The 144,179-nt window shown below is 40.1% G+C and overlaps 1 protein-coding gene, 1 long non-coding RNA gene and 1 pseudogene across 12 annotated transcripts; 1 reads left to right on the forward strand and 2 right to left on the reverse strand.

Annotated features, from left to right (window-relative positions):
* Window positions 1–17,473: 17,473 nt before the first annotated feature.
* On the reverse strand, window positions 17,474–17,595 carry LOC125171352 (uncharacterized; annotated as a pseudogene).
* Window positions 17,596–34,552: 16,957 nt separating this feature from the next.
* On the forward strand, window positions 34,553–119,432 carry DRAM1 (DNA damage regulated autophagy modulator 1). 10 transcript variants are annotated; one of them, XR_007154054.1, is made up of 7 exons: window positions 34,553–35,702; window positions 63,955–64,132; window positions 68,319–68,377; window positions 72,328–72,420; window positions 73,004–73,205; window positions 98,069–98,158; window positions 119,341–119,432. XR_007154054.1 is itself a non-coding variant. In XM_047867182.1 (7 exons), exons 1-7 carry the CDS (start codon window positions 35,572–35,574, stop codon window positions 73,046–73,048), a joined length of 717 nt encoding a protein of 238 aa, XP_047723138.1. In that variant the 5' UTR covers window positions 35,072–35,571; the 3' UTR covers window positions 73,049–75,327. The 10 variants fall into 10 exon arrangements, 5 of the variants coding, with proteins under 5 accessions (XP_047723135.1, XP_047723137.1, XP_047723139.1 ...); XM_047867182.1 differs by lacking the exons at window positions 98,069–98,158; window positions 119,341–119,432 and adding exons at window positions 53,831–53,898; window positions 57,865–58,007 and having other exon boundaries at window positions 35,072–35,702; window positions 73,004–75,327; XM_047867184.1 differs by lacking the exons at window positions 34,553–35,702; window positions 98,069–98,158; window positions 119,341–119,432 and adding exons at window positions 47,626–47,645; window positions 53,831–53,898; window positions 57,865–58,007 and having other exon boundaries at window positions 73,004–75,327.
* On the reverse strand, window positions 110,010–116,531 carry LOC125170487 (uncharacterized). Of its 2 annotated transcripts, XR_007154059.1 has the most exons (3): window positions 115,138–116,531; window positions 112,814–112,942; window positions 110,010–110,513 (listed from the first exon to the last, which is right to left on the reverse strand). It is a non-coding gene; the product is annotated as an uncharacterized LOC125170487 (long non-coding RNA). The 2 variants fall into 2 exon arrangements; XR_007154058.1 differs by lacking the exon at window positions 115,138–116,531 and having other exon boundaries at window positions 112,814–113,277.
* Window positions 119,433–144,179: the final 24,747 nt, after the last annotated feature.

Genomic DNA, 144,179 nt, shown 5'->3' on the forward strand with positions numbered 1-144,179 from the left:
AATATGCACTTAACTGAATGGTCGATGGAATGAACAGACTTGCAAAAGGGTTACCCTCACTCCAATCCAAGGTAAGGCTTTTACACTTTTTAGTCAATTCTTTTAATCCTGCTTTAGGAAAAGTTGATTACATGCCATATATACATGACAAAAATTATGGCAGTTGTGTGAGACACATAGTTCTGAGGTCTTTTCAAGAGTGGGAAAAGGTATAAAACCATCTAGCATTCAACAGGATTCTGTTAAGGTGTTTGTTTCCACAATGGTGATGGCCAACGTTTACTTAGAATCCACTGTAAGCAGGGTTCAGCTAATCCTCACAACAACCTTATGAAGGACATAGCATTATCATCCCCCATTCTACAGATGAAGAAATTGAGGTACGTGAAATGAAATAACTGGCTAACATCACACAACCAGTAAATGACATGATTGAGATTTGAATAGTATACTTAGGCTGAAAAACAGGGCTAGGAGTAGTGAGAGGTGAGTCCTACAAGTGCAAGGTCAGACAGATTCTGTCTTCATTTAAAATTGACATTTTGTTTTTGGTGGATATTTTGCATTAATTTTGATCTTTTTAAATACGGTATTAAATATTTCATCTTGCTTAGTGAATGTTTGGCTTTCCCTTACATTTTGCGCTGAAGGCAAGTGTTTCACTCTCTTAGTCTCGGCCCCTAGCCTTGGCCCTACCTAGAAGTCATGGGTCTAAGGAAGTTTGTTTTGATGCATGCTTTTTTTTTTCCCCTATCTCTTTATGCTCCAACCAGAGAGCCTCAGGGGTGTCAGAAGTATTGTCGAAGTCCTTTCTTCTAGAGAACTCACTCTTGCTTGCTCTCTCTTTCCTGAGCCAGTATCATTGAACTTGAGTAAAATAAGTGTTGGTATAAAATGATACATCTCTAGTACCTACCTTATAGAGATATTAGGGAGATTAAATAAAATAATGCATGAAAACACTTAAGTGCCTGGGACATTTTAAGTTTAGAAAAGAAATAAAAGTTAAGAAAAAGTTATAAAGTAAGAAAAGTTAAGAAAAGAATATTTAGCTTTGTTCTAATTAAGCAATGGCTTTTCAGCAGGAGAATGATCTAATTAAATATGCTCTTCCAGAAGATTAATCTAGCAGTATGAAATTTGTGGAAACGATTTTAAACTATCAGCATCTGAGCAGTGGAAAAATTACGCATTGGCATCTCATTTATCTCAAAATCTCTTATCTGTCAACCTAAAATAGCCAGAAAAAACAGGAAAACCATAAGACTGCCAGGAACCCACTGAAATCCATGAGTTTTCCTTTTAAGCGAACCCCTCAGTCCTCTCAAAATCTAATAAATGTGGTTCTCAGAGATCTTGTTGTCTGGGTTCTCAGTCCCTGGCAGATTGGTGTGGGGTGGAAGGGGGTGAGGCGGAATTAAGATATCTGTTTCCTGTTCTTCTCCCAAGCAAGAAGTAACTTTAACAGATGATATTTAAATTTAACAGAGTTAAGAAGAGAAAAAATATTTTTTTAAAAAGTCAAATTGATTCAAAAAATATAACCACCTTGGGGCCAATAACGTAAATAGAGGCAAGAACAGAGAGATATAGTGGAGGCACCAGTATCTCCCAGAGAGTAGGATAATGGGTGATACAGTGGTGAACCAGTCTTTGAGAAAAGTTCAAGAAATGTTTTGTGTTCATTTATTCATCATTTATCAATGAACACTCTGCTCTGGACATGTAACCAGGCCCTGAGGGTACCTACTAGATACCTATAGGTCTTTCCTGGATTTTACACTCTAGAAGGACAAATAGGTATTAAGTTAGTATTGTGAGGGGAGCTGACTTAGCCTGAAAGATCAGGGAACGCTTCCTGGAGGAGATGCTGACACCAAAGCTTGAGGACTAAAGGTGAGAGGCAAAAATGGCACATTGAAGGCTCTAATCTAAAGCAGGAGGGGCTGGAGAGGTTGGCAGGGACAGGAGGGCCATAGTAAGAAAAAAGGACTTAATCTTAACATGAACAAAGAATTTTGAACAAAATAAAAACTGCAAAGTGACATGATCAGGTAAGAATTTTAAGAATCATAACTGTGGTGTTGAAAATGTACTGGAGGTGACCCAAGGAGCTGAAATGGGACCAGGGGGAGTAGAGCTGTCAGATAAAATACAGAATAACTTTGCTCTCCTGATCTTCATTCCCACCCCTCACCCCACGAGAGGAGGAATGTACCTGACTGGTGAGGCTGAAAGGAATTGAACCAGTCTGCCAGAGACAAGAGTTCTGATCCACTATCCGCCCAGCATAGGAGTATGTGTGCCAGGACCTGAGCAAGAACCTAGGAACTCTGTCTCATTCAAGAACGAAATATTGGTTGCCCACTTGTCTGCAAACGGAAAACAACATTGTCCAATTAACTTTATCAGTACTAAAGCTAACACTTTGGTCTCTAGCTGTCTGTTTCTTGCACAGCTTTCTCAATTGGTTCAAAATTCAAGAGACAAGGAAGAATGCTTTTACATATTGGACCCGAAAACACCAACCATCCTTGCGTGAGTCTCCTTTGGCTTGGCCTTGATGAAAAATGAACAATAAAAGGAAAGAGTCTTGTACAAAGAGGAACCTCCTGCCCTGGGCCTACAAAACATACGTGTCGTATATAAAGATGGTGTACTTAGAAGGCCTTACCTTGAGCTGATAAGAATATTGAACCTAAACAAAGAGCTTTAACTAGCAGATTAAGCCAAGTTAAAATAACTCCTGATAAATCTGTATTTAGCTGAGTCCTTGCCTTATTCAAAATTAAGAAAATGAAATGTTTGGGGGTGCCCTGGTGGCTTAGTCGGTTAAGCGTTCAACCTCAGCTCAGATCATAATCTCGTGGTTCATGAGTTCAAGCCCCATGTTAGGGTCTGTGCTGACAGCTCAGAGCCTGGAGCCTGCTTCAGATTCTGTCTCCCTCTCTCTCTGCCCTTCCCCCACTCATAGTCTGTCTTTCTCCATCCCTCGAAAATGAATAAACGTTAAAAAAAAATTTTCTAACAAAAAAAAGATAAAATGTTCACATTGTGAAATGCTTTTACTCTATTTTAAGCTTTAGACCTGAAAAACTTGCTTATTCCTAGGAAACATATTTTGATTTTTGCCCCCTTCCTCCTTTCAGGATACATAGTACATGTTCATAAAAGATATGCCTGTTGTAAGTGACCTCATCCCTTTCTTTATTTTAAAAAAGAAAGCCAGGGGGCGCCTGGGTGGCGCAGTTGGTTAAGCGTCCGACTTCAGCCAGGTCACGATCTCGCGGTCTGTGAGTTCGAGCCCCGCGTCGGGCTCTGGGCTGATGGCTCAGAGCCTGGAGCCTGTTTCTGATTCTGTGTCTCCCTCTCTCTCTGCCCCTCCCCCGTTCATGCTCTGTCTCTCTCTGTCCCAAAAATAAATAAACGTTGGAAAAAAAAAAAAAGCCAGGACAGTTTCTAATTTTTTTTGAAAAATAGAAAATAAATAAAATTATTAAGAAATTTAATTGTTGGGATGCCTGGATAGCTCAGTTAGTTGAATGTCCCACTGATTTCAGCTGAGGTCGTGATCCCAGGATTGTGGCCTTGAGCCCTGCTTTGGGCTTTGTGCTAAGCATGGAGCCGCTTGAGATTCTCTCTCTCTCTCCCTCTCTCCCTCTCCTCCTCTCCCCCTCTCCTGCTCACATGCATGCTGTCTCTCTCTAAAATAAAATTTTTTTTAATTTAAAAAATTTAATTGTTTCTGAATTTCAGGAACCAAAGCATAATATGGCCCACTATTTATTTTTTATGAATTCAAATATATCCCGTATTTATAAACAAATATACATAATGTTCACATGTGTAACTATACTTCATTCTATTTGCTTGATATTTACTTGTGGGTGTTTTGTGTGTGTGTGTGTGTGTGTGTGTGTGTGTGTGTGTTTTATCCACAGAATATGGGCATCATAAAGGCGAGAGATTTTTCTAAGTTATTCATAACTATATCCCTACCCATGGCATTGTGCCTTGCTGATTGTAGCCAAGCAAAAAAATTTATCATATGAGTCAACATATTTTGCACTGATAAAAGTACCAAGTATAGAATTGGCAGCTCTTGAAGTTTTGATGAATTGGGGACAGCTGTTTGGCTCAGTTGGGTAGAGCATGTGACTCTTTTTTTTTTTTTTTTGCAACACTTGATCTCTGGGTCTTGAGTTCAAGCCCCACATAGAGCTTAAAGTTTTGATGAATTGAATTGAAGGAAACTAGAATGTCATGGAAAACAAGCTTAAATTTTGAGTAGAACTCACTTTTAAAACTATCTGGACCTGGATATTTTTGTTATGGGGGACTTCCAGAAATGTACTCAAATCATCTAGGTTTTAAAATCTGTTGTTTACTGTGATTTACTTTGTTTCATCTTATGTATTCTTTGTATTTTCTCAATTTTTTCCTAATTTTTTTCACTTACTCTTTGGCTCATCCTCTCTTTTTCTGTGGTTTTCTATTTTATTGATTTATGCCTTTATCTTTGTAATATCCTTTCCTCTTATTCTCTGAATTTGCTCCATTGCTCTTTCTCAATTTTAATACTTAACTCAATATTTTTTCAGTCTTTATTGTTTTTATTAACATTTCAAAACTATAAACTTCCCTTTAAATGCTAATTTTATTGCATCCCATAAGTGTTGGCATGGAGTGCAGGTGCACATTGGGGTTTGGGGCTCCACTGTGGGTGCTGGGCCTGGACACACAGTGTCCACATCAGGAAAACCAAGACAAAGTGGCTCCAATCCTGGGCCAAGGCAGTAACTGTGCTCTCTGGGCATGCACGGCTGGGCAGAACATCACTGGTGTCCTCACATATTCATACCCAATCCATCCATGCAGCAGGTGGAAAAAAAGCAAGAACCCTCTTCATCCTGTAAAAATCCCTCCGACACCCTCTGCTGGCAAAGGTTAACATCATAATCACTACAAAGAAATGTCTGAATCCAGTCTGGTATCACAGAGCAGGTGATGAAGGGGTAAATTCAGAGCTGAGAGGCAACAATTGACACTCGGCACATCCCTGAAACCGGGGTTCCAGATGTGATATAGATCCTCCTGATCAGATGAATTCACAGAAGGCTTGAATCTGGGAAGGAAGGGAGGAGAGAGGCAGGGGAAAAGGTACCTATTTTTGCTAGTGAGCTAATGAAGATGTATGATTCTGAAGCCAGCGCTGCTGGAAGTGACTTCCTGCCTCTGCAGAAGATATCCACCCCTGTTTTTGCTGGCGGAGTCAGCAGCTCCCCATGGCAGTTCAGTTGGGCTGAGGTTTGAGGAGCTCTTCCTACAAATCCAACGTAAAATCTCTTTGTTCATCTCTGGTAATAGTTGATGGGTGAATCAACTGAATCCCTTTCTATTTAAAATAATGAGGATTTTTTAGTCTACAAATAATCTGACTGAAACAAGGTAAGAGAATGGGCTTTGTATGATATCAACTCTGGAATTACTTGAGGTTTCTTTCCTTGCCCAATACATGATCAATTTTTGCAAAGGTTTTCGGGTTTACTCAAAAAGAATATACATCCCCTTCCTCCCCTGGCTCCTAATTACTTCCCTGTTTAAGTTCTCACAAGCCATCCATTGAACAATAGGTTCTAAATATTTCCCAGGGTAAATATCAAGTGCACCATGATATATTTTGCAGAATCTACCTATTTGCAAAAGGTAAATCTTGCCATTACGTTTGAAAGTTGGATCTATTTTCCTGGTCTCCAAGCCTTTGGGATTTTCTGATGTCCATGATTTTTTTTACTGGTTTTTAGTTTTCTGCTCCCTAGAGTCATGGTAGTGAGCACTCAACATGTAGATTTGATTATCTATAAAGATTGGTTATTTAACACATTGCAATGTTAACTGATTAATCAGGAAGACTTGCATCTTGCACCGTATGCTTTCTAGAAGAATGTCAGGGGTACTCTGATATCTTGCTACAGTGCTTTGGCAAATGCTCTAAATTTATTATAGACGCTGTAAACAATCTTTTTTTTAATATGAAATTTATTGTCAAATTGGTTTCCATACAACACCCAGTGCCCTCCTCATCCCAACAGGTGCCCTCCTCAATGCCCATCACTGGCTTTCCCCTCCCTCCCACCCCCCATCAACCCTCAGTTGACTGACCCCCCATCAACCCTCAGAGACTCAGTTTTTAAGAGTCTCTTATGGTTTGCCTCCCTCCCTCTCTAACTTCTTTTTCCCCTTCCCCTCCCCCATGGTCCTCCACCAAGTTTCTCAGGATCCACCTAGGAGTGAAAACATATGGTATCTGTCTTCCTCTGTATGACTTATTTCACTTAGCATCACACTCTCCAGTTCCATCCATGTTGCTACAAAAGGCCATATTTCATTCTTTCTCATTGCCAAGTAGTATTCCATTGTATATATAAACCACAATTTCTTTATCCATTCATCAGTTGATGGATATTTAGGCTCTTTCCATAATTTGGCTATTGTTGAAAGTGCTGCTATAAACATTGGGGTACAAGTGTCCCTATGCTTCAGCACTCCTGTATCCCTTGGGTAAATTCCTAGCAATGCTATTGCTGGGTCATAGGGTAGATCTATTTTTAATTTTTTGAGGAACCTCCACACTGTTTTCCAGAGCAGCTACACCAGTTTATTTTCCCACCAACAGTGCAAGAGGGTTCCCGTTTCTCCACATCCTCTCCAGCATCTATAGTCTCCTGATTTGTTCATTTTAGCCACTCTGACTGGCGTGAGGTGATATCTCAGTGTGGTTTTGATTTGTATTTCCCTGATGAGGAGTGACATTGAGCATCTTTTCGTGTGCCTGTTGGCCATCTGGATGTCTTCTTTAGAGAAGTGTCTATTCATGTTTTCTGCCCATTTCTTCACTGGATTATTTGTTTTTCGGGTGTGGAGTTTGGTGAGCTCTTTATAGATTTTGGATACTAGCCCTTTGTCCGATATGTCATTTGCAAATATCTTTTCCCATTCCGTTGGTTGCCTTTTAGTTTTGTTGATTGTTTCCTTTGCAGTGCAGAAGCTTTTTATCTTCAGTTCATTTTCACTTTTAATTCCCTTGCCTTTGGAGATGTGTCGAGTAAGAAATCGCTGTGGCTGAGGTCAGAGAGGTTTTTTCCTGCTTTCTCCTCTACTGTTTTGATGGTTTCCTGTCTCACATTCAGGTCCTTTATCCATTTTGAGTTTATTTTTGTGAATGGTGTAAGAAAGTGGTCTAGATTCATTCTTCTGCATGTTGCTGTCCAGTTCTCCCAGCACCATTTGTTAAAGAGACTGTCTTTTTTCCATTGGATATTCTTTCCTGCTTTGTCAAAGATTAGTTGGCCATACGTTTGTGGGTCTAGTTCTGGGGTTTCTATTCTATTCCATTGGTCTATGTGTCTGTTTTTGTGCCAATACCATGCTGTCTTGATGATTACGGCTTTGTAGTAGAGGCTAAAGTCTGGGATTGTGATGCCTCCTGCTTTGGCCACCTTCTTCAAAATTACTTTGGCTATTTGGGGCCTTTTGTGGTTCCATATGAATTTTAGGATTGCTTGTTCTAGCTTCGAGAAGAATGCTGGTGCAATTTTGATTGGGATTGCATTGAATGTGTAGATAGCTTTGGGTTGTATTGACATTTTAACAATATGTATTCTTCCAACCCATGAGCACGGAATGTGGTTCCATTTCTTTATATCTTCTTCAATTTCCTTCATAAGCTTTCTATAGTTTTCAGCATACAGATCTTGTACATCTTTGGTTAGACTCATTCCTAGGTATTTTATGCTTCTTGGTGCAATTGTGAATGGGATCAGTTTCTTTATTTGTCTTTCTGTTGCTTCATTGTTAGTGTATAAGAATGCAACTGATTTCTGTACATTGATTTTGTATCCTGCAACTTTGCTGAATTCATATATCAGTTCTAGCAGACTTTTGGTGGAGTCTGTCGAATTTTCCATGTATAATATCATGTCATCTGCAAATAGGGAAAGCTTGACTTCATCTTTGCCAATTTTGATGCCTTTGATTTCCTTTTGTTGTCTGATTGCTGATGCTAGCACTTCTAACACTATGTTAAACAACAGCGGTGAGAGTGGATATCCCTGTCGTGTTCCTGATCTCAGGGGGAAAGCTCTCAGTTTTTCCCCATTGAGGATGGTATTAGCTGTGGGCTTTTCATAAATGGCTTTTATGATGTTTAAGTATGTTCCTTCTATCCCGACTTTCTCGAGGGTTTTTATTAAGAAAGGATGCTGAATTTTGTCAAATGCTTTTTCTGCATCGATTGACAGAATCATATGATTCTTATCTTTTCTTTTATTAATGTGATGTATCACATTGATTGATTTGCGAATGTTGAACCACCCCTGCAGCTCAGGAATGAGTCCCACTTGATCCTGGTGAATAATTCTTTTTATGTGCTGTTGCATTCGATTTGCTAGTATCTTGTTGAGAATATTTGCATCCATATTCATCAAGGATATTGACCTGTAGTTCTGTTTTTTTGCTGGGTCTCTGTCTGGTTTGGGAATCAAACTAATGCTGGCTTCATAGAATGCGTCTGGAGGTTTTCCTTCCCTTTCTATTTTTTGGAACAGCTTGAGAAGGATAGGTATTATCTCTGCTTTAAATGTCTGGTAGAATTCCCCAGGGTGTAAACAATCTTTTAAATTTTTTTTCTAAGTTTATTTATTTATTTTGAGAGAAAGAGCACAATCAGGGGAGGGTCAGAGAGAGGGAGAGAAAGAATCCCAAGCAGGCTCTGCACCGTCAGTACAAAGCCCGATGTGGGACTTTGAACTCACAAACTGTAAGATCATGACCTGAGCAGAGATCAAGAGTCAGACACTTAACCAGACTGTGCCACCCAGACGCCCCGTCACTGTAAACAATCTTAAAAAAACTCTATGAATCGAAATAACATCAACCAGTATAGTTAAGGGCACCAAATTCTAGAGTTTACTGAAGTCCAGATGTCACAGTAGAAGACTAGTTAACTGATGGCTCTGACACATCAGGCTAAAAGAGTTAGGCAATGGCCATGGTATGAATCTCTAGAGGATACCAAGGTAAAGGATTAAGAATTATTAGGGTCAGAGTAAACAGAGGAAAGCTCAAGGAAAAGAATAGATTTACTTTGGTCTTCTCTCATCAAGTACAAACTAGCTGCAGGTTTCTCTCAGTTGCTGCACTGTGAGGTACACATGAAACAAAACAAATTCTAAAAGCCACAACTGTCAACGTGGACAGTTCCCTTCCTCTCTAGGGCTGATAGGCTCTTTGAGTTCTTAATTTGAAGCAGTGGCATCAAAATTACAATCCAGATAGGGTAGGACTAGTTTTCCTCATGCTTCACATCTCACTTCATATTGATCTAGATTCAATAGGTAAAGTCGTTCTTTATGGATTTCTTTTCACTTCATAATGTGCAGATTTGCTAAGTAATTTTAAGAATGTTCCTCTAGTTACAAAACAGATGAACCTAAAGGAAGGGAAGCAAAAACAACATAAAAAACAAGGAGGGAGACAAAAAGTAAGAGACTCTCTTAAATACAGAGAACAAACAGGGTTGTTGGAAGGGTTATAGGTGGGGGATGGGCTAAATGGATAAGAGGCATTAAGGAAGACACTTGTTGTGATGAGCACTGGGTGTTGGACATAGGGGATGAATCACTGAAATCATTATTGCATTATATACTAACTTGGATGTAAATTAAAAAATAAATTAAAATGATATATATTTTTAAAAAAGAATGTTCCTCTAGTTAAGCTAGAAACGTGCTTTCATGTCAAGACAAATTTATCTCAAAAAGTCATGGTCAAAACTTCTGTGTCTGTTGAGCAACCATGGAATAATGTTTTTGTTTCCATTTCCATTTACTGCCTTAATTATTTTTCCTCAATTTCCTTGAATATTCCCTCTTTAGCTTTTTTAAAGAAACCACATTGATTGTTGTATCATTTATATACCATAAAACCGACCTATTTTAGGTCAACAATGATTTTAGTAAATTTGTAGAGTGATTCAGCCATCACTGTAATGGAGAATTTGAATTTAGAATATTTTCATTATCCTAAAAGTTTTCTTGTACCTGTTTGCAGTTAATTCTCACTCTCACCTTCAGCCATAGGCAAACACCAATCTGATTTTTATCTCTGTAAATTTGTCTTCTCTAGACATTTCTAGAAAATGGAATGGAATCATACAATATCTATGATATCCAGTCCTTGTGTCCACCTTTTGTCACTTAACATGATGTATTTGAGGTTCATGCATGTTGTAGCATGTATCAGCATGATTTTTATTGTTGAATAGTACTCCATTGTATGCTTACCACATTTTGTTTATCCATTAACTGGTTGATGGGCATTTGGATGGTTTCCAGTTTGGGGCTATTGTGTGTAATCCTGCTATGAACAATCAATCACATACATGTCATTGGGTGGACCTATGTTTTCATCTCTCTTGGGTAAATATGGAGGAATGAAATTACTGGGTTATATGGTAAGTATAGTTAACTTTTTAAGAAACTGTCAAGCCATTTTCCAAAGTAGCTGTACCATTTTATATTCCCACCAGCAATGCAGGAGCATTCCAGTTCCTTCTCATCCTTTCCAACACTTGGCACTGTCTGTCATTTTAATTATAATCACTCAGTATAGTTTTGATTTGCATTTCTTTGCATTTCCCTGATGACCAATGATGTTAGCATCTTTTCCCATCATTATAAGCCATTTGTATATTGCCTTTGGTGAAATTTCTATGCAAACTCTTTGCCCATATTTAAATAGGGTTCCTCTTTAACCTTTGAAAACCTGATTTCTATTCTTACTCCTATTAAAAATGCCCTCATAAGGGGCGCCTGGGTGGCGCAGTCGGTTAAGCGTCCGACTTCAGCCAGGTCACGATCTCGCGGTCCGGGAGTTCGAGCCCCGCGTCGGGCTCTGGGCTGATGGCTCAGAGCCTGGAGCCTGTTTCCGATTCTGTGTCTCCCTCTCTCTCTGCCCCTCCCCCGTTCATGCTCTGTCTCTCTCTGTCCCAAAAATAAATAAAAACGTTGAAGAAAAAAAGTTTTAAAAAAAATGCCCTCATGGAAATAATCCAGTAGTGTTTTAAAATTTGTCTTCTCCTTGACCCTATTGCAGTATTCAATGGTGTCTTCATTAACCCTTCTTGAAATGTCATCTTACTTTGGTGTTCAGGCCAAATAGGTTTTTTTTTAATTTAATTTTTTATTTTTTTTTTAATTTGCATTCAAATTAGTTAGCATATAGTGCAACAATGATTTCAGGAGTAGTTTCCTTAGTGCCCCTTACCCATTTAGCCCATCCCCCCTCCAACAATCCCTCCAGTAACCCTCAGTTTGTTCTCCCTACTTATGAGTCTCTTACGCTTTGTCACCCTCCCTGTTTTTATATTATTTTTGTTTCCCTTCCCTTATGTTCATCTGTTTTGTCTCTTAAAGTCCTCATATGAGTGAAGTCATATGATTTTTGCCTTTCTCTGACTAATTTCACTTAGCATAATACCCTCCAGTTCCATCCATGTAGTTGCAAATGGCAAGATTTCATTCTTTTTGATTGCTGAGTAATACTCCATTGTGTGTGTGTGTGTGTGTGTGTGTGTGTGTGTGTGTGTGTGTGTATATATATATACCACATCTTCTTTATCCATTCATCCATCGATGGACATTTGGGCTCTTTCCATACTTTGGCTATTGTTGATAGTGCTGCTATAAACATTGGGGTGCATGTGTCCCTTCAAAACAGCACACATGTATCCCTTGGATAAATACCTAGTAGTGCAATTGCTGGGTCGTAGGGTAGTTCTATTTTTAGTTTTTTGAGGAAACTCCATACTGTTTTCCAGAGTGGCTGCACCACCTTGCATTCCCAAGGACAAATACTTTTTTGATTCTTCTATGATAATTGGTTTTTTTGGTTAATAGTCTTCCTCTTGCTCTAACTGGTCCAATCTGCATGGACTAGACCTATGCCCTCTGCTCTTCTCCTTCTACATTTTATTCCATGGCAAGTTATAATATCTTTAAGGAAATGTCTAAAAGGAAATGAGATATTTAATAATGTGTTTAAGGAAATGGAGTTATCAGAACCTGTGAGGGTTGGAACTGTTGAAGGGAGAGCTGCCTGATAGGAGGTGCAGTAGTAAATTGGAAATGTGGCCACTGTGAGAAGGGATGCAGCCAAGCAGTGAGGGAACAGGAAAGAAACACCCCAAACTTTATCTATTTCCATCCTTTGATCTTATACTAGTGCCTCCCATTGGTTGAAGCCAGAGATTAGGAGAAGCTTGGTAAAGCCATCTATGGGGTCAGCAGAGGGTATGGGAAATGACTCCAGGAGCAAATGGAGAATAGGTGACATAATGTCTTGTTGTTCCTTCATATTCAGAGTCTAAAACAGATGACATCATCTTAGTGCCTAAATCATCTCCCTGTTTTAAATTCTGTGCCCGTTAGGGGTGCCATTACCCTCTCGGTCTCCCAGGCTGGAACCTCAGAAAACACTACAATGCTCAATCAATCTCTTCTGCTCATAAATTCTGTATCCCTTATTTGGCATTAATCACCTCACTGGTTTGAACCAGACTACTGTTAAGATCTTCTATAAGTGTGAGGTTGCATGGTTTTATGGTACTCAACATTGCATCATGATTTCATTGAAATTCTCAAGTATGTATTTGTGTCTTGAACAAGACTATAAGCATTTTTTAGGGCAGGGTCTGTTCCTGATACTTCTTCAAATTCTCTCTGGGCTCTATTAGGTTCTATTCTATTAGGTTCTGTTCTGTTAGTTTAGAGACTCAGCAAAGGTTTGTAAAATGAATGAATGAATGATTCAGACATGGTCCTAAAATTTGTCTAAGTCACTTGTCCAAATTACAGATTTTGACAACAAAGAGTCAGCATGTTTCACCACTAAGTGGCATCATCCTCAATGATAATTTCCAAAATGGCCCCATTCCAGGGAGCACATCAGTAAGGCTTCAATGATCATAGTAGCAAGAGTATGATAAGAACAGCACCTGTTGATAAAGCTATTCTCTTTCTGGTGAAAAATTACCAATGGATTACTGTCTGTGCAGATAAATTGCTAAAAAAATATGGCTAAGAATCAAATGTGTTTGCTTTGCTTTTCTATGAATTGTAAATTGTTTTTGTTTTAATTAGAGTTCAGTTTTCTTATCATGAAAAGTGTTGTATTCTTAGTATAGAATAGGCCAAAGAAGACAAAATCTCTTATAGCTCTTCCTGTTGTTTTTGTTTCTCTATAAACGTTTCACCTTGCTTTTTTCTTTTGCAAATTGACCTTTACTTTTTATTGTTCCAAAATAATTCATGCTTACAAAAATAAAAACAATAGAAGTGTATATAGTAAAAAGTTAAAGACTTTGTTCCCTTGAAGGTCCTGCTGCCACTCCCAAGGGGTAACCATTGTTAACATAGTGATGCATATTCTTCCAGACTATTTTTTTTTGCAGATTTAATTTTAAGTTTCAGCACGTTTTATTAAAATTCAGTGTAAATAATATTTCTTACCTGGTCCCTCTCACTCCACCACTCCCCTTAAATGAATCGCAAAGAAGTAATCATTTGTTACCAGTTTGCTATGGATTCTGGTTGTCAACACTTAGGCATTTGGAAATATGTGAGGACATTTGTGGTTGTCATAGTGATTAGGAAGCTCTGTGGCCCGTGGGGGACAAAGTGCTCAGATGTTAACAACTGTGGAATGCCTAGGAGGGTTCCACAAGATAAAACACTTTGTTCCACTTGGAATGTCACAAGCATTTCTGCTCAGAAACCCTAAAGATCTCTTCCCTACTGAATATAAACACACACACAACACACACACACACACACACACACACACACACAGAGCCTTTTTTTCATTCAAAAGAAAAGCTAAACGAATTCGACAGTAAACACTCAAGTACCTACCACCTAGATTCTACTCTTGATGTGTTGCCTTCACTCTTTTTCCCACAAATCTATTCAAATATGTGCCAGTGTCTATGCCAATTCCTATTCAACTATCCATTTTTTTAATGTATTTCAAAATAGGTTGCAAAGATCAGTATACATCATCCCTAAACATTTCACCATTAAGTTGTCTTTTATCTTTTTAATTGAAGTTTGGTTGACACACTATGTTACATTAGTAAATGGCCTTTTAAAAATCTTCTTATACATGGTGATCTACAGCTTGCTCTATAAATCTATCATCAATCATTCAATAACTCAATATTTTTATTGAGGGTTTACTATGTGTCAGATACTATGCTAGGCCCTGGGGTTACACTGATGAGTAAAACAAATACAGTCCCTGAATCATGGAGCTTACTCTAATAGAGATTTTGAAACTTTCTCCATAATAGTAGTAATAATAATAATTAGTAGTAGTATAACAATATTATAGCAATGTATAACAACATTATAACAACAAAATAATTATCATTATTATAACAATATAATAAAATTTTGTGTTTGTTGTGTACACTATATTCTTGACATTGCTCTAAGTATTTTTTTTTTTTTTTTGAGAGAGAGAGAGAGAGAAAATGAGCTGGAGAGAGGGTCAGGGGGCGAGAGGGAGAGAGAGAATCATTTATTTTTATATATTTTTTATTATTTATTTTTGAGAGAGAGAGAGAGAGACAGGGTGCCCGGGGGGAGGGGCAGAGAGACAGGGAGACACAGAATCTGAAGCAGGGTCCAGGCTCTGAGCTGTCAGCACAGAACCCAACATGGGGCTTGAACCCATGAACCACAAGATCATGATCTGAGCCAAAGTTAAACACCTACCTGACTGAGCCACCCTTGTGCCCCAAAGAGAAGGAGAGAGAATCTTAAGCAGGTTCCACACTCGATGCAGACCCCCATATGGGACTCAATCTCACAATCGTGAGATTGTGACCTGGGCCAAAATCAAGGATCAGACACTCAACCAACTTAGTCACCCAGGTACCCCTAAGTATTTTAAATATATTAACTAATTTAACCCTATAAAGTAGAACAGTTATAATCTTCACTTTGCAGATGATGAGACTGAGACACAGAAAGTAAGTAACTTGCCCAGGATCACAAAGCTAGGAAATAACAGAGCTGGAGTATAAACCCAGACAGCCTAGCTCCAGAGTCCACAGGCTGTACCACTACACCACTGCCTCTCCCATATTATCACCATGTTAATAGTATATGATCTACCCTATTCTTTTTTCACAGGTGCATAGTATTCCTCAGAATTAATTTCATGCAATGTATTTAATGAATCCCTTACTTTGAAAATAATTTTTCACTGTCATATTTAATGACATAGCAAATATACATGTTCTTAAATTTTTGTGTATGCACATATTTTGGTTAAATATGAAATAGAAGTAGACTTGCTGAGTCAAAGGTATGCACATTTTAATTTATTTTATTTTATTTTATTTTATTTTATTATTATTATTTTTTTTTTTTTAACAGAGAGAGTGTGAGCAGGGGAGAGGGGCAGAAGGGAGAGAGAATCTTAAGCAGGCTCCGTGCTCAGCGTGGATCCCAAAGTAGGGCTGGATCCAATGACCCTGGGATGATGGATGACCTAAGCCAAAATCAAGAGTAGGTCTCTCAAATGACTGAGCCACCTGGGCAACCCTACACATTTTAATTCTAATAGATACTGGATAACTGCCTTCAAAAAATGTTACACCAATCAGGTGGCATTTGAGAAACCTCACTAGTGTTTTAATTTTACTTCTGTAATTACCATGCAGATGGAGCAAATTTCTCCCCTCTGGTGCCTAGACTATAAAATATTTATGAACGTAGTGTTTTCATAGACTTCCAAACTCCCTTCAATCACTAAATGTTAGTCTATAACTTTACTATGTGTGATGCTTTTGAATGAAGCCAATTGTAAGGGTGTCTTCCTTCCTTCCTTCCTCCCTCCCTCCCTCCCTCCCTTCCTTCCTTCTTTTTTTCTTTTTGGTCAGGCCTATTGAAATAAAATTTACATACAATGTAACTAACCCTTTTAAAATGTACAGTTCCATGAATTTTGATAAAATGTACATTTTTATAACCATCACCACAATCATGGTAGAGGATTATTCCATCACCCAAAAAAGTTCCCTCATGCCCCTCTGAGGTCATTTCCTACTTTTACCCCCAGCCTGTAGACATCATTGATCTGTTTTTTGTATCTGTAGTTTTACCTTTTCTAGGATGTCGTATAAATGAACTCATCTGGTATATAGCTTTTTGTGTCTTTTTGTACTTACATTCATGTTGTTTCATCTCTCAGTAGTTATTTTATGTTTATTTCTGAGTGGTTTTCCATTGTGTGGTTTGTACCATAATTTGTTTCTCCATTCATCAGTTGGTGAACATTTCAGTTGTTTCTGGTTTATTGCCATATAAATGAAGCTGTCGTGGGTATTCTTGGATGGATCTTTGTGTGGATGTATTCCCTTTCCCTTGCATAAGTACAAAAGAATGGGATGACTGGGTCATATAATAAGTGTATGTTGAACTTTCTGTGATATTGCCAAACTGTTTTCCAAAGTGTCTTTAACTGCATTCCAGTTGACAGTTCCTCCGGAGTTCCAGTTCCTTCAGAGTTTCACCAGCAGTTGGTAATCTACTGGATATGTGCTAATGTCCCATTGTGGTTTCCATTTGCATTTCCTTATAGAGTAATGATGTTGAGCATCTTTTCACGTGCCACCTGTATATTTTCTTTAGGAAAGTATTCAAATCCTTTGGCCGTTTTAGAATTGTTTTTTTACTATTGTGTTTTGAGAGTTCTTTTTATATTGTGGATACAAGTGCTTTATCATATATGTGTTTCACAAATATTATCTTCTAGTCTGTGCCTTGTTTTTTCATTTCTTAACAGTGTTTTACACAAAGGAAAAGGCTTTGGTGAAGGCCAATTGATCAATTTTTTCCTCTTGTGGTTCATATTTTTGGTCTGTTTTGAGAAACTTTTGCCTAACCCAGATTTCTCAACCTTAGCACTATTAGCATTTGGTGATGGATAATTCTATTGTATGTGAGGGATTCCTTGTGTATTGTACAGTGTTTGCCAACATTCCTGGTTTCTACTCATTAGATCCTAGTAGCAATTCCCCATCTAAAGTTGTATTTGCCAAAAATGTATCCAGACACTGCCAGGTGTCCCCTGGGGCCAAAATCACCCCTGGTTAAGAACCACTGGTCACTTCCAAGATCATAAATATTTTCCTTCGACACTTCTAGAAATTTTTTTTAGGTTTAGCTCTTATATTTAAGTCTATGATCAATTCTAAGTTAATTTTTGTATATGGTGTGAAGCACAGTAGTTTTTTTCTTTTTCTTTTCTTTCTTTTCTTTTTTTCTTTCTTTCTTTCTTTCTTGTTTTTTTTTTTTTTGGTATATAATTATAGCACATTTTGCAGAAAAGACTTTGCTTTGTCCACTGAATTGACACCTTTTCAAAAATCAGCTGACTTTTATTTGTGGGTCTATTTTTGTTTTCAATTAGCAATAATCGCGCCTCGGATAAACCTCATTGGCTACCATACTGCCACTGTGCAAAGCCTGTGGGCCTATTTTTGGATTCTCTCTTCCATTCCATCAAACTTCATGTCTTTCCTGACACAGATACCATACTCTAACTTTATGTGAAATCTTGAAATTAGGTAATTTGAGTCTTCTAATTTTGTTTTCTTTTAAAAAAATGTGTTGACCATTTGGATCTTTTGATTTTCCATAAAATTTTAAGTTTTATGGAAACTTGATTTCTACATAAAAAGGGTCTTTGGGATTTGGGTTGAGATTACATTAAATCATTAGGTCAATTTAGAGAGAATTACACCTTGATACTAGTGAATCTTTCAATTCGTGCACATGAGACTTTTCTCCAGTTATATAGACTTCTTTTGTTTTGAATTAAATGCTGTACATGTTTTATAGTTTTCATCTTCTCCATTCTTTTTTCAATCTCAGATCTTTCTTCTGTACTCATTGTTCTTTCTGAAATACATTCTTTCGATGTTGTTTTAGTGAGAAAGTCTAGTGATGATAAAGATTCTCAGTTTATCTGAAAATTCTCAATTTATCTCAAAAGAGTTTTCTGTAAAAACTTTGGAGCTATCCTTCCACACTCATCTAGTTTCCTCTGTTACTGTTTAGAAATCAGTAGTTAAGGGTGGGTAATCTGTTTTTTCTGTGTGGCTGCTTTTAATTTTTTTTTTTTTCTGTCTTTTTTGGTGTTCTGCAGTTGCAATGCTGGCTGTTGACATTTTTAAGGCATTTAGTATTCCCATGCAGAACCCTGGAATGTTCTTCCATGTATTTATTTCTCTTTTTTAAAGAATTAGTTATCTTGAAATTTTATACAAATCTACCACCAAAACCACCCTTGTTATTTAGTCAGCTATTCCCTTATATGAAGTGTTACCTTCTCTTAGGCACCACATTGGTCTCCTCCAGGAAATCTAAACCCAATTAAAACCCTGTTTTGACATATGACACATTATATAACATCAAAGAAATCTAGATTCTAAGAAGAAATATTTGTAAGTTATATATGTTAAATGTGTGCTCTACCTGTTAAATTAAAGCCTAAAAAAAAAAACACAAACAACACAGGAAACCATCCTATGATAATGCTTCAGATCTCCAAATATCAGTGTCAACTCCACCCCTGCGTTTGATAGCCCTCGAATACCTTTTGGAATTCCTCTTTCTCCAGTACACAGCCACCATGGTGGATGGCCATATGTCCCCTTGAGGAAGGATTGGGAGAATCATTATAGAATACTCCTGTGGTGGGGTTTCAGGGTTCCTCCTCCTGGTGACCTGGCCACCTCTTCAGTCAACCAGGACCAGATCTGATAACTGACTCAGGCTCAAGAACTGGGCAAAAGATCATGACTTCCTAGTGGATGACCACCTTCATTTTGTCAAACACAGTTTCTTGACAGTATATATCTAGCATTAAGCACAGGGATTGACACATAGTAAGCCCTCAAAACATATTTGGTATATGAATGAATGATGTTTTCGTTTTCCTAGATATAAAAGTTTAGGGTGGTACACATACCTCAGTTAATCAATTGATTACTGAAACTTTTACCTTTCATTAAGTATCCTATTTGACTTACAGGGAGAAGATAGAGAACTCCTCAAGAGAAGAGTCTCTGGAATCAATCAGTGTAGATTTGATAACGCATCCCCTCTTACTATCCCTGAGCCTCATTCTCTCATCTGTAAAACAGGTATAATAATAGCCTCTCTGACCCATAATAGTAGGTCCCTTTCATTCATAATTGATCTAAACATTTGCACTAGTCTCCACCCCACTTGGTTGGAGGGAGAAGGGAAGCAGTAAAATGGGATGCCACAAGAGTTAAACTTGCCAAGTAAAGTTATCTTAGTGTGTGCTGTTTAAACTGTCTCTTGCTGGGTAAATATTCAATAATCTAATCTGTAACTCTACATCAAAGCCATTTCCTCCTTCCTCCCCTTCTTACTTTTCAGAGTGTCTGAGTTCAATGGGAAAAGCCGTGTACCCTCTTAGCGGGAAGAAGTCCTTATGTCCCAAAGTGGATCTTTCTGTAGGCTTTGAAATGTTTGTTGGTCTTAGAGACCCTCCTCAAATTAGTATCCTAGATATCAATCAATGTCTGTGGAGACCCTGGGGACATTTGCTGTTGGAATGTGCAGAATTTAGACTATTGGCCTGTACTCCTGGTTGGACTGGGCTCAGTGATCCACAAATGCTGACTTGGCCCGACCTTGGAGAACTCAGGCATTTTCTCTGTCAGACCTGTGGCAGAGGTTGCCAAGTCACTTCTTGCTCCTACACCTCTTTCCTCGTGGTGGCCCCAAGGCAGGTTACCACTCAATTACCTTCCACTTCTAAAAGTATATGAAGGAGGGGGGATTTGGTTCCATCCAAGCCATCGAGGGAGGCTCCTTCTGTCTCGTCAACTATTGTTGCGTCCCTGTGTTGCAGGATCTTTTACCATAATACCTGGGATCCGTTGTCTCACTGCTTTGAAGAATGAAGAGATGGACACAAATGAGCAACAGGCAAGAGTTTATTAGAGTATAAGATTAGAAAGGAAGAATAGTAGGAAAGCTTTCTTTCCGGAGAGGGGACATTCAAAAGTGAATGCCCATGCTATAATAGGCAAGGGTATTATAAGGGGTTTTGTAAGGGGTATTATAAGGGTTTTATGAGGTTTTGGTTAGTCCTCCCCTGGCCCCTGTTCCCTCTCAGGTCCCACCCTTATTGGCCTAATAGCTCTAGGTTCTGGGAGGTCCACTTCTGATTGGCTCAATTCCATGGTGTGAGGGGTGGCCTAAGGCCATACTCAGGTCTTTTGTCAAATTCCTGAGGGAAACCTGTGGGGGAGTAGGTGGGATTCGTTACATTCTTAAGAGGAAACTTAAGCCTGAGGGGGTTTGCTGTGGTCAGACACATATGTCCAATATATGTGTTTTTCCCTACCCAGGGACCTCAGGTCCTATCCTTTCCTTCTCTGCCTATTTTATCCTATTTTTTTCCCCAGTCATATGAGGGGTGGTCCATGGCCATATAATTCCTTGTGGGTCATATGTTTTATGGCCTACTACTTATTTTTAGTTAGGTCTTTTGTCAAATTCCTGAAGGATGCCTAAAGGGGAGTAGGTGGTGTCTGTTACATTCTTAAGAGGAACCTTACCCCTGAGGGGGGGTTGCTGTTGTCAGACATTCCCAGCCTTGTTCCAAAATATGTGTTTTTCCCCACCCAGGGACCTCAGAGCCTAGTCGTTCTGTCTCTGCCTATTTCATCCTATCTTTTTCTATCATACCTGCAGCCACTCTGAATAGGCCTAGGGACACTCTTGAGTGGTGTTTTCTCCTTTAAAAAAAGCCAGGACACCTTTGCATTTGGTTTATCTCCTCACTGCAAACCATGGTTTCCCCTTTATTAAAGAACAGAAATTCAACTGAGTAAATTTGAAGATCTAATTAGCCTTATGTAGTGATTCATGAATGGGAAAGCATCACACCTAGCAAGTAGAGGGGAGTCCAAGGAGCCATACAAAATAGAAGGTTTTTATAGGAAGGAGGGTGGGACAAGAATGTTATTAGCAGGAGAAAGGATTGTTGCAGGTAAGGTCACGGTCCATTAGGGAGAAAGGGCAGGAGTCTTACTAGGTAGATTACCTCATTATTCCTTTGGGGAATGGAAAGAGTCCATGTGACAAATTACCTCATTGGTGTTATCAGAAAATACCTGACTGATTAGTTAAGACTTATTTCTGGGAGAGGTTGAAACTACTAGAAGTTTAGGTAGTAAGCCCCTGTTTGGAGATTTAGCCTAAGTGACACCATTTTGGGCCTGTAATTGTCTTTTTAACACCTTTTTTTTTTTTTAAAGTTTATTTATTTATTTTTGGTGGGGAGGGGCAGAGAGGGAAAGAGAATTCCCAGCAGACTCTGGGATAACTAACAGCGCTTGGTGCGGGGCTCGATCTCACGAACTATATCATGAACCATGAGATCATGACCTTGATCGATGGGATTTTGGGATGTTCGTGGGGGTTTGGAGCTGACAGCCAAGAAAGAATTCTTTAAGACATCTTTGGTGCAAAAAGGTGATTTTATTAAGGCACAGGGACAGGACCCATGGGCAGGAAGAGCTGCACTGGGGTTGTGCAGAGTGACTGCTTATACACTGTGGAGTTGGGAGAGGTAAAGTCAAGAGAAAGTTTCTTAAAGAGATTTTCCTATGCTAAAGAGGATTTACAGTTTACTGGAGGCCTAGGTATTGTCAAGCTAAGGTTGTTTTTCCCTCTAGCAAAGCATTATTAAGATAATAGGGAGTTCCTGGAGATAGGCTATTGATAAGATTGCCTTTTTCTTGTAATTTACTAAGATATTTGTAAACTGATGGAAACTCATCAGTTTAACTATTTGTTTTCTGTCCTTTCCTTTGTCCTTGGGTAGCCAGGAGTGTCCAAGAATGTCACACATATCCCACCTGGCAGAGGTGGTGGTGAGGGGAGGATTGGCTTGTGCTTTGCTCTTAGCTTGCCTTATGCTCCCTCATCAACCTGAGCCGCAATCAAGGGTCAGATGCTTACCTGACTGAACCTTCCAGATGCCCCTTTTTAACACTTTTCTAATCAACTACGACACATTGAAGTTTCAGCAGGGAGCTTGGGCTGTGTGCCAAGCAAGGGTCTTGATGTCTAATCTCTTCTCCCACATCTTCCACAACCTGTACCAGTAGACAACAGGTGGCTTCCCAAGAGTACCCTTCTTCCTGAAGAGCATCAGAGTATGCCACTGCATATGGAGTATTTTGAGCTAAAGGCTATTGAGAAACAGCAGATAGAGGAAAAACTCCAAAATAGAATATAAATTTTCCTTTTGTAAAGGACAGCTACATTTATAAAGGAAATTTCCATTTGTAAAAGGAAGCAGGACAGAGGAATACTTCACAACTCTTACCAACCTGCAAGCACTCAGTAAATCTGCATAGCAAATCTTACTAAACAATCTTCCCTAACCATACTTTACCAGGTCACCTTCTTATAACTTGAATTTTCCTTACCTCCTCTAATCCAAAAGGCCCAAACCCTGTTTCCTTTGTTTAGCCTAAAATGGCATATAATCCAAAATTCCAAGTACCACTTTGATTTGTTTATCTGTGAGTGTCCCCATATGTCTGTTCAATGCACATATTAATAAACTTGTTTGCTTTTCTCTTATTAATCTGTCTTTTGTTAGTCTCATGTTCAAGTCCCCAGCCAGAGAACTTAAAATAGGTAGAGGAAAAACTATTTTTTCCTCTCTTATATTCCTTAATCTAAAGCTAGTTCCTTTCCCTTTCTCTGAGCCAATAAAACAGTCCAAGGCCTGAGGCACCTGGATGGCTCAGTTGGTTAAATGTTTGACTCTTGATTCTGCTCAGGTCATGATCTCACAGTTTTGTAAGTTGGAGCCTTGCATGGCTCTGCACTGACAGCCTGGAGCCTACCTGAAATTCTCCCTCTTTCTCTACCCCACCCCCTGTAAGTGTTAAATTGTAGTGTTGGGCTAACCTGTAGCCTTAAGAAATAACAGCTTTGTTTTAACACTGTAGATTAAGAGATAACAGCCTTGTCCTATCAATCAAGGGAACAAAAGTTCAAGGAAAATCAACTGGATTAGTGTTTGATTGGATTGGGGCAAGGGCATGTCTGAACTGTTTCCACCCCCATCTGGGAACTATTTCTTTGTTTTGTTCCCAGGTGATGATAAGACGATGTGGTCGGCTGTAAGAACTCTGTACCCGGCTGTTCGTGACCGCATTCTGGTCAAGAGTGTCCGTCCCGATCGGTTGGCCTTGCCTCTCATTGCAATAAACTTTTTTGTGACTGTCACTGGTGCCCGTAGCATTCTGTTTTAGGAGTCGTGTGGATGCAACACTCCCACTCGCACTCTCTCTGTCTCTCTCAAAATAAATAAATTTATGAATAAAGAAAGAAAGAAAGAAAGAAAGAAAGAAAGAAAGAAAGAAAGAAAGAAAACAGTCCAAGCCTTGAAGTTAAGAATGTTTGTAAGAGAAGGAAACAGATTACAGAGAAAAGAACTATTTGGGGGAGGTATTTCTACAATATTAAACCAGTTACATCATCCTTTAACTAGAAAATTTGAGTGTTCTCCCACCTCACCCCTGCCCACCTTTTTAAAAATTAACTATAGAAAATGAAGAAGCTATACAATTTTATACAGCTGAGGTATAATATTTAAAATTTTAACCATAAACATTAGAGCTCAATATTAGGATGATAATGGTGATAATGACAAATAACAATGATGGAGTTGAGGAAAAACACAGAAAACTGTATTTGGCAGGAACTAAAGTTCAAGATAGCAGGCAGTGAGTGAGTGATCATGGGTAGGGGGTTGGTATGAGTTGAGCCCATAAATACAGGTGTTAGAAATAAGCCCATCAACCCAATCAAAGGAGGGATGCAAAGACTCAGAGCACAGTGAAGTGAGGCTTTAAGCAACATTCTTGCAAAAGCAGGTGTCTGATGGACAAGCATACTCGGGGCAGTTACAGCAGACAATTTATCTCCTAGCATGGAAGCCCCTTCCCTGGTTCCTCATTGGCTGAGTACTACAGAGGTTACAGCCTTATCCGGATATCGCCTATGCCCACATAAGGTAAAAAGTAGTCTGATTGGAACAAATGTACGTTCCCTGAGGTGACACAAAGACTTTCAGTCCCTTCTCCCTTTGTTCTTTAGCTCAAGCTCATTGCAAAGCCTGCAAAAATAAGCCTGCGAAACAGAGACAGGAAGAATAATCAGGAAGTGAAGTGTCTAAGGTTTTGGGACTCTATTGTGTGTCGGGGGGGGGGGGGGTTCTTACATATTTCCAGTAGGTTGTAAACCTATTGTTAATTAGACAACAAAGCTTTTATTTGGTATTTCTGAAAATGATTCATCTCCTTTACTTCTCACAATAGGCAGGGAAGGGGACATGTGGGATGTGCTCTTCTAGGCACTCCAGTGCTATCAGGGCTTTTCTGTTCTGGTGTTTGGAATGTTCTGGTCATTGCAAAATGTCTTCATCAGTGTCTCAAGGAAAGGCATTAAGAAATAAACACAATGCTTGGGTGGCCTGGGTGGTTCAGTTGGTTAGGCATCTGATTTCGGCTCAGGTCATGATCTCGCAGTTCGTGAGTTCAAGCCCTGCATCGGGCTCTGTGCTGACATCTCAGAGCCTGGAACCTGCTTTGGATTCTGTGTCTCCATCTCTCTCTTCCCCTCCCCTGCTTGTGCCCTCTCTCTCAAAAAGAAATAAACATTACACAAATTTTTTTTAAATAATAAAAATTAAAAACAAAAGCACAATGGGTTAAAGTTAGAGCATGAGTCAGCAGCAGTCTTGTCTATTTCTGGTTTTAACTATTGGGGTCTATAGTTGAGCAAGAGGTCTTGTTGACATTCCCTTTTCCTGTTCTCCTCTTCCATGACCTTGTTTCATCACTTACTTCCTGAACTAGGAAATCTTCAAGTTGTCTCTCCCTTGGATACGATTCCATCCTAACCCACAAATATGAGCGTTTCCCCATTATGTATTTGTGTACTTCTGTACCTATCATCTTAGAATAGAATTCTGAACCTACTGCCTTTACTCCTCAGTCCAATGCAATCCAACTTTTATTTGTACCACTGTGCTGAAGTATTTTTTAATAAAGATTGTCAATGACTTCGTATCTTCCCAAATCAATCTTTCCTCTTCTCATGCTGGATTTCACTACAGCATATACTCCCTTGATGATCTCACATATTTTAGTGGTGTACCACCTCCTGTCCACTGATGCCTCCCAAGTCAATCTCCAACTAGCTATCAGTTGTCTTCACCTAGGTATCCTACAAGCATCTTACTCATTAAACTGTTGTATATCTAAAACCGAACTCGTAATCCTCCATATTTCTTGTGTTCCCTGGCTTAGTTAAGGGTTAATATGTCCTGAGCCTCTGCAGGAGGAGACCAACCCCGTCTCCTCTTCAGTTCTTGTTATTCCATTCATCCAATTGTTCACCAAATCCCTTTTCTCCAACCACAATCCACTGCCTTACATTACTTTTTTGCATTTCTTAGAAAGCCCCACCTGTCATTAATCCCCAGTGATATCTCTAGTCCATGCACCCAGAGCCTGCTGAAGTTTTCACCAGAGACAACAAATCTGATAATGATATCTTCTACTCACCTTCTCCTCACAGGTTGCTCCCAGGTTGTGTTCAAACATCTTAGCATATTAATGGAAGACCTTTCACAATGTCATCACCGCAATCTTCCCAGCCTTATTTTCATGTGTTCCAGTCACCATAGACCTCTTTTCATCCCCCAAGCAAACTAAGTTCGTTTGAACTCTGTGACTCTGACTTCAGACACTGAGTGTTCTCTTTATTCTTAATCACAAAACACAACATCTGACAAATTGTATCTCCTCAATCAATGTTTATTGGATGAATTAAGCACAAATCCTAGATGGTTGGTTCTTCAATAAGATATTGATTTTTAAGTAAAATAATTATAAAAGAAATGCCTCCTTCAAAAAAACTACTTTCTTTTTTAATTTTTTTTCAATATATGAAATTTATTGTCAAGTTGGTTTCCATACAACACCCAGTGCTCATCCCAAAAGGTGCCCTCCTCAATACCCATTACCCACCCACCCCTCCCTCCCACCCCCCATCAACCCTCAGCTTGTTCTCAGTTTTTAAGAGTCTCTTATGCTTTGGCTCTCTCCCACTCTAACCTCTTACTACTTTCTTTTTTGGATGGGGAGGCAAATAATTGCCTGGTGTCCTGATTTTTCCATCATTATCCCAGCCATGTTCAAGTCTTGTGTAATTCATGTCAGGCTATCAAACTGACAAAGCCTTCCCCACTCTTCTGTAATATTTTTACTGTGTAGAGAAATTTATTCATGACATCATAGTAAACATGAGTATCATACCTCAGTTTTTCCATAGATAGTGGTAACTAAAGCATGAACTGCACCTCATAATAAAACCCGATGTAGGACTGTTGCCATAAATAGAAATTTAGATTAGTTAAACTGAGAAAGTCAGGTCATATGAGTTCCTATATTTGCAAGTTAATTTAGAAAGTATCAAGGGGAAGAGAGAAAAAAAAAACCTCTTAAAATTTACAAGAAATTCTCACCCTCATTGTCAAAATGGAAATTCCCAAATTTCTCCCATGTGTTCTTTCTTCTTTATCTCTGGTAGCATAAAAACACCTACCAGAAAATATTCTGAAACTGAAGAAGTATCTGGTATCATTGCCCAAACATGTAGTAACTTGTAATGATCAGTTATCTTCACTAACTGGTATCACTCACACGAAAGGCTCTGGTTTCTCTCCCTTTGAGTAACTGAAATTTCTAAACCTTTGCCGCAGCTTTGATTTCTGTACTCAGTGATATGGGATTAATAGCACCTCTTAAGAGATGTGAATATGTTGATGGTATATATAGTTATATATACAGTTGTATAAAGCTGTTAAGCTGGTACAATTAAGCTGGTATCAGGCATGTATCTATAAACTTTGTCACAAAAAGCCATTTATTAATCATTTATTTTGTGTCAGTGCTTGGCACTGGAGATACAAATAAAGGAGATTCATTTCCTGCTCACAAAGAGTTTAGAGTCTAGTGGGTAGACTGACAAGTTAACATCATGGACATTTAGTCGAATATATAATAGAATATATAATAGAAGTAGCCCAGAATGTTTTTGAATGCATAGGAGTGGCACAGAGGTCAGACCTTGGGGGTATTAGGGGAGACATCCTGAAGCAGGTCACTGCTGTGGTGAATCCATTCATCAAATAGTCATTAAACTACCCATGTCAAGCGCTGTTCCAAGCCTGTGAATATAGCAGTGAAAAAAGCAGAAAGTCCTGTCCTTATGGAGTTTACAGTTTTGGAGAATATCCTGAAGGAAGTTTTCCAGATGAACAATCTAAAAAGAAAATGAACAATTTGTCTTTAAGGATTCATTATGCACAAGTGAGTATAGTTTAGGCACTAGAAAAATCTGGCTCACTTTGTAATTTCTGTCCTATTCAAAATGTGTTGAGAACATGTTGAAATTTCCTGCCTTTGTATACAGACGGGTGACTGCTTTCTGTACTTGGGAACAGGGCCCAGAATGCATTCACAACTCAGGGGTCCCTGCCATAATAAAGACACACACACACACACATACACACACACACACACAAACACACACACACACACACACAGAGTGGGCCATTCACACAGCGACCAAGACTGAGTCATGACATCCCCATGGTGACAATATCCCTGTGCCAGAAGCAGGAATACAGGGAAGGGATTCCACTTAACCCCGAACCCCAAGAGCATATTTTAAGTTTCTTCCTGATCATAAAAAGGAGACAACTTATATATAGTGCTTTTAAAAGAGATGGTACATGTTGGTATGTGTGCCCTTTTTTTCCAAGCAATGGTAACACACATTCACTCTGATAAATTTATTGGACTTTTTCCAAGGGCTCTTGGAAGAACGATGGTGACATGCCACTTGGGTGGAAAGATCCCTGTGCCACTGCCATGCATTGAAAAACATGCTATTTTAATTCTAAATGTATTGAATTGCAGTACTTCTTAGTCACTTTAGTTCTCCTGTGTTTATTGTTCATAGCAATGTTTGTTAACCTCTACCTGACTCTGTGAATCTGGAAATACCATGTAATGTCAACCTAGTTCAGATGAGTTAGGGAAGGTGGGAGACTCAAGTGAAGTAGATGTACATCCTAGTTAAGATAATGTGAGCTTCTATAGTAGAAAGACCCAGAAATCTTAAAAGCTTCAGTTTCTCATTTATGAAAAGGCCCAGAGGAGTGCTTCTTAATGGTGGGGTGTGGGGGTTTGGGTGGAGTGCATTGCTTCACAAAATTGTTCAGGGACCTAGGTTACAGTCTCAATCCATAACATGTGGCTTCCAAGGTCATCATGGGCACTGACATCTAGCCAGTTGATGGGGGAGGAGAGAAAGTAAAAAAAGCATACTCACTTTTTCACCCCCTGTACTGGAGAATGACTCACATCTTCCATTGACAAGAACTAGTATGATCCCACCAGGAGGAAATGAAGTCCATGTCTGAGAAAATTCCTTCCCAGCAAGAGCTACACAACGAAAAAGGAGCAGGATCCTTCTTTCTAGGTGAATATCTAATCATTTCTGCCACAATATATGCTTTCTGTTTTTACAATACAATTTAGAAAAGCAATATGATCACCATAAGGTGACTAATGAAGTGTGAGATTTTAAATATGAGATCTTAACATTGATCTAGGAGTAAATAAATGTAACTTTTAAACTTATTTTGGAATAATTTTACATTTATAGAAAAGTTGCAGAGGTGGCAAAGAAATTGAGATGATACATGACCCATGTGCTCCTAATAGTAACATCTCATATTACCATCAGCTATGCTACAGGCTTTGTCCAGATGTCTCCAGTTTTTCCACTAAGGTTCCACTAAGTTTTCTGTTCCAGGATCTAATTTGGGATACCATATTGCATTTAGTCATCATGTCTCCTTTGTCCTAATATGGGACAGTTTTTCAGTCTTTTATTGTTTTTCATAACTTTGACACTTAGAAGGTACTAATCAGGTATTTTATAGAATGGCCTTCAGTTTGTTTTCTTATGATTAAACCATGGTGTGGGTATGGGTTTGGGGGAAAATACCACAGAGGTGATGTACCTTCTTCTTATCACATCGTATTATTGTATGTGTATAATAATATAGAGAGTATTAATTTATTACTGATTTATTATCAACTCTCATCACATTGTATTATTATATGTATATAATAATATATAGAGTATCAATCTATTACTGATTTATTATCAGGTTAACTTGGGTCATCTGGTTAATGTGGTATCTGCCAGATTTCTCCTCTGGTAGAGATACTTTATTTCTCTTCCATACTGTAGGCTTCAAAGGCACATCACTAAGTTCAGTCCACATTCAAGGAGAGAGGATACTGCGAATTTTAGAATGGAGAAATAATTCAAGTTTTTACTGCCTGTAGGTAAAAATATATACAATAAATAAAGACATGGTGAGGGAAATGGGATTTACAGTGCTAATTTTTATACTCTTTTATCTGGTATTAAAGAGCTGAGTAATGACAAGTGACCAAGTTGCTGAACTGTAATTTTTTTTGTTGCTTTTGCAAAAAATATGCTATATTTCTAGTAAAATAAATGGCCCTAATGCGGTACCCCAATTTCTTCTTCTAATAATGATGGACTAGGAAATTCAGACAAATGAAAAATCTGGGGAAATATAAAAACATCTTCCTAGAAGTATCAAAGATTTAACCAAATTATGAGTTTTGGGGCCAACATCCCCCAAAAGAATAGAAATCCAGATAAGTGAGCCCAGCTCTGGGGCTGTGTTTGCTTAGGGACATCTGTTATCAGGAGAGGCCACTGAGTAGGGCTTTCAACTACCTTATAGGTTATGGTCAGGGTAATAAGTCTTGGAGGCCAGGGCTATGGAGCTGAAGGAATGGTGAAGAAGAAACAACCAGCCCTCATATATACCACAAGTCTGGCTTCAAGCTATCTGGGTGGATAGAAAACCTCAAGCCCTAAAATGATATTCAGATGATGCTGAATAGCAAGTGTCCCTGGTGCAAGTAAGAAGTAAACAGAATACTCACTGGAGAAAGCCAGTATCATTTGAGACCTAAAATGATTTCTAAAAATATTTCTAAAAATAATTTTTCAAATACAATATCTAATATTCAACTAAGATAACTTAATATGGTGCCTGAAAATGGGAACTCCAGGGATATAAAAGCACACTTTAAGAGGGAAACCAAAAGACTGCAGTTTGAGTTTGTAAATTATCATTACTTGGTAGAAGAAATAAGCCTCTTAAGCAAATTTAGCATATGCAAATCCAGATTTACAAAGGGGATATATGATGGGGTAATTTACAAGAGGATACATTATAGTATTACAAAGGTGGTATTTAGAAAAATGAATTTATACTCAGTTTTCTAGGAATATGGCCTATCAGACAACTGGGGACCTGAGATTTAGAGACACCATAAAGGGGACGTGATAACCAACATGGGAAGTATTAGTTGTGGCTACACGTAAGAGAAAATTCCCTAAATAACAGTGTTTTAAGTAAAATGGAAGTTTATTTCTCTTTCATATAAAAGAAGCCTAGAGCTAGATAAAAATCAGGGCTGCCTCAGCAGCTCCATAATGTCAACAGGGACAATGACACCCATCTTTTTGCTCCACTGTTTTCACTTACAGCTTCTTTCCTCAAGGTCAATGACTGCATAGTCCAAGATGGCTGCTGGAATCTAGCCATCCCATTATGTTGCAAGTCAGTTTCCCTTGAGCAGCCTTCTTCTATCATATAACACTTATATGTTAATAAGTGGCCAGAACCAAGTCACACGGCCACCCCCAGCAGGGGAAGCTGGGAAATGTAATCCTTTTGTGTGGGGGCAAAATCCGTCCATTCTAAGTTGGGGATTTATTACTAAGGAGAAAGGAAAAACGGATGCTGCACTGGGTAGCTAGTGGTCTCTATCACAACAGTGAAATAAGGGATCAAAACTTTAAAAGGAAGTATGCTAAAGTCTCAAGTAGTATTTCATAGGTATTATATAACATTAAAAATATAGACAGGTAATATATAATGAAACTGTTACACACAGGTTATTAGAAGCAATGAAATTGATACAATACTTTCAAATAATTTAGGATGTTTACAGATTTTAAAATGTTCATCTTGCCCTTTGGCACAGCAATCCCACTCTTGGAAATTTACCTAAAGGAAAAAAGAAATACCGAAACAACTGAGATGCTTGTAGAATGTTATTTAAAATAGGGAAGTACTTGGATTAATACACATGCTTAGTATTGGGGGCAGTGAAGTATAGTGCATTAATTCAATGGACAAATATAGAGTAATGAAAACCAGTAACCCCAAAATTATAATAACATGGAGTACATATTTAATACATAAAGATAATAAAGCTACAAATTTGTAATTACAACTTGATTTTGAATATTCCTATGAGTAAGAACCAAATGATAATTAGGAAATTGGGAAAGTTGACTTGTTGGCAGAGAATTGTAGATGCTTCTCTATAGATGCTTCTTATTTTTACTGTTAAATAATATTGTGTAATATTTTGAAATTTTTTTCAAATCCAATGTATTCATAAATACTTACACAATAATAAAAGACAACTGCATATATCATAAGGAGTTTCTAAAATTTTAGAGCTTTGGAATTTGAAGAGTGAGACAGTTCCTCACAATGGATAGGGTTATAAGTTTTTGAGCCACATAGATCTGGATTCAAATTCTGCATCTCCATTAACTAGCTCCATGAATTTGAGCCTTATTTCCTCAGCCATAAAAGGGAGATGATACCTAAGTGCTCATGTGAAAATTATTTAGATCAGGAAGCATACTTTCAACAAATTTTGGTCACCAAGGAAGAATGTCTTCATCTTCAAAAGGTCAGTCTAACCAGATCCTTACTTTGAGTCAGTGTGGCTTTGACAGAGAGAAAGTCAGGAATTAATTCAAGGGGAGAAGCACAACTTTCATTAAAAATCCTAAAGAGGGCGCCTGGGTGGCTCAGTCAGCTGAGCATCTGACTTCTGCTCAGGTCATGATCTCACAGCTCATGGGTTCAAGCCCCATATGGGGCTCTTGTGCTGACAGCTCAGAGCCTGGAGCCTGCTTCAGATTCTGTGTCTCCCTCGCTCTCTGCCCCTCCCCCACTCATACTCTCTCTCTCAGAAATAAATAAAACATTAAAAAAATTAAAAAAAAATCCTAACAGTGTAGAGAAGGGAAATTATTTTTTTTCTCCTCTTTTAGGTTCTTGGCTGGGTCTCTTTAATAAAAGACAGATTAATAAGAGAAAGACCAAATTTTATTAATATGTATATCTCATATACAGTTGACCTTTGAACAATGTGGGGTTTGGGGCACCAACCCCCATGCAATCGAAAATCCATGTATAACTTTTGACTCTCCAAAAACTTAACTACTAATAGTCTACTGTTAACTGGAAGCCTTACTGATAACATACACAGTCTATTAACACATATTTTGTGTGTATAGATATAATATACTCTACTCTTACAATACAGTGAGCTGGAGAAAAGAAAATGTCAAGAAAATTGCAAGAATGCACCGTGCTCTATTCTTCAAAAGAAAAATCAGCATGTGAGTGGACCTGTGTAGTTCAAACCTATGTTATTCAGGGGTCAACTATATATGTGGGAGAAACTCAGGGATGGGTAACTCAAAGTGGCAGCTAGAACTTTGTATAGCATCTTAACAAGGGAACAATCAACTTAGAAATAACAGGACAGAGGGAAAGGGTTTTAGGCTTTCACGGGCAGAAACTGTGGGAAGGTAAATATATGAGGGGAAACCAATGGAGCAAAGTTTGCAGATTCCTCTGGTGGCACTTCTAGGCTGAGTTTAGAGCTGTCTCCAGCAAAGGAAATTTATATCCTGCCTTTAGACAGAAAGGAGGAGTGTAGAGAAATTTTCCTGCTTTTAATGCTGCTTAATTGCCTTCGGCTCAAAATAATTATGTCAAAGAGGCATGTTTTGAAGTGACATATTCTGATTTCCTTCACCAGTAAGGTTGTTTTTGAGGACTTTTGCATTCCTATCATAAACTTTGCTATTCCAAGGAGAGTGTGTTTCATGATGTATGGTATGGAAGGCTTATAGAAAGGAAAGCAACACTGTGCTTCTCAGAGCTGCTTGACCCCATATGAAGTATAAATGGTCAGTTATAGTTATATACCTGTTTTAAATATATGCATCTATACGTACTTATTTTAAAAAACAAAATATCTATTACTATTATTGTCAGACAATTCTTATTGTGTTTGTATTAACAACGACTAGCCAATTGGGTTGCTTAAGCAACCATAAGCAAAGAAAGGATAAGGTGATCAGTTGAGTTATATTTAATGTCATAATTTCTCTGCCTCAGGGAGGGTATTTTAAAATCAGAGAATCAGGGGCGCCTGGGTGGCTCAGTAGGTTGAGTGTCTGACTCTTGATTTTGGTCTCATGGTTGTGGGATCAAGCCCTTCAGTGGGCTCTATGCTGGTGCATGGATCCTGCTTGGGATTCTCTCTTTCCCTGTCCCTTCTCTGCTCGTGCTCTCTCTCTCTCTCAAAATAAATAAATATACATTAAAAAATAAATATACATTAAAAAAATCAGATGAATCAGTAGTAGAGTAGGGGGAAAAGGAGGGCATAGGGAAAGGGAAGGAAGACCAGGGAAGAGAGTGGTTTACAGAAAGCAGAAACCAAGGTGCGGATGTAAGGGGGGTTACCATGGATGACAGCTCTTCTGATTTTTAAAAGCCTTAATTTAAAGCCTCTGTTTTATTCAACGTGGTGGTCACTCCTCCCACAGCCACAATGATCTGAGATACAGGGCTGTCCATATGCCTGTAATTTCCTCACTACCACAAAGCAAAAATGAAAACAAAAAGTGAAATAAAAATAATTACCAGGGCTCCTGTGAGATGGCCTCTTTGCCCACCTCTCCATTCTCTGCTTTACACTTATGTGAGTGCTTTTTCTAGTTCCAGAAATATAAGCAACACCACTCTACGCATTTTCTCTTATTGCTTCCTCGGCCTGGAATGCTACTCTCCCCTTTCTTTGTCTGGTTAGCAATCTTTTACTTTCGAAAACTCTAACATCATCTGTCAGGAAGACTTCCCTAATACCTTTCTGAGCGCTGGCCTGCCAGTTCTGCACATGCTTCTTTTCCTTTTTAAAAAATATTCTATGTAATATTCCATGTAATTTTATTTAATTTTGATGTCAGTCTCTTAGGCCCCATGGTACTATTTAATCTTTGCATCCTGTCCCCTAGCAGGGTTTGCACCCAAGAAACGTTTATATGACTGAAATGAACCCACGTTTGGTCCCCATGAGACCCCATGACCTCCGACACAGACCCCGGGCTCAGAATCTATAAACTATCCCTCAAAATCACCAGGGCTCACAAGTGCCTACAGGACACAAATTCTTTTCGCAGTGTTTGAAATGTATGAGGTCCCCATTACTCATCTTAGGTCATGGCTCCCAGCGTGGGCTAACCCTGATCCGTCAGCGGGGAAAGGGAAATCTAACTTCTAGGAAACACTCCAGGTCTGCTCTAGGGGAAAGCAGAACTGTGACGCACAAGGCGACGCTTCGGGCCCCGCTTGAAGTCAGTCCGACCTGGACTCCCACGGGCCCTTCCACGCTCTAGGTTTCCTTGTGGGCAGCATCCAGGTGGGTGTCACGTCCGTGCCCGTGAGTTGGCGACCGTCACCGTACTTCTGATCCGACCCCTGCAGGCAGCAGCATTAGCAGCAGCCGCGGGATGGGGTGGGTGTCGCCTCGCGGGGGCCACGCTCTCCCCCCCCCACCCCCCCCCCCCGCGACGGGCAGGTGGCCGTACCACGGAGGGGAAGCCCCTGGGGTTCGAGGCCCAGCATCCCGGAAACCCCGAGGGAAGAAGGAGGGCCCGGGAGGACCTGATCGTTATTCCCGAGTTGCTCAAGAGCTGCGGAGGCCGGGCCGGCTGGGACGGCCCCGGGCATCCCCGCCCTCCCGCGCCGACCCCCGCCGAGTCCGAACCAAAAGCGAAAGGAGTCCGGCGCCGCGAGGAGGTCGCCGCGCGCCTCCAAGCCCGCGGGGGCCGCCGTTTTGTGACTTCACCGGTTTCGCAACAAACCCGGGCCGCCCGCGCCCCACCCACCCCCGGCCGGCCGCCTCGCCGCCCGCCGCCTCGCTGGGCTCTCCGCGCCTTCCTCCGTCCGAGGCCGGGCCTGCCCCGCCGTCGCGGAGCCTCCCGTCCGGCCGCCGCCTGCGGGCCAGCACGTGCGCGACTCCCGCGCCCCGCGTCCCGCGCCGCGCCCCGCTGGGCGCAGCGCCCTCCCGGCGGCGGCGCGATGCTGTGCTTCCTGAGGGGAATGGCCTTCGTGCCCTTTCTTCTGGTGACCTGGTCGTCCGCCGCCTTCATCATCTCCTACGTGGTCGCGGTGCTCTCGGGGCACGTCAACCCCTTCCTACCCTACATCAGGTGAGGGCGGGGCGGCGGGGGCCCGGGGCCGGGCAGAGAGGGCGGCGTTGTCGCTGCGGCGGAAAGGGTCCCGACCCAGCCGTCCCGCGGACAGACCCAGGTTCGACGACGCGGGGGAGCGCGCTCCTGGCGGCCGGGACCGGTAGGGAGCCCGCGGGTGCAGAGCCCGGCGGTTCTGACTTTACCCTGAACACTGAACCCAGTGGCGTCGGGAGGGGCCCAGGACAGACAGTAGAACTTCCGACGGACTGTGGGACAGAATCCCTGGAAGATGCTTCTTGGGCTGTATTGAAGGAAGAATGGGTCCTGATGGATGCCATTTATTGAGTGTGTAAGAGGTAGATCCAGGTGTGTGCTAAAACAGCTCACATACTTCCTTCCCAGCATCCTCGTGATGGATGTCCGACTATTTTTCATACAAGGAAACCAAGTTTAAGCAGATGTTGAAATATCATCAATATGACACTGATGTCACAGTTAGAAATGATGGAAGTGGAATTCACGCCCAAGTCCGTCCCATGCCCAAAGCAGCACGTTGCCACTTCCAAGGATTTGGGAGTCAGGCTTAAGCATTTCTCGATGGAGCTGCCTAAGATCCCTTTGGATACTGCACCCCCAAAGTCAGAGCCCTCAAATTATCAGCAGCTTGTGACATCTTTTGTGTTGCCATTGTACCATTTTTGTTGTTTGTTTTTTGGTTTTGGGGTTTTTTTTGGTGAGTTTTGGCCTCTACCTTTCTTGAGGGTCACTTCGTTGGTGCCCAGGAGGTCTTGATCCTTTTCAAATGCCTCCCAGCTCTGTGCCTAGACCATGGCAATGGGCATTCCTTAAACATTAGAAGGATCCATCTTTATCCAAGTGGTGTAACCTGCATTGGTTGGTGAGGGAATAGTAAAGTTGGTGACAACCAAGGTTTGTTACCACTTGATGGTTATAGAGATTGTAGGGCCTCTCCCTCCTGCAGCCATGCTGCGTGGTGAGCAACGTTCTGTTATGTTTGTGGGCCAGGAAGGGGAAACAAAGAAGGTGAGGCAAGAGGAGACTAGAGTTTGAAGCAAAGAAGAAAGCAATGTGGAGACGAGTACAGAAAAGCAAATCTGCAGTTAGCGGTGGTTTTGCCCACTTAAGAAGTGTTCCATGCATCAAGGAGACTTTCCCATCAGGCCTTGCACCCTGTGGAAACCTGGACTGGGTTTCTCATGGCTCATCTCAGTCCCACATGGCATTGTCTGGTTTCTCTTGATTCTGAAGTGGGATAGATCCTCTTGGACTCCTGTAAAAGGGAAGAGTTTCTCTCCCTACAATGCTTTTTATTGAGAAAATAGTAGCTGTGTTTGTCCTGGATATAAAGGTCAGGAACAGATAATATTTGGTACTTATTGGTGAAGGGGTGAGAGGCAGAGCTTGAGTCTTTGTGGAGATGTCCGATGTAGTTGTGATTCATAGCACCCCAAGGTGAACTTGAAATGGAAGACGTTCAGAAATGGGGAAATGATGGGGCGCCTGGGTGGCTCAGTCGGTTAAGCATCCGACTTCAGCTCAGGTCACGATCTCACGTTCTGTGAGTTCGAGCCCCGCGTCGGGCTCTGGGCTGGTGGCTCAGAGCCTGGAGCCTGCTTCCGGTTCTGTGTCTCCCTCTCTCTCTGCCCCTCCCCCCTTCATGGTCTGTCTCTCTCTGTCTCAAAAGAAATAAACATTAAAAAAAAATTAAAAAAAAAAGAAATGGGGAAATGAGCTGACAAGGCGAACCACTTGTGAGATGCTCAAATCACAGACAGTCCAAAGAGCAGGTGTTAAATTCAACAAGGAAAGGAAGCCTTCAGGAAAAGCAGGTTTACAGGAGAAAAAGGCTGAAGATAGTCACCTTGTTGCCGGAGCCAACAGCCTATAAAGCACTTGTCCACATGTGCTGGGGCAGCGGGTGGGGGGCGGTTTAGGTTGTCTGCTCTCCTGCCTACTTGAGCAGCTAGAGCACTAGATCATCTCTGTCCCTCCTAGAAAACTAAGTCATTGAGGCAAAGGCAAGATTTAGATTAAGAGCAAGAAGTGATGGGAATAACACCAGATTTATCCATTTGGCCCTAGCAATGTTCGATCTTATCTCCTATAACTTATCTCTACTGTCTGTGTCCCCTGTTTTGCCTTACCCTCATTCCCTCCACCTCCCTCCAAGCACACTGGCCCACCTTCCTGTCTCTTGATCATGTCAGGCACACCACCTCCTCATGACCTTTGCCTTGACTGTTCCTCTGCCAGATGGAGTACCTTCCTCCAGGTACTGTCAGGCTTTCTCCTTTACCTCCTCCTCTGTTCAAATATTGGTAAGCCTATTGCCCTATTTAAAATTGCATGTGGGGGGCCTGGGTGACTCAGTCAGTTAAGCATCTGACTTTGGCTCAGGTCATGGTCTCTCAGTTTGTGAGTTCGAGCCACGCGTCGGGCTCTGTGCTGACAGCTCAGAGCCTGGAGCCTGCTTCGAATTCTGTCTCCCTCTCTCTCTGCCCCTTCCCCTCTCATGCTGTCTCTCTCAAAAAGAAATAAACATTAAAAAAAATAATAAAATAAAATTGCACGCTAGTGTTGCTGATCCCCCCATCTAGTCTAATTATTCACCATAGCATCATCTATCATCTTGCAACAAACTATATGATTAACTGATTTTTTTAATGTTTATTTATTTTGAGAGAGAGCAAGTGCGTGCATGAGCAAGGGAGGGGCAGAGAGAGAAGGAGACAAAGAATCCCAAGCAAGCTCCCTGCTGACCTGCTACAGGGCTCAAACTCATGAATGGTGAGATCATGATCTGAACTGAAATCAAGAGTCGGTCTCTTAACTAACTAAGCCACCCAGGTGCCCCTTAACTTTGATTATCAGTCTTCCCTCAGTGGAATGTAAGATCCATGAAGGCTTTTGATATTTGTTGAATTCATATTTCTTGGGCATTCACTATTGATATTGTTATTTTTTTCCCCTAGGGCAATATCCCTTTAGGGATGATAAGGTCATTGGTCATTGATCAGCGATACGGATGTATTCAGGATGATCCCCTTTTACATGATGACATTGTTCAACCAATCTGATGTTCTGGAATTTCTTAACAACGCTGAACACTTTAAGAGCCATTGCATTTTAAATAAGAACCATGATCCTGGGAGGACCCCTTTTCAATATGACATTCAAACTCAGCTTTCTCATCACAAATCTTCTTGTAACATTGTTATTCTTCAGCATATTGGTCAAATGAGCAAATAATTCTTAGACGTATAGAAAGATGCTCAGCCTCATGAATGGGATAAAAATTCAAATTAAAACTCACTGATGTCATTTTTCATGATTGGATCAGCGGAAAACTAAATGTTTGATAACATTGGTATTGATATTGGTGAGACTTAGGGGAAACAGGCTTTCATATGTGCTGGTGGGAATGTAAATAGATTCAGTCTCTATGGAGGCACTTGGCATCTATCAAGATGACAAAAATATATCTGCAAGGGTACTTATAGCATTACTTTTAATAACAAAAGGATGAAGCAATGCAGATTTCCATCAGGGAGGACTGGCTAAATAAATATGGTTTATCCAAAGAATACCTCAAAGGAAAGCCCTCTCAATATAGAATACTCTTTTTTTTTCTTAATTTTTTTAAATTTGTTTTTATATTTTATTTATTTTTGAGAGAGAGAGACAGAGCGTGAATGGGGGAGGAGCAGAGAGAGAGGGAGACGCAGAATCTGAAGCAGGCTCCAGGCTCAGAGCTGTCAGCACAGAGCCTGATGTGGGGCTCAAACTCATGAACCGTGAGATCATGACCTGAGCCAAAGTCGGACACTTAACCTAACTGACTGAGCCACCCAGGCACCTCATCTTTTTTTTTTTTTTTTTTTTTTTTTTTTGAGAGAGAGAGAGACAGAGCGTGAGCAGGGAAGGGGAAGAGAGAGAAGACAAAGAATCTGAAGCCGGCTCCAGGCTCAGGGCTGTCAGCACAGTGTCCCCCATGGGGCTTGAACTCACGAACCGTGAGATCATGACCTGAGCCGAAATCAGATGCTTAACCGACTGAGCTACCCAGGCGTCCCTAGAATACTCTTTTTAAATTAATACATTGGTATGCAAAAATCTCCAATACATTGTTACATGGAAAAAAGCAAGATGCAGAGCAAAATATGCCACTATTAGTGGGGTGGGGGTGAGAGAAGTTAGAGGGTGGAGGGAGTAATAGTGTATGTTTGTATTTGCTTGCATAAAGAAGCTAATAAAAGTGGTTTGTGTATGATCGAGGGAGGAGGTCCTGGTCACTTAGTTTAGCAGTTGGAAAAGAGAGTGGGAATAAGACCTTGTGCCACCCTTTTTAAATTAATCCTCTTATTTAGAGATAAATGGAGATTTCCATGTAGTAATAAAACAATAATACAGAAAGATCTCATGTGTCTTTTACCCAGTTTCTCCCAAACATAACATTCCCATACCTGGCATGCCTTATCTTATGTATTTATTTTTTAGCCACATGGCTTGGTTTCCTACCGAAAATCGAATTAGAGAGATGTGATTCAAACAACCACTAAATTTAACAAGCTGGAATAGCATAGTGCAATGCTTCTGTATTATGAAACTATTAATGCAAAGATATCAAAACTGAGGACAAGTTAAAGTCAACCTCAAAGGATTAGTTTAAATTTTTACAAGGCCACACCCACATTCTTGAGCACAATCATGCTTAATTTGTTATAGTTTCTTACATTCCCTTTGTAACCAAATCTTGCAGGCTATCGTGAATCAACTTTACATATTAATTCCTTCCAGCCAATAAGCCACTTTCTTTTATTTATTTTTTTAAGTGTTTATTTATTTTGAGAGAGAGAGAGAGAGAGAGAGAGAGAGAGAGAGAGAGAGAGAGAGAGAGAAAGAGAAAGACAAGCAGGGGAGGAGCAGAAAAAGAAGCAAAGGGAATCCCAACCAGGCTCCATGCTCAGTGTGAAGCCTGGCTCAATTTCATGACTGAGAGATCATGACCTGTGCTGATATCAAGAGTCAGATGCTTAACCACTGAGCCACCCAGGTGCCGCCCCAAGCCACTCTCTTTTACATCTTCTTTGGCCTGTGTTTCATGCTTCCAGAGTATTCTCTAGCTCTTTATTTTCAAAGTTTTGCCAGTTCTGCATCCTGGTTGCTTTTTATTAACCTAATCTCACTTTTTGTGCAAGTACTGTTTGCTGAGTAGATTGTGGCCTTTGGCCACTCCCATTGTTCCTCGTCACGACCACAAACCTACTCAGGGGTTCGTGGCAGAAAACCGGGTCACCTAGAATTAAGTCACCTTAAAAGGGAGACCAAAATGGCATAGTAAACAAAGGAAAAGAGGTTGGGTATTTAACTCCAAAAATGAATCTAAAAATTAGGGAAATTATTTTACCTTTCACTTGGTTAACAATCACAAAATTTAGGTCACAATCACAGTTAGGTGCTAGTTCTAATAATGAACAAAATTCATTATAATGAATACATTTTGTAATAACAAAACAATGAAAGGACAAAATTCTTATAATAAACAAAAATCTTAAAATGATTCGGGTGTGGATTTTTTAAATGAATGATATATACTTTTTCCAAGAATAGTCTTATGATTGTGTGTTATAAAGTCCTTGATTTCACTTTTGTCTTTTGAAGGGACATATGAAGAGGTTCATTTTTGTAGAAATGTTTTATGACTTCAGTTTCCCCAATGACCATTCTTTTTTTTTTCCAATGACCATTCTTAATCTGCATGTAAGGAAATTGATCTTGATTATTGTGTTTTTCACACAGAATATGTTTCATGAGGGTAGAGATTTAGTTTGTTCATTGTTGCTTCCCTACCATGTATGACAGTGTTGGACACGTAGTAGGTGCTTAGTAAATATTGGTTGACCACCAAGATAATTTACCCCAGATGGGCCTGCTTTAGTTGTGCCTGTTAATCTTGTCAGCTTCCCTTCAATTGTTAACTGATTCTGCCAGTGCTCACTGTTCATTAACTTGGGCTGCTGTTCTAGCTGTTCTCCAACACGATTTCTGTCAACTTCATGAAATTCTGCATGTTTTACAGGATTTGCAAGTGTAGTTTGACTTACACTGTTGAATATTTACTATATTTGATAATAATACAGAGAAAGGAGCATAGCGTGGTGGGTAAGGGAACAACTTTGGAGCAGGCAACTTTGGTTAGAATACAACTCCACCATGTGTCCCAACTATAGGACCTTGGATTGGTTAATTGAATTCCCTCTGCTTTTCTCTGGGTTGATAATAGCACCCCCCTCATAAATTAACATGTGAACTCACTTAGAACTCATTAACACCCTGGCCCAAGAACAAAAGTTCTCTGTAAGCACTTAATATTATTAGTATTATCAAGGAACCAGTCCACAGTAGTATGGATAGATGCTAGTGTTAAGTAGGAAGGGACATTTGGTTGAGGGCTAATTTTATAAGTAGTAGGCTTATTTGTGATTATAGCAGAAGTTTTCTTTTTTTTATTAAATTTAATTTTAAAAAAAATGTTTATTTATGTAGGTAATCTCTACACACAACATGGGTCTCAAACTCACAACCCCGAGATCAAGAGTTGCATACTCTATCCACTGAGCCAGCCAGGTGCCCCTGTAGTAGAAGTTTTCTTAACCAACCTCTATCAACTTGCTGGGTTAACTGATCACCTCATTCTCTGAAAAATACACTGACCCGAAGCCACTGGTCCCTGAAAGTCTTTCCCAGTGCTGACCACTCTCTGGGTGTCTTGCTGTCTTCTCTCACCTGTTTTTTTGTATACTTATTTAATACCTGCTGTGTTTGTTCCCAAATGTGTTTTGCCAGATATATATGTGTGTGTGTGTATATATATATGTATTCACACACATATAAATAAGTATATATATTTTATATATTATTTATAAAATAAATAAAAAAATATATATTATTGTAATTGTGTGATTTAACTCAACCCATATAAACTGTTGGTCTGTAAATGCAAAAAAAAAAGAAATCTAATTAAAAAAAATTTTTTTAATGTTTATTTATTATTGAGAGACACAGAGAGATGGAGCATGAACAGGGGAGGGTCAGAGAGAGACAGGGAGACACAGAATCCGAAGCAGGCTCCAGGCTCTGAGCTGTCAGCACAGAGCCCAACACGGGGCTCGAACCCACGAACCGCGAGATCATGACCTGAGCCAAAGTCGGACACTTAACCGACTGAGCCACCCAGGCGCCCCAAAAGAATTCTAATTTTTAAGAAAACTCAGTTGAATGCTTTGGGAAGATTCAAAAGACATAAGTTGTCAAAAAATTACAGTCTGTTTAGTAGTGTTTATGACAAAGGTAAAGATTTACAAAAAACGATTAAAAAAAACCTTCGGATTCTGCACTCAAATTGCTTCAAAAGTATCTTTAAGATCTCCTCCCACTTTAAAGAGACCATAGCTAGAAATGCAATGATTCATAGCAGATGTGGCTCATATGCCAGGAAGACACACAGTGGAGTGGTATTCACATAACAGTCTTGGCCTATGTCAACAGGTATGCAAATAAATGTACATACATTTATATGCTTGTGGTGTGTGAGTATCCACATAATTTTTATTTCTACCCACATAATTTTTGATGACTTTTTGCCTAAGTAGCTTTTTTGCTTGCTAACTACATTGAATTTCAAGCATTGGTGACTTTTGCTTCCATTTCAATCAAAATAATGGGGGCTGGGATAATAAATAATCAGATAATGAGGTCTGTGTGTATAAAGGCACATATTCTGACATGATGTTAATGATACTTGAGTCTTTACAGTGGAGTGATTATTACTTCATAGTATCTTTCGGCCATGGTGTCATGAGGATGAAAAAGCAGGCTTGCCATTGAAAACTTTTAGCTAGAAAAGTATCATCCTTGAAATGATAACTTATAGTTTCACATTTTCTTCAAAAAAAGCATTACCCAAATTAGTTAATCCTAAGCATAGTAAGAACAGTGAAGATCCCAAACTTTCACAGCTCCAGAATTAATTGAGGTGATGGATGCAGTGTTGTTCAGCTTCTGAATCAACTATAAACATATGTAATTTCTCCTCTGTTTAAGTTTTCCATTGTCATTTGATGACGTAAAATTCTTTTTTTTTTCATTGAAAAATAAAGTTGTGAATGTTTTTCTTCTGTTATTCTCACTTCTAAAACATCAGTAAAGTATTGCTCAGAAGTCCGACCTCTGTAAGGCTGACAGCTTGTAAGGTCTCAATTTCAACTTAAAAAATAGAGGGGCGCCTGGGTGGCGCAGTCGGTTAAGCGTCCGACTTCAGCCAGGTCACGATCTCGCAGTCCGTGAGTTCGAGCCCCGCGTCGGGCGCGGTCCGTGAGTTCGAGCCCCTCGTCGGGCTCTGGGCTGATGGCTCCGAGCCTGGAGCCTGTTTCCGATTCTGTGTCTCCCTCTCTCTCTGCCCCTCCCCCGTTCATGCTCTGTCTCTCTCTGTCCCAAAAATAAATAAAAAACGTTGAAAAAAAAATTAAAAAAAAAAATAGAGAGTGCTCTACTCAACATTTCTCTTTACCTGACAGTAATTACATTTCAGTCCATTAAGTGTATGTATTGTAGACATAGTGCATGCCAAGGATAACTTACTAAAGGCTCCAGAAGAAATAGCTGATGCAAACCTGGCTGTAGATATGCAGCACCATAAACTCACATGGAAACGATAGGTTTTCATAAAAAGAAATGTAAGTGGGGCTCCTGGGTGGCTCCTGGGTGGCTCAATCAAGAATCATCTGACTCTTGATTTCGGCTCAGGTTATGATCTCACAGTTGTGATATCGAACCCTGCATCAGGCTCTGCACTGACAGCACAGAGTCTGCTTAAGATTCTCTCTCTCCCTCTCTCTCTCTGTCCCTCTCCCATTCGTGCGCAGGCATGCATGTGATCTCTCTCTCTCTAACATAAGATTCATAGCAGAGTAGAGTTCCTAAGTTGTGTCCATTGAAATTAGCTCTAGGGGCACCTGGGTGGCTCAGTTGGTTAAGCGTTCAACTATTGGTTTCAGCTCAGGTCATCATCTCACGGTTTGTGAGTTTGAGCCCTACATCGGGCTCCGTGCTGACAGTGTGGAGCCTTCTTGGGATTCTCTGTCTCCCCCTCTCTCTGCCCCTCTCCTGCTCTCTCTCTCTGCCTCTCTCTCAAAAATAAATAAATAAACCTAAAAAAAAAATTAAAGAAATTAGACAGCTCTAGATGCATGGCTTGGTTTTCCTATGTACTATCCATGTGACCTTGAATGAATTACTTTTCTAAGACTCAGCTTCCTCATCTTTAAGTTGGAGATAATAAGTACTTTCCTTATGAAGTTGTGAAGACCAAACAAGATGTGCCTGGCTGAGTGTGAGTGCTGAGGAAATGTTAATTTTAAAATTTCTTATGTAATATTAGTAGCTGTAATACAAGCAGGGGTAGTTTTCTAAAGACTCCTCTCGGAAAACTTCCCAAATCTGATGTCTTATCACCTCCGGTTTCATTACCATCCTGGTCTGAGCCACTCAGACCAGAGTTTGTCATCTCTTGACAAACTACTGAAATAGCTTTCTAACGGTCTCTTTGGTCCATGCTTGCCTCTCTACAGCCTTTTCACAACATCCTTTAAAAACATCAATCAACTTCATATCACTTCCCTGTGCTCAGCTCTCAATGGCTTCTCATCAACTTAGAATAACAGTCAGAGTCCTTACCGTGACCCTGGGGCTCTCTGTGATGCCCTCCCCCATATACACACATGTTCTTGCTCACTCCCCTCCAGCCACACCCACTTCCTTGCAGCTACTGACATATTGCCACCTTAAGGCCTTTGACTTTATTGTTTATCTGCTTGTAAATTTCCTGGCCCAAATATTCCATTTCATCCAGACCTTTGTTCAAGTAGCCTTCTCAGATTACTCTGTCTCAAGTAGGCAGAGCACCACTCTCTCTCAGTTTTCTTATCCAACTTTCCTTTTCTTCATAGCATTCATCACCCTGGACAGTTTTTTAAAACAGATCTTACCTATTTTTTTTAAGTTTATTTTTATTGAGAGAGAGAGAGAGAGAGAGAGAGAGAGAGAAAGTGGGGGAGGGGCAGAGAGAGAGGGAGACAGAATCCCAAGAGGTTCTGTGCTGCCCAGTTGGGGGCTTGAACTCATGAACCATGAGATCATGACTTAAGCTGAGGTCAAGAGTCAGATGCTTAACCAACTGAGCCACTCAGGTGCCCCAATTTAAAAAAAAAATTTTTTTAATGTTTATTTATATTTGGGAGAGAGACAGAGGTGTGAGCAGGGGAGGGGCAGAGAGAGAGGGAGACACAGAATCTGAAGTAGGCTCCATGCTCTGAGCTGTCAGCACAGAACCCGATGCAGGGCTCGAGCTCACAAACAGTGAGATCATGACCTGAGCTGAAGTTGGAGGCTTAACCGACTGAGCCACCCAGGTGCCCCCCCCCCCCCCAACCCCGGCCTTTGTTTTAAGAGAGAGAGAGAGAGGGAGGGAGGGAGTATGAGAGAGGAGTGGGGGAGGGGGCAGACGGAGAGAATCTTGAACAGGCTCCATGCTCAGCATAAAGCCAACACAGGATTCGATCCCTCAATTTTGGGATCATGAACTGAGCCAAAATCAAGAGTGGGATGTTCAACTCACTGAGTCACCTAGGCACCCCCACCCTAGACTATTTTTGTTGCCTTCCACAGAATGTAAGTTCCATGAAGGAGGGACTTTTTCTGTTTTATTTGTCACTACATTCACCATGCCTACAAAATTGCCGGTTGGGTTGAAGGCAATCAGTAACTCTGTGTTAAATCAGTGTATCTTTGAATTTTTTGTTAGTTGATAAGCTTCTTGAAGGTTAGTTATGTTTTTTCATCTTTGTATCCCCATCACCTGGCACCATTCCTGACCTCTAAGAGATACTTAACAATTAAAAAAAATGTTGTGAACAAAGAGGGTGAACAATTAATAGAAAGGGGAACAATTTGCATGTGGGTGGGGTGAGAAGAGAGCAAGTTGTTTGCTTTTATCAGTAGGAAATTCTTTTCGAGTTTAAAAATGGTTGATATAGGGGCACCTGACTGGCTTAATCCGTAGAGCACGTGACTCATGATCTCAGGGTTGTAAGTTCGAGCCCTGGGTTGGGCAGAGAGATTAATTAAAATAAAATCTTTAAAAATAAATAAATAAAATAAAAATGGTTAATATAGCTGTACGGTGCCTCCCACTCTAGAATAATCATGAGCAAACACAGCTGCTAAAAGTCCTAACAATTAAAAATATCTAATAAAATGTAATGACTTTATTATCACACTCCTTTCCTTCAAATGTTATATTTAAATATTGTGAAGATAAAACAAGTATGGTCTCCTTTTTATTGGTGCATTTAGTGTCTTCAGGTTCTAAGTCCTGATCAGTTTACCAAAAATGGGCCTAGAATTTTAGGGCAGTTTAATAAACCTCCTTCTGGGCAGATAATTTTGTGCATTATCAGCATGTCAGTTCCCCAGATAAACCGTGACTCCAGACTTTGGAGTGTAGCTCGGCTTATATTATCATGTAGGTCTTCTTTGCATTGTTTTCACTCCTCTCAGCATCAAGTGATTATGCCCTGGTATAGCATGATAAATTAGTCTGGAGAAGGATATTAGACAAACAACTTGGAATTTTCCATGGTGAACTTAATTTGTAGAAATGTAAATACAGGAAATGTAGATGTAAACTGATTACTTAGACACAATCCTAATCTAGAAACAACCAGCTACACACAACAGCCTCAACGGCTTCTAAGCCTCATGCAAATGAACAATTACTTTCTGTCCTGGTTGCAGTTTCCAGGAAGTGCCTCATTTACAAGGAAGCATGTGAGGAGGAGCTGGGACCTGGCAGGGCCAGAACTCTGTTGCTTAAGTCATGAGGTACAGGGCTATGTGGTGGGAATTGGGTGGGGAGACTATCAGGTAGGGTTGGGAGGCAGTTGGTTTCACCTCTTACTCATTCTCCAGTTTCCTGAATCAGTACCCAAGTATAGCTGTGCTGACCACTACCTCTGCCTTTGTGCAATGAGATCATTTAGTTTGAGCTTAAAAAAATAAAAAATAAAAATGAAAAGAGTCTACCCATAGTTTCTCTTGGTACCCCTTGGTGTTACACTCATCTGGATTCCAATATCAGGCAGAAGATGTGATGCAGTATTTATTAATGATGTCACATATTAGCTCAGAGACTGAAAGACTTAAAAGAACGTTTTAAAGTAAAAGAGCCTAGTGGCGCATGGATGGCTCAGTTGGTTAAGCGGGCCAACTTCAGCTCAGGTCGTGATCTTACAGTTTGTGAGTTCAAGCCCCACTTTGGGCTCTGTGCTGACAGCTCCGAGCCTGGAGCCCTCTTCCGATTCTGTGTCTCCCTCTCTCTCTGCCCTTCCCCTGCTTGCACTCTGTCTCTCTGTCTCTCTCAAAATTGAATAAACATTAAAAAAAATTAAAAAGAACAAACCAAATAAGTATATTCCTTTAAAATTTTACTGGATAATGTCCCTAAAAACATGAAAATTTAATTAAGAGTAAGAATTAAAAATGAAAGATGGGGCACCTGGGTGGCTCAGTTGGTTAAGCATCTGACTTTAGCTCAGGTCATGATCTCACAGTTCGTGGGACTGATCCCCACATTGGACTCTGCTGACAGCTCAGAGCCTAGAGCCTGCTTTGGATTCTGTGTCTCCATCTCTCTCTATCCTCCTCCCCCATTCACAGTCTGTCTCTCTCTCTCTCAAAAATAAATAAGCATTAAAAAAAAAAAAAGAAAATATAAAGTAAAAGAGCCTTTCATTTTTATTAATGATAATGGGCAACCACTACTATTTTTTTTAATTAAAGTAAAATTAACATACAGTATTATATTAGTTTCAGGTGTACAATATAATGATTCAACAATTCTGTGCATTCCTCAGTGATCACCAAGATAAGTGTACTTTTTATCTATTTTGCCCGTTCCCTCACCCTCCTTCCCTTTGGCAACCACCAGTTTTCTCTCTGTAGTTAAGTTTGTGTTTTTGTTTGTCTCTTTTTTCTTTGTTTGTTTGTTTTGTTTCCTAAATAACATATATGGATGAAATAATACGGTATTTGTCTTTTCTTTATTTATTTTACTTAGCATTAAAGCTTCTAGGTCCATCGATGTTGTTACAAATGGTAAAATCTCATTCTTTTTTATGGCTGAGTAACATTCCATTTTGCATCATTGTGTGTGTGTGTGTGTGTGTGTGTGTGTGTGTGTGTATACCACATCTTTATCCATTCTTGTATTGTTGGATACTTGGACTGCTTCCATATCTTGGCTATTGTAAATAATGCTGTGATAAACATAAGGGTGCATATATTTTTTTGAATTAGTGTTTTCATGTTCTTTGGGTAAATGCCCAGTAGTAAAATTGCTGAATTATATGGTAATTCTATTTTTAATTTTTTGAGGAACTTCCATACTGTTTTCCACAATGGCTGCACCAGTTTACATTCCCACCAACAGTACATGAGGGTTCCCTTTTCTCTACATCCTCACTAACACTTGTTATTTCTTTTTAATTCTAGTCTTTCTTACAGGTGTAGGGTGATTTCTCATTGTGTTTTGATTTGAATTTCCCTGATAATGAGTGATGTTGAACATCTTTTCCTTTTGTATGTCTTTTTTGGAAAAATGTCTATTTAGATCCCCAGGTTTAATCAGATTATTATTATTTTTTTGTGTTGACTTGTATAAGTTCTTTATATATTTTGGAATATTAACCCCTTATGGGATATATCATTTGCAAATATCTTCTCTCATTCAGTAGGGGGCCTTGTTGTTTATTGATGGTTTCCTTTGCTGTGCAAGAGCTTTTTATTTTGGGGTAGTCCCAAGTAGTTTCATTTGGCTTTTATTTTTAAAAGTTCTTAGAAATGTCAGGGTGCCTGGGTGGCTCAGTGGATTAAATGTCTGGCTTTTGATTTCGGCTCAGGTCACACACAATCTCATGGTTCAAGACTTCAAGCCCCATGTGGGGCTCCGTGCTGACGATGCGGAGCCTGCTTGGAATTCTCTCTTTCTCCCTCTCTCTCTCTGCCCCCTCACTCTCTCTCTGTCTCTCAAAATAAATAATCTTAAAAAAAGAAAGTTCCTAGAATTGTCACATTTTCGTTTGCTGCTTAGACAGTTTTCTTGAAATATCTTGAGCGAAATTTCACCATATGTAGTTAGGTACCGTTTTGTCACTTAAGGGAAATAAATCACAAACTGACCATTCTTACCTGATAGATTGGGGAATTTGTTACTCAGATTGTATCTAACACATAGTATGTGTCCCTTAAATATTTTGTTGATGAGCAGATAAATTTCATGGTTGTTTGTGGAGCCAAATAAAAAAAATGTTTAAAGATGGTTGCATTTAATCAAACAATGGTTATGAATGCAGTGCATTAATATTTTACTCCCGTCTTTGTAGTATGGTCACTGCCTATGTCGTAGTGCGAAGTTTAGGAATGTAGGCCCATTGATACTCACGTATTGATGGTAGGTGCTGTGGACTCAGTAATCCTGAAAGAAAATCAGATTAATTATGGTAGTAAATATTTGTCAAAAATGTTTTACAATTCAATTATGGTATGTAAGGAATTACGAGCTCTTGCCTAGTTTACACTTTCCTGGTGTACAAGAAGGGCATGATGATCTCTTTTCATTACCAACATGGTTCATTCCCATGGTGTGCTGGAGCCAGCTGATATGTGCTCCTGGGAGCCAACCGTGTATATTTCTTCCCAGTTCAATGTTTAATAACCTACATTTTGGTAGCTTGAACTTTGATTTGTTGGCAGTATTTACACCATGGAAATTGGCCTATGCTACAAATCAGACTCCCTCTGAGCAAGTTGTTAAACATTTACCAGCATACCAGTGTTCATTCTCTACCCCCACTGCCAATCCTTCTAATTTCTTCATTCCTTGCCTGCTTTAGAGCACACGGGAGACAGGGAAGTCAAGGAGTCAGATATCTGGATTGTATTAAAAACAAAATTTAACTGAACAAAAATTTAAAGATCTTATTAGCTTTATTCATGGATTCATGAATCAAGCAGCATCCAGTCTAGCAGACAGAAAGAAGATTTAAGAGGGTGCCTTGGTGGCTCAGATAGTTGAGCTATCTGGCTGTTGATTGCAGCACAGGTCTTGATCTCAGGGTCATGAGTTCAAGACCCGAGTTGGGCTCCGTACTAGGTGTGAAGCCTAATTTAAAAACAACAACAACAACAACAACAACAAAAAACAAACAGAACTCTGAGGAGTTGTACAAATAAAAGACTTTTATAGACAGAAGGGAGCAGGAACAAGGAAGTTATACTGGGCAAGAAGCCAATTGGTTATTGCAAGGTTACTTTCCTTACACGGGAAGACAGGGGTCTTATAAGGCAAATTATGCAACTTGCTGTTCAGATGATTCCTGAATGACTGGTTTAAGATTCCATTCCCAGGAGAGCTGAAACTGTAAATAAGTCTCAGTTTGGTGACTTGGGGCTTAGCATGAGCAACTCCATTTTGGGTCTATTGTTTTGTGTTTAATAATTGGAATATAGATTCCTCTCCTTAATAACTCTGTGACCTTGAACAAGTTCTGTAACCTCTCTAATACCAGTTTCTTCCTTAGTAAAATGGGGTTGAAATAAGACTTACCTCAAGGGTCACCTGGGTGGCTCAATTGGTTAAGCATCTGACTTCAACTCACATCATGCTCTCACAGTTTGTGAGTTCAAGCTCCACATTGGGCTCTGTGCTGACAGCATGGACCCTGCTTGGATCCTCTGTCTCCCTCTCTCTCTGCCCCTCCCCTGCTTACACAGTCTCTCTCAAAAATAAACATCTAAAAAATCATAAAATCTCACCTCAAGATTTGAGGATAAAAAGAAATGATATATAATAACCACCTAACAATGTTTGGTCCATAGTAAATGCTCAGTAAGTGGTATTTATTAGGTTTGGGGTTTTTTTATTATTATTATTATTGCCAGTACTGATAGTCATTCATTCATTCAACAAATACATATGGAATAGCTATTTACAAAACACTTTTGATTCTGCCTGTATGGTTTTAAATGTACAAATGAATAAGAATAAAATACCACCTTGAAATTCTGACCTTTCAGATCACACGTCTGCTGTTATGTGGATTGCACATCTGGGCCCTTGACATATGTCTTGGTTTGCTGTCAGTGGACAGATAGTTCCAGAGTCTGGTCAACTTATCTCCTGTTAGGGCTCCTTCTTCCCACCAGCTACCTATCCTCATAAATATCTTCCTCACTCCTCCATTTCCTTGCCTTTCTTCACAAGTAAGCAGTCTTCCCGGCATGCGGCAGCTTACTCTCTCAGGTCTGTGATCGCAAGTACTCTTGCATAACTCACCTGGAAGCTGCCTCTTTAGATCCTGAGGCCAAGGACGGAAGGCTTGATTTCTACATGAGATTTAATCTTTGGGCAAAAGTGCTGCCGGAGGGTATAAGCTGTCTCTGCCTTTTTGCCATTACAGGTTCGGTCCCCTTTTCTTACCCACTTTGTCGTGCTCAGAGGGACGTCCCACACATGGTGCAGTGTTCTCTGCCTCAGCATTCCTTTGGGGAGAAAAATGGCAACGTTAGATTCTAAACCCTCCAGATTCCTACAGGTGCAAGTGGCACTGAGATTGAAATCATTAGGAATAGAAGTATTTGTTGTAAGGGGGAGTATTAGCCTCTTTATACTCTCCAAATATTAAGTGTGCACAAAACTTAGATTCCTGCTGCCTTCTGCACACGTGGGCTTCTTGTGGGATTTCTCAAATAATTTGAAGTGTGCCTTTCAACATGATCAGTTTTTCAGTACTTATATTTCAGAGCTGTTTTAAAACACAGAAACACTTAAAACTGGTATGAATTGTTTCATGCTGGGAACTCTTTTGCCATCGGTTTTAAACTGTTGCTTTATGGGAGCATCTTGACAATGTAAAAATGTAAACTTTGGCATGAATGAATAGAAAACAGAACACGTTCAAATGCTACTTTCCAGATCATTATTTTTTTCCAGCTTATTTAATTGATTAATTGATTGCACCAGAAAAATGTCTTATAGAAACTATTTTTTATTGAAATACTTTATCACAATTAATATATTCTTGATGCCTATTGTTTCCATAAGGTTCTAATAGGTATCAATGATATTGCTCAGCTTTCCACCATTCTGTTTTCAGCAGTGTAAACTCTTGTGGATAAATCAAATTGTTAAAAAAATGTACATGATGTGTTTATGTATAGTTACAATCCAAATCGATTTTTCAAACTTGATTTTAGATTTCTTTTTCCCAAAATAGTCACATTCAATTCTTATTGAGAATGAACACACATCAAGTTTATTGAGAAACATCACTACCATTGACTTTAAACATTTTCTAGCTTTTTTAAAAAAATATTTATTTATTTTTGAGAGAGAGGGGGATAGGGGCAGAGAGAGGATTCAAAGCTGGCTCTGTGCTGATAAGAGATAGCTCAATGCAGGGCTCGAACTCATGAACTGCAAAATCATGACCTGAGCTGAAGCTGGATGCTTAACCAACTGAGCCATGCAGGTGCCCCAGTATTTCCTAGTTTTTTATGATCAGAAAAAATTACTTAAAAAAATTTTTTTTTACCGTTTTTATTTATTATTGAGAGACAGAGAGAGACAGAGCATGAGCAGGGGAGAGGCAGAGAGAGGAAGAAACACAGAATCCGAAGCAGGCTCCAGGCTCGGAGCTGTCAGCACAGAGCCCGATGTGGGGCTCGAACTCACAAACCGCGAGATCATGACCTGAGCCGAAGTTGGACGCTTAACCGACTGAGCCACCCAGGCGCCCCATGATGGGAAAAAATTAAATGTAATCTCTCAAGGTAGAAAAATGAGTTTTAGATTTTTCAGAGCCAAAATGAGAATACTTTAGAGCAAAATTAGACCAAGTCTTTGGAATTCAAGGTGGCTGAACACCCAGAAGAAACACCCTATAAAACCTGCCAATTACATGGTCTGAACAGAATTCCTTTTTAATAATTCAGAAATTTCTCTTTGTCAGTGATACAGGAACAACACCTCCAGAAAGTGGTATTTTTGGATTTATGATAAACTTCTCTGCATTTCTTGGTAAGTATGCAATAATTCTTATGAGAAATTCACAGTCTCAAGTGAAGTAAAATGTGTCATTTACAGTTTGTATATAATTTTTTGTTTTTTTTTTAGCAGACTTAATTTTTTAGAACAATTTTAGATTCACAGCAAAACTGAGCAAAAGGTAGGGATTTCTCATATATGCCTTGCCTCCCACCCTGTGGCCTCCCCCACTATGACCATCCCTGAAAAGAGTTGTACGTTGGTTACAATTGATGAACCTACATTGACACATCATTATCCCCCAAAGTCCATAGTTTACATTAGGGTTCTCTCTTGGCGTGTATAATTTTTTTTTAAAGTACAAGCTTTGCAACTAGAATTTTGTTCTACTTTGAGAAACTTAAAATGACTGGAAAGTTATTTATGGCCTCATTTATAGAACGATTCTTCACTTCATCTAGTAATGTGCCACAGGATTTTGAAATGAATTTTAAATGTAATTTGTTTATAAATTTGTGATTCGTATCCCACGCATTTGTGAAAGCCAAAGCACCTAGTGTACAAGCTAATGTTTCTCAGAGTGGGTACTGAAAGCCACTTACCTGAAGATCATCTGGGATGCCAGTTAGAATGCATGTTCCCAGGGAAAAATGCAGATCTACTCAGTCAGAACCTGTGGGAGTGGGCTGAAGAATCAGCATGGTGGTCAAGCACTCTAGGGGACTTGGATATTTACTATAGCTTGGGAACCCCTGACAAAGGTGTTGTCTGACCCGTAAGAGAAAAGGAAAAAAGATGAAACAGACAACACTTTGTCTCCAACTCAGGTATGATTGTTCCTTTCAGTTCCTCAAATGCAACTGAGAATAGGATACAATGCATTTGATAGATAGATACAGTTGATAGGATACAAGCCTCTCATGAACCAATCAATATAATGACTAAAAAACTTAATCTACCATGGGGAAATCTGGGTGTATAGATGTAAGACGGGGGCTCTTTCTCCTAGTCCTTTCATAAGCCCTTACCTCCTGGAACAATCAGGTGTTTGTCAGGGGCCTATCATGTAACCAATACTTTCTACCCTTCTCTACTGGTGCAGGGTGGGAAAGGGCAGAGGCATGGGGGAACCCTATTGACTTGGCATTTTTGGAATTTGTTCATCTTACTTGGTAGAAAGTTTCACGTGTCATTCATTTGTCGTGTTCTCATCCCGAGGTTTTGGAGGTGAGCGAGGGGAGTGTAGAAATAGGAGTCAACCAATCTCAGTGTCCTTTTATGCCATCCTTGCCTAGAGTCCAGATTTAGAAGATAGAGAGATTATTTCATCACTGGCTAGCAATAAATATGGCCTTTTGCTTCTAGACAAGGCAGAATCTGTCATGAACATCTTCACTTACAATAGTCTATGATAAATGATGAGCTTTTAGCCTGCTTTTTAAATTTCAGCAAAAAAAAAAAAAAAAATGACCATCACACCATGTCAGTATGTTGAAATCTACTTTGTTCTTTTAACACATGCATGATACCCCCTCTCATGGGTATATTATAGCTTATTTAATCAGTCCCCTCTTGTTAAGCATTTAGGCTATTTCTGACTTTGCAATTTACAATGCTCAAGTGAATATTATTTTTAATATATCTTTGCATATTGATGTAAGATCTTCTATAAGGTAAATTTGTTGAGTAAAAGTTATTACTGATCTAAAATTTTGATAGCTGTCCATGTATTCAACATTCATTTAATAAGTGCCTACTATGTGGTAGGCTCTGTGCTTATGCTTAGTGCTAGGGCCCCAGCAGCAGAAAGACAAGGACCCTGCTGTTATGGAACTCATGTATAGTAAAGTTTATTTATTTTGAGAGAGACAGAGACAGCACGAGTGGGGGGGGGGGGGTGGTCAGAGAGAGAGAGAGAGAGAGAAAGAGAGAGAGAATCCCAAGCAGGCTCAGCACTGCCAGCCCAGAGCCCCACAAGGGCTTGAACCCATGAAGCTGGGAGACCATGACTTGAGCTAAAACCAAGAGTCAGACGCCCACCCAAGCCCAACCGACTGAGCCACTCAGGTGCTCCAGAGATTATATGTTATTGTGACATTACTCTCTGTAACAATAAGTGGTATTTGATTAATTGGTAAGGTCTTTGGAAAAACATACCCTTTGTACCGTCCTCACACCATTCACAAGAACCAGTGGCAATGAAAGAACTAGCCATGAAAAGCAACACTGTAAGATAATTAAGTTATAGGAAAATCCTTTAAAACCTGAGGATGGAAATGCTTTAAGCTTACACAAAACCCAGAAGCTAAACAGGAAAGAATTGATAGATTTAGTAGATAAGAAATTAAAACTTCTAAAAAAAATTAAAACTTCTAACTGATGAAGGATACCAAACCAACCAACCAACCAACAAACAAAAACCAAAAACAAAATCAAAGACAGACCAGAAGAAAACCTGTAATATTTATAGCAGACAGTAGACTAATGTCTCCTACTAATGTTTAAAAAGCAACTGCAGGGGCGCCTGGGTGGCTCAGTTGGCTGAGTGTCCAACTCTTGATTTTGGTTCAGGTCATGACCTCACAGTTCCTGGGATCAAGCCCCACATCGGGATCTGCACTGACAGCATGGTGCTTGCTTGGGATTCTCTCTCTCTCTCTCTCTCTCTCTCTCTCTCTCTCTCTCTCAGTAAACATTTATTTATTTATTTATTTATTTTTAATTTTTTTTTTAACGTTTATTCATTTTTGAAAGGCAGAGAGAGAGAGCACGAATGGGGGAGGGGCAGCGAGAGGGAGACACAGAAACAGAAGCAGGCTCCAGGCTCCAAGCCATCAGCACAGAGCCCGACGCAGGGCTGGAACTCACGGACCGCGAGATCATGACCTGAGCCGAAGTCGGCCACTTAACCGACTGAGCCACCCAGGCACCCCTCAGTAAAACATTTTTTTAAAAAGCAACTACAAATTAAAAATGAAGGGGTGCCTGGGTGGCTCAATCGGTTGAGTGTCTGACTTCAGCTCAGGTCCTGATCTTGTGGTCTGTGAGTTTGAGCCCCGCATCGGGCTCTATGCTGACAGCTCAGAGCCTGGAGCCTTCTTTGGATTCTGTGTCTCCCTCTCTCTCTGCCCCTCCCCCGCTCATGCTCTGTCTCTCTCTCTCAGTCAAAAAATAAATAAAACATTAAAAAAATTTTTTTTAAATGAATAGACAAACTCAAGAGAAAAATAAAAAGAAAAATAAAAGAAGTCTAAATGCAATTTTCAGAAAAAGAAATGCAGATGACCGGTAGACATACTGAAAGTTGCTCAATCTCACTAATGATCAGAGGGATGCAGTTTAAACCAACAGGTTGCTGATTCTTATTCATCAGGTTGGTAGCAATTAAAAAAGCCATTAAAAGGACTTGTAAAATTGCTTTCAAACTCTGCTGTGAGAGTATAAACGCTGCCATACAGTCTTGGGGCAATTTGCAGATACTTCTTGGCATTTCAGTTGTGCACGGTTTTTGTTCCAGTAATATTGTTTCTAGGAATTCATCTTTCAGAAACACTGAAAGCATGCCAAATACTTGTGTACCAGGCTGTTCACTGAGCATTCCTTGTAACAGGAGAAACAGAGAGACAATGTAGAAGTTGAACGTTAAGAGAATGATGAAATAAATATATACCGTGATGAGACCCCTAAAAATGTGGAAGTAGACTTACTTGTACATGGTAAGATCTCCATGGTGACTTATCTCAAGTGAAAAAGAGTAAGTCACAGAATATGTGCACAGTAGCATTTATGTGAAAAAGATAACAGGCAAGTTTGTGTGTGATGATACACACAGTGGGGAGAGTGAGTTGGGGTGAGGAAGGACAGGGTGGGTGAGTGGGAGACTATGGCAGTTGGGAAACTGAAATACAGATTTTAAAAACACAAGGCAAAACTTTCCCTGTGGTTTTCGTTCTAAAAGGTCAAATAATAAAAATTCACCAAAGTGCCCTTCTTTTTCAGGTGCAGCCACAATGTACACAAGATACAAAATAGTAGAGAAGCAAAATCAAACCAGCTATTTCAGCACGCCTGTTTTTAACCTGGTGTCGCTAGTTCTTGGATTGGTGGGATGTATCGGAATGGGCATTGTAGCCAATTTCCAGGTGTGTCCTGAAGTTTTTTTTCTGTTCTTGGGGATGATGGAATATGTGTGTGTCTGGAGTAGAGAAGCAGGAACACAAGGGGCATGCTTGTGCCAGGAGAGTTCTCAAATAGTTGATGAGTTTGTAAAAGTGGGGATAGTTTGCTTCTTAGAAACACATCTTTATCGTTTGAAAGTCAGTCCTGCCTGGTGCTTGGGAGAGGGTGGGGTTCACGTTTGCACACCTATGAGAGAGCGTGTTTCACACGATGTTCCAGACTCTGCATTGCCGCATGTTACTAACATGATCTGATGGGTGGGGAGAGTGACTTCAGTCACTGTAATAGTTTCATAAAGAGTGTGAAAGTATTTGTGTATATGAGTGTGTGTGTGTGTGTGTGTGTGTGTGTGTGTGTGTGTATTTACCAGTTCACAGAGCAGCTCCTGATCTCTTCCCTTTGCAGGTGAGGATATAGGTACATGAAGGTGAAATCATATGCTCAGGGTTACTCAGCTCATTCATTATGGAGCCAAAACATGGAGCAAATGAACTTATATGGTGACTTCTGTAGAGTCTGCTTGATAGATTCCTACTGTGTTGAGTGTTTGAAAAAAACTCTACTTGCTTTGTTCTAACTTGTAGATACCTGTTCATCCCAAGGTCTCTTTCAGGAAGGCATGTGAGCTATTTGTCCAAGGAGACAGTATTTAATATTTTTAAAAAATGTGTTGTATTTCAAATTCGTACTAGTTATAATAGTATCGTGTCCTAGGGTTATTGTAAAGGGTCCCATGAGATGTTGCAGAGTAACCAGCAGGCCGTACGTGGCAGCCCCTGGCCATCATTAGGGGCTAACACCGAGGTGGTCCTGTTCCCCCTGCCCCTGTTGTTTCTTTGTGGCGGCACAAAAGAAGTTACTCCAGGAAGACTTGCTTCTGCCCAGGAGGACTCCTTTAACTTTTTTCCCACCAGAAGTGGGCCGATCTTGTGTGGTGCTGATATTCACAAAAAGGTGTCAACCTTGGCTGCCAGCCAGCTGCTAAAGTACACGTCTGTGCCCAGAAGCTGCAGTACAGGGCCGTTGCACCTGCTATGGGTCTGCGAGGGTAATAACCTCGGGCCTCCACCTGTACCATCTGCTTCCCATCCATTTGCTAATGCCCCCTCCTGCATGAAGTCAGACCGTTGTCAGAGAGTCCTCTGTCTCACCTGCACCACATGGCCTCATAAATCACTTTCTTTGCACTGCACATGGGGGATGCCATCTGTCGATCAGGGGACAGAATAAAGTGCTCCAGGAAAGTTGGTGCTGTGTTGTGAAGGGTGAGGTGGCAAACACCCTTCCTTATATTGCATAGTGTCTCCAGGACACCCTGTGGGGCAGGGATGGTCTCCCAAGCCTCAGGGCTGACGAGTTTTCATTTTTGGACATTATAAATCCATTTTTGGACATATTTGTTGTTTCCGTATTAACACTGAAAGGTCGGTAGAAAGGTGAGAGGCAGGTTTGTAGCCTCCCCAGAGCAAGTGTAGAGGGCTTCATTGAAGGAATTGTGTGAATACATTTGCTTCTGGCTCCATTTACTTTGCTACCCCTCTTGTCCCTTTATGGCGAAATAAGACAAGGGCTGCTATACATGATTGCAGGCGACATTGGTCACATGGTGGAGACTCTTGCTTTATATTTTATGCTTGTATGCATTTGGTTTTTCACGACAATTTTTTTTTAATTTTTTAAGTTTATTTATTTTGAGAGAGACAGAGACAGCGTGAGCAGGGAGGGCAGAGAGAGGGAGAGAGAATCCCAAGCAGGTTCTATGCCCCCAGGGCATAGCCCCAAATGGGGCCCAAACTCACAAAACCATGAGATCATGACCTGAGCTGAAACCAAGAGTCAGACGCTTAACCACCTGAGCCACTCAGGTGCCCCTTTTCATGACGACGTTTATTGAAAATTTCCTATGTGATAGAATTTATGAAAACATCCAGTACTCCTATCATGCTAGTAATGACCTCAGAATACAGGTAGTAGCATTCTCCTCATTTGCCAGTGGAGAAATGGAGGCCCAGAGGAGTTAATACTTGCCCAGGATTGTCTGAGCACCGAAAGGCAGAAGTGCACTTTGAATTGAAGCAGTCTGTCTAGAGCCTGTGGGAAAGAGTTAACTCCATTGCCAGAATGGGTAAATCTCTGAGAGTGAAAGCATGTACACAATTCACATCCCTAACACCAGAAAGCATGATGGGAAGCAAAATTAAAATGGGGGGTGAAGGGAAGATTTGGAATGATATAATCGTTAGTAGATTGTTGGATATGAATTATTCGGTGGGGAATAGTAGGCACTAGATGATATCCTATCGCTTTATTCTCCAAATAACTCATGGTATAAGCACCATAGCCATCAAGCTTTAAAGCAGAAAGGCAGACTTTAGAAAGAAAACTTAGATGTCAGATAATTGAACTTGTGGTTCTCTTTAGGGTTTCTATGAAGTGATTACATCTTTACAAAAACCAGAAATAGAATCTTAAACTTTCCTGAGAGCAGAGTGTTTGCCTTGTCATTGTTCCCATAAATATATCTTTACAACTTCCTTGTTTTATATCCTGTAATTCATTTTCAGCATGCCAACCTGAGCTGTTCCTTCCAGAGGAATTGGAGGTGTGCGGGCAGGAGAGCACTGCCTATCTCTGGGGGATTTGCTTGAGTAGGAGTAAATTGTATTCGTCAGAAGTTCCCAGAGCTCTCTGTCCTGAGCTGGTAGGCAGAATGGCAACTTTCTGGTGTGTCCTCACCAATCTCTCTCAATGCTTTACTTTCCTTCCTTCCAGAAATTTCCTTTTTGGAAAAGTTGTTTTCCAAGGTTTAACCCTTTCAACTTTCTAGTTTTCTCTATTTTTACTATCTTTTATTGTTTTAAATGTTTATTTATTTATTGTAAATGTTAACTCATTTTTTGAGAGAGAGACATAGCGTGAGTAAGGGAGGGGCAGAGAGAGAGGGAGACACAGAATCCAAAGCAGGCTCCAGACTCTGAGCTGTCAGCACAGAGCTTGACATGGGGCTCGAACTCACGAACTGTGAGATGATGACCTGAGCCGAAGTCAGACACTTAACCAACTGAGCCACCTGGGCGCACCTCTATTTTTTACTTTTTTAAATTAATAAGAGAGTTTCAAAAAAGAGGTCCAAAAAGGGTGCTGGGTTTTTATTTTAGCCTCTATCCACAATTCACGCCTCATCTGAGAATCATTTCGCTTCCAAAAGACCTTTGATGCGAGAGTGTGTGCTCCATAGCGGAAAAAGCACCTCCCACATACGACCCCTGCAGAGTCAAGGACCTTTTGACCCAGTAATGTCAGGGCTAATGTGGGGGTTTGTGAGGGCCCATGAAGTTTGCAGATTAAGATCCTAAAGGATGTGTTGAATTGGCCAGGGTTTAAGAAGCGAATTCCCTGATAGTGTAATTGGAGGAAACAGAGTATTTAAGTTCAGGATGTTGATTTACTTAGCAAAAAAGAAAGTAGACAGTGGAAAGCATCAGGATTCTCAGAAGATTATTCCTTAAAAGGACTCATTAGCAGTGGACATCTTGCCTTTTGTTTTCCCTTGTCCTAATGTGCCTAACATTCAAGGGGGGAGGAGAGGATCTGTTTGTCTTCATTCTTTTATTATTATTATATTTTGGTTTAATATTGTTTTTCCCCAGATTTACTGAGGTATCATTGACATATAACCTTGTATTAGTCTAAGGTGTATAACATAGTGATTTGATATATGTATATATTGCAAAATGATCACTATAAGTTCATCAACATACATTGCCTCACATAGTTACAATTTTTTTCTTGTGATGACAACTCTTAAGATTTACTCTCTTAGCAAAAAAAAAAAAAAAAAAAAAGATTTACTCTCTTAGCAACTTTCGAATATACAGTACAGCACTGTTAACTATGCTCACCATGCTGTACATGACATCCTCAGGCCTTATATCTGGAATTTTCTATGTTTTGACCCCCTTTTCCCCACCTCCCTCCCCCCCCACCTCTGGCAACCATCAGTTTTCTGTATCAAAGAGTTCAGTTTTTAACTTTTTTAAGATTCCACATATAAGTGAGATCACACAATATTTGTCTTTCTCTGTCTGACTTATTTCACTTAGCATAATACCCTCAGTATCCATCCATGTTATCATAAGTGGCAATACTTCTTTCTTTTTTATGGCTTAATAGTAATTGGTGTGTGTGTATCACATTTTAATTATCCATTCATCCATTGAGGGACACTTAAGTTGTTTCTATGTTTCGCCTATTGTAAATAGTGCTGCTATGAACATGAGCATGCAGTTATCTATTCAAGAGAGTGATTTCATTTTCTTTGAATTATTGTTATTTTTCATTGTAGTAAAATAATTGGCCATCTAAACCATTTTTAAGTGTACAGTTGAGTGATTTTTTTTTAATTCTTAAAGTACTTAAATGTCTACAAATTTTTTAAAGGGCACAGAATGTATTTTATTTTCTATATATAACTTTCCTAAATCTGTATGCCATGCTAGGTATCCTAGGAATACAAAATCCATACCTAATAAATGAGTAATTGATAGGCCATGTTGCAAAATGTCAGTGCAGCAATATTTTATTATAACATAAATCAAGTTGTGGATTTTCCCCTATATTCCTAGGTTTGATACCAGGAAATAAATTTCCCTAGCAAATAAATTTGAAAGTGGTTTTTCTTTCTTTTTTTTCCTTAAAAAAAATTTTTTTTTAATGTTTGTTTTTGAGACAGAGCATGAGCAAGGGGAGGGATAGAAAGAGAGGGAGACATAGAATCTGAAGCAGGCTCCAGGCTCTGAGCTGTCAGCACAGAGCCCGATGTGGGGCTTGAACTCACAAACTGCGAGATCATGACCTGAGCCGAAGTCAGATGCTTAACTGACTGAGCCACCTAGGCACCCCTGGTTTTTCTTTTTTTAATCTTCTTTTCCCATGTGGAGAATAAAGATTTGATATCAGTTTCTTTTTGAACAGATGAAGAACACCGTGGTTCTGGGGAAGCCTGGGTGACCCAGGTCAAAGAAAAGTCTGGGAAGGACAGGGTATGGACAGTGGGGCCAGCAGGAGTCTGGGGTCCAAACCAGGCCCTCTTGGACAATACTTTCACTTCCCCCTTTGCAAAGCTCACATCTTCAAGTTCAACCAGAGACTCTGTCGTTCAATCCAATATCATAGTTATACCATAATTGTGCCCATTGCACGATTAAAAGGAGCCTAAAGTGAGCTTCTTGAATGGTCTATCATGAGCATGTTCGGGATCAATACCAGACTCTTTGCCTAGATTGGATGTAAGGGTGCCTTCTGGTTGAATTGGCTGGTTAGAGGATGTAGGGGTAGGGCCTTGACTTGAACCTACCTTGGCATGGCAAGGGCAGTGTCTTTACTTAGATTTGCATGTGCATGTGGGGAGAGACAAAGAGACTATTGGGGAGCAGGGAGCCTGAAAACCCGAAGCCACCCTTGGTACCTTCACAGAACCAGTTGCATGCTGTTAAATGAAATTCATCATATAATTTTCACTGCAAACCTGCAAGGCAGAAATTATTATGCCTATTTTACAGATACAGAGACTGAGGTTATAAACTAACGTCACAGAACCCAGTGGCAGAGTTGAAATTTTTTTTATACGGTTCTGCCAGACTCCAGAGCCCACCATATTCAACTCGCCCCCCTCGAAGGCAGATATCACTTTGTCCCTGTCCAGCATGCCCACGTTTGCTGTGGAACAACTAAGGGCATTTACTGCAGGGTCTGGAAGGCTTTTCTCTTGGTAGTCTTCTGCAGGCAGTCGCATTTTCCAAGGAGTGGTGGGTGCATCTGTGGCTTTGAGTGGACCAGCGTGGGTGGGTGCGTGGGCCTACTGCACGCGGACTCACCTGGAGTAACACCTGTTTGTGACTCTCTCTCCAGGAGTTAGCTGTCCCCCTGGTCCATGACGGTGGTGCCCTTTTGGCTTTTGTCTGTGGTGTGGTCTACACACTCCTGCAGTCCGTCATCTCTTACAAATCGTGTCCCCAGTGGAACAGCCTCTCCACGTGCCACGTGCGGATGGCCATCTCTGCCGTTTCCTGCGCAGCTGTGGTCCCCAGTATCCTTTTGCACATTTGTCAGTGTCTTCGAAAGCTTAACCCTTCTCCCTCGCCCCCAAAAAAGTATGAAAAAAAAAAGGAAAAATTGACAGCCCCGTTTCCACATGCTTCAGAAGAACAACTGGCGGAAAAGTGTAAATCATTAAGAAAATATTTCCACATTGTGTTGTTATTTCAAAAGAATCTTTGTGGGGAATGGTGTGCAGGGAGAATGGAAACATGTCCAAACACTTTAGTCTGTTTCCTTTCCTCCCAACAGGGAAAATTTCATAAGCCATGTGAAAATATTTATTTTTCTTTGTAGTGCTTGTTCAAAGACACCAAATATTGATATTGTACTTAAAGTAATAGCCCTGTGAAGTCCCAAGGGGCTGTACTCTGCCCTCACCCTGCACGTAGGTGATTCATTAGATGGTCTGACTTACTCATCCATGTTAAGAGGTTTTAGAAAGCTCTCTATCATTTATTTCTAAATCACTCGAAATACATTTAGCCTTCTCTGGTTATCACTGATGCCAGTTTCAAAATGAAATCTCATTCCTTTTTCGTATTCCACAATGTGAAAAGAAAATCTGAATTTTTATGCTTGTGCATTCTGATTTAGAGGGAATGAGAGCTTGATCTTTCTCTCTTTCTTTCTAGAGCTATTTAACAGAAAAAAAAAAAAAAGCTGTGTCTTTAAGAGGTGGAAAATTCCCCATCTTTCAAAATACCGTCTGTAGTCCTATCAGAGAAAACTGCAGAGGCATCAAAAAATGTTGATTCCTGTCAGATTGTAGAAAAATAGAAAACTATTTAATTAGTGGAAACTTTGTTAGTCTGGATTGAGTTGTATAAAGTGGGCAAGCTTGAGTAAAAATGCACCATGTGCTTCTAAATATTAAGCTCTGTGATTCTCCTTTAAACTAGAAGCTGTACAAAATGTACAGTCTAAGTGTGATTTTGGGTTTCGTTTTGTTTTTTTCATCTTAGGGAAGGAAATTTTTGATTACAAAATTTCTAAGTACAGAGGAAGCAAATCCTAGTGTTGAGAAATTTAAACAAAATGCAGACCCTTGTTCCAGAGATGGTTCCTTCTCGATTCTTTGTTCTATTTATGGATTGAAGACACTCATGTTTGTCTTCAAATATAACTACTTTTAGCTTGTGTTAGTTGTAAAGTATATAGAAGTGTTTGCAGTGTTAAAACCAAAGTTCCTTCCTTGCTTCCAACTTTGGAGACACATCTCTAGATGGTAAAATTAGAGAGAATTTTAGCAGAATAAGGCTTTCAGCCATCAGAGTTTCACACACAAATAGTTCCCATTTTTAGGCAGCTCCAATGAGCCATGCCAAGGGACAGCTTTCCCACAGAAACAGATCATGTCCCTGTATTAAATTAACTTGAATGAATTCATCCATATGAAGAGTTCTTTTGTCTTAAACATTAGCAAGGTATTTATATTTCTTTACAAAGATTTCAAAGCATCTTTGAAATGCCCTTGTCTCTCCTTACTACAGTATTTCTGTGAAACACCATTATTTGACTACTGAAGAAACTGAAACAGAGAGTGAGGCTGGTTGCTAGGATCTTGCTTCTAAGCCCTTCCTGTGAGACTATCCATCTTGCACCTGGCTTCTAAAGCTTTCAAAACCTTCACAAAATCACTAACAGCATAAAGCCCAGGTTCCTTTTCTTGAGACCCATAATTTGGGACCTCATTTTACATTGTTTCTTCTGGACTTGCCTGCTTTCTGTTCTCAGCTTTCACCCGTTCTCTTCTACCTGGATGGATTATCTTCCTCCACCTTGTTTTCTAGAGCCTAGCTGTCCAGTATGGTAGCCACTAGCTACACGAGGCTACTGAGCGCTTGAAGTGTGGCTGGTCCACATGGAGATGTGCAGTAAGTGTAAAAACCACAGTGATTTCAAAGATTTAAGAAGAAAGAAAAGGAGAATATAAAATATGTCACATTACTTCTTTATATTATTGCATGTTGAAATGATACCATTTTTGATATATTGAGTTAGATAAGATATATTATTAAAATTAATTTCATTTGGTTTTATTTATGTATTAAGATTTATTTTTATTTTTTTTAAATTTTTTTATTTTGGGGAGAGTGCATGCTCAAGTGGGGGAGGGGCAGGGGAGAGAATAGGAGAATCTTTTTTTTTTTAACTTCATTTTTTATTTTTTAAAATTTACATCCAAATTAGTTAGCATATAGTGAAGCAATGATTTCAGGAGTATATTCCTTAATTCCCCTTACCCATTTAGCCCATCCTCCCCTCCCACAACCCCTCCAGTAACCCTCTTTTTGTTCCCCATATTTAAGAGTCTCTTCTGTTTTGTCTTCTTCCCTGTTTTTATATTATTTTTGTTTCCCTTCTCTTATGTTCATCTGTTTTGTTTCTTAAAGTCCTCATATGAGTGAAGTCATATGATTTTTGTCTTTCTCTGACTGACTAATTTCACTTAGCATAATACCCTCCAGTTCCATCCACATAGTTGCAAATGGCAAGATTTCATTCTTTTTGATTGCCGAGTAATACTCCATTGTATATATATACACCACATTTTCTTTATCCGAGAATGGGAGAATCTTAAGCAGGTTCCACACTCAGCACGGAATCCAGCGTGGGGTTCAATCCCATGATCCTGGGATTATGACCTGAGCCAAAATCAAGAGTCGGACATTCAACCTACAGCCACCCAGACACCCCTAAGATTTTATTTTTAAGTAATCTCTACACCCAACAGGGGGCTTGATCTCACAACCCCAAGATCAAGAGTCACATGCTCTACTGACTGAGCCAGCCAGACACCCCCTCATTTGGTTCTTTTTAGGTTTTTTTGTTGTTGTTGTTTGTTTGTTTGTTTTTTACTGTGGCTACTATAGTAGAATATTTTAAATTACGCATGTGGCTGGCATTAATTTCTGGGGTGACGCTGCTCTAGAGAGCTCCTCAAGCCTCAACTCAGCTTAGGCTCAACTCAGTGAAGCCTTTCCTGACCCCTCACACCCCATTCCACTCTGAACTCATCGTTTTCCCTCTGAGTCATCACTGTGCCCTGTTCTTTTCTGTCTTAATGCAGCGCGTTCCCTGGGCTTCGTCCGACAAGGCTGTGATGTTTCCAAGAGCTGACACCAAGTCTGTTTTTCCAGAGTTTTCTCTATCTCCCCCTTCCTCCCCACCAGCATGGTACCTGATGCCCAGAAGATAGGACTCAAGAACAAAGAATTAAGAGACTTTTAAACTATTAGAAACAGATATGGTAATGACATGATCAGAGAATCTTCTGTGCTTTCTACTCCTTTTATTTTGAGAAGCCGAGAAGTGGTAAGAATTGCAAAATATTGGGGGGTGGGGAGGGCAGGGAGAGGAGATGCTGACTCTGTATTCAGAGGAAGTTCTAAACTTGGCATTGACTCTAAGCTTTGAATTCGTCTGTTTGCAAAAGCGTTTTAAGAGCATCTCATCTCTAGCCTTCTCTTTTGCATTCTAAGCTCCATCAGAATGGCTGTCCCGCCTTTTGCAGACAGTCAACGGAGGCTCTGGCCTCAGTCCTGGGCACTGTTTGACTGGCCTCTCAGGGTATCTCCTAAGGTCAGAGGTAGGACATTATCTCTTTGATTTGTACACCCTTTGGGCCAGGAAGGAAGGACTCTGCTTATACCTGATTACTTGATGGGAAAAGTCTGTTTTTTAAAGACAGGAGTTTGAATCTTTACCTTGTTTTTGTAGACGAATCTTGGTAGTTTGTGGTGCTTTTGTACCTTGAAATGTTAATCTTTCCTTAAAGCTGTTGTCTTGAAAATAGTATTTTAGGGAAAGAGTATTTTTATTCAATACTTTTATTTAGGGAAAGTGGTATTTTAGGGGAAGAGTATTCAAAAAGAACGTATCTGGATGGCTGTGTCAGTCATTTTGACAAAATTTAAAAAGCAGAGTAGGGCATAATGTAGCCACAAATTAAAATTTTACTATACGTAACTGAAAAGGTAGTGCTAAGGAATGACTGTATTTCCATCACAGTCTAATTTAAGGGTTGAGATTATAAGAAGCTGATATAACTGGTTTGATTACAGAAATGTTGGTATTAATATTTTGACCCTGTGTGATGATTATTAGCAGAATAGTCTTAACATTCAAAGACCTGGTTTTTTTCTGGACTTTCCTTAACAATCTCCTTTTTTTAGTGATCGCCTGTGCTTCACTAATTTCTATAACCAAGCTGGAATGGAATCCAAAAGAAAAGGTAAAATTTAACTCATTATGATTGTTGAACGTGGTTCCTGGGATTATTTTCAAAATTTTGAATTCCTAATTGAATTTCCTAATCAAAAGAGGTAGGGTAGGGGGTCAGTATGAATTAAGGTGTATGGAGGGCAGAGGAAGCAGAGAATGTTAAGCAGAAAGGATGAGATCCTCCAGCATGGAGGGTGGTTTGTTTCAGGATGGCGTGGAAAATAAATGTGGTCAGGGCTATATTTGCAGGAGGGGAGTTAACGCAAAGTTTTTGAATAGGCAAGTACGTGGAAAGAAGATTAGCAGGAAGAAGGCAGTTCTCTAGCTTTCAAATCAAGATTCGCCTAGGGGACTCAGCACTCATTGTCAGGGAAATGAAAATCAAAACCACAATGAGATATCACCTCGTTCTGACACCTGTCAGAATGGCTAACATAAAAAACACAAGAAACAAATGTTAAGGAGGATGTGAAAAGAAAGGGACCCTCATGCACTGTTGGTGGGAATGCAAACTGGTGCAGCCACTGTGGAAAGCAGGATGGAGGTTCCTCAAAAAGTTAAAAATAGAAGTACCATATGATCCAGTAATCATGCTACTGGGTATTTACCCAAAAAATACAAAAATTCTAATTCAAAAGGATAGATGCACCCCTATGTTTACTACATTATTTATAATAGCTAAATTGTGGAAGTGGTCCAAATACCCATTGATAAATAAATGGATAAAGAAGATGTGGAATATATACACAATGAAGTATTACTCAGCCATGAAAAGAATGAAATCTTGCTATTTACAACAACATGGATGGAGCCAGAGAGTATATACTAAGTGAAATAAGTCAGAGAAAGACAAATACCATATGATTTCCCTCATATGTGGCATTTAAAAAACAAATGAGCAAAGGGAAAAAGAGAGAGAGAGACAAACCAAGAAACAGACTTTTAACTATAGAGGATAAACAGATGATTAGCAGAGGGGAGGTGGGTAGAGGAATGGATGAACTAGGTGAAGGGGATTAAGAGTACACTAATCATGATGAGCACTGAATAATGTATGGAAATGTTGAATCATTATATCGTACACCTGAGATTAATATAACACTATATATTAACCATATAGAAATGAAAATTTAAAACTTTTAAAAATGGAATGAAAAAAGGGGCATCTGGGTGGCTCACTCAGTTGGTTAAGCATCTGACTCTTGATTTCAGCTGACAGTTTTGAGATCAAGCCCCGCGTAGGGCTCTATGCTGACAGCTCTGGAGTCTGCTTGGGATTCTCTTTTCCTCTCTCTCCACCCCTCTCCTGCTCATGTGCGCACGTGCGCACACACACACTCTCTCTCTCTCTCTCTCTCTCTCTCTCTCTCCCCCTCTCTCTCTCAAAATAAATAAATAAACTAAAAAAAAAAAAAAAGGAAATAAAAAAATTAGCCTAGGGTGGAAGTAATATGGGGAAATATTTAATGGGTACTGGCAAGTGACAAATGAGAATAGAAGGACATGAATCAAAGAAGACTTCCAAGTGTTATCTTGGGGAAAGCAAAGAATCTGTCCCCATAAACAGAGAGAAGTAGGGTCCTGAACAGGAATAAATGATTCCATGGCCGGGGGCAGGTGGGGACTGGGTGGTTTGGTTTTAGAATTGTTGAATCTGAGGCTGTAGTGAAACATTAAAGAGAAATGTCCAGTTATTGTGAGGGACTAGACTGGGGGGGGGTGGTCAACTGGGAACCATCAGGGCACAGGGTAGAGGGACTGGTAATTTCCAGCCCAAATGTCAGAACACCTGGAATTGAAGGTTTGGAGTTGAGATGGACTCATGCCATTGGCTACTCATAGTGGTGGCTCATCTAGATGCCACATAGGGAACGAATGATGCCCAGGAGAGGAGAGTTAGTGGGAGAATGGCAGTTTGTTTTTCAAGGACCAGGGGAGTTACTGATGTTTTTCAAAAGGCAGTTTCAGTAAAATGTTGGTATCAGAAGCCAATTGCAGGAGGTTAAAGAAATGGTGAGAGGGATGGTTCATTCATTCATCAGTCTAGTGTTTGGAGGTGTGAGGAAAGGGAGAAATAAGATGGTGGCTAGAGGGCCAGTGGGATCAGTGGATTTTCCACAGCAGAGGACTGGGGCATGTGAGGAAGCCTGTAAGAGACGACAGAGAGACTGAAGATGGGGAGGAAAATAATGATCCAGACACAAGTTTTAAGAAAGTCCCTTCTGAAAGCCAGACCTCACAGCCAAGCAGCTTCCGGTGTATTTTTACCATTCAGCCACTGGGGGGAGGCATTTCACCACAAATCAAACAAACCAGCTGCTGGGAAGGATTCATCAGAGTATATATATCCCCCAGGCAGTTGAAAATTGTTTTTTATTTTCTCTTCTATCTTAAAAATATGAAAAGTACCACATTTTTGTTCACTCCATAAATTACCATGCTATGCTTGTGTTGCTTTCTGTTCCCAATATCAAGGAATGCACACAAAACCCTTTGCATTAATTCACTGAATGGAATAATCAGTTAGGTACTTCCCTAGACTTCTGTGGAGTGCGTGGAAACTTTATAGGACATTCCTGTGCATTGACTTACTTGGTAGGGAGTGTAAGAATTATAATATCATTGTCTCATTTTATTTTATTATTTTTTAAAAATTTCTTTTTAATGCTTACTGCTTACTTATTTTTGAGAGACAGATGGAGCCTGTGTGGGGGAGGGGCAGAGAGAGAGGGAGACAGAATCTGAAGCAGACTCCAGGCTCTGAGCTGTCAGCACAGAGCCTGATGTGGGGTTCGAATTTGTGAGCTTCAGTATTATGACCTGAGCTAAAATTGGATGCTTAACCAACTGAGCCACCCAGGCACCCTTATAATATCATTGTCTTATTAAAAAAAAACAAAAACAGTTTATTTATTTTGAGAGTTGGTGGTGGGGGACAGAGGAGGGTCAGAGAGAGCAAGAGAGAGAGAATCCCAAGCAGGCTCTGAAGCACTGTCAGCACAGAGCCTGACATGGAGCTAGAACTCCCGAATCGTGAGATCATGACCTGAGCCGAAGTCAGACGCTTGACAGACTGAGCCACCCAGATGCCCCTAAAAATGCTTTTAAAGTAATTTACCGCATTTAAAAATCAGGAGAGATCACATACACAAACACACAAACACAGGCTTTTTTCTGAATCTCTCAAAACAACACTGGAGTCACAGTTTCCTATTTGAGGAAAACGGAATTGAGCCGATGAGGAGTGGGCTGTCAGTCCTCCCTCTCTTTTTGCAGTCATCAGTCCCATTTATTTTTATTAATTCTCTGGCCCACATAGGAGAAACCCCCAATTAAAGCCTTCCATTCTTTCATCCCTGCCCCCAATAAGATAGTTAACGTGTAGATGTCTCATTAGCCTGCGCTTTGTGGCTGTGTTTACCTTACAGTGTTAAGCAGAATTAGGTTCTAAACGGACATTGTGTATAGTAACAGGAAATGTAACACCAAGTGGTGACAGCCAGTCTCCTCCAGGTGCGAGAGCTCATTCTGTTTTAACAAGGGCCCAAAGGCTGACTAGATAGATGTTTTTAGGCATGCCTTTGAACTTTGGGATTCCTTAGCAGTGGGAGAGCAAGTCATGCCTTGAATGGAAAGTTCTTTCTTCCCTTGAGTCCAAATATGTTTCTCAGCCATTTTGTGGCCCTTATTCTGCCTTTTGAAGTGTACAGACTAGGTCGTAAAACCAGAGTGTACGAGAGCCCCAAGAACTTTTGGGATAATTGAATTCACATTCTCATTGGGCAGGTGCCCTCATTGGGCAGGTGTTCATCTCCCTGGCCTTTCACTGCCTTTTCTCAAAGGGTTGATTTATGCTCATCAGACAAGGTTTTCATTTGGTCTGACCAGCGTTGTATTTCAATACATACAGTATGGTGAAGGTATTTAGGCTAAATTCTGTTTCTTTATTGTTGCTATTAGGATTATATATATCACGTAGTGAGTGCAATCTGTGAATGGACAGTGGCCTTTGGTTTTATTTTCTACTTCCTAACATTCATCCACGATTTCCAGGTAGGTATTTACCAATTCAAATGTTATAAATTGCTGACAATTAGGATTAGGAGAAATCCATAGAACATTTCTTACACTAAAAAAATAAAAATTTAAAAATTAAAAAAAATTAAGAAAGCACTATCTGTCTTTTTACCCTTATGTGTTTGAAAAACATGTAAATATTAAGGGAAGCATCTTTAACAGCTCTCCCAACAATGAAATTCTCATATGTCCTCTGCCACTAGATGCCTATAGTCAGATATCTTGGTTATTAGCTTTTTGAAGGCCTCATTTACTAGTTCCAAATAATAGGAAATATGTCCATTTAATAAACAAAAATTTGTTGTGGAAAATGTTCCCAAGGTAGAGAGAAGGTAGGACCTTATCGAGTTTGACAACAGGGAAGATCTTACATTTTGAAACAAGTGAATTCTTAGCTGAAAGGATATAGAAGAAAGCCAAGAAAACTCTTTAAGACCCAACTCGAACTCTGCAGAAACCATAGTGAGGTCATCTCTGAAGGGGTGGGGCAAAGCTTTTGGGAGTCCATAGCTGGCACCAATGTACCTCCTTTGAAACCTTTTTCTTCTGTCTTTAATAGAGTGTCACCCTAAGGATATCCACAGAAATCAATGATGATATTTGAAGAAAGAAGAATTATATGTCACTCAGTGAAAGTCGCAGGCAATTTCTGGAAGTGGTACAGAGGAGGGTCTTAATGCTGCCCTGTGTGGAATGCATCTGCAGTACCTCCGGGACTTGAATTTCATTAAGAACTCCCAATAGTTGTACTATTTCCAAAGGTATGTTTTCATAGTGAGTGTAGAGCATTTGTGACATCGTAGCAATGTTTTTATAATTTTCTAAGTAGACACTTTTTTGTATTAACAAATTCATTACAGAGAAGATAAGGTGTTACAGAAAATGGACAGCTCTTGTTTTTGCACAGATTCTGTTTTGTTTTGTTTTCTTTGTGTGTGATTGGTGCAAATACACTAAATAAGGAATTCACTAAGAAGTAAAATCAGGGCATATTCATTTAAAATTTTTATTTTTAGAGCATGAACTGTCTAATTTTATATCACGAGAACACTTACAAAATTTGATTTATAATGATTGCAATGATTTAGTTAACAAATTAACACTATCAAGGATACTCTGATTTTTATGTGAACTAAGCAAAATGCTTCTGCTGAAAGGCCTTACTATCTCTATGCACATTAACTCTAAGTGAACACAGAAGACCTCAGGTTTTAAATTCCGCCCCCCATGGGCCTCCCTGCCCACAGAGCCACAGTGTTTACCCTTGCTGCTGACTGGCATGCCATAGTGGGCCTAATTCCAGGTGGGATGAATTCAGCAAGGCAGATTAGAAAAACCTTAGAACAACCAGAAAATGGAAACAAGCACCTGACAAGAAAGCCTCGTTGGATTCTGGATCATTGTCCTTGCTGGATGAGCAAGGATGGAAAGTATCTCAGGGACCGTTTGTGGAAGAGATGGATTGTGGGAAGACCTCTGGTTAATACGAACCCTCCACAAAAGCCAAGCTGTGAAAAGCATTAAAAAGACCATTTGTAAAGGCACCCTTTGTTGTAACTGGCATAAATTGATATATAGTCTGACTCAGAAGCTGAAACTCACATCTCGAATTTATTTCATGGCAGTAAACCTGTGGAAGAGCATGTAGGTCTGAGAGAGGAGAGGGGAGAAGGTAGAGGGTGCAGTTTATTTGGTCCTTCTTTTTATGCCTGTAGCTGGATGTTTGCATACCTCACGAAATGTGAACCTGGTCCTTTGTTAAGACCTACACGACCTACACACTCCACCGTCTCACCCAGATCACAAATGACAAATGAAAAGCAAATCATTCCAGAACAAGAAGTGGGCCTTGACATGTTAAGGCTTAGGTTTGAAAACTGAAGAGAAGGCCTTCCTTCAAAGACCCTCCAGACCACAAACCTCCATCTGGCCAAGTGGGTCCAGACCTTGAGTTCATTTGCGAGGGCCAGAACTTGGACAGCCTGGGAGGGAATCCAGGAGTGGTGAACACATCATGGCTCTTCAATAAATATTTACCGAGTGAATGAAGCAGTCGGCCACCTCAGCAACAACAAACTGTGTTGCCTGTATTCAGCAGTGAGAACCTGATAACCATGTCTGAGTCTGTTACAACTTGTTGTGATGCTGTGGGTCCCCATAGTAACACTGGAACTGAAAGACTGACTGAAGCTCTGGCAAGCATTCATTATCTTGAAGATGGGGGGGAAATGTCACATTCCTGTGCTGTGAAACCTGTAGGAGAATGAGTCCTCAGCTGGGACTCACTTTGAACAGACTTTTCTTATCTGCACTTCTCATGATGCATTATTATTCTTCATGTCCGTATCTCTCCGTGAGATAGATTGGCAGAGTATGTGCCTTGATCTTTATCTTTGTAAATCAGGCGTTTACCAGGATGCCTCCTGGTACAGAGCAGGTGCTCAATAAATACTCATGAATGCATGAATGAATGAGTGAACAAGTGAAGGAATGACTAGGGGTATTTGTAGTGCTGCATAGTGAGATTTACACTGGTTTACTAGTTAAGTGATAAACAAATGGTCTGTATCACTCAGTAATGTTGACTGTTTTGCTTTGTGTACTGTAAACAGTTCAGTTGTTTGGGCTTCACGACCCTATGCCAACTCTCTTCAACCTGGACAGTTACCACCAAAATTGTTACGTGGGATAGACAAAACGGTACACCTGGCTTGCCAAACTGAGAATGCCAAAAATCACTCCAGACAATCACATTCTGCTGGTTCCCTGAAACCCCTAAAGCTGGTCTCATCCACATTTATGGTATTATTTCTAAGTTCCATGACTTTGCATTTCCTTGGCCCTCTTGGCTAAAAGAGTAGAATAAAATGAAATATTTCTTTATTTTAGTAATTTGTGTTTCTGTTCAATTGTAACATGTTGACTAGGTACTACCATGAAGTATGTATATCCAGGGAACAATTCTAGCTCCACTTGGACTCTATAGAGGTAGAATTTAAACTCTATGTTTTCTTAATTCTTACAGCTTTGCATGTGGGCACAGTGGTTCATCTTTGTAGAGACTCAAACATTAGTATCAGAAGTTCATATCAGTCTGGACTCTTAGAGTTGATGGTGCCAGAAATCCAACTCAAATTTGTTGAGGAAGAAAGGGGCATCTGTTGACTCAAGTGACTGAGAAGTCCACGGGTACAGCGGGCTTTAGGGATGGCTGGTCTGAAAGTGGCACCAGAACTCCATTTCTTCTCTCCCTCTTGCGGCTCTGCTTTTTCTCTCTATTGACATCATTCTCAGGCAGGTTTTCCCCCGGTGGAAGTGAGATGGCTTCTAGAAGCTCCAGGCCTACAACCTGTCCAGCAGAAAGAGAAGACTTCTCAATAGTTCCATCAAAAGCCTGGGAATTAAAGCTCATTATCTCTGACTGGCTGGCTTGGGTCACATGCCCATGCCCAGCTCAGGGAAGTATGATGCTCTGATTAGTCAGCCTTGTGTCACCTGTCCACCTCTGGACAGGTCAACTGTGTCTGAGATGCTGGGCTGATGGTGGGTGAAAGTTGTTTTTCAGAAGAAAGGAACGGGAAATGGATCTGGGACAGACACAAAGCAGTAGATTCCGTCATGGAATTAAAGCTTTCCCCCAAACCCCCACACCAGATGTCTTGGGTGGTACCACACGACAACTTGTTTCCAAGTAAAGCAAATTATACTCGCTGACAACTTTTTCAGGTTAAAAAAAAAAAAGTAAACATCAGCCACTTAGGTAACAAACAGGCCTTCAGTTAACTTCAAAGTTATATACTTTCAAGCTTTTTGTGTTTTTATTTCACCCCCATGTGTCTGGTCAACCAGTCAATTATCACATTTCTCAGAAGAGGAAACTAAGGCAAAGAGAAGCTCTGTGATATGCAAGAGGTTCTACGGTGGGATGGCAACAGATCCTGGTCTGGGACCCTTGTTTTCCTGATTTCTGATCAAGTGGGTCTTTTTCTTTCTTCTTTTTTTTTTTTTTTTTTTTTTAACACTAACGGAGGATTCCACAGAAATTGCATTTCACAAACCAAATTAAGTACATCAGTGTTGTGCCGTGTTTGGGTTTCCTAACATCCCTTGCATGTGGCATTGTCCCATGTTCTCATTCTTTCGCTCAGTTGGAGACATGCTGGTGTGGTGTTTGGGCCCTGGAATGAGGAAGGGGGAGCGGGAGGGAGATAAGTGGCATCCCATTCTCTCCCACTCCCTGATTCTGGCAAGTCAGTAAGCCCAGCCGTCTCCCCACACACATATTCTTGGTCTGGCTCTGAACGCCCGGCATTCTCAAGGCCGGAATGTCATGCATTTGCGTCCTGTCTGTTGCATAAGAGAGCAACCACAGCCTCAAGCCCTGGAGGAGAAGCTTCTGGCTCTCCTTGGTCACCCCCAGGAGACTCATCTTCTAAAGCGAAGGGCAGCAGGATGCCAGACCCATACTGGGGGGTGGCGGTGACTTCCAAAATCGATGCCCAGAAAATGCTGAATGAGGTACCAACCATCTGCTCTGAGAATTGAGCCAGGGTGCCATCAGACACATAGTAAGCCCACAGTTAGTCCCTCGGCAGTGAGGAGTGCTCTGTGCCCCACTGTCCCTGAAGCCAGCTCTGCCTCTGAACTCTTCGGTTACAAGAGTTGACAGAGTCTTTTTAACTTCGATAAACTTGATAAGGATTTCTGATGCATAGCCCTGTAAGAGCCCTGACTGATAGGCCTTACCATCCTGGGGTGGAAAGATAATTTCTAGATAAGCGGGGATTCAGCTGCTCCCACTCCCAGCCCTTACTTCCTGAACCATTTGTTATTTAAAAATTTTTGAATCAGTAATAGTATTCAGGGGATGCAAAAATCAAAACAAAATAAAAAGGTATTCTGTGAAAAGCCTTTGTACTCTTCCTTTGTCCACACTTACTCCATACACCTCTCTTTTTGCAGATAGCCACTTTTTATGAAAATACAAGCGGAAACACTTTTTTAAATGTTTCCCTTTTAACTTTTGCCCCCAATGTAGCATACTGTACCGACAGCTTTGAGCCTTCCTTTTTTTGACTAAGCAATGGGTCTTGGAGATGCTTCCTTGTCAATACAGAGAGCTTACTTATTTTTTTAGTTGGTTCTGTGTTACACCTGCATTGTATTCCATTGTGTGGCTGTGCCATCATTTATTTAACAAGTCCCCTGTTTGATGAGCTATCGTGTGGTTCCCAGACTCCTGCATGACCTTGTACATACATCATTTCATGCATGTGCGAGGAAATCTGTGGGAGAAATTCCCATAAGCGGGAATGCTGGGACAAATGGGAACTGGGTTTGTAATTTGGCAAATATAGTCATCTTGCCTTTAGAACCTTTTTACTTGATCATTTTTTTTGTTGTTGGGAAATCTTTCCAACTATTTTACCCTTCCTTCTAAACTGAGGATGCTGATTGTAAGTTCACCTTTGCAGGGGTGAGTCAGCCATTCATCGACAGGCACAGATGTGGATTCTGGGGTAGATGGTGTGGGACAGAGGCAGGCTGACCGTGTCACTGTTCTTCTACAAACACTCTCCCTCTTTGTTCCCCCTTTTTATTTAAGCACCTAAGGCAGGGAGGGCAAGGCTGTTTGCTCCCCTCTCTGTGGACAGCAGGACTCTCTTCTCTCTCCTCCCCAAAGGGTTTTCATGGTCTTCTGGTTTTCATGGTCAAAAGTGTCTCCATCTCACTTGGGGTTTTCATTGTGATCTTGCACTTTTGTCATTGCCTCTTCTAATCTTGTGCTTTTTCTACCCACTTTCTGGCATCTCTTTGAAGGGCTACTATTCACTTACACTTTCTTCTGAGAATACTTTGCTTTTATAGACCTCAGTCATCAATCACAATATCCCTTTTCCCCTTTCTGGCAGACAGACTCATGACCGAACACCAGGGAGAATTCACAGATCCTTTGGCCCTCCCTGACCCCTTGGCTTGGTGGTCATTGTGGAATGGCCCAAGTGGGTGGGGGATACAGCAATGCAGGAGCCACAAAGAGAGAGAGGAAACTCCAGCTTTGAGAAACTGAAAAAAACTTATTTAGAAATAATAGGTTTTAATTTTTCCTAAATGTACCTTTTATGCTATTTTTTAAATGTTTATTTATTTTGAGAGAGAGATGGAGAGAGAGACAGAGAGAGATAGAGCGTGTGGGTGGAGAAGGGGCAGGGAGAGAGAGAAAGTGAAAGAGAGATAGAGGGAGAGAGACAGAATCCCAAGTAGGCTCCGTGCTATCAGCGTGGAACCCAACATGGAGCTGGATCCTATGAACCATGAGATCATGTTCTGAGCTGAAACTAAGAGTCAGATGCTTAACCAGCTGAGCCACCCAAGCAACCCCCTTTTATGCCATTTAAAATATTTACACGTTTTACTTTTTAAAGTGGTTTAGGTTCACAGGAAAACTGGGTGGAAAGTCCAGAGCTCCCCCACCCCCCACCACATGCACAGCTTCCCCCACAGTGTCAGAGTTCTCTGGGTCTCTAACAGCAGCAGGAAACCATAATGGTCTCAGGACTTGGGGTCCTGGGTTCCAGGTCTCTTGCCCATCAGAATGATATTGGACCAGTGATAAGAATGCCTGGAAGACAGACTTCACCTTCGTGAGTGATCCTTTTGCTCAGGGTCGGCCCCGAGGAGCAGGTTCCTGGTACCAGCCAAGACATCTGATTTAAGGTGAAGAGTGATGTATTTAGAGCTGGCCAGCAATTTGACAGCTGCTAACATAACCTTTAACACGTGTACTAAAATGAATCCTGAGCTTAGTTCAGTCTGTCATTTCCTCTTAATACTTGAAAAGTCACAGTTTTGTTTGAAAGTTCCCTCAAAAGGCTCTCGAGGGTGAATTTACTCTTCTGCTTGACTGCACTTGGAACCCTTAAGAGCCACCTTGAAGTTGAAACTGGGAAAATCCCAGGTTTCTCTGGCCAAGAGAAGAAGAAAAGGTATGTTCTGAGTTTTATTAAATAATTACCTGGTTGTTGACATGTTGGGGGAGAGGGGAAAAAGCTGAGGTGTTGGCAAGTGTGGACAGAGGTTAGTAAGGATCGTGGGTCACGTGGCCTATAAATGAGAGAGAACATTTTCATGTTCAGGAGATGTGTTGTTCTGACTCAGTTAGTTAAGCCTTAGCGTCGTACATCATTATCTGGACTCTAAATGACTATGCTCAAATGTGATCCAGGGCATCCTGAAGATCGTTGGCTGTTGGGAGTAGACACATAGGTGACTTGAAGGGAAGCAAATGCAGAGAAACAAAACCCAGAATTAATTGGCCATTTTGACTTCCCATCTGCCATTGGCCTGAGTGGCAAATTAGGGCAGGTTTCCTAACAAAGTGCTCTGAGACTAACTCTATTCAGAGCTTCAGGAAGAAATGTCGTTCTCAGTTTGGCGATCCCTTTGATCGGTATTCTCCAAAACTCCAACCATTTGTATGCCTCCTTTGTAATTTTTTCATGCTAGTAAATTACTGCAATTTACTTAACACTTTTCAGTGACTTGCTATATGACTTAACTATTTATATTTTAAGAAGAAACTTCTCCCACTGCTTCTCCTTCTGGCTGCCTGGCTTAGTAAATGGTGTTAACATCCACTGGGTCACCCAGGGCAGAAACTTGAGAACCATATCCTAGACTTCTTACTCTGTTCCCTACCTGACCTCATATTCTAATAAGTTTATCTCCTATGTACAGGGTGAACAGATGGTTTAGCCAAACCAGAGTATTTTGGGGGAATGAAAGGGACACTATTGGCAATTGTACCTAGAATAAACTGGATCTGTCTGAAGCAATTGGAATGTCTGATCAACCCATCTCTATGGTCTTTAATTCTCTTTCTCCTATTTCCACCATCACTACCTTGGTGCAGGCCTTCATAATCATTTGCTTAGACTAGTACAGTAGCTCACTATTGTTTCGTTGATCTCAGTCTTGGTCCTTTATAACACATTGCACATACACATATGATATATATAACCCTCTTGAAATCCTTTAGTGGCTCCCCATAAGTCCCCTAGTATGGTCTGTGAGGTTCTTTACAGATCTGGTTCCTTTTTATTTTTCCAGCCTGTGAGCTCATTAACTTATTCATTTGTCGACATTTATTGAGAGTTACTCTGGCTTGGCACAATGCTAGGCTACGGAATATGACAATAAATAAGACGGGCTCTGGCCTCAAGGTATTTACAGGGAATGGAGAAACAGCCAAGGGAATACTACTGTAAAACGTACTATGGAGAAGCACTACACTCTTTGATCTCGTTGCTCTAAGTGCGGTTCGGGGACCAGCAGCATGAACATCACCTGGAAGCTTGATAGCAATGCAGAATTTTAGGGCCCTGCCCCAGACCCACTAAGTCCAAATCTGCATTTTAACAAAATGCCAACATGACTGGAGCGCACGCCGGTTTGCAAAGCCTGGTCTGTGTGACCAGTTGAGGCACCTGGTTCAGATCCCCAGGGATAATCATGCCTGGAGGGAGACCTGGAGGAGGAGCCAGTTTGCTAAATGGAGGCAAGGTGAGAAAAGACACAGAGTGGAGGGATTCGCCTATGCTGTGGCACAGAGAGGAAGAGAGAATATACTGTTTGGTGGGAGTCACAGATTTTTCAGTGTTTGGGAAACACAGGTTGCAAATGGGAGCCTTAGCTAACTCAGAGATACCCTTATTCAAGGGAAAAAATGATCAATTTTAGCACCTCCATTTCTTCTTTGAGCCCATCTGGAAACAGTGATTTAGAAGAAATACTTTGATTCAGAAAGACAGCAGGATAGAGGTTACCAGGCCTGGAGGGAGAGGAGAATAGGGAGTTACTGTTTAATGGGTAGGGAGTTTCTGTTTGAAGTGATAAAAAAGTTCTGGAAATGGATAGTGGTGATAGTTGCACAACATTGTGAATATACTTTAATGCCACTGAATGATATACCTACAAATGGTGAAAGTGGTGATTTTTTTTTTCTTCCAAAGTTTTACTTAAACTTAAGTTAGTTAACATACAGTGTAATATTGGTTTCGGGAGGAGAATTTAGTGACTCATCACATACAATACCCAGTGCTCATCACAACAAATGCCCTCCAGAGTACCCATCACCCATCTAGCCCATCCCTCTACCCACCTCCTCTCCATCAACCCTCAGTTTGTTCTCTATAGTTTTTCTTTTATTTACTTAAATCCAAAAGTGGTGATTTTTGTGTTATGTATATTTTACCACAATTTTTTTAAAAATGAGTACTTTGGAGTCAAAGGAGGCTTAATTTCAAGTTCCAGCCTTGCCAGATCCTGGCAAGTCAGGTAACTTCTTGGAAACTCAACATGTTCATGTATAAAATGGGACGGATGATGGTACCTGCCTCATAGACTTGTCATGAGGATTCATTGGAGCAAGACCTGTAAAGCACTGGGAGCTTGTTGGCTTATCTTTGGGCCCATCCTTAGCACAGGGCCTGGGATAGCCAGAACTCTGCAGTGCAGCTAGAATCATTCCTTCATCCCCATTTGACTGAGGAGGTGGTTTTCTACTCTGGCTGCATGTTAGAATCACACGGAGGGAATCCAGGTGATTCCAGTGTGAAGCCAAGGCTGAGAAACTCTGCAATAGAAGTGGGTCACAAACTTGAGTGTGCATCAGCATCACCTGGAGGGTTTGTTAAAACAACTCCTGGTCCCCATCCCCAGAATTTCAAGGTTAGTAGATGGGGACCAGCCTTTCACTTTATCATCTGCCTAGTGGCTCTTTCCTTTTGTTGGCAGAGTTTGTACCATTCCACTCACTATCTGACCTCTTCCAGGTCCATTACTCTACTCCAGCTTTTCTTGAAAACATTTGCCAATAACCTTTCTCATGTCTCAATAGTCCCCAACCTGTCCTGGCTTTAGACACAGTTTACCATGTCTCAAAATTCTCCTCCTCTGAATTCAGAGACATATTCTTTGCATTTTCTTCTTCCCTTCTCCCTCCCCAACTTGGAAGCAGGGATTCCCATGTGACACTCCCATGACCATATTCTTGGGTCCCTATATTTATCCCTTAAAAAGAACACAGTCTTGGAAATGAGACAGACATGGATTCATATCTTATGCTTGGGCAACTCAAACACTGAGCCTCCTTTTCCTTTCTGGTGAGTTATGGGTAAAGATAACAGTACCTCTATAATAATACATTCCTGACACAACACCCAATTATTAGTTATTACAGTGTGTAACCTGGGGTGCCTGGGTGGCTCAGTTGGTTAAGCATCCAACACTTGATTTCAGCTTAAGTCATGATCTCACAGTTTATGAGTTCGAGCCCTGCTTCAGGCTCTATGCTGACAGTGCAGAGCCTGCTTGGGATTCTCTCACTCCCTCTCTCTGCCCCTACCCCCCTCAAAAATAAATAAGCTATAGTGTGTCACTCTTAAGAACATGGCAAAATCGTGACTTGAAGACAACTCCGAGAGTAGTGGAACTAACCCATGGGGGGATACAGTAAGGGCTTTACCAAACCAGGATTTACCAAGGGGCAAGGAATGGTCTTAACCACAGATTTTCCAGAGGACCTGGGAAGACAGGGAGGTGACAGATGGGATTTGACAAAAGGAATGGCCAAGAAATTCTCTGTGACAACATTAAAATGTGAGCCTATGGGCTGGTCCACGCACAGGAAGGATGTTATTAATGGTGCTAGCACGGGCTATGGAATGGTCCCAGAGAAAATCCACAAGGGAATTTTAACCCCATCAATGTGGAATTCAGTCCTTTTGCAAGAAACAAGATGATAAAGAACCTGTTACAATTTGCATCATTTATTATAGTTGTGTGCAAAACATGACCACGGGGTGTTACACAGAGCTCTTGTTACAAGATGAGGGCTCTGAGTGCTGTTTCCCGTCGATGATGTTATTCAGCAGGATGGCTCACATGTTGAAATTTGAAACTCTTTGGGTGAAGAATCCCTCTGCAGGCTGTACCAGATGTTGCTTGTGTAGCTCCCCAAGCACAGAAAGATGAGTTAATCCTTGAATTATTCTGAACTTACATCAAACTCAGAGGCTTTGATCCAATGAGCCATGGCAATAAAAAACAAGGCTATCAGAAGAGTTGTGGGTGGTAGTCCTGTCTCTGAGAAAGGAACAGGGCCACTGGCTGACGGCTGCATTCCAAAAGGCCTCCAGATGCAGAGAGCCATGAGCAGAGGGCCTGACTTAGTGTGATGTTGTGAAAATCCTGCACTTGAAACACATGTAATCATAAACAAAAACTTCCTCACCCTCTAAAGACCCTGCAGAAGTATCACCCCCTCCAACATGCTTCCCCTGGTTCCAGGCTCACTGATCCCACTTACCTTCTTTTATCCTCATCATCCATAACACGTAGCTTGACACTTGGTTATTCTACAAATACACAGTTTTCTCTCCCCAGTTATATGGTAAGCTCCTAAAGGTCCTAAACCAAATATATATATACATATATATATATATATATATGTATATATATATACAAAATAATTATTTTGTATTTTTGTATTTCTGAATGCCTAGCACTCTTAAGAGATACCATCGTCATCTTTTCATCCCTAAATCTGGCACAGCACCTGGCAGGTAGCAGATGCTCAGTAAGTGAGTAAATAGGTACTTATTAAATGAATGGAATTGATTGATAGCTAAGTTGAGTTGGCAATCAATAAGGGAAGATATAACAGGCATTTCTTGTTTTGTTTGCCCAGCACCTCACCCCACCCCCTTTCTTCCAGAAGTTTCCTCTCCCTGATCCCCATCTTTGTGGTTCCCACAGGATCTGCTATGTTGTTTCATGACCCCGTGGAGTTTACCTGACTCCAACTGCTTCAGTGAGTCCTTCCCTAGAATTTTTCAACTTGGAACCATAAAGAATGTTAAGATAGCTTTTTTTTTTTCCCTTTTCCTGATGACCAAAGTTATGAAATGTACTGTTTGTTAGTGAGCTCTTTGCCCCCATGTTTTTCACCACATGAAGAAAGCTGATCATTAGTTTGGATGAAGAATGAAACTAATGAAGAGAGTGAATGGACAGACAGAGACAAGAAGAATAAAAAGGAAACCTGATGGTTTTGAGTTCCTGGTTTCAGTTGTTCCCATGTCTCAGGCACATTCCTGTCTCTGGGTTTCACAGAGATCACATTATCCCTTATAATAACCCCCTCTTTTGCTTAAATGAGTTTGAGTTAGGTCTCTCTGTCACTGGTAACCACATAAGTCCTAACTAATACAGAAGTCCTTGCTTTGTGGTAGACACTCCATAAAAAAGAATGGATGAATACCACCTCATTAGGCCAAATTATGATGTCTTACAAGCAGGCATTTTTCAAAACTTCCCATCCTTATTTGTGGCTTTAATACATATCTCTTCGATACCCCTCCCTCTACCAACCACCCCCAGAGATAGCTCAGTTCTGAATATAGAGGAGGCACATGCTATACATGCCAGCTAGTTTCTGGTGAGTTGCTTCTTCGTTTTTCATTTTCAATGACAATTTAATCCGTGAGTGCATTTGTTGAGAATCTAAGATGTTTGGGGCTGCATTGCCATCTGTGCATGATGGAAGACATTTGTAACAACTTTCTAAAGTGCACAGAGAGTGATGGGTTTTGAACAGCAGCCATGAACTCAACATGAAAGGATGGTCTTCACGAGCAAAGGGAAAGAGTCTTTGAATAGCTCCATGGTAGACAAGATGGTACTAGAAACTTCCTGGTGTCCACATTTTCTGGACTTCAGATTCAGGCACATGGCCCAGGGCATATGAGGGAATTTATGGGAACAATGGGACAGCTTACTTGATGTTGGGTCACCAGCTCAGTAGCTCTGGTCACCATATTTATAGAGCTAATCTTTAGCATCAAACCTTTCTCTAGACAGGCTGGTCTGCTTACTGCCACACAAATGGCCATGTGGGTTTTATCCTTAACACATTTTCTCAGAAAACTCCTGGTGCCAGATACCTCTTCCTGCCTTACTTCCTGTCCTTTCATTCATATCAAACCCATCCCCCAAGTGCCTCTGTCCCATCTCCTCCAGAAATGACTGTTCTATCTAATCTGCCACACGTGACATTTTATTCATCCTAAGAATGGCATGTACCATATAACCTCATATCCACACTCCCCTACTCATGAAAAACATCACTAATTGAAATGGGTGCTCCTTCCCTCTAAGGCTGGTAGGAACATCAGAATTCTCAACATAGAACTTGAGGCAGACGGTACAAGCTCAGTGTGGTTTGTAAGCAGCATGAAATCTAGTTGCTATCTCTGATCCATCCCCTTATATTGTTTTTTTTTCTTTTTTTTTTTTTTCAAAATTTTTTTTTTTCAACGTTTATTTATTTTTGGGACAGAGAGAGACAGAGCATGAACGGGGGAGGGGCAGAGAGAGAGGGAGACACAGAATCGGAAACAGGCTCCAGGCTCTGAGCCATCAGCCCAGAGCCTGACGCGGGGCTCGAACTCACAGACCGCGAGATCATGACCTGGCTGAAGTCGGACGCTTAACCGACTGCGCCACCCAGGCACCCCATCCCCTTATATTATTTGAGGTTTTGGGATGTACCTTTGTAAATTTATATTTTAGTTACTATACAGTGCAATATTGGTTTCAGGAGTAGAATTCAGTAATTCATCATTTACATATAATACCCAGTGCTCATCTCAAGTGCCCTTCTTAATACCCATCACCCATCTAGCCCATCTCCCACCCACCTCCCTCCATCAACCCTCAGTTTGTTCTCTATCACTAAAGTCACTTGTGGTTTGTTTCCCTTTCTTCTCTCTCCCCCCATATGTTCATCTGTTTTGGACGTGCTTGTTTTCTTTCTTGCTCCAATATAGCAGCAAATATTTATTGAACGCTTATATGTGCTGGCATTGTGCTAACCATTTTACGTGTATTTTCTAATTCAGTCCTCAAAACAATCCTGTGAAAGTATTAGTATATAATACCCTCAATCCTGTGAAGATATCTGCATTTTATAGGTGGGGAGTCTAAGTGTTATATTTATTTATTAAATTGGTTTTTTATTTTATTTATTTAGTTTTTATTATTTTATTTTTTAATTTACATCCAAATTAGTATATGTTAAATTGATTTTTAAATAAAAATTGTATATATTTACAGTGTACAACATGATTATTTGATACAAACACACACACACATATAATGAAATGGTTACTGCCTTCAAGCTAATTAACATATCTTTTCCTTTCATGGTTACATTTTGTTGTTGTGAGGAGAGCATCTGAAATCTACTCTGTTAGCAAGTTTATAATATTTGTTACAGTATTATTAAATATAGTCACCATGGTGTACATTAGGTTTCTACACTTCTTCATCTTACATAACTGAAAATTTGTACCATTTGACCAACATCTTATTTCCTCCACCTCCTGTCCCTGGTAACCACCATTCTATTCTTTGCTTCTATATATTCAATTTTTTAATAAGTGACATCATTCAGCTTTTTTCTTTCTGTGTCTGGCTTATTTCACTTAGCATAATGTCTTCTGGGTTCAGCCACGTTGTTGCAAATGTCAACATGTCTTTTTGAAAGGCTGGACAATATTCCATTATATATATCTCACAGTATTTATATATACAAATACATGGCGGTTTCTTTTTAAAAAAATTTTTTTAAGTTTTAAAATTTGTTTATTTTGAGAAGGAGACAGAGAGCATCCCAAGCAGGCTCTGCACTGTCAGTGAGGAGCCTGATGCAGGGCTCGAACTCACCAACTGTGAGATCATGAGCCAAAATCAGAGGCTCAACCGACTGAGCCACCCAGATGCCCTATATGGCAGGCTCTTAGTCCATTCATCTGTTGATGCACACTTAGATTGTTTCCATATCTTGACTCTTAAAGATAATAAGTAACTTGTCCAAATACACGCAGCCAGAATATGGCAGAACCAGAACTTGACTTCCAAACATTTGCTCTTAACCAATGTGGTGTATCATGTTGCTCTTCTTTGTATCATCCAACTAGCGCAGAGCTGTGTGCATGATAAATATTTGTTGAATATAGGGGCACCTGGGTGGCTCAGTCAGTTAACCTTCTTACTCTTGGTGTCGTCTCAGGTCATGATCTTACAATTCATGAGATTGAGCCCCACGTTGGGCTCTGTGCTGCCATCGCAGAGCCTCCTTGGGATTCTCTCTCCGTCTCTCTCTGCCCCTCCCCTGCTTGCTCTTTCTCTCTCTCCCTTAAAATAAACATTAAAAAATAAAAATAAAATAAATATTTGTTGAATATAGGGTTTTTATAAAACAATAAAGTTTTTCACAAGAGACAGAAATTGAATTGAAAATACCAGAAACAAATTCTCTAGCGAGAGTTGGAGCATACTTGAAAGGAGCCTACTTCACTTTCCCAGTATCCTTGGCTAAAGGCAGTGCCCTTCCCCATTCCACAAATACACATGCTTTATGAAAACAGAAATGCTAAAGATCAACTCTGACGGGTGCTCTAGGGAAGAAGCCCCTCTGGGAGCTTGAGAACCTCCCAACGGATCCTCAGGATGGCTCTGCGAACCACCCAGTCACTGGCACCTCCCTGGGGCTCAGTTTCCAAATTTGCAGAATGATTCATTTAGACTCGATCACCACTACCCAAGTGTGTTTCTTGGAATATTGGCCCTACAAGAAATTCAAATAAAAAGTAGTTGTATTTTCAAGTGCTAATGGGAAATTGCATTTCTCCTTGGGAGATACATAATCCATATTAAAGGGTCTGAGTAGTCCAGCAGGAAAGAACCTGCCTATTTAACGTTTACTTGATGGCTATTTAACTTCGCATTGCCTAGTCCCCTTTGGTTTCACATAACTGCTAATATATTTCAGAGCTAATACACTTAGGGAAAAAAAAAGTTAAATATTTTCTAAAGCTCCTTCGTAACATTCTGTAAGTCTCTAAAGTAATATAACTTGACTATAAACTTCCCTCAGTGAATTAAAGATGGAATCACACCGTTTCAAGTTTTTGGGATTTCTTTGTCAGAAACGTTGAAAGGGTGTTTAGATGACCTATCCAGGTTTAGCAGTTCAGGCTGCCCTGTGTGTTTCCTGAAGTGGACAGTAGGGGGCACTAGTGGACTGCAGTAAAGGCCACCCCTCCACAAACCCCAGAAGAAGCGGCCAACTGAAGTAGCAACCAGCCCAATTCCTTTTCCAGCTGAAAGGAAAGCTACTGAGAGCCAACTCCTCTCCCTTTTGAGTCTCTCTCTTTCTCCTTTAGAGGAAATACTGGGATCGAATCAGGATAGATAACATTGTATGTGTGCCCTTTACCTTCAGAGATAGAAATCATATAAGACAACTCTTTTCAACTGCTTTTCATTGATTGTGTTCATTTTGGGGCAGCTACACTTGACAATGGAAGTTATTATTGGACTAAACATAGAGCCTCTGAGTTGAAAAAGGAATTCTTTCCTTCATCAATTCTCTCATCTCAAAAAAAAAAATGTACAGGTGAAGAAAAGAAAAAAACTTTGTTCAGATGTAAGTTCTTTTTTAATTTATATTTTCTCTCTGAACTTCGGGTGTAAGGCTTACACAGGCAAGTGTAAGAGGCTTGGGGGGAAATGGAGATACATAACTTTTTCCCACTTATCGTCATTTTCCTGTGAAGTAGAACAACTCAGGCAAGCCTCCTTTACCTGGGCAAACACAAGAGATTGGGGTGATCTGTTCTAAGATGATATTGTCATTTTTCCTACATCCTCCCTCATTGTTAACTCCCTGCTTCCCACCCCCCATGCTGTCCCTGCAAGAAGTCCCCCTCTTAGGAAAGAAATGTTACATAGACTTAAAAAATGTTTTTTTCATGAAAAAGTGTAAACACAATTCAGGAGTATAGCCTACAGAAAGGAACAGAAGGCAGAAATATTACTTTTCACCAGTAGAAATTCTCTGCCTTCTGGCTTAGAGGAACTTTGAGCTTGAAAGTCCTCAGCATCCCCCTCAAACCCATCCCTTTATTGTGTACTCCAGGGGCCCCGAGACCCCAGGCCATGCAGGGAGGTGTACCAGCTGCCCGATGCCTGTCGTTCCAATGGCCTCCTGCTGGATCCCAGTCCCAACCCTTTAGGAGATAATAGGTGCTCATCTCTGTAGGCAGCAAAGTGCACTAAGCAACGGCCACACGCCACACTGATTGTATCTGTGGTGTGGACTGTCTTGTTTGTGACAACACCATTCTTGCCCAGTGAGAACAGGGGAGAAAATGGCAGCTGAGAGGGGGCTGCTGGGCCAGCAAGCAAAGCCTGGTTTGTCTGATTTCTGACCCATCTCTACTACTCACCTCTGTCAGAAAGTAATGCTGGGAAGAGCTCAGAAGCTCAGTAAGCAGTTTAAGCTCTTTGGAAAATTCCTAGTGCTTTGAATTCCAGGAAGTACTGAATCATAAAGTCACAAAAGAGGAAAGGATTCATGAGAAAAGGATGAAATGAATATGTATTGAATGCCTCCCATATTATTGGATGTATTTTTCAACTTCATAGAGGTAGGCATCCTGTGATCCTCTCTGTGGAGGGGGGGAAAAGAGGATCCCAGAGGTGGAGGAGGTGGGCCCAAATCACCGGGTTTATAAGCTAGGATTTGAACTCAGGTCTGTTTTCACTGCTCAGAACCATTATACCTTTACTCTTTGTGCTCACCTCCTGTTTTCTACCAGGGTGATGCTCAGACCATATCCTCTATGTGTGATTTTTTTCCTACACTCTTTTCAAATCTGCACAGATAACAGTATTCTGCAACCACATTTGTGTCTGCCTTTCACAATCAGCGTGAGCAAGTTCTTCCTAGCATCTAACTTACATACCCCCCAAATGCAGTGAGAGCTACTGGCCCTGCCCTCAGGGAACATGGAAGAAAGATGGCTACAGCATTCCAGTTAGCAGCAGCTTCCCAGTCCTGCTTCCAAACTGCTTCTGTTAAAAGAATCTGCAATTCAAAACACATGCCCTGTCATGAAGCCTCACCCTGTCCCAGATGCTTGACTCCTGTTTGGTCCCTCTTATTTTTTTATTAAAAAAAATTTTTTTTTTTGTAGTTTATTTTCTGAGCGAGAGAGAGAGAGAGAGCAGGAGAGGGGCAGAGAGAGAGACAGAGAGAATCCTGAGCAGGCTCCACACTGCCAGTGCAGAGCACGATGTGGGGCTCAAATCCATGAACCGTGAGATCATGACCCGAGCTGAAATCAAGAGTCAGATGCTTTACCTACTGAGCCGCCCAGGTGCTCCTCTTTGGTCCCTTTTAGAGTGAGCCTGAGGGGCACCTGGGTGGCTCAGTTAAGTGTCTGACTTTGAGCTCAGGTCATGATCTCATGGTCCATGAATTCAAGTCCCGCATCGGGCTCTGTGCTGACAGCTCAGAGCCTGGAGTCTGCTTTGGATTCTGTGTCTCCCTCTCTCTCTGCCCCTCCCCCACTCGCATTCTGTTTCTCTCTCTCTCTCAAAAACAAAATAAAAACATACAGTGAGCCTGAAACATCACTCAGAATCAGGCCCCAGATCGCAACAAGGCGGATCAAGGCTTTTCCCGTACTCCCACTGCTGTGCTGAGGCCCTGGGCAGATCCCTTTTTTTTTCAAAGCATGTTCTAGGGCTAGAATTTTTTGTGATCACATACAAAGGCTTACTTGCATCCAAGCTGTGAGGGACCAGAAAGCAAAGTTTCTTACACTGGGAATTTGGGTACTTTATTCTTTACAAATAAAAAAAATCTAGCCTGGGAATCCCTTTGCAAAAATTAGGACATGATAGGAATGCATAGCAGTACAACAACTTGCACTTAAGGTTTGTGGGAAAGGAAGGGAATTTGTAGGTAAGAGACCTGGGTGTGAATCTTATCACAGCCCCTTAGTAGCTGTGTGATCTTTGCATGTTAGCAAACCTCTCTAAACTTCCATTTTATTCTCTATGGAATGCAAGTAATAATACAGAACTCATAGGGATGTTGGAAAGATTCCTGTAAAGTGCTTTATAAAAATTTTAAAGATAGGGGCGCCTGGGTGGCGCAGTCGGTTAAGCATCCGACTTCAGCCAGGTCATGATCTCGCGGTCCGGGAGTTCGAGCCCCGCGTCGGGCTCTGGGCTGATGGCTCAGAGCCTGGAGCCTGTTTCCGATTCTGTGTCTCCCTCTCTCTCTGCCCCTCCCCCGTTCATGCTCTGTCTCTCTCTGTCCCAAAAATAAATAAAAAACGTTGAAAAAAAATTTTTTTAAGATATTATTAGCACTGTTGCCATTGCTGCAGCACTAAAAAAACAAGCCTACCTCTGATTCAAGGGAAGAATAACTTTCAACCTTGCTACCTTGGGGCACACCTTTGTTCCAGATGTAGATTACCTTCCAGGCTTCCCAGATTTCATGTCTCATGTGTGTTAGCTCATTCTTACCTGGAAGGCAGATGGTATCTTTAGCATCCTCGTTTTACAGCTGGGGCAAAGAAGTGAAGCAAATTACCCATGGCTGTGAGCTAATAAGTGATAGAACCTAGGCAATCTCATTCCAGAATCCAGCTCCTAAGCACTATGTCATTTAAGATGCATTTTGGATATGAGTAGCAGAAACCCAAAACAACAGCGGCTTAAAATAGAAGTTTATTTCTCTCTTCTGTAATAAAAGTCCAGAGGTTGACGGTTCAAGACCAGATTAGAATCTTGGCTCCACGCAGTGCTCAGGGCTCCAGGCCCCTTCTCTCTTCTAGTACTCCTGATGTCTGGGAATAATGTCTTGTTCCCAACATCCAAAATAGATGCTAGAGTTTCAGCCACTACATACACATTCCAAGCATCAGAATGGAGGACGGGATAGGATAGAGAAGGGATAAAACACATGCCAGTTATGTATTGCAGACTGTTCCTGGTTGCGGCCATACGACATTTCTGTTTACTTCCCATTGATCATAGTAGCAAGGGGGTTGGAAAATGTAGTCATTATTCTGGATGGCTTTGTGGCCAGTTAAAAACTGGAGGATTTTATAGTTTGTGGGTTCCAGCCCTGCATTGGGCTCTGTGCAGACAGCTCAGAGTCTGGAGCCTGCTTCAGATTCTGTGCCTCCTTCTCTCTGCCCCTTCCCCACCCACACTCTGTGTCTCTCTTTCAAAAAAAATAAAAAACATTAAATTTAAAAAAAACTGGAAGATTTTATTACGGAAAGGGGAGAGGTAGTCAGAGGTTATGTGGATGTATGGAGGAAGGGGAGGAGATAAAGCTGGAGAGAGGACAGGGACTGGGTGAGGAGGATTTACCAAGAGCCTACAGTTCACCACTCTAATCGCTGTGTTATTCTCCAATTTGAACAGGTGACAAGGGAAGGCAGGGCTGTCCCCTGAAAACCACCAGTTATGGCCACCGAATGGCCCTCTGAAGCCCCATAAGAGGCATTCCTAGAATACAATGCAAGTGTCCGCCTTGGTGGTAGACTTGAGGCTGCTTTCTGTCTGAGACCCATTAGCTCATTAGGTTAAAATGGGGGTGGGTGGCTTTTGATTCATGTCTTCAGCAAGTCCAGAAAGAGGAGGTGGGGTAAGAGGACACTGGGACAGAACATAGGCCGAGTAGCCCTTGGCTGGCTTCTCTAAACCTCCAGAGAGATCCTGGATACCACACACTGGAAAGTAACTTTGTTTCCAAAATATTTCCCATATGCTATTTCTCTTGGAATGCACAATAAGATTGTGGTAGGGGTTGCTTTGCTCCCTATTTTACCAATGAAGAAAAGGAAGTCAGAATCCCCCTGTGATATTCAGCAGGATGAGGTCTTAGAATCTGTCTTTTCACAAGAGTGCCAGGTAATTCTTATGTTCAAATAACTTTGAGAAACACGACACTCAGGGTGCTGAGTGATATGAAAGGGTCACATCTAGAGTGGCAGATGAACCAGGAAACCATAGACTCCATGATGATGTTGAGTTATGTCTTTCATCATCACTGCTGTATCTCTACCAGCACATTGTAGGTACTCAGTAAATACTTGATGAAAGAATGAATGGAGACGAGTTTAGGGATCCAGCCTTTCTTGGATACCATTTCCTTTAGTGCCATGGAATAATCCTAGAATGAGCTCACATTTTTCATGCTTAGTGCTGACAAGGTAGGAGACAAATGCTATTAAAACCTCCATTTTAGAGATAGAAACTGAAGTTGAATGACTTTCCCAAGGTTACATAGATAGCAAGCAATAGAACCAGGATTCAAACTCAGGCTCTCAAATATCATACTTTCTTGTTTCTCTAATAGAGAATAACTATTCCATGTCAGTAGATTTATCACAGCTCAAATCATTCCCCATGAAACAGAAAAAGTCTGTTCTATAGATATATAACAGTTAACCTAATACACAGATGTGAGTCTTGTCATTTGACACCAGTGTTATAGAAGAGTTCTACTCTGCTTCATATACTCCTTGCTAACATTGAAGTGCCAAACTACATTGGCGGAGAGGAACGTATATTGACCTCCAATGTTTACTTTGCTTGTGAGCACACATCTGTTTTTGTTAATGGGGATAAGGGCAATCAGAACAAACTCTCAGAAGCAGACATTCTTGACATGGAATTCACTCCCAGTCCGCGAAGTTTTATCATCCTTCAGGCTTGAGAGCAGGTTGTCAGTTTAGACAGTGGCCTGTTGAACCTAGAAGCTTCTGGACTCTTCAGTTCTTTGAAAAGAGGCATTGTTTTTCCAGGGCCTTTAGCTGAAGTTGAATTGTAAGGAGATGCGAGATTTTGTGTTGGAATAATTACATCCAAAAAAACTCCAGGTAGACTTAGAGGAGTAAAACAACTTGCGGGGGCGCCGGTGGGGGGGGGGGGCATCTAACAGCTCTTCTGTTTTCCAGCAACAAATTCTAAGTACAAAATCTGACCCCTTTCCCAATTTGCCTTCGCAGGGGCCTCCCATTCCTCTACTTTTTTATCCACTGCCCCAGCTGTAGAATGTGTGGGTGAGGGGAGGTTGACCACATTGGAAATGGTTTCCATTTCCTTCCTTTGCTGACATTCTTTTATAGAGACACAACACACAGATTGCAAAGGCAAATGTTGCCTCATAACATGTTTGGCATCAGTGGCCTTTGTGTGCTTTCTTGCAAGTTCTTCATTTGTCTTAGATGCAGGCAATGTCCTTGCACCCACTGACCACCATATCATGGGAGCACATAGCCCAGTGGGTGCTCGGTTAGTGGGTTTCACGAAGACTGCTTTGTGACTCAGCTGCCTTACCTTAAAAGAAGTTGTTGACAGGACTACATGCTCCTTGGAGGCAAATGACTGTGACTGGGTTTGGGGATCCACCCCACCAACCCAAAGGATGAGAACAGTTGTCAATTCATTGACTGTTAGAAGATATGTCCCATGACATCTGGTGGAAATGGGAGGTGTGGATACAGAGGGCCTTGAAAGTAAATCTATCCATGAAGTTCATAGTCTGTTCATAGTCTGACTTTGTATTGCTTTTATAACTCACTAAAAATGTGATTTCCTTGATTACAGAAGAAATGTGATGGCTTATGGTTCAATACTCTAAATGTAATTTCATAGACTTTGGACATTTATATTATGCTTCTAACACTTACATTGTTCATCTTTTGAGATGTCTGCTCATTCCATTGGGAAAAGCTTTATGTAATATGTACATATAGCCTCGTGTCATCCCAGACACCTCCCTTCACTTCCTACTCCCCACATGCCACACATAAGCTTTCTCAAGTTATAACTCTGCCAAATAAAAGGAACTGGAGATCTGCATCCTGCTTTTCCGTGGTGCTAACAGAATGTGATACTGGGCAGGCAACAGGTGGTTAAAGATTTGAGCAGAAGGGCACTTGCATCCACTCTAATGCCTCTGAGATAGTTGGACCTGAATACGGTATGTGTAAGTGTGAAAACTGGACACGACCTTCAAGGCTGTGGGAACCCAGATGGCCTCACCCCTTCATAAAGTTTCCCCTGCACCTAGCTTGGAGGGAGATAAGGCACCAGCACAGAGCCTCACCACCTTTATGATGCCTAGCCATGGCTTGAAGTTCCCTACCATCTAAGCAAAGGAAAAGAAACTGGGGAAAATGCCTGGCATTGAGCTTCCTCCCAATTTTGTCCTGTGTGGCACTGAAGTTGGATTTTATTTAAGATAGAAAAATAAAGATATCTTATCAGCTACACTCTGAGTACTGTGTAAGAATTATTGACGTTTAATGTATGTAAGACAAAGTGAACCTCAATCTGCAAAGAAATTCAAATGAGATTTTTCTCCCATTAGATTAGCAAAGATGCTTTTATTGATTTTTATTTATTTATTTTTCAAGGTTTATTTACTTTGAGAAAGAGAGACAGAGAGAGTGAGCAGGGGAGGGGCAGAGAGAGGGAGAGAAGGAATCCTAAGCAGGCTCCATACTGCACAGAGCCTGATGCAGGACTCGATCTCATGAGCCATGAGATCATGACCTGAGCTAAAATCAAGAGTTGGATGCTTAACCAACTAATCCACTCAGGCGGCTCACAAAGATGCTTTTAAAAGTCCACACTTAGATGCTGAATGAGGGTGAAGAGCAATGGGTGTGCTTATGTACTTTCATTGGACTTATAAATTAGTATAGTCCTTTGGCTCTTAATTGGGTCTTTATTAAGAGGCCCAAATTTTGACAGCAATTCTTCCACCAATCTACCATAATGAAATAATCAGTAACTTGGGTAAACTTTATACACAAAGATGTTCATGGTAGTTTTATTTTTAGTTATCATGAAGGTGATATGATGCATTAGGTAACAATGTGACACTGATGATAAGAAAATGGTTAAACATTATGGCACATCTGTAAGATTTCATACTGAGGTAGTCATTAAGACTTTTAAAAAGATATCATGGCTCCTTCCCAGATGAAATTAGATATAGACGTGTACAAGTCAGTCCTTGTTGTATAACACATCACCTCAAAATTTGGTGGCTTAAGATGTTCTCAAAATCTGGGAATTGGGTGGATGGATGGTTTCTCTGGTCTAGGCTGGTTGGAGCTTGATGGCTGAGAATGGCCTCACTTACATATCTGGGATTGCTAAAACAGCTGGAACAGCATGCCCTCTCTCTCCATGTGATCTGCCATCCTCTGCATCAACCTTGGATTGTTCTCAAAGCATTAAGACAAGCACCTCGGTGGCTCAGTTGGTTAAGTGTCCCAACTCCTGGTCTTGGCTCAGGTCGTGAGATCAAGTTGTGAGATCGAGTTTGTTCTGCACTGACAGCACAGAGCCTGCCTCGGATTCTCTATCTCTCTCTCTGCTCCTCTCCCACTCTTTCTCTCTCAAAATAAATAAACTAAAAAAAAAAAAAAAAAAAAGCATTAAGAGAGATCAAGCCTCAATGCACCAGCATATTTTAAGCCTCTGCTTAGATTTGTTACTGTCCCATTGGCCAAAGTAGGTTACATGGGCAAGCTGAGTTGAGGGATAGAGAAGTAGACTCAACCTCCTGATTGGAAGATCTGCAAAATATCGTGTCCATTTAAAAAATATGCCATGCCACATGACTTGATTTGGATAATAAAATGTGAAAATTTTGGGGGAAGAAGCTGTAAGAGCCAATGCATTCTTTCCTGTATTCTCCTTTCCTTCTTACACAATAGCCAGATACACTTGAGACGGTAGCTGATCCACTTGCCTTGGTTCCAGAATGATCAAGATGAGCAGAATTTTCATGCCAAATTGCACTGGACATATGGCTTGACTAAGAAATAAACTTTTGTGGTTTGACACTATGCAACAAAATTACCTTTTTTTGTTATTGTTACAAAACCTAGCCTAGCCAAACTAATACAATAATTGTACAGGAATTAAAGTGATATATATATATATATATATATGTGTGTGTGTGTGTGTGTGTGTATATATATATATATAAATTTTTAATGTTTATTTATTTTTGTGAGAGAGAGAACAGAGCATGAGCAGGGGAGGGGCAGAGAGAGAGGGAGACACAGAATCCAAAGCAGGCTCCAGGCTCTGAGCTGTCAGCACAGAGCCCCCTGTGGGGCTGGAACTCACGAACCATGAGTCAGGTCCTGACGTGAAGTCGGATGCTCAACTGACTGAGCCACTCAGGTGCCCCTAACGTGATATTTCAAAAGAATGATTTGGGGGCACCTGGGTGACTCAGTCTGTTAAGCATCTGACTTTGGCTTATGTCATAATCGCACAGTTCATGAGTTCAAGCCCCTCCCCTGCTCTCTCTCTCTCTCTGAAAAATAAATACACATTAAAAAAAATTTAATGAAAAAATAAAAGAATGATTTTTAATGTAGGAAGAGGTTCATTATAAAATTCTGTATCAACCAGCAGCCTATAAAGCAGGTATATACTTGTATATGTTGTATAATCCTAAATTTGTGAAAACAAGTAAATGCATAGACACATTGCCTGGAAGGAAATACATCAAAGTGTTAACAGTGGGATTATAGGCAATTTTTATTTTATTCTTTCCTGTGTTTCCCAATTTATTTATCATTAGTGTATCTTATCATGATAGACAAAATTATTTTTTTTCAATCACTTGTCACCTTTCCCTCTCCATCATCAGGTCATTTACTGTGCCTCCCACGAGAAGATTTTAGGTCCCTACCTCATTGGATTTGGATTTAGCCATGTGATGTGCTTTGGCCAATTAAATGTGAGTAAACTTGGCATTCACCATGTTGGAGCAGAAGGTTTAAGATTCATCTTGAGGTTTGGCCAGTTCTCTTGCTCTTTCCCAGATATGTCCCATGTAGGGACTGCTCTTTTGGCCTGGGTCCTGAAGTGAGAAGACAGCAGAGCCTAGGGTGTGAGGTAATAAAAATATGTATATATGGATCCCTGCTCCTGGTTCTTGCAAAGAGCACCTAAAATCTTATAATTCCCTAAGTGATTGAAGCATTGGCAGCACCTTTTGTTTCAATATTTGGTCTTTGATCCCCATTCCTGACATTGAGCTCCTAAATACCTTGGAATTTCCTAGGTGATAGCAGTGTCTTTGTTCTATGAGGTGACTCTTGGTGGGGGGCTGGTCACCAGAAAGACCGAGCCATGGTTAGAAGCTTGGAAGAGGGGAGAAGGGCTAGAAATGAGTTAATGATTGATCATACCCAGATGATGAGGCCTCCATAAAAAATCTCAAAAGTATGGGGGTACAGAGAGCTTCTGGATCAGAGAACACTTGGGGCACTGGGAGAGTGGCATGCTCAGAGAGAGCATGGAGGTTCTGTGCTCCTCCCCATGCCCTTATCCATTCATCTGCATCCTTCATCACATCCTTTTATAATAAACTGATAAACAGGAAGGACACTGTTTCCTGAGTTCTGTGAACCACTCTAGCAAATCAATTCTGAGGAGCGGGTGGTGGGAACCTCTGACCTATACCTGATCGGTCAGGAGCCCAGGTGAGAACTTGGACTTGTACTGATATCTGTGGCGGTGGCAGTAGAAGTGGTCTTGTGGGACCGAGCCTTCACCTGTGGGATCTGATGCTGTCTCTAGGACGATAGTGTCAGAATTGAGTTGCATTGTAGGACGCCCAGCTGGTGCCACAGAATTGCTTGGTGCAGGAAGCCCCCCCCCCCCCCCCCCCACATCTGGTAGCAGAAGCGAGTGTGGTGGTGAGGATAAAGGGAGACACACAGCAGGAAGGGCGAGTTTTTCCTACTCACATAGCCTGGTGAAAATCTTAGCCAATCTCAGCCTCCAGACAGCACGAAGAAGAAATAAACCATTGTCTTGTCAGTTGCTGAGATTTGGGGGGTTTGTTAACACAGCAAACCTAGAAAAATTCCTTCTTTACTTTAAAAGACATACTTAAAAATATGGCCATCAGTTACTCGTAAGTCACCAAATTCCAAGTCTGACCTGTACACCATACTGCTTTCTTCTTTATCCCATGCCATTCTCTCTTTTGCCTCCCCTTTCAGTTACAAGGTAGACTTCTACAAAGACACGTTGTCCTGAAACAAAAAGATCCAAATCTGCCCCAGTCCTCTTATAAAGGCACATTCCCATTTGCTGGGGATGTACGAGGGTTGCCACACTTTTGAGCCCAAGGACAGGTGAGAAAGTAGCTCATCTTTTCTTTAGTAATATTTTAGCTCTGGCAGAGAGTATGGCATGATTCAGAAAGTCACCAACCAGCACAGAATTTTTGTCATTCCATATTAAAATAGGAGTGTTTCATCCAAAACCTGACTGGGGGTATTCATAAACCACATGTAGAGGGGTTGATCATTTACACACAATATACTCATTTCTTCAAAGAAAATGTGGTTTTCTTATTTTTCTAGAAAACTACCTAAGCTGCGTTATGAGCCCCATCCTGCTGAGTAATAAGGAAACTTAGATTTAAGTACCTCAGTGTCTGTTCCCTGTCTTTTCCTCCAGAATGCTTATTAAGTACACAGATTTGCTTATTGTATGGCTGTGGTGGTGAGCAGGTGGGAACTCAGATCCCCGCTATTCCTTGGATCTTCACTGTCTTTGAAGAAATTATTTCCTGGTATACCTGGTTATGCCTTGCTTTGCTGCTACCTTCTGTGGACATCTGGGGCTAGAATACTCCAGGTCTGCTGTTTCTCGCCTCAGTCAGGGCCTGGAGTCCTGGTTAACTTGCCTCATCTCAGTTTTCTGGGGTTGCCTATTTTTTTGAAGTGTAGACGGGATTTCCATTTGAGTTCCAGCTCAGGTGATCTGCCCTACAGGCCCCACTTTGGTAACTCTCCACTGAGTTTGCCAGCAACACCATCAACTACCTTCTGTGTCCTTCACTGGGTCCTTAAAGGACTCCTGGGTAATCTGCATGCTAGATGGGAGCTGAAGTTGCCTCACCTCATGTGGCAGCCCAGGCTGGTAGAGGGGGGCACTCTGTTTCATTCCAATTGCTACCCTTGTGCAGAAGAGAAAAGATACGAGCTAGACTTCCTGCCCTTGGCCTTGGGTGAAGGTCATGAAAGGAAGTGGGCCACAGCCCAAAAATTGGAAATGAGGGCTCTGTGGGCTCCTCAAACCGGAACAAGATTCTCTCCTGCTTCTCTGAGAGCCATGCTTGGGCCATGTTTGGGAGCATATTTCCCATCTGTTTTTCATTTCCCCAGCATAGAATGTGGGAGGCCAGGATCACACAACATTCCCTTCTCATTCCCCAGATGCCTCTGAACTCTCTTCCTTGGATTTTTTGTTCCAATCCATGCTGAATTACTTGACTGGCTCCCAGCACACACCATGCTCTTTTATCCTTCTGAGCCTATGCCTGTGCTGTTTTCTCTGCCCAGATTGCCCCTCTAACACTCATTTCTCTTGAAAACTTCTACTTCTCCCCTAAGACACTGCCCAGGATTCTTCCTCCAACATGCTCACTTCCCTCTTGGCAGTTTGTACCACGAACTTCACTAAAGAGATATTTTGGTGTCTGTCTTCATCATGAGAGCTTAAGGCACTGAGGCTCAGGGATCCCAGTTGGGACATCTTTGTTGTCCTGATGGCTGGCACAGAAAACGTGTTCAATGAATGTTGGTTTAAAAAATTAAATCTTGGTAAAGGGTGAAAAGTATATCTTTCAGCATGTGAATCTGCAATTATCTCAAGGTAAAAAGATTTGGTTAAAAACACCTTAATGAGAAAAACCAATTATTCTTTAAATCTCCCTGGCTACCCACTGGGAGAGGACCAGAGTTTAAAAATCCAAGGTCTTTATGAAGTTGTCATTTCCAAATGGGGGATGGATAGCTCAAGCTCTTAGTAGTCAGGTGTCCTGTACCCCACTTGCCCTCAGAACAATCAAGCCCTGAATGGCTTTGAGGGAAGGTGAGACACCGGCCAGCACATACAAATTATAACAATTATAAAAAGGAGCTCTCTCAGGCAGAGGAATTGGGAAAAATCGACTCCTTTTGGCTTCCTTCCTCCAGGAAGCTAAGAGAGGTGTATAAACAAGCTAAGAGAGGTGTATAAACCCAAGTTAAGTATCCCCTTCCTGCTCCAGCCCTGCACTTGTGTGTAAAGCCTAAACTGAACACAGCAGCCCCAGCCTGAATATTTCCCTAGGTTTGCCATCTTACTTCAAAGGGCCAATGGCTGTGTTTCCAGGCACTTGGACTGCTTGCTCGTGTTGAAACATTAGTTGTGGGTATAAATACATTGTGGGTAATATAGATATATATATGTTCTGTTAACTTTCTTAGATGAATCAGTGTGAGTAAAAAGTGGGTTGTTTATTCTCCACAAAAATTAGTACATTAGTTCCCCTTTAGTGAATATCTCCTCCTTTTGGGTTTGTTCCTAGTGCGAGTTCTTATCAGATACAGTCATCTGTGGGGGCTTTTTTCCCTGAGGAGTGAAAGTGAGGGTCTAGAAGCCAGCGTGGGCCCCCTTAATGAGTGGCCCTCCAGGAATTTACTAATATAGGCAGAAGTATGCATTTTATACAGTATGCAGATTATAATCTGCCACCTAGAGTTGCAATGCTGTGACAGTCTGTCAAAGTCCCTTCTTTCCTCAAGTGTCTTGAAGGGTATTGCATCCTTACTGCCTTTGAGTTCTTTTCCATGAGACTGTGAACTACTTGTGCAGAGGGACCTTGAGTTCTTCACATCTGCATGCTGGCTAATTTCCTGGGGTCTGATGCTGTCATGCCAAGGTGGCAGACACACACCTTACTAGTGATGTGCAGCAAGAAGTGAAGTACGGTTTATTGGAGAAGCTTCCACCTTAGAGGCCGCAGAACCCTGGGCTGCCATCATCCAACAGAGAGATGTGTGCTTGACTGACCAGGGCTGAATGTCCCCCTGGGAAATGGCTCCAGGGAAAGGACCTTGCCTTGTACTGCTCTATGGATTTATAGGAAAAGGATGGCAGAGAACATATGGTCTATGTTTTTTGTAAAATTTCTTTCAATGTTTATTCATTTTTGAGAGACAGAGAGAAACAGAGCATAAGCATGGGAAGGGCAAAGAGAGAGGAGACACAGAATATGAAGTAGGCTCCAGACTCTGAGCTGTCCGCACAGAGCCTGACATGGGGCTCAAACTCGCAAACCATGAGATCATGATCTGAGCCGAAGTTGGATGGTTGACTGACTGAGCCACCCAGGTGCTACCATATGGTATATGTGGGACAGAGCCTCCAGAGATTACCCTCTGGCATCAGCCTGTTCTTCCCTCAAGCTAACACAGACCTGCTAAACCAGCCTCTTGCTAAACTACCAATAGGATGGTTGAGATTTGTCTCTCCTCTGGCACCACATAGGTAATTTGGAATACAGTAAGCATTGGATTAATAGGACTGCTATTGTTAGGAGCATGTTCATGTTTATTTCATTTAAATTTGTTCTCCTTCCACACACTAGTTGTAGTAAGGCCCCTTAGAGGTCAATGAGCTGGGCGGGATCTTGGGGAATTTTCCATGCCTGCCCTCTTAATAGGGAAGGGGGTGGGAAGATTGACTAGAGAGGGTTCTTTTTGCACCTACATCCCCAGGATGGAAACCAAGCAAACTTCTCTTTCATGCTGGGTAGAAGACAACCTCTGGAGAGGCAAAGGAGCAGAGGAAGCAGGTGAGCAGGTGGGCACAGCTTTCTTCTCTGCAGCATAGCTTGGGCAGAGTAGCCCCCAATGTGCCCAGAAAAACCTTATGACTATTCTCGGAGAGATCTCGTTAGGTATGGTAATCATGTTGTCTCAGCCAAAACATCAGGGCATTTGACAGCCATATAACTGCCGAGGGCTCTTTTGGAGATAAATGTTTGAAATCAGGCCTGTCCCAAGGGAAAGACAATCCAGGATCTATCAGAAAGATGGGTTTCTTATGAGCCAGTAAGGCCCCAGAATCCCTGGTGGTTCTAGATCTACTGCTCTGGGCTCAGGGATGATGACGGGGGTTGCACCTTATGGGGTCAGAGATGTCAGGGCTCAGGTAGTGTGAAGGATCCTCACCACAAGGGGGCTGGCAACTACCTTCCCTGGGAGGAAGAAGCTGCATTTCCTTCCATGAGCAGTAGGATGAACTGCAGATTTAGAAGGCAGAGGATGTGGTTCTGAGCATTGGGCAGCCCTTTCTTTTTCTCCCCCTCAAACTGAAGAGACTTCCAGGGTGGGATGAATCTGCAACTTGCCAGTGATGGCTGGTCCCATGAGTTTGCTGTGTCAAGAATGAGGAAACTTACCCTTCTCTGCTGAAGGCCAATGTAGCTCATCTATTACTGCTGCTGCTGCTGCTACTACTACTGCCGGTTATTAACCAGAAGTTTGCAAAAGTTGTACAAAGGTTTTTTTCACTTAAGCCTCAACAATAACCCTATGAGGTAAGTTCTATTGGAATTTAGGAATCTGAAGTGAGGCCACATAAACTGTTCACGATAAAACAGCTTGGAATGGTATAGTCTGGATCAGAACACAGTTCAGTAGGACTCTAGCTTCACTATTGCTTTGTTATGCATGTGTCTCAGATGTCCTAACAACAAGTAATCTCTGCAGCCAAGATATCTTCCTTCAGAAAGTGCCATGTGGCAGCAATTTTGTTTATCCTTTTCACCACTGCAGTCCCAATGCCTCGGCCGGTGCTTGGCCCATCATCAGCACTAGATATGTATTTGTGGAATGAAAACAGGGATGTGTATGTAGCAGCAAGACAGAAGTTTGTACAGAGCCTCAATCCTAAAGTAAGCTATGAATCATATTCCTATACTAGGTTAAGGGAAGGAAGCCATGGGCCATCAGGCTATTTGTGCCTTCAGTATTACAATTCAAAATGAGAATTGTTTTATGATCAAAATGAATTATCCTGACATTCTTTCACATCTTATCAGACTCTTCTTTATTCAAAATGTTGTTGGTACTATTACTTAATAAACTGGAACAAGCAATAAATTCCACTGGTCTACAGAGACTGCGGTTGGGTTCCCAGTACCAAAATGATTTTGATTATTGAATTGGCATATACCCCTAAACATTCCTAAATCAGTGGTTGGCAGCGGCAACATTCTGAGAGAAAGAGAAAAAAACAGTGCGCGCGCACACACACATATCTAGCAGCTTCAAAGCCTCTTACACACTAATGGATTCCTTATGGTTTACATGGCTGTAACTGTGAAAGAGGACAAAGAACTAGGAAGAATCTTATTTCTTTAAACAAAAAAAATTTTTTTTAAATATTCCTTTGAAAAGTCAATTTTTTCTGAGGAGAGTAGGCAAAAAAAAACCTAACATAATGGAACCCTTAAAAACGTGTGTCGGCACCACAATAGGAAACCAGAATAAATGTAGGCAAGGCAAACACATGAAGCCAAATGCAGAGTTCATCTGCACTCCAACAGCAGACGTAGATGGAGAAAACAACAAGCAGAGTAGAGTAGTAAGAGGGAGGATGCCAAGTCATAGTAAGAGGGGGTGGAGGTGGGAGTGTAGTAGGGGGAGGAACATTCTAGAATTCAAAACAACAGACTATTCATATCATATTCCTAAAATCTGTATAATGAAACCTGTTTATATTATCCTCAAATTGATTGTTCAATGTTCAAATTTCAGTGTCCCAGCCAATGACCCACCAACAATTTCCTTGTTCGTAACATTTTCTTTTCTTGGTCCCTTGAAAAAATAACAAATGAGTTTCTCCATTTATAAAGCTGCTCTGAAATGTCTTCTTACGTCATGGAGGCTGGAGGTCATCTTGGGACACTGGATAGTAACAGGGGCCCTTGGGCTAGGGAACAGGAGGTTTTGTGATTGTGAAGCAACTTCTGATCCCATTAGCTGATGGTTGACTGACATTTTGGAACAGGATTTTGCAAGGGACTAGGGAAAGGAAAAGAAGGAGCATGGGAAGGAGGCACTTAAAAGATTGAGAAGGCAGGAATGAGCTGAGTGCTCCCAGATTTAAGGAGGATTTTATTATTGGACACAGATCTGTGGTAAACTTTCAGCCAGAATCTCAGAGGCCTGGTTTGAGGGGCCTAGTAGAGGCTTTCTTATCAGCATTGTGCTGTCCTTACCCAGCAAACTGGCTCTGTGAGGAAAGATGCAGTAACATCTCATTTACAAATTAAGCAGTAATGTATATAGGCATAGTGGTGAAGCCCTTCCTGGAGGGCTAAAGGTGATATTTTAGGAAAAAATAAGAGGCAGTGGCTGGAAATTATTTCTCTGAGAAGTGATATAATCTAAAAAATAACTAGTTTCATGAAAGGTTTATCTATATTCCTTGGTACTATATTTGTAATAGTTATTGGAAGTGAAGGACTTTCGGGGATATTCTTAAGTTTTTCTCATTGTTATGATCAGAGGCAGAATGTTGGTTGGGTCGAAGAGAATCTGGCTGAATATGTAATTTCTCACTGAAAGCAGAAATTAAACTTTGAAAGATGTCAGGAAGCTCCTCTGTCCAAAATGTGTGGAAAAGTGGGAAAAAAAAAACGTCATATAGCCCACTTTGAAGCCCACTTACATTATGTCCTGGCTGTGGCACCTTGGATAAAATAATTTCTGAGTCTCCACTCCCATGATAAGGGTAATGATATGTGTTAACAAGTTTTCTGTCAAGAGCAAGGGAGATCATATATGTTAAAGCCTAGCGTGGGAACCTTTAGTAGGTTCCCAAGAAATATTAGTTCCATTTATGTCCTATACTTTACTTTTCTCCCCTGCCCTCCCCCACCTCCTGCACTCTGGTTCTTGAAATCTTTTAGCCAGTGACAGAGCCTTCCTTGAAGAATTAATATAACTATATAACATAATTAATATAATAATAATGATAATTAATATAACATAGCATAAGTAAGCAGTTAGCATACATTTAATCTCATTCAATGCTCAAAACAATCCCATGAAATAGGTATTATTATTAACTCCATTTTGCAGAGGAAGAAACCAAATCTAAGTAGGGTTAAATACTGTTTCAATGATCTATTTCTATACAACAAACTACCTCGAAATGTAATGGTTTGAAGTAATAATCATTTTATTGTGTCGTGATCCTGAGTTGGCCAGGTTCAGCTGGGCAGTTCTGCTTTACGTGATGTTGTATGGGGCTACATTTATCTGGAGGCTCAGTGGAGCTAGAACATCCAAGATGGCTTGCTCACATGGCTAGCAATTGGTGCTGGATGTCAGCTGGGAGCAGAGTTGAGACTGTCTACCTGTGGACATCCATATTCCTCCACTGTCCCTCTGAGGATGGCAGCTGGATTCTTAAGAAGGAGCCCTCCAGGAGGGAAGGAATGGAAGCTCTCGCTTCTCTTAAGGCTTGGGCTTAGAACGTCACTTATGCCATGATCTGTTGGTCAAAGCTGTTACTGGCCCAGCAAGATTTAAGAGAAGGAGAAACAAGGTTTATCTCTCAGTGGAGGAGTGGCTGGGGTGGGGGGAGGGGTGGGGAGGGAAGGAGTTATGGCAGCTAGGATTGGAGATGATCTACCACAAACACTTTACCCAAAGTCACAGAGCTACTAAGTGTCAGTGTCAAGATTTCAACACATCAGTCTGACTTCAGAATCCATGTGCTCAGCCACTAGGTCATACACATGACAATATACAATTAAATGCCAATGTCTATGGAAAGCCCAATGAGTGCAATATAATTTCAGAGGAGAGATCAGTATAAAATTAAGAACTCTAAAGACCCTAAACTGAAAAGAGTACTCCTTTTGAGTCCCCCTTCCCACACAATGAAGAATAAATGTTATTTCTTGAAATGTCACAAAGGTTACATATGCTAAAGTTAAAATAAAATCTTTTTAGATTTTTCCATTTCAAAATTCTATATACATTCATTCAAGCTGAGATGTGTGTGTGTGGGGGGGGTAAGGCGGGGGTAGGGGGTGGGACAGCTGAGACCCCTGACTCACAAGTGCTGTAAGCACATGCTTAGCTTGCCCAGTGAGTAACTCATGCCTGGGGGGGGAGGGGGGGGGGCGGTCCAGAGGCCTAGAGTTGGCAGGGAAGCTCCAAGGAGAGATAGAATTTAGCTGGCTCCGAACTCTGATTAGAATTTGAATAAGAGAAAGAGAAAGAGAAGGAAGGAAAAATATGATTAAGACATGGAGTGGGGAATGAGCACTGAGAAGTAGCTAGGGGGTTGGAGGAAGGGACCAGGCTGAAATAAAAGAGTCTAGAGTTGGAAATGGGAAGGCTGATTGGCAATTTACTTGATGACCAGAGCTAATTGGCTCCCCATCTTCAGAGGTATCCCAAAGTAGCACTGAGAATCAGACGACAAAGAATGAAGATCCTCATGAAACCTAGGCCCAGCTGTGTAAACTCTGTTTTAGCCTTGGCCTTGCTGAAGGCAGATGCCTGGAGAGCCCAGTTGGGGGCTGGGTTGGAAGGATACTGCTTGAAAAGCTCCCCAGTGGCTGATCCAGAAACATCCAGACTCATACCACTGTCTCACTAGTTTCTTTCAGAAAGGGACTAAGGAGCATAAAGCAAACCCAGTCATCGTAACCCATCTGATAGCACTCTCCAGAGAGTTTATTAACCTAAATTTCTCTTATATTACCTATCTACCAGGACTTCCTGGTGAAGTTAAGGACTTGGGGACCTTTTTGAGCCATTCTGAGCAAACACCATCTTCAGATTATTTTCGTACTAAGGTGGCTTCTATCATTTTCATTTGCAAAACCTTCTCTCTTTCTTCACATTTGAAAGAAACCCAGTACGACTGTTGTACATTTTTTTCATGTAAATTACAAATATTTAGAACCTCTGTTAAAAAAAAAAAAAAAAGAAAGAAAAGCAGATGTTTTCCCTTATCCTGGCCCCAAGTAGTACCACATTAAAAAACAGTATTTTCAAGTCTTGCTAAAAAGTATCTCAAGAAAATAAACATTTGTTGAATGCAAACAAGAATAGAATATGGCACTTAAAAAAATTTTTTTTAATATTTATTTTTGAGAGACAGAGAGACAGAGCATGGGGACAGGCAGAGAGAGAGGGAGCTGGTTCCAGGCTCTGAGCTGTCAGCACAGAGCCCAATGTGGGGCTCAAACTCATGAACCACAAGATCATGACCTGAGCTGAAGTCCGACGCTTAACCAACTGAGCCACCAAGGTGCCCCCAGAATATGGCACTTTAAATATTAATATAGAATTCAGAGCAAAGGAGTCTGAAGCCCAGAGAGACTGAGTGACCTGTATAAGGTCACAGAGTGAATATACAGCCAACTCAGAATCTGAACTTCTTCTCTCAAGCCCTAGCCTGAATATAGAAAGCCTAGTTAGTGCTTTCTATATTCTATGCAGAAGATGGACTGCAAAAGGAACCTATCCTAGTTTTGGACTCAGTTTGCAAGCCTCAGAATTTGGATCCCAACCCCAACTGCAACAGAGTTCAGAGATGCCTGGAAAACTTTTAAAGCCAAATCCAGCAACCTCTGCTCACTTCTCATTCTGCCTCCATGACATTTGGTGCTGCTGACTGTACCCTCCTTGAATTCTCTCCAGCTCTGGCTCAAACTCATCTCTTTCATCACTGGTCTATCAGCAGGAGCTCTTCTTCAGAGTTGTTTTTCCTTTTACATTTCATTTCTGGACTACTTTTTCTTTCTGTTCTACACCAGTGGGTCTCAGTCAGGGATATGTATCAGGATTTCTTGTGCAACCTATTTAAAACTTGGAAGTAGGGGTGCCTGGCTGGCTCAGTCCGTAGGGCATGTGACTCTTGATCTTGGGGTTGTGAGATTGAGCCCCATGTTGGGTGCAGAGATTACTTAAAAATAAAATCTTACAGGGGCACCTGGGTGGCTCAGTCGGTTAAACGTCCGACTTTGGCTCAGGTCATGATCTCACGGTTTGTGAGTTTGAGCCCCACGTTGGGCTCTGTGCTGACAGCTCAGAGCCTGGAGCCTGCCTTGGATTTTGTGTCTACCTCTCTCTCTATCCCTCCCCCCACTCACACTCTGTCTCTCTATCTCTGTCTCAAGAATAAACATTAAAAATTTTTCTAATAAAAAAATAAAATAAAATCTTAAAAAAATAAAAAAAACTTGGAAGCATATTAGCCATAATTTGAAAAATCCCCTCAGGTGACTTTGATGGACACTCCTGTAGCAAAGAGTATTTTTAAAATATGGCTCCAAAATATTTCCCATCCCACATGCCCTTCTGCAATGTGACCATGCCATTTTCCCCATCAAGAGGTGGAATCAATTTCTCAACTTCTTGAACATGATTAGGCCCTGTGACCAATAAAATGTAACAGAGTAACACTGTGCCAGTTCTAGGCATGGTCCTTTACGGGCCTGGTAGCTCTAACTCCTGCCTCTGTAAGAAGTATCATCAAATATCCTGAGACCACCATGATATGAGAAACCCAAGCCATATGGAGCACCTCAAATGATAAGACCCCATGTGTGGAGCATGGACACCATGTATGAGTGAAGAACCATCCTGAAAGTGGATCCTCCAGGCCCAGCCACTATAGTTAAGACCATGTAAAACAAAACTATCTAGCTTACCTAATCCTTCCTCAAATACTGACCAACAAAATAATGAGCAAAATAAGTGGTTGTGTTAAGCTTTGTGTGCTGGTTTATTGTCTTACTCAGTGATAGGTAAGCCAGACCAATCTCTCCCTCCGCATAAACACACAACCTTGTTAAGAACCATTGCTCTGTACTGTCTACCAGGCCTATATGATTTCAGCCACTACCATGAGCTGACAGCTCAGAAATCATCTCCCCTCTGTCTGGGTATTTATATAGATGATCTGCTGGCACCTCAAATGCAATACATACTAAACTGAATACATCATTTCCCTTTTTAAAACTCCTGTTCTCTTGCAGTGAATTGTCCACACTATCTTCCACATCACCTTGGAGTATTTTTTCACTCTCTTTCACCTGGGGTAGCCAATAAGTCACAAAGTCCTTTTGTTCTTTTCTTCATATCTACTCTGTCATTGTTCCAGTGAGGTCTTTATCGTCTCTCAGCTGTAATGTAGTAGTGATCTCCCAAGTGATCTCCTTTTTACCATTTCTTCACTTCATCTCCCACATCATGGCCAGAATGATTTTCCTAAAACAGGAGTGGGCTCACATTATTTCTGTTCCCCCAAAACAACAATAACCCAGAACATTTACCAATAAAACTTTACACTTCTCAGTGTGGTAATCAACACCCTTCACTACTGAGCAATAAAGTAACTTCAACTCTCATTCATTACCTCCTTGTCTCAGTATAACTCCTGGCTACCTGATCTACCAGTTGCCTTTCCAGAACTCTGGGCTTCTGGATGACTCAGTCTGGAATACCTTTGCTCTCCTTTTTCATATGTAGAAAGTCTTTGTATATCTCAAAGCCCAGCTCAATTTTCATGTTTTTCTGGATGCAGTTTTGGGTTGTTCTTTTCCCCAGGGCTGTCACATACAGATGTGCAGATTGTATACTATACAACTCTAAGGAAAGACATTCACAATGACCACAATGTAAATTGCACCTCCTAGAGTTGTATAGTGCACAACTTACAACAACACATAAGTAATTATTTCATTCTCTGCACTCCTTAGACATGGTTCTTTATTTTGTTCTCTTAAAAATACTTTTATATTTTATATAAAATATTATATATTTTATATCAGTGCCTATATGCTAGGCACTGAATAAAGACCACAAAGATGTGTTATGAGATTTTGGTCTTGAGAGGCTTAAAGTTAGGGCAGACAGGTATATAATCAAATGTATGCCAAAAACACTTTCACCTCTATTTTATCCTTAATTTATCCTTCCCCATTTTAGAGTTGGTTGAGAACTCTATTTTAGTGCAAAATTCTTAGGGGCAGAAGTCATGTCTTATTTATCATAGCCCACAATAAACACTTGGCTTTGCACTGTATAGTGTCTCAGATAACGGTTATTAGATTGTATCAGATGTACCAGTTGTAACAAGAACAACCATTTATTGGCTCTGTACATGGAACACTGCTAACCCCATAATGCTGGATGAGGTTTAAAAAAATGTTTTATTTATTTTGAGAGAGAAGGAGAGCGAGAGTGAGAGCGAGAGAGCGAGAGAGCGAGAGAGCGAGAGAATCCCAATCAGGCTCTGTGCTGTCAGCACAGGGCCTGACCTGGGGCTCGATCTCATGAACTGTGAGATCATGACCTAAGCCAAAATCAAGAGTCAGACGCTTAACCACCTGAGCCACCCAGGCCCTCCATTTCCTTTCTAAATGGGCACTCAGCTAGACTGCTTTTCCTAGCTTTCCTTGCAGTTAAGTGCATACAGCTGAATTTTGGCCAAACAAATGTGGACAGAAAGTGATATGTATCTAGGCCTGGCCTATATGAACTTTCTGCTTAATTTTCCACATTCTTTTTTCCACCTGAAGCTTGGTGGAGAGTACTCTGATGATCTAGAGCAGGTGGCACTATAAAAAGGAATGAGATTGTACCCTTGAAATATGATCATTGGCTGACCAAGAGTTCTTACATTATTACATTATTGCATGAGGGAGAAATAAACCTTTATTATGTAAAGCTTAAATTTGGGGACTGCTTGAGTTTAACTTGCCTAATACAAATTCTAAGTTTAATGTAACATTCTCAGACTGATCATGACTACCTACATTTCAAGAGTACCCAGTAAAGAAGATTCTAAAATTGCATTTATCACCCCCATTTAAGTATAAACCCTCTCATCTCTGTCATCATAAATAATGGCCTTGTTCAATCTCTCACTTTTGTAATATTCAAAATACATGTGATTGGAATAATACCAAACAACTTCTCTTAAAATACATTTCAATAAGCCTAGAGAAAACTCTTTGGTATAGAATTTGAAAAGGCCTAGAGATCCCTGCCCCTGGTTAGGACATTGCTTGTGCCCTTCACAGCAGGCTGCTGCTGTCTACTGACGTTGTCATGAGATGGGAATACTGATATTCAGGTCCACTGTGTGCTGGGAAAGAAATAGCAGGGACTATGCTTTGACTTCCTCAATGCCTTAGAGCCAGTTTGCCACTTTTCATAACTCCATGGTTTGTATTCCTGTGACAAACTTACCACTTCTTGTTTTGGTTAAAAAAAAAAAAACTCTAAGAGAGAAATGAGGCCACAAAATTGAGGAAGGCCCAATGCACACCTTTTTTCTTTCATTTACTCAACATACATTTTCTAGCACGTATTATATTCACAACACTGTGTGTGTATGGGGAGGGTAGTTCAAACAAATATAATAAACAGATCTGCTTTGAGGGACGTTTTTAGACTGTTGGTATTTGACAGCAAGCAGCTTTTTGAAAGACAGTATAGAGTAGAAACAGTAGAAACAGAATCCATCAATTACTGTGGTTAAAACTGGGAACCCACTTACGCACTTAAGTTCAGTTTCCTCCTCTGTCATTTTTGAGGATCGTTGAAAGAATTAGAGAATTCCTTAGCATGATGCCTGGCAAATAGTAGGTGATAGCTCTTCTTACACAGGGAGACAACGCACGCACACATGCCTAAACAGTTGGATATTCAAGAAATAGCAAATAATTGGCACAAATAAGAAAAGTTGGATGAGTTTGGAGGTGGGACTATCACATTGGGATGAATGGACAAAATAAGTTATTAGTTTTACTTAATTAAGGCTTTCTCTTAGAATATTTCTCATTTATAATCTAATGTGGATGCTAGATCTAAATGTAAAACTCTCATGCAGGAATCTCCAAAAAAGGTATAAATGGAGAGAGGATTTTTTTAAGTTTATTTATGTATTTTGAGAGAGAGAGTGGTATGAGAGCACGTGTGAGTGAGGGAGGGGCAGAGAGAGAGAGGGAGAGAGAGAACCCCAAGCAGGCTCTGCACTGTCAGCATAGGACCCAAAGCAGGGCTTGAACTCACAAACTGAGATTATGACCTGAACTGAAATCAACAGTTGGATGCTTAACCAACTGAGCCACCCAGGTACCCCAAGGAATTTTTTATTCCAGAAGAAAAGTTCCTGTATTAGATGAAAAAATTCACAACAGTACTGCTGACTTACACCTGTGTGTGTGTGTGTGTGTGTGTGTGTGTAATAGGCATGCTACATACATGAAGGATAAGCCATAAAAATTGTTCATATGTTCAGGAACAAAGAGTTATAACATAATTTGTAAAATTATGGAGATCCAATGTTAGAAGAGGATCTTTCAATCCAAACCATTCATTTACAATAGAAGAAACAGAGTCAAAGAGATAACTTGTCTAAGGCCACACAAGTAGGATATTGTGAAGCCAGGACCTGAATCTTAATTTCCTAGATTTCTGTCACAATGCTCTGACTACTAATTCCCTTGTCCTTAAGGCCTAAGAAGTAATTCTATACTGCCACTGGATAGAGCTTCTCAGAGGTCTTAGTTTTTAAGAGTGAATAATTCCAGTGAAGACTTCCCAGTACTATGGGCAGAGGTCAGGCTTGAACAAAAACTCTATGAAGGATTCCACAAAATAGTTAAAAATACTTAAAATAGCCCTCATTTATTGAACCCTTGCTTTGTGTCAGGCACTGTGCCAAACACTTTACATATATAATTATTTACTTAAATTTTCATTCATACATAATGTATGTCAGGCATCTACACTATGTGCTAGGATACAATAGTGAAAAGACATGCTTAGTTCTTGAGCTCATGGAACCTAGCTTTCCCCATAACAGAAATTCCATAAGATTTGTTTGTTTATTGCATCCATTTACAGGTGATAGAAAAGGCCCTGAGAATAACAATGATGGCATCCATATATTGACCACCTGCCCCACACCAGGCACTTTTCTGAGCACTCTCTGAGTAAATCTGATCAACAGCTCTATGAGATAAAAAACGGAGGCATAAGAAGCTATAGTGACTGGTGCAAGGTCACATAGGTAGTAAGAAGTGATCAAGGATTGGAATCAAGACTATCTGATTCCAGTGTCCATGATTTTAACCTCTATATTATACTGACCAGTTGGATTCCTGCTCTTACTTTTTTCCCCCAATGTTTATTTATTTTGAGAGAGAGAGTGTGCACACACAGAGAAGAGGCAGAGAGAAAGAGAGACAGAATCCCAAGCAGGCTCTGCACTGTCAGTGCAGAGCCCAATGAGGGGCTCAAACTCACAAACCATGAGATCATGACCTGAGCCAAAACTGAGAGTCAGATGCTTACCAGACTGAGCCTCCCAGATGCCCTTCAAACCTTTTTAAACAATTTTTTAAGTTTATTTGTTTTGACAGAGGGAGGGAGAAAGAGAGAGAGAGAGAAAGAGAGAGAGAGAGAGAGAGAGAGAGAGAGAGAGAGAGAATGAATGTGAGTGGGGGAGGGGCTGAGAAGGGAGGGAGAGAGAGAGAATCCCAAGCAGGCTCTGTACTGCTAGTGCGGAGCTCCATGTGGTATTCAGACTCACAAACCGTGAGATCATGACCTAAGCCAAAATCAAGAGTCAGTTGCTCAACCAACTGGGCCACTCAGGCACCCCATTTGAACCTAGAGATTATTAAGAAATAGAGGCTGCTGGTAACAATATTGCTGGATCTACATTCAGACAAAACTATGTATTTTTCTGAGGTTGGGTTGCTTTATTTAAATATAGAGACAGCAAGTATCTACCTAAATCTTTACACTCCTGTTAGAAAAAGACAATTTCTTCAGAATTAAATGCCAACCATAAAATTTATTGTGTAATAGAATTTACCCATCCATTTAAGCCATCCTGTTGCAAGGTATAGACATACTCCTTGAGACAAAAAGCAGACTTGAACAATTTTCATTTTCACGTAAATTCTATTAAAGAAGAATAAAATAGTGAAAGTGCAAAATTTCTCCATTCCCTTCCACCATATGGGTTTCTTTGAGGTTTAATAATATTATAAATAAAGCAGCTTCGAGATGAAATACAAAAGAGTGAACAACAGTCTAAAAACATTTTGAAGAAGCAAGTATTATATCCCAGTGTTGCCAGGCTTTCAACATAAGTAAGATAGAAAACAGAGAGAGAATTCTCATTTTTTCTATCAAGAAAGCATAAATATTGGCTTCGTATTAAGCCAACCTCTTGCAGCTGTACACCAGCTCTCAACTATTAAGAAGATTCTTAAATTCCCAGGGCAACAAAAATCAATTTCAGCCATATAAGTCTGTATATAAATCTATTGTGGTTTATTCCAAATATTTTCTCATCAAGGAGTTTGGAACAAAAATTTTTTTGAAAGAGAAATTCTCCAGTTCACCCATTACACCATTATAAATATTTGAATGACTTCCAGTCACTTTGCCTAGAAAATCTCAATGTTTGTGTAGCATGCCAATGACAGCTCAGCAGCAATGTCAATACTTTTCATTATTTGGCAAGACAACCACTCATAGCAATAGATTGGAATTCTGACTGCCTTTTTCATATATTATATTTCACTTTTGTCACAGCACACAGGATGTTTACTCTTGCCCTCTCGGCAAGATACTCATTTCTGAGCTTATATTAAAAATCTATTTTATCTGTTAAAGCTTAGAATGAGCTAAGTGTTTACTGTTTTAATCCTAAATCAATGTGTGTAGTCAGGTCTTGAAAGAATTCCAATCACTGTAGCCCTTGTTCATATTTTAGATGGATAATGCTATTGGGTTGTTTTCCTTGGGCTCAATTTACATATTCTATTTGTAGGAATTATGGACACTGGTATGGTGACTATAGTTAAAACAGAGCAATGGATGTGTTATTAATTTTCTGGGTTTGGTAAGAATCTGTACTGGCAAAATGAAATTTACACATTTATTAAAGTTTTGTGAAACAGAGTAGAATGGAGATGTGCTTCTCAAACTTTAGAGTGTTTTAGAACCTCTTGGAGAGGTTCTATAATCAGTGATTCTGATTCAGTAGGTCTGGATGGAGTTTGAGATTTTGATTTCTAACAACGTCCCAGGTGAGGCTGATATTGTCATTTCAAGGACCATCTTTTGAGTGGAATAAAATGGAATGGCCAAAAGGGAAAGCAAAAATCTTGCTTTTCCATTTACAGACTTATTGATTTGGCGGTAATTTACTTAACCTATTTTGTTTTTTATAAATTTTTAGAAAGTTTTTTACTTATTTTTTTTGAGAGACAGAGAGAGTGAGCAGAAAGAGAGGGAGAGAGAGAATCCCAAGCAAGCTCCTCACTGTCAGCATGGAGCCCGATGTGGGGCTCGAACTCACAAACCATGACAGCATGATCTGAGCTGAACCCAAGACTCAGACACTTAACCAGTTGAGCTACCCAGGTGCCCTCACTTAATTTATTTTTAAGCCTTAGTTTCCTCATCTGCTCAATGGGGGTTTATTAAGGATTAGATAAGTCTGTATGGCACTTGACATAGTGCTGGACAGATACCTAGTATGTGTTCAATGAATAATGGCCATGGTTATGAGAGATGATACAGTCTCCTTCTCTGGGATCCAACTGGTTGAATCTGTAGTGCCTCTGCTTCATATCCTAGTGTATTTGGCAAATTACTTGTTAAGTGTGTCCAGATTAGGAGTGATCTGATCAGTGAGTTAGCAACTATTCAGAACTTGAATTGCTCAGGTGGGCTCTAAAACAGTTGAATATTTTGTTCCTTGGCCTTCAAACTAACTACCATACTGGAACTTTGATTCTCTGTACTTTGGATTAGTTTTCATTTAAATTACTTTATAGTCCACAGTTCCACAGTTATGTCTTCTTGTGAATGATCTTTTTAAGAACAACATCAGTTTATTTTCGAAATCAAATTCAAGTCTTTGGAGACTAATATCATTTCTCTCCATATTTTGTTATTAAGAGGCCTGGTGTTCTGCCAAGACAACATATTAATAAATTTAAGCTTGAGATTTTCATTGTCATGTGAACATTGAAATTGGCTCTCAATTACACAAAGCAGCCAATTCAACAGGATACGGTATTGGATTTACAACGAACATGTCTGTGAAAAAATGACTTTAAAATCCCTGATTTTGTGGTTTGCTTTTAATTAGTTAAAAAGTCATGATGCACCAGTCACAAGAATCTCAGCCAGCTCAGGCTAAGTTAATTTTGAGAAATAAATGACTTGACTTTAGTCAAATGTTAATAAATGTATTTGTCTTGCATTCAACCATTTATTCAGCTGTTAATCTAGCAGTAAGTCCCATTTCTGTGGTGGGTGATGGTCTAGATGCTGGGGAAAACACTTACCCCACCCTCCCAGAATTTACAGTCTAGTGAGAAAGGTAAACGCACAGTTATTAGAACTGTTAACAGGTTGATAAATCTCCAGTCCTGAGCAGTTAGCAAGCTATAGAAAGTAAGCCTATTGTTTGTGTTCCTATTCAATTGCTCATAGAATCTGTTAACCATTGCCCAAAGCTTGAGGCACATCCAGACAGCACTGGATGATGTCTTCTAGAAGTAGGATCCTCCAGAGCTTCTAACCAAAGAAGAACCTACATTTCCTACAACTTCATTTGTGAAATGAACTTAGAACAAGAAAATCAAGTCAGCTTTGTAGCTTGCAACAAGCTGTTGCATAAACTCTCTAGCAAAATGACACCATTGAAAAGAGTACCAATCTATACATCAAAATGGATTTTCCTGGCTTTTCAAAAGATGCAGGGATTTACATTCATATGATCTGTTACAAACTGAATGTTTATGTCCTCACCCCCAGTTCCCCTACCCTCACTGAATTCATATGTTTAAGGTCTAACCACCAATGTGATGGTACTTGGAGATGAGGCCTTTGGAAGGTAATTAGGGTTAGATGAGGTCATGAGGGTGGGACCTTCACAATGGGATTAGTGTCCTTATAAGAAGAGACACCAGAGAGTTTGCTCTCTCCTACTCTCCTAAGTAAGGACACAGCAAAAATGTGGCTGTCTGCAAGCCAGGAATCAGGCACTCACCAGAAACCCAATCAGCTGTTACCTTGATCTTAGACTTCCTAGCCCCAGAACTGTGAGAATAAACGTCTTTCATTTAAGCTACTCAGTCTATGGTATTTTGCTATGGCAGCCCACGCAGACTAAGACATGACTTTAGAAAGATGACAAAGATTTGTACAAAACTGTGGAAATGCATCAAACATATTTCATTTTCCCCAAGCAGGGCCCTCAGCCCATCTGCCAGGCCAGCTCTTTACCACTGCCTACACAGTGTTTGCTCTTTCTTGCCTAGAGCTGTCACTCCTCTTTGTCCTGTTTTCTTTACCAAAATGCCCTTCCCAAATCTTCCACTTCTGGCTCAGAGGCTCTAAGAAATCTTTTCCTGATTAGCCCTAGTCCTTTCCCAGGCAATCCTTCACTGCAAAGTTTGTTTCACTACACACTATTTGCATCTCTATTGTGTATTTATGTTCCTTCAAGGATGTAGGTCTTATCTCCTAAACTAGACCCTGAGCACCTCTAAGACAAGACTAGGGTCTAGACTTTTCAAATCTTTTGTGTTCTCCATTGGCCCTTTTAGAGTGTCGTGCAAATAACATGGGCATGAAACTTACTGAATGAAAATTAAACTGAATGCTGAGAGCCAACGAATGTTCTGAGGCAAATGAATCAAGAAGTGCAAGGAAGTACAATAAAACCCTGGCTCCAGAGCCTGCTGGTGGGGGTGGGAGAGAGACGTTGTGGATAAGTGAGCTTAATAGATGGCTGAGGATTCATCCTTTTAAACACCAAGAGTTTTAATTATCTTGGATGGAAACATTTCCAATATATTAATCTTCCCTGCCTTCTAAAATAGTGCTCTGTAAACATAGCCTGGCTTGATGATGTGTCATTAGAAGTAGTGGTGTGCTAGGACACCGAGAAGTCTTCAGGCCCGTCAGAGATATGCAGAACTGTTTGTCCCTATTTTAAATGGCTGCAGATTGCTCTCTCTCTCTCTTTTATTGTTGTTTTGTTTTTTAGCTTTTCTGGATCCTCCCTTTCTGCTGGACTGTCCGTCTCACCGATGCCCATGTGACTGACTGTACCATTTCTACACCCTGCTCCTAATTTGTGGCTTCTCATCTGAAGTGAGTTTGGAAATCACATGTCCAAGCTCAGTGGTTGTTGTTATGATTACTGTTGGAGATGCTTGTAACTGAGAGCAAAGGGCTCTGTGTGAGGGCTTGCTGGGGTCTCCATGGCTACAGGGACAAGAGACAGACTCCTAGCTATTGTGAACTCCTAATTCAGCTTTTCTGAAGCCTTTTTTACTTCCTATTCTACTTTTCTAGTCTAGAAATATTTTTTTTCACATAAATTATGAATTAAATACATACTAGGTACCCTAGCATGGCCCTCTAAAATAAATACCTTGTCTGGCTTGATCACTGTTTTCTGTACTGCACTAGCACCTAGTAAGCACTCAACACATACTTGTTGAGTCAATGAAATAAACTTTATAATCTCAGCAGAGATAAGATATTGATTCACATATAAACAAAATAAGCTTACAAAGTAAACTATAGTAAGAATCATAACAAACAAAGTATGTACAAGGACCAAAAGATTATTTCTTGCTGGAAAATCCAGAAGGACTTCATGGATGAGGTAGTAGTTTTGACTTGGCCTTGAAGAATGGTGTCATATTTTGATCAGCAATAAGTTAGGAAAGTAAGAAGAGACAAGAACACCACAGACAAAGCCAAGATGCTACAGTGGGAAGGGTGTATATGGGATACTATTAGTACATTCTAGCTGGAGTACATGTAGGGGAGTAGGAGGAAATCACATTATAATGTTATATTGAGGTCGAAGTATGGGTGGACCTTGAACATCAGGCTAAAGAATTTGGATTTTGTCTACTAGGTGACAGGGAGAAACTGGGGGTGGTTTAGGCTGGGAGGTGACATCCTTAGAGCTGGGCTTTAGAAGTCTTGGTAAGTGTTGGAGTTTAGGAGTTGAAAGGACAAAGGGCTGGAGGTGATTTCAAGGGTATAGGTAGGAGGCAACATGGGCCTGAACTGGGATGTTGGCAGTAGGAATAGCAGAAAAGGAATGATTGGCAGAGAGGCTGCAGAGGTAGAATAAAAGGACTTGGCAACATATTTGTTGCGAGGAGTGACAGAGAAGGGTATGTCGGTACAATTCCAAGTGATGTCCTTTCCAGAACTCAAAGAGTCCAGAAGAACAGGTTTAAAGAGATGGTGTGAGTTTCACTTGGGACATGTTGAGGTGTGAGAATGAATTGTTAATAGCTCTGCTATGAAAAGCATGAATGGGAAACTGCCCTAAAAAAGCACTAAAGAGATAACAATACTTACAAAATGAGTGCTTATGTGTCCTCAGCCCCCAAAAGGAGTTAAGAGGTCCATGTCTTATTTTAAGTCCCCTCTTAATGTGACTATATTAAAAATTGTTCATTTTTACTTTCAAACAGTTTTCAAGTGTACCCTTAAAAAAAAAACTTGTTTTTTTCTGAGATATTACTCTTGATAAGACTAGGGCATTAATGCAGTATGATGTTTGAACGTTATTGGAGGTTGCTAATGGATTAGTAGTAGCTCCTCTCTGAAACAAGACAGCTAGCAAAACAAAAACAAAAACAAAAAGAAAAAACCACCAAAAAACAAAAAAACAAAAAACTGAGAAAACTTCCCCAAACATAAAATGGTTCTTGACTTTGACCATCAGAAACAAAGATGTTTTCAGATTAGCAGGAAGCTCCTTCATGGAGTAAGTAGGAAATCTAGGGACACCCACTGGGTTTTCTGGAATGGATGAGTAGGGATTGACATGTGAACAAGAGGAAAAAGTTCTTTCCAGGCAAAGGAAACTATATATAAACCTGACATGGAAGAATGACAAGGCATGGTCAGGGAATGGCAAGAAGTCATTTGGCTGGGTGACATGTGGAGAGAGAATGGGGAGAGGCCATACAATAAAGGAACTAGATGAAGGTAGCTTGAGATGTGGGTTGGGGCCAGGTGGGATGGGCCTCATATGCAACACTAAAGAGTTTGCAATTTATTAGCAGTGGGAGCCATCTCAGAGGTCCACTAGGGAAGCAAAACAATCAGACATGTTTAAGCAAACTCTCTGGTGGGTCTGTGGAGGGTGACTTGGTAATTGGGGAATAGAGGCAGAGATGAGGATCTTAGTGAAGTATTGTTGCAAGCAGATGAGAGGACCCGAGCAAATGAAGTTATGAGCTAAGCCAGTACTCAGCTTATAACAGGTGTTGAATATGGGCTACTTGACAGGCTGTTCAAGTAGGCAATAGCTCTTGGCCCATCATAATTGGATGCGTCTCCCCTTAGATTCAAGTTAGCTTCAGCAGGTTGTCAGGCCAGAGGCTTTGAAGTGTGAAGCGTTGGAAAAAATTAATACGATAGCTAGAAGCCAGGATTCATTGTGGCTTCATGTACATATTAATACAGAAGACACAGAGAAGCAAACTACCACCAGATTCTGGCGGACCTGCTTCTGTAGGATGCAGAGTGCCCTGAGGCATAATCATTGTGGACAGGAACATGTCAAGTCTTTAGAGGGCCTTCTAGAGTAGCTTCTAAAAAGTCCAAGAGGTCTCCAATGAAAAGAATCTTATTTCCTTTTTAAATACAGTGAATATGTACTCCTCTATAGGATTGCTCTACCCAACATGGTAAGCAACAAGCTCCATGTGGCTATTGACCATTTGAAATGTGACTAGTCCAAATTCATATTTGCTGTGAGTATGAAATACACACCAGATTTCAAAGACTTAGTATGAGAAAAATAATGTAAAATATCTCATTAATAATTTTTATATTGGTTATATCCTGAAGTGATAACATTTTAATTTCATTAAATAAGATATATCATTAAAATGAATTCACTTAAATTGTGACTACTAGAAAATTTAAAATATTTATGCAGCTTATATTATTCTGTTGGACAGAACTACTGTAGGAAGTTCACTGTTATTTTTTACTGCAAAAATAAAATAGGTCTATCTCCTCCAATTTTTCTGAACTTTTTTTTTCCTTTGTAGGGAAGTTGTCAACATGTGCACTAGGAGGAAACTCAAAATGAAATAAACAGGTTAATGCATTCTCATATAGAATTGTTTATCTGCCTTTTGGTGTTTCTATGGAGATTAATGCAACTTCAGGCTTCTTTTAGTGGCTATGGTTTTCTGTACAGTTTGCATGTTATAAAAATTATTTAGACAAAAAATTTGAAATACTTTATTATTTGGGCCATTTAAAGGCAAGAAGGGTGGGGGAAGACCTCATATTAATAACTTTCCTATCAGGGCAAGTTGTTCTCTGACGTATTTAAATAGACTCAACCTTTCTAAAGAAGAGGTTATTGCAAAATACTGCTCTCCCACAAAGAGCTTGGAGCCAATATCTCTATTAGAACATCAAATAACAACTGCAAATTCCCAAAAACCAGAATATTTGATCATTTTGCTTTCACATTGGTGAACAGCAAATAACTGTTCAGAAAAAGGTGTTCCTGGGTTCAACTGTGGGACCTCCAGTACACTGCCTCTTTTTTTTTTTTTCTTGTGGGCTAGTGGAAATTATAATGTTTAATCATAATACTGATCTTTAGCTTAATTTGCCCTAATTTTGTAGAACCTTCCGGGTTCACACCAACAACCCCCATGTATGATTCTACAAATTTGGGGTGCTAAGTTAGCATTGAACACAATGTGAAATAGCCTCAAGTATTCACTGTCAAATAGAACTGATTACACAAGGAAAACAAACTTAAGCGAGGATCTGAGACATAATGGAAAGCATCTTGCTGTGTCTTGCAAGATTCTTTGCATTCAGGAAGTAAGTTTTCTTTAAAATAAAAGTGGCTCCTTTAAAGAAAGCAAAACCTCATTCACTGTCTTTGAAGTGTGAGGAAAAAAAAATTCCAAAGTTAAATGAGGAGGATGAAACCCAAGGGAAAGAATTACAACCTGACGCATGCCTGCCACAGGGAGGGTCTGCTGTGCTTCAAAGCAGTCGGGAGCAGTTTAACTCTGTATATAGATGGTCTGATAGTACTTGCTAGACAGATAGAACTTTTTGGACAGAACAGGCAGTTCTTAAATACCTGTCACCAGCATTATACAGCAGAGCAAGATGGAACTGAAAGATTCTCACATCATGCCTTTAATACAACAAAAATGACTTCTCTGCAATTAGTGAACAAGCTGTTCCTGCTCCTCTAATAGCTCCAGGAGGAGGAACTTATTTTGACTTTGATTTGTCCCATTTTTCCTGTGTACTGAGTGTTGCAACCTTATGTCAGCTAAAATCTCTTGGCCTGATAATTATAGCCAACATTGAAAAACTCCTCCCTCAAATTATTAGTATAAATAAAATGAGGGGAAAAGAAATTAAATTCAGCCCTTCCACCCCCATGTTACATCCCCTTCTGCACTCAGAAGTTCTATGGTCAAAATGTTCTAGCCCTTCATAAAATGAAACTAAATTTCTGGTTAATAAATTAACTTTACAGAGTTTTGCTTTGCTACTACTCCCATTGCTTTATTGGCCTCTTTGGGCAGTGTATTCCATGAAGTTTAAAATAATTAAATTCTTTTACTTAAAGGAAAGAAACTCTAAAAAATCCCCTTCTTTTCCATTCAGTTTCAACTGTCTAATGGGAGACGTTATGAGACAAGTAAATATGAGAAAGACACTGTGACTTGACTATCTCATTTAGAAGAAAATTTTTAAATATCAACACATTAATGTCCCAGAAAAATCAGAAAGTGAATTTTGTGTTTTAACTTTGACTCACCAGTGAGCCTAAATAAGCAGACACATTGCTCTTTCTCATCAAAATCTGAAAAGAAATACTCAAAATCCTTTCCAAACATACCATTCTTCCGGGACTACTCTATCTTGCTAATGATAAGCCCTAGGAGTCTGGGGACTGTTAGCAAAGTGGTGCCAATTTCTTCTAGTACTTAAGGATCCAGATTCATTATTCCAAAGTGAAAAACAGATTTTATTCCAGTGAAAAAAATTCCAAGGGCAGTAAATTGGGAAATGTTCCCTTTAAAAGCAGTAATGAGGGGGCACCTGGGTGGCTTAGTTGGTTAAGCGTCAAAGTCTTGATCTCAGCTTAGGTCTTGATCTCAGGGTTGTGAGTTCAGGGCCCCCCTTGGGCTCCGTGCTGAGTGTGAAGCCTACTTAAAAATATGGGGTGCCTGGGTGGCTCAGTCAGTTAAGCGTCTGACTTCAGCTCAGGTCATGATCTGAGTCCCATGTTGGGCTCTGTGCTGACGGCTCAGAGCCTGAAACCTGCTTCAGATTCTGTGTCTCCCTCTCTCTCTCTCTGCCCCTCCCCTGCTTGCACTCTCTCTCTCAAAAATAAATAAACATTAAAAATAAATTAAAAATAAATAAATAAATAAAATAAGTAAAATGAAGCAGCAATAAGAAGTCACTTAAGTTGTGGCTTGTCAGGTGGCATTCTTACTCTACACAATATTGCATTTTTATTTAGGGAGAAAAATTATTTTTACTTAAAAAGGTATTCCCATTTAGGGTGCCTGAGTGGCTCAGTTAGTTGAGCGTCTGACTCTTGATTTCGGCTCAGGTCATGATCTCGTGGTTCGTGGGACTGAGCCTTTCATTGGACGCTGTCCTGATGGTGTGGAGCCTGCTTGGGATTCTCTCTCTCCCTCTCTCTCTGTCCCGCTCCTGCTCATGCTCTCTCTGTCTCTCAAAAATAAATAAATAAACTTAAAAAAAATGTTTCCATTTAATTCCACATTTGATTTGTAAAAAAAAAAAGGGAAAAAAGTGGTTTTTTTTTTCTTTTTAGTGCTGGAATAATGTATGTAGTTCTACTCTTGTCATGTCATTCTAATTTTCAAAAGGTCAAATGTGCTAATATAGGGATGAAAGAAGACCAGCTATAAAAATAATGAAGGAAGCCCAACTGTCCATTATGTTTTAATGCAGTTTTTACAATTGAACTGAATTTACTTTACTCTTCTAAAATTTACTCTACCCTTTCTCCTGATTTAGGAGATGATTTCTCTCAAGACATTTTTTAGCACTTAGCCTGGTAGCCTGAAAGTGACAGAATCAACATGCCAATACTCGCCATTTCTGAGCATTATCTATTCTCCATCCATAAACTATAGAGCTAGACCAGGGATAGGCTAAATTATTTTGGCAGATGAGGCATAGGAAGCATGTCCTCTAAGGAAAATTTAAGCCACTGGATTAGACCACCAATTGATGGGTACACAACAGATTAGAGATTCTGCTCAAGAAACTATTAGTGGATTAAGTCAACCAGAGGCAACTACAGTTTTGTAGGTCCTCATCTAAGATCTTTTTTCTTTTCCTAAACATTTTAGGAACAATATGGATGTATGTTAACCACAACAAGATGGATATAATAGAGGGTAGTCAATATTTCTGAGGAGAGAATTAATAATATTCTTCGTATATTAGAGAAATGGTTAGAACTTAAATTTTGAAAGAAGCTCATTGGGGACAATGTTGAAAGGAAACAGGACTTCATCTACTCAAGAAATATTTATTAACTGTCTACTATGTGCCAGGTTCTGTTCTTGCTGAATTCCAAGGTGCTCACATTCTAATCAGAGTTAAGGGTCTAAAGGCAAAGCATTGAATTTCCACCTACACTCATGATGGAGTAATGGGGACTACATTTACCCTCCCTCCTTAAACAACTAAACAACCAGTCAAAATCTATGAAACTAGTTTTCAGACACTGGAAACAAGAAGAACAGGATAGAAATCTCTGAAAAAGAGCAGGAGGTGGGGGACAAGACAAACCTGATGAATGCCCTAGCTGGTGAGTTTCCTGCCTGGTAAGTCCAGGCCACTGCACAGAGAAGTTTGTTTATGTCCCTGAGTTGAGGAGACAGAGTTCAGAGTACAGAGGTGCCAAGGCAGCTAGACTTCATGGGGCAGAGGACACTGCAGAGAAGAAAGCTGAAGTAAGATTGAGTTCCAGATGTCTGCAAAAGGTCCCCTTGAATCTTTAGCTGAATAATAATTAGTGCATGAATTTGAGGAAACTACTAAGACTGGAGAAGAAATCCCTAGAAAGGAGCTGGTGGAGCAAACTTTGGAGCACACACAAGGCTGGGAATAGTTTATGTTCACACTAGCCAGAGTAGAAAGACTTCCTAACACAGAAGGAGCTGAGTAGAGTCTTCAGAAGGGTATTGTCTCAATGGAAGGGTCAAATTAGCCCTAGGCTTAAAGTTATTCTGCACCCAACAAAGTGTTTCCAAGTAAGTTAACTGCATCCTATTGCAAAGCCCAGAAATATTTAAAGAATTACAAACATACTAAGTACCCTCAAAATGTTAGACTTACAATGTCTGACGTTACAATTAAAAATTACCAGGCATGCAAAGAAGCAGGAACATAACATCCAAATGAGGAAAAAATCAATAGAAAGAGATTCAGAAATGACACAGATGATAGAATTAGTGGACAAAAGCATTAAAACAGCTATCATAAATACATCCCATATGTTCAAGAATTAGAAGAAATCATGAGCATGACAAGAAGAGAAATGGAAGATATCTAAAATTATCCAAGCCAAATTTCTACAGTTTAAAAGTGAACTAGTTAGGGATAGAATTAATGGCAGATTAAACATGGTTAAAAGAAAAGAGTGAATTTGAAGACAGCAAAAAAAAAAAAACAAAACTATCTGAAATGAAACACAAAGACTAGACACAATGAGTAGACCATCAGTGAGCTATGGGACAACATCCAGCAGCCTAACATATGTGCTTCCAGAAGGTGAGGAGAGGCAAGCGGAGATAGAAAAAAGTATTTAAAGAAACAGTGGCTGAAATTTTCCACATTTGATAAATTGCAAGCATGGCTTGAAAAAGATTCAGGGGTTCTTTTATTTTTTAATTTATTTTTAGTGTTTATTTTTGAGAGAGAGTGTGGGGGGGGGGTGCAGAGAGAGGGGACAGAGGATATGAAGCAGGCTCTGTGCACAGAGCCTGGTGTGAGGCCTGAACTCTTGAACCCTGAGATCATGACTTGAGCCGAAGTTGACACTTAGCTGACTGAATCACCCAGGCACCCTGTTTCATTGGAGTTCCAGAGGGTGAAGAGAGGCAAGTGGAGACAGAAAAAAGTATTTAAAGAAACAATGGCTGAAATTTTCCACATATGATAAATTTCAAGCATGGCTTGAAAAAGATCCAGAGGCTCTTTTTAAATTATTATTACAAAGCACTGCCTCTGTATTCCCTTCAGAGGAATGCCCTCCCCCTGCTTCTCTACCTTTTCCACCTAACAGACACTTTAAGCTCAGATCTCACAGCCTCCAAAAAACACTCCAGGTCTCATCCAAATAATTTCATCCTTTCCTAAACACTGATCCCTTTTTGACCATCAGCTGTTTGATAATTAATCATGAAATGACTGAGGGGGAGTTCTTGCATAGTTGTTTCTGTTCCTAGCTTTTTAGTTTTATTCAACTATTTACGTCTTTATTCAACTATTTATGTCTTTCCTCCAACCAACCTCTGGATTCTGTCTCTTCCCTCTTCAGAGCATACTTTCTCCATCAATTCTCATCTTTTCCTATTTAGGCATTTAACATCTTTAAAAAAATAAAAGTTTAACAACTAAAACCCTCCCATGACCCTTCCACCCTACTTTCTTCCTAGCTGTTGTTTTGTCTTTTCCTCTTCACAACCAAGCCTCTAAAAAGATTCTTCTATTTTTCTCACATCCCCTTTCTACCTAAACCCACTGCTATATGGCTTCACCCTCACCATCCCTGAAATTGTTCCCGTCAAGGTCTACAGTTACCTATTTGCTACAAAATCTAATGGATTCTTTTAGCTTTAATCTTAATTTATTCAACAAAATATTTATTAAGTATCTGCTGTGTACCCAGGGCTGGGAATATTATGGTAAGAAGTACAAATGCCCTCTCAGAGCTTAAATCTGGCAGGAAAGTCAAATGATTAAGTAATAAGGTACAGTAAGTGCTACTTAGCGTTTGTAGATGGTGGCTGCTCCCCCCACTTGAACCATTCTTTGATATTGGCTCCTGTGATACCATCTTTTATGGGTCTTCTTATGACCATATATTCATAGACTTTGTACTGGGCTGCTCTTTCCTCACTTGTCCTATGAGTTAGGTGGTGTCTCTCTGGCTCCTTCCTTGGCCTTCTTCCCAATATATGTCTTGTTTCCTTTGTGATCTCCTCCATGTCCATAATTTCATCGACCTACTATAAATCTATAATAATCTATAATGTATAAACCTACTTCTAAATCTATAATTTCATTGCAGATTTTCCCAAGTTCCAGACTTTCTCTATCTACTAAACAGCTTCACTTGGATATCCACAAGTACCCAAAATAAACAGTCTAAGTGGAAGTATTACTTACCCTAAGCCTATTATCTGCACTCAATTTAGTAAATGGTACCAAGTCATCATTCATAGCCTTAAACCTTGGCATCATCTTTGATTTCTTTCTCCTTCAAACCTCACACCCAATTGGTTGTCAAATCTTATTGATTTGTTTCTAGGCATTTCTCAAATGGGTCTTCTCTCTAACCCTATAGCCAGTGCCTTAATTCAACGTTACTTCTCTTTTGGATCCAGTAGTCATATTTCCCTGCTTCTGGTCTTGGCTTTTTTCAATCAGATCCATGCAGCACAAAGTGACCTTTCTGAAATAGAATCCAATTATGTCACTTTCATGTTTAATATCTTTTGATAGTTCTCCATAGAATTTCAGATAAAACTCAAGTTCTACATCATGGGCCATAATGACCCAATGTGCCAGCCTCATCTCTCACCTCATGCTGAATTACTTAGTTCTCTGGATGCCCCATAGTCTCTCATGCATCCTAATATTTGCACATGTTGGTCCTTCTGCTGGATCTTACCAACTTCCCCTAATGCCTCTTCATGGCCTTCTTTAATATTCAGTTCAGACATTGCTACATCTACAGAGCTTCCCTGACATTCTCCTTCTCCAGGCTGAGACTAGATGCCCCTCCTCAGTATATCCATAAAGTATTCCACATATATTCTTTGGGGAACATTCATTTGGATTTTTAAAAAGTATCTTTTTATGTCTTTCCCATCACTAGATTGTGAATATCTACTATCTATCCACTTTACTTTCTTAATTTTTCATTCAGCTCTTATCATCATATGGTATACAATATATTTTACTTCTTTGTCTCTCTCCCCCAGCACAAACACAAGCTACATGAAGGTGGACACTTTTATCTATTTTACTCACTGCAAAATCCTTCATACCTAGAACAATACTTGGCACATAGTAACAACTCAGTAGTTATTTGTTAAACAAACAAACAAACAAAAATCTTTGAGCACTTACAGCAGTACTTAGAACATGGTATTGGTTGTTACATTCTACTACAACTTTGTGTATCCATCTGGCTCCCTACAAGGGGTATTGGATTCCTACCAAACATCTCAAAGGAACAATATTTCATAGTTATGTTCTTAGTTTCTTGCATGATTTTGATAGTTTTTTTTAAATTGTGGTAAAATATACATAACAAAAAATTTAACATTTAATCATTTTTAAAGTGTACAGCCTAATGGCATTAGGTACATTCACAGTGTTGTCCAAGCATCATTACTATCCATCTCCAGAACTTTTTCATCTTCCTCAATTAAAACTCCGTACTCAGGGGCCTGGGTGGCTCAGTCGGTTAAAGCGTCTGACTTCGCCTCAGTTCATGATATTGTGGTTCGTGAGTTCCAGCCCCACACTGAGCTCTCTGCTGTCAGCGCAGAGCCCACTTTGGATCCTCTGTCTCTCTCTCTGCCCCTCCCCTGCTTATGCTCTCTCTCTCAAAAATAAATAAACATTAAAAAATAAAAACAAAAATAAAACTCCATACTCATTAAATAATAACTCTCTATTCTTCCCCACCACCACCTCCCACAGCCAATGGTAACTACCATTCTACTTTCTGTTCCTATGAATTTGACCACTCTACTTACCTCATATAAGTGAAATCATACTATATTTGTCTCTTTGTATCTGGATTATTTCATTTATCATGTCTTCAAGGGTCATCCACATTGTAGCATGTATCCTAATTTCTTTCCTTTTTGAGACTAAATAATATTCCATTGTATGTATATGCTAGATTTTGTTTATCCATTCATTCATGCACCTTTGGGCTACTGTGAATAATGCTGTTGAGTCCTGCTTTCATATATACCCAGAAGTGTAACTGCTAGATCATATGGTAATTCTATGCTTCCCCCTGCCCCCCACAGCAGCTGCACAATTTTATATTCCCCCAGGAACAAGAGTTCCAATTTCTCCATGTCCTAACACTTGTTATTCTCTCTTGTTCTATTATATTTTATAAGAGCCATCCTAAGGGGTGTAATATCTCATTGTGGCTTTGCTTTTTATTTCCCTAAAGATTAGTGATGCTGGACATCTTTTCATGTGCTTATTGGCCATTTGTATATCTTCTCTGGAGAAATACCTATCCAAGTCTTATGCCCACTTTTTATTGGTTTGCTGCTTGTTTTGATGAATTCTAGGATTAGCAGTTTGACTGTACATTTATATTTGAAGCTTAGTTTGGCTATATAAAATATTATACATTTTATAATGTATACATTACACATTTTCTTCCTTTGGTTATATTATTTTTTTATATTTTTAATGTTTATTTTTTGAGAGAGGGGGGGGGGGGGAGGGAGGGAGAGAGAGAAAGTGCGTGTGCACGATGGAGGTGAGGTCAAGAGAGAGGGAGAACCAGAATCCAAAGCAGACTCCAGGCTCTGAGCTGTCAGCACAGAGCCCAATGTGGGGCTTGAACTCAAAAGCCACAAGATCATGACCTGAGCTAAAGTCAGATGCTTAACCGACTGAGCCACCCATGCACCCCTCTTTGGATATCTTATATATGTTATGCCATAGTCTTTCAGCATAACATAACCCCTGTGTTCTCCTGTGGACCCACTCCTTCCACCATGTCCTTGGCAGGAGTCTATCCAAAGTCTATCTTGTGGCAATGTGCAAGCAGCCCTCACAGGGTCCATCCAGCACCACCCCAAAGTGTTTACTGTCCCATGGAGAGGGGAAGATAACCACACACATCAGTCCAACTGTGGCTCCAGGAGTGGGCAGGGGGCAGACATCTGGTCTGATTGCAGGCCCTGTCTACAAATGAAAGCTTCTCAGGGGACACAGGGGCAGTGCCCTGCAGTTCCATGCTATCACAGCTCTGGCAAATGCCTAGTCTTACTCAACTTAAGCTCAAGGAAGTCCCATACTTATAATGCACATACTAAACCCTGCCCACAACAGGCAAAGAGAGCCATTGCAACTGACTGTGCTGAAGGCAAACATAGCTCAACCACAATAGTAGGGTGCATATACGTTCTGGTGAACAGGGGGCATTGCAATGGAGGGCACTATAGGGCCTCTTCTTCATAAGGCTACTACTTTCAAGAGCAGGAGATATAGCTAAGAAAGAAAAAGACAGAGAGTTAGAAAAAGGAGGAGGCAGATAAATATGTCCCAGATAAAAACACAGGACAAAATCATGCAAGAGAGCTAAATGAAATGGAGAAAAGTATATGCCTAATAGGGAATTTCAAGTGATAATAATAAGGATACACTGGATTGGAGAAAGAAGTGGCGGACCTCAGTGAGATCCTCAAGAAATGGACAGAAAACATAAAAAAAAAGAACCAAGCAGAGATGGAGAACCCAACTACAACTTCAAAATACACTAGATGGAATAAATAGTAGACTAAGGGAATCAGAAGAATGGATCAGCAACCTGGAGGACAGAATAATGGAAAGCAATCAAACTGAATAGGAGACAGAAAAATGCATAATACAAAATAAAAATGAATAAGGGAACTCATTGACACCATTAAGCATAATAGCATTTGCATTATAGGGATCCAAGATGAAGAAGATCGAGAAAAGAGGGAAGAAAAGCTGAAGAAATTGTAGTTGAAAACTTCCTGAACCTGGGGAATGAAACAGAAGTCCAGATCCAAGAGACACAGAGAGCTCCCAACAAAATCAACCCAAGGAGGTCCATACCAAGACACATAGTAATTAAAAGGGTAAAAAGTCATGATAAAGAGAGATTTTTTAAGTAAGAATAAGAGAAAAGACAACAGCTACACACAAAAGAAACTCCAAAAGTCTATCAGCTAATTTTTCAGGAGAAACTTTGCAGGCCAGAAGGGAGTGGCATGATATATTAAAAGTGCTGAAAGAAAAAACCTGTACCCAACAATACTCTATCTCTATCCAATAAGGTTATCATTCAGAATAGGAGAGAGAAAGAACTTCCAAGACAAGCAAAGTTAAAGGAATTAATCACTGCTAAACCAGCTTTACAAGAAACATTAAATGGGACTCATTGAATGGAAAGGAAAGACCATAAGTAGGAGTAAGAAAAGTAGGAAGTACAAAGGCAATAAAATTAATTTATCTATAAAAATCAGTCAAGGGATTCACAAAATAAAAGGATGCAAAGTATGATACCGTATACATAAAATGTGAGGGTTGGGAGAGAGGATTAAAACATTAGTGCTTTTAGAATGCATTCAAACTTAAGTGACCACCAACTTAATATAGGCTGCTCGATGCATAATATCTCATATATAAACCACAAATCAAAAACTGGTAATAGATATGCAAAAAGTAAAGAGAAAGGAATCCAGGTAGATCACTAAAGAAAACCAGTAAGCCATGAGAGAATAGAGCAAGAAAGAAACAGAGAAGAACTACAAAAACAACCACAAAACAAGTGAAAAGGGGCAATAAGTACATATCTATTAATTATTTCGAATGTAAATGGACTATGGAATGTAAATGGACTAAATGTTCCAATCAAAAGATATAGGGAGGTGGAATGTATAAAAAAGCAAGATCCAGCTATATGCTGCCTGCAAGAGACTCATTTCAGACCTAAAGACACATGCAGTTTGAAAGTGAAGGGCTATCCCACCAACAGTGCAGGAGGGTTCCCGTTTCTCCACATCCTCGCCAGCATCTATAGTCTCCTGATTTGTTCATTTTAGCTACTCTGACTGGCGTGAGGTGGTATCTAAGTGTGGTTTTGATTTGTATTTCCCTAATGAGGAGCGACATTGAGCATCTTTTCATGTGCCTGTTGGCCATCTGGATGTCTTCTTTAGAGAAGTGTCTATTCATGTTTTCTGCCCATTTCTTCACTGGATTATTTGTTTTTCAGGTGTGGAGTTTGGTGAGTTCTTTATAGATTTTGGATACTAGCCCTTTGTCTGATATGTCATTTGCAAATATCTTTTCCCATTCCGTTGGTTGCCTTTTAGTTTTGTTGATTGTTTCCTTTGCAGTGCAGAAGCTTTTTATCTTCATGAGGTCCCAATAGTTCATTTTTGCTTTCAATTCCCTTGCCTTTGAGGATGTGTCAAGTAAGAAATTTCTGTGGCTGAGGTCAGAGAGGTTTTTTCCTGCTTTCTCCTCTAGCGTTTTGATGGTTTCCTGTCTCACATTCAGGTCCTTTATCCATTTTGAGTTTATTTTTGTGAATGGTGTAAGAAAGTGGTCTAGTTTCATTCTTCTGCATGTTGCTGTCCAATTCTCCCAGCACCATTTGTTAAAAAGACTCTTTTTTTTCCATTGGATATTTTTTCCTGCTTTGTCAAAGATTAGTTGGCCATACTTTTGTGGGTCCAGGAATTTACCCAAGTGATACAGGAGTGCTGATGCATAGGGGCACTTGTACCCCAATGTTTATAGCAGCACTTTCAATAATAGCCAAATTATGGAAAGAGCCTAAATGTCCATCAACTGATGAATGGATAAAAAAATTGTGGTTTATATACACAATGGAATACTATGTGGCAATGAGAAAGAATGAAATATGGCCTTTTGTAGCAACGTGGATGGAACTGGAAAGTGTTATGCTAAGTGAAATAAGTCATACAGAGAAAGACAGATACCATATGTTTCACTCCTATGTGGATCCTGAGAAACTTAACAGAAGACCATGGGGGAAGGGAAGGAAAAAAAAATGTTAGAGAGGGAGGGAGCCAAAACATAAGAGACTCTTAAAAAACTGAAGGTTGATGGGGGGTGGGAGGGAGGGAAGGGTGGGTGAGGGGTATTGAGGAGGGCACCTGTTGGGATGAGCACTGGGTGTTGTATGGAAACCAATTTGACAATAAATTTCATATTAAAAAAAAAAGGAAAAGAAAGTGAAGGGCTAGAAAAAAAATTATCATGCAAATGGAAACGAAAAGAAAGCCAGGGTAGGAATACTTATATCAGACAAAATAGACTTTTAAACAAAGACTGTAACAAGAGACAAAGAAGGACACTACACAATTATAGAGGGAACAATCCAACAAGAAGATATAATACAACAATAGTAGGGGACATTAACACCCTACTTAAATCAATGGATAGTTCATCCAAACAGAAAATAAGAAAACAATGACTTTGAATGACACATTGGACCAGAATGATATAATAGATATATTCAGAACATTCCATCCTAAAACAGAATACACATTCTTTTTAAGTACACATTAGTATTCTCCAGAACAGATTACATGTTAGGTCACATGTAATAATAAGTCTCAACAAATTAAAAAAGATTGAAGTCACACCATGCACCTTTTTCAAACACAACACTATGAAACTAGAAATCAACCACAAGAAAAAAATCTGGAAAGAACACAAACACATGGAGATTAAATAACATGCTACTAAACAATGAATGGGGCAACTGAGAGATCAAAGAGGAAATAAAAAAATACATGGAGACAAATAAAAATGAAAACACAATAGTCCAATACTTTGGGATGCAGCAAAAGCTGTTTTAAGAGGGAAGTTCCTAACAATAAGCCCTATCACAAGAAGAAAAATCCCAAGTAAACAACCTAACCTTATAACTAAAGGAACTAGAAAAAGAGCAAACAAACCCCAAAGCCAGTAGAAGGAAGGAAATAATACAGATTAGAGTATGAATAAATGAAATAGACAGTAAAAAAACAGTGGAACAGATCAATGAAACCTGGAGATGGATCTTAGAAAAGATCATCAAAATTGATACACTTAGCCAGACTCAACCAAAAAAATTAAAAGAGAGAGAGAGAGAGAGAGAGAGAGGACTCAAATAAAATTAAAAATTAAAGAGGAGAAATAACTGACAGTAAAGAAATATAAATAATTATAAGAGAATATAATAAAAAGTTATATGCCAACAAATTGGAAAACCTAGAGGAAATGGATAAATTCCTAGGAACATGTAACCTCCCAAAACTGAATCAGGAAATAATAGAAAACATGAACAGATCACCAGCAGTGAAATTAAATCAGTGTTAAAAACTCCCAACAAACAAAAGCCCAGGACCAGATGGTAAATTCTACCAAACACTTAAAGAAGAGTTAATATCTATTCTTCTCAAACTACTCCAGAGAATACAAGAGGAAGGAAAGCTTCAAAATCCATTCTATGAGGCTGGAATTACCCTGATACCAAAACCAGATAAAGATACTACAAAGAGAGAGAGAGAGAGAGAGAGAGAGAGAGAGAGAGAGAGAGAGAGAGAGAGAGAGAGAACTATAGATGACTATCTCTGGTGAACACATGAAAAAATCCTCAAAAGTTATTAGCAAACAGAATCTAACAATACATTAAAAATATCATTCACCATGATCAAATGGGATTTATTCCCAAGGTGCAAGGGTAGGTCAATATTTGCAAATCAATAAACATGATACATCATATCGAGAGGAAAAAAGGACAAAAACCATATGATCATTTCAATAGATGCAGAAAAAGCATTTGACAAAGTACAACATCCATTCATGATAAAAACCCTCAACAAAGTAGGTTTAGAGGGAACATACCTCAATATAATAAAGGCCAGATATGAAAAACTCACAGCTAATATCATCCTCAATGGGGAAAAACTGAGAGCATTTCCTCTATGGCCAGAACAAGACAGGGATATACACTCTCACCACTGTTATCGAAGATTATACTCGAAGTCCTAGCCACAGCAATTAGACAACAAATAGAAATAAAAGACATCCAAATTGGTGAGAAAGAAGTAAAATTTTCACTATTTGTAGACAACATGATACTGTATATATAAGCCCAAAAGACTCTACCAAAAAATTGCTAGAACCGATACATGAATTCAGTAAAGTTGAAGCATACAAAATCAATGTACAAAAATCTGTTGCATTTCTATACACCAATAATGAAGCAGCAAAAATAGAAATTAAGGAATCAATCCCATTTACAATTGCACCCAAAACAGTAAGATACCTAGGAATAAACTAATCAAAGAAGTGAAAAGATCTGTACGCTGAAAACTATAAAACACTGATGAAAGAAACTGAAGATGACACAAAGAAATGGAAAAACATTCCATGCTCATGGATTGGAGTAACAAATATTATTGAAATGTCTATATACCCAAAGCAATCTACACATTTAATTCAATCTCTATCAAAATACCAACAGCATTTTTCACAGAGCTGCAATAAACAATCCTAACATTTGCATGGAACCACAAAAGACTCTGAATAGCCAAAGCAATCTTGAAAAAGAAGAACAAAATTGGAGGCATCATAGTTCCAGATTTCAAGATATATTATTAAGCTGTAGTAATCCTTAAAACATAAAAAATAGAAGTACCATATTATCTAGTAATTCCATTACTGGGTATTTACCCAAATAATATGAAAACACTAATTTGAAAAGATATATGCATCCCTATGTTTACTGCAGTATTATTTACAATAGACAAATTATCAAAGTAGTCCAAGTGTCCATTGATGGAGATCCATTGATAAAGATTTTTTTTTTAACTTTATTTTTTAAATTTACATCCCAATTAATTAGAATATAGAGCAACAGTGATTTCAGGAGTAGATTCCTTAATGCCCCTTACCCATTTAGCCCATATCCCTTCCCAAAACCCCTCCAGTAACCCTCTGTTTGCTCCATATTCAAGAGTCTCTTATTTTCTGTCCCCCTCCCTGTTTTTATATTATTTTTGCTCCCTTCCCTTATGTTCAACTGTTCTGTGTCTTTTTGTTTTTTAAATGCTGACAACAATGTCAAAGTTTGGTTTTTTAATGTTTTGTTATTTATTTTTTAGAGAATGAGGCAGAACAGGAGTGGGGGAGGGACAGAGAGAGATGGAGACACAGAATCCGAAGCAGCTTTAGGTTCCAAGCTGTCAGCACAGAGACCCACGTGGGGCTCAAACTCACGAACCACGAGATCATGACCCGAACCAAAGTCGGACACTTAACCAACTGAGCCACCCAGGCACCCCAACTGTTCTGTGTCTTAAAGTCCTCATATGAGTGAAGTCATATGATATTTGTCTTTCTCTGACTAATTTCGCTTAGCATAATACCCTCTAGTTCCATCCACGTAGTTGCAAACGGCAAGATTTCATTCTTATTGATTGCCGAGTACTCCATTGTATATATATACCATATCTTCTTTATCCATTCATCCACCGATGGACATTTGGGCTCTTTCCATACTTTGGCTATTGTCGATAGCACTGCTATAAACATTGGGATGCATGTGCCCCTTCAAAACAGCATACCTGTAACCCTTGGATAAATACCTAGTAGTGCAACTGCTGGGCCCTAGGGTAGTTCTATTTTTAATTCTTTGAGTAACCTCCACACTGTTTTCCAGAGCGGCTGCATCAGTTTTCATTCCCACCAACAGGGTCAAAGAAATCCTTTCTCCACATCTTTACCAACATCTGTTGTTGCCTGAGTTGTTCATGTTAGCCATTCTGAGAGGTGTGAGGTGGTATCTCAGTGTGGTTTTGATTTGTATTTCCTTGATGATGAGTGATGTTAAGCATTTTTTCATGTGTCAGTTGGCCATCTGGATGTCTTCTTTGGAGAAGTGTCTATTCATGTCTTTTGCCCATTTCTTCCCTGGATTATTTGTTTTTTGGGTGTTGAGTTTGATTAAGTTCTTTATAGATTTTGGATACAAACCCTTTATCTGATATGTCATTTGCAAATATCTCCTCCCATTCTGTTGGTTGCCTTTTAGTTTTGCTGATTGTTTCCTTCACTGTGCAGAAGCTTTTTATTTTGATGAGGTCCCAACAGTTCATTTTTGCTTTGGTTTCCCTTGTCCCTGGAGACGTGTTGAGTAAGAAGTTGCTAAGGCCAAGATCAAAGAGGTTTTTGCCTGATTTCTCCTCGAGGATTTTGATGGCTTCCTGTCTTACATTGAGGTCTTTCATCCATTTTGAGTTTATTTTTGTGTCTGGTGTAAGAAGGTGGTCCAGGTTCATTCTTTTGCATGTCACTGTCCAGTTTTCCCAACATGACTTGCTGAAGAGACTGTCTTTATTCCATTGGATATTCTTTCCTGCTTTGTCAAAGATTAGTTGGCCATACGTTTGGGTCCATTTCTGGGTTCTCTATTCTGTTCCATTGATCTGAGTGTCTGTTTTTGTGCCACGTTGATAAAGATCTTTTTTATCCATGTGTTATGTGTGTATAAACACACACACACACACACACACACACACACACACACACACACACTCAGCCTTATGGAATATTACTCAGCCATAAAAAGAATGAAATCTTGCCTTTTGCAACAACGTGAATGGATCTGGGGGGTATAATGCTAAGTGAGGTAAGTCGGAGAAAGACAAATACCATAGGATTTCTCTCACATGTGGAATAGAGAAAGACAAATACCATAGGATTTCTCTCACATGTGGAATTTAAGAAACAAAACAAATGAACAAAGAAAAAACAAGACAAACAACATAGTCTTAAATATAGAGAACAAACTGATGGTTACCAGAGGGAAGGTGGGTGGGGCGATGGATGAAGTAGGTGAAGGGGATTAAGAGTGCACTTCTCATGATAAGCACTGTGTAATGTGTAGAACTGTTGAATCACATATATGTACAACTGAAACTAATATTACACTGTATGCTAAGTGGAATTAAAACAAAACAAACAAAAAAAAGCTGTTGCCTGAGGGTCTAGCCTCCAACCAGCCTGAAACTAGGTGTTAAATGAGATTTCCTCCCCTTGGATCACTGATGGATCTTGACACCTCCCCAACAATGGGGGCATATCAAGAATAAATCAAGAGGTTTATACAATCACAAAGGTTTAAGAGACATCCAAGTGCTATGGCAAAGTTAAACAAGAAGTATCATTGGGGAACCTGGCTGGCTCCGTTAGTGGAACGTGCAACTCTTGATTTCAGGGTTGTAAGTTTGAGCTCCATGGTGGGTGTAGGGATTACTTAAAAATAAAATCTTAGGGGTGCATAGGTAGCTCAGTCAGTTGAGCGTCCAACTCTTGGTTCCGGCTCAGGTCATGATCTCACAGTTTCATGGGTTCAAGACCTGTGTTGGGCTCTGTGCTGGCAGCTTGGAGCCTTCTTGGGATTCTCTCTCTCTCCTTCTCTCTGCCCCTCCCTTATTCATGCTGTCTCTCTCTCAAAATAAATAACCTTAAAAAAATAAAATCTTAAAAACAAAACAAAGTAAGAAGTATCAACACCTTATACAAGGCCACTCTTTCAAGACTGAGAAAGGAAGCTGTTTTATCAAATATATAGAAGCATAGAGTCAAACAAAATGAGAAAACAGAGAAATATATTCCAAATGAAGGAACAAGACAAAGCTTCAGAAAAATACCTTAATGATATGGAGATAAGTAATCTACCTGATAAAAAATTCAAGTGATGGTTATAATAATGCTCACCAAACTTGGGAGAAGAAAGTATGAACACATTGAGAACTTCAACGAAGAGACAGAAAATAGAAGAAAGTACCAAATATTAGTCACAGAGCTGAATAATACAACAGCTAAACTGAAAAATACACTAGACGGGTTTAACAACAGATTGGATGAAGTTAACAGATCAGTGAGCTGAAAGATAAAGTAATGGAACTTGCCAACACAGAATAGCAAAAAGAAAAAAAGAATGAAAAAAAATTAAGATAACTTTAATTAAAGGACCTCTGGGACCACATCAAGCAGAATACCATTTGCATTACAGAGGTCCCAGAAGGAAAAGAGAGAGATAAAACGGCAGAGAACTTATTTGAAAATACAAAGGCTGAAAAATTCTCTAACACAGGGAAGGAAAAAAGTACGCAGGACCAGGGAGCCCCAGAGAGTTCAAAAAGGGATGAATTCAAAGAAAACCACACCAAGACACATTATAATTTAAATGTCAAAAGTTAAAGAGAGAATCTTAAAAGCAGCAAGAGCATAACAAACTGTTTCATACAAAGGAAACCCCATCAGGAGATCAGCAGATTTCTCAGCAGAATTTTGCAAGCCAGAAGGGAGTGGCATGACATATTCAAAGTGTTAAAAGGAAAAAACTTCCAACCCCAAATACCATACCTGGCAGGGTTATCACTCATATCTGAAGGAGAGATAAGGAGTTTTCCAGACAAGCATAATCTAAAGGAGTTCATCACTATTCAATAAGTCTTACAAGAGATATTAAAGGAACTTTTTTAAGCTGAAAAGAAATGGGACTAATTAGTAACAAGAAAACATATAAAAGTAAAAATCTCAATGACAAAGGTAAATATATAGCAAGAGTAGGAATAATCATTTATAAAGTTACTAAGAAGGTTAAAGTACAAAAGTAATTAGACAAAAGCTACAATAATTTGTTAAGGGATATATAATATAAAAACATGTAAAAGTGACATCAGAAATATAAAACATGAGCGGGGGAGTATAAAAATGTAGTACTGGAAAGTGTTAAAATTTAAGTTGCTATGAACTTAAAATAGACTATTATATATAGGATTATATATATAAACCTCATGGCAACCACAAAGCAAAAACTTATAGTAAATACACACACAAAAATGAAAACATAGCAATAAGAAAGTCATTAAATGACACATTAGACCAGATAGACTTGATAGATACATAGAGAATATTTGATTCAAAACAGCAGAATACAAGTTCTTCTCAAGTGCACATGGAGCATTCTTCATATGTTAGGCAACAAAACAAGTCTCAATAAATTTAAGAAGATTGAAATAATATCAAGCATCTTTTCTAAACCACAATGGTATGATAATAGGAATCAATTACAAGAAAAAAAATGAGAAAACTACAAATACATAATTAACACAATTAAAATAATTAACACATAATTTAATACAAGATTAAATAACATGTTACTGAACAACTATTAGATCATAGAAGAAATCAAAGGAAAAATTAAAAATAGATACAAATGAAAACATAAATGTAACATATCAAAATTTATGGGATGCAGCAAAAACAATTCTAAGAGGGAAGGTAATATCAATACAGGCCTACCTCAAGAAATAAGAATAATAGCAATTTAATTTTACACCTAAAGGAACTAAAAAAAGTAGTACAAAGTCCAAAGTTAGTAGAGAGAAGGAAATAAAAAAGTGAGAGTGAAAAAAAATAGAGAAAAAAATAGAAAAGATCACTGAAACTAAGAGCTGGTTCTTTGAAAAGACAAAATTGACAAACATTTAGCTAGATTCAACAAGGAGAAAAGAGGATTTAAATAAATAAAATCAGAAAGTTACAACTGATACCAAACACATACAAAGGATCATAAGAGAGTACACTTATACGCCAAAAAATTAAAGAGATAGTCTGTGCTAATGGAAGAATTAATATTGTAACAATATCATACTACCTAAAGCACTCTACAGATTTGATGCAATCCCTATCAAAATGCTAATTTTTTTATAGAACTAGAACAAATAATTCTAAAATTTATATGGAACAACAAATGATCTCTAATAGCCAAAACAATATGGAGAAAGAACAAAGTTGGAGGCATTTTACTCCCTGATTTCACACTATACTACAAAGCTATAGTAATAAAAGCAGTATAAAAAAGTAATAAAAACAGTATGGTATTTGCATAAAAACAGACACATAGATCAATTGGACAGAATAGAAAACACAGAAATAAACCCATGCATATATAGTCAACTAAGTTATGACAAGGGATAAAAGGATATACAATGGGGAAAGGACACTCTCTTCAGTACATGGTGCTGGGAAAACTGGAGAGCTATATGTAAAATAATGAAATTGGACTGCTATCCTACACCACACATAAAACTTAACTTAGAATGGATTAAAGACTTGAATGTAAGACCTGAAACCATGAAATTCCTAGAAGAAAACATTAGACAGTTAAGTTTTCTGACATTGGTCTTAGTGATGTTTCTTGGATCTGACTCCAAAAACAAGTGAACCAAAAGTAAAAATAAACAAATGGGACTACACCAAACTAAAAAGTTATGCACAGCAAAGAAAACCATCAACACAATGAAAAGACAATGTACTTTATGAGAGAAGATATTTGCAAATCATATATACAATAAGGGGTTAATATATAAAAAATATAAAGAACTCATACAACTCAATAACCAAAAAAATCTGATTAAAAAATGGGCAGAGGATCTGAACAGACATTTTTCCAAGGAAGACATACAGATGGCTAATAGGCATATGAAAAGGTACTTAACATCATTAATCATTAAGGAAGTGTAAATCAGAAACACAATGAGATATCACCTTACAACAGTCAGCATGGCTATTACCAAAAAGACAAGAAATAATAAATGTTGGTGAGGATGTGAAGAAAAGGGAGAAAAGTGTTTCTTATGCACTGTTGGTGGGAATATGAATTGGTACAGCCACTATGGCAAACAGTATGGAGCTATATATGATCCAGGAATTTCACTACTGAGTACGCAAAAAAAGAAAAAAAATGAAGATAGTAATTAAAAAAGATATAGGCACCCCTATATTCACTGTAGCATTTACAATAACCAAGATATGGAAGCAACCTGTGTCCATTGACAGATGAATGGATAGAAAGGTTGTGGTATATTACTCAGCCCTAAAAAAATGAAATCTTGCCATTTGCAACAACATGAATGGGCCTTCAGGGTATTATGCTAAGTGAATTAAGTCAAAGACAAATGCCACATGAATTCCCTTATATGTGGGTTCTAAAACAAACAAAACCAACCAAAACCGAGAGTCATTGCTACAGAGAACAGATTGGTCATTGCCAAAGTGTGGGGGAGATTGAGGGGGCAAAATGGGTGAAAGGTATTAAGAATTGCAAACTTCCAACCATAAAATAAACAAGTCGTGGAGATATAATGGACAGGAAATGGACAGTAATGGAATATAGTCAAGAATGCTGTATTAACTTATTAAGGTGACAGTGATAACTAGACTTACTATGGTGACCATTTTGCGATGTTTACAAATATCAAATCCCTATTTGTACACCTGAAATTAATATAATATAGTGTGTCAATTATATCTCAATAAATTAAAAATGGTAAAAAAAAGTATTTTGTTGTGGTTTTAATTTTCATTTTGCTAATGACTAATAATGTGCATCTTTTCATGTGCTTGTCATTCGTATACCTTTTTTGGTGAAGTATTTTTCAAATCTTTTGCCCATCTTTTTAGGTTGAATTTTTTATTATTAAGCTTTGGGACTTCTATATTTTAGAAACAAGTGCTTTATCAGATATACGATTTGCATACGTTTTCTCCCAGTTTATGGTGTGTCTTTTTGTTCTCTTAACAGTATCTTTCAAAGAGAAGTTTTTAATTTTGGTGTTCTAATTTATTAGTTTGGGTTTTATGAATCATGCTTTTTGTATTTAAGAACTCTTTGCCCAACCTCAGGTCATCAAGATTTTCTCCAAATTTTTTTTTTTCTAGAAAGTTTATAGTCTTAGAGTTTGT

The sequence above is a fragment of the Prionailurus viverrinus genome, chromosome B4, assembly GCF_022837055.1.
Source record: "Prionailurus viverrinus isolate Anna chromosome B4, UM_Priviv_1.0, whole genome shotgun sequence".
NCBI classification, from domain to species: Eukaryota; Metazoa; Chordata; class Mammalia; order Carnivora; family Felidae; genus Prionailurus; species Prionailurus viverrinus.

Excerpts from the sequence above, each read along its gene's own strand:
- DRAM1 (XM_047867179.1), top strand. The coding sequence starts at position 35,001 with ATGGGGTGGGTGTCGCCTCGCGGGGGCCACGCTCTCCCCCCCCCACCC. Across the intron at positions 35,703-63,954 it reads CCCTTCCTACCCTACATCAG|GAGTTAGCTGTCCCCCTGGT; the intron begins GTGAGGGCGGGG and ends CTCTCTCTCCAG. Across the intron at positions 72,421-73,003 it reads CATTCATCCACGATTTCCAG|AGTGTCACCCTAAGGATATC; the intron begins GTAGGTATTTAC and ends TGTCTTTAATAG.